The sequence below is a fragment of the Pan paniscus genome, chromosome 4, assembly GCF_029289425.2.
Source record: "Pan paniscus chromosome 4, NHGRI_mPanPan1-v2.0_pri, whole genome shotgun sequence".
NCBI classification, from domain to species: Eukaryota; Metazoa; Chordata; class Mammalia; order Primates; family Hominidae; genus Pan; species Pan paniscus.
In genome coordinates, this window is record NC_073253.2 from 92,335,388 (window position 1) to 92,479,566 (window position 144,179).

At 38.2% G+C, this 144,179-nt stretch overlaps 2 protein-coding genes and 1 non-coding gene across 3 annotated transcripts; all 3 read right to left on the reverse strand.

Annotated features, from left to right (window-relative positions):
• Positions 1-6,391: 6,391 nt before the first annotated feature.
• On the reverse strand, positions 6,392-57,485 carry LIX1 (limb and CNS expressed 1). Its single transcript, XM_003817929.6, has 6 exons — positions 57,073-57,485; positions 39,044-39,207; positions 21,924-22,064; positions 19,755-19,850; positions 11,378-11,455; positions 6,392-9,558 (listed from the first exon to the last, which is right to left on the reverse strand). Exons 1-6 carry the CDS (start codon positions 57,152-57,154, stop codon positions 9,271-9,273), a joined length of 849 nt encoding a protein of 282 aa, XP_003817977.1. The 5' UTR covers positions 57,155-57,485; the 3' UTR covers positions 6,392-9,270.
• A 20,026-nt stretch (positions 57,486-77,511) lies between these two features.
• Positions 77,512-98,192, reverse strand: RIOK2 (RIO kinase 2). The gene is made up of 10 exons (XM_003817928.4): positions 97,667-98,192; positions 93,633-93,771; positions 92,307-92,423; positions 91,691-91,866; positions 87,750-87,838; positions 85,781-85,972; positions 83,330-83,422; positions 82,038-82,562; positions 79,626-79,722; positions 77,512-77,805 (listed from the first exon to the last, which is right to left on the reverse strand). The coding sequence occupies exons 1-10, from the start codon at positions 97,730-97,732 to the stop codon at positions 77,641-77,643; spliced, it is 1,659 nt and encodes a 552-aa protein (XP_003817976.1). The 5' UTR covers positions 97,733-98,192; the 3' UTR covers positions 77,512-77,640.
• LOC112440012 (U1 spliceosomal RNA) lies at positions 90,525-90,688 on the reverse strand. The gene has a single exon (XR_003028222.1). It is a non-coding gene; the product is annotated as a U1 spliceosomal RNA (small nuclear RNA).
• Positions 98,193-144,179: the final 45,987 nt, after the last annotated feature.

Below are 144,179 nucleotides of genomic sequence, written 5' to 3' on the forward strand. Positions count from 1 at the left end.
GTGCCCACCCAGAACTCGCACTGGCCCATGAGCTCCGCCACCCTGCAGCCCCGGTTCCCGTCCACGCCTCTCCCTCCACACCTCCCGGCAAGCAGGGGGAGCCGGCTCCAGCCTCGGCCAGCCCAGACAGGGGCTCCCACAGTGCAGCGGGGGGCTGAAGGGCTCCTCAAATGTGGCCAGAGTGGGCAACGTGGCAGAGGAGGCACCAAGAGCGAGCAAGGGCTGCCAGCATGCTGTCACCTCTCATAACTATATACATACACATACATATATATTGTATTAGTCCATTCACACTGCTATAAAGAACTACCCAAGACTGGGTAATTTATAAAGGAAAGAGGTTTAATTGCCTCACAGTTCCGCAGGGCTGAGGAGGTCTCAGGAAACTTGCAATCATGGCAGAAGGGGAAGCAAACATGTCCTTCACATGGAGGCAGGAAGGAGAAGTGAGAGCTGAGCAAAGTGGAGAAAGCACCTTATAAAACCATCAGATCTCATGAGAACTCACTATCATGAGAATGGTATGGGGGAAAGTGCACCCATGATTCAATTATCTCCACCTGGTCCTGCCCTTGATATGTGGGGATTATTACAATTCATGATGATTTTGGGTAGGGATGCAGCCAAAACTATAATATATAATATATATTACATATTATATATATTATATATTTTATATATATACACACACATAAATAGAGAGAGAAATAGATTTTAGAAATTGACAGTTTTGGTTTTTAATTTTCTTGCTTTTTAGGCCATTTATTTTAGATCCTGTGAATCCTACTGTCAATGTGTGTGACACCTGCAATGCCTGGGATGAAGCTGCCTATGTGGTGAGATGCAGCCTGTGGAAGCCTCTTTTCAGTGGAGTGAGAGCCAAGCCCCCTTGGCTTTTCATAGACAATTGGTGAACGGGACAAGGAGACACTGTCCTTGGATGTCTGAAAAAAAAAGAAAAAGGTTGCAAAACATGTTGCCAATAAAAATGTTGTAGATGAAAGGCAGGATGAAGGGAAGTGGTCTTAATTTAAATTCTCTATTTTACTAAACCTACTCTTTAACAAATATGTTTATGTGAGGCATCAGAAGCAAATGTATTTTGGCTTTTAAGAGAATTAAAATTGCTTCCCCTATTTTTTTATTTGTTTGCTTTGGTGGCTTTGTGACCAAAAAAATTGTTTTAATCCAAATAGCCACAATAAATAAATAAGCAAATGAATAAAATTCCCAGGTCATTTGAGAGAAAAGATTAACTGAAAAGGTAAAGCATCTCCCCCTTTTTAGTTTCAGTTGATTATAGTGTCAGGATGACTTTTTAACTTACCTGGCAATCTGGAACCTCATAGAGTCACTTGCGTTTTCAAAATTTCCATGTGAAAACATGATTGTGCCAAGTACTCCCTATTAACTTTTAGACATCATCTATAAAATCACTACAGGAAAATATGGAAATATCTGAGAGATACACAGTGGATTGCCTCAGAATAAATCGTTCCCCAAATCATTTTATGACTGCCTGAGTCAGGACTCATGGGTCAGAGTAGAGTCATAGTTAAGGTTTGCAACTGGCTTAGTAGCAAGAGGGGATAAACAAACTATCCAGGCTGTTGAACTGTCCAGTTTCGCTACAACTGTATTTACTTGTTGGGATCAACTGTTTTCTTTCCTATTAAGGTATTAGTAGCCACTGATAATGGAAGCCAGGGCCCGCTAGAAATAGACCAGAGGAAATTTCCTGACTCACTTGCATAACAACAGTTCATCAGCACTGAAGATATATGAAGTGTGACTGCAGAGTAATGGGAGTGATTAGGTTTCTCTGCACGACAAAACTCTTACATACAAATGAGCACTGTCCCCTTCAGGACAGTCCTCAGGGAACCCGTATGCTTATTCCGGTGTGTGATTGGTCTGGAAGCACTTTTGGATGCCCTCTGGACAGAAAGTGCTTTTGGACACTGTTAGTGGTGACAAAGTGTGTCCTTTGAGGATGGATTAGATTGTTGGAAATGATACAATGTATTCACAGTATACATCTGTTGTTTTTGTCTACCCAGAAGCCTCTGTCCAAACTTGTGGTTGGAGAGGCTGTATTTCTTCTGTCGTTCATTCTGTCTTTGAAGGCTCTCGAGGAGAAAATAGCTTTTAATATCTCTTGGGAAATGGCCACATTTTCCCCTGGCAATTGAACCCATGTCTTTCTTGAATGACTACTCCTCAACCAGGTCTAAGTTGTTTAGGTAGGCTGACTTGACCACTAGTTCCAGAGCACAGACATGTGACGAGCCTGGCCATAGTCATTGATTCGGGGATGGACACATGACTGAAACGGCATGCTGGCATTTAGTTCTGGTACTTGGATTTTAACTGTTGGGAGAAGAATTTCTCACTCTGCTATGATATAAGCATGAAGCTACTGGCTTCCACTTGCTGCTACAAAGACAGAGCCTGCTTAAAAATGGAGCCAACATAAAAGGAAGCAGATTTAAGACCTGAGCGATGAGACCCGTGGATGTGCACATGTGTGTATATCCACATAATGAGACTAAGTCTTGATTTCTGCACCTTGATCCAGATATACCTGGAGCAGAAACTCTGCTGGGACTCTTTTGTATCATGAGCCAGTAACCTCCCTATTTGCCTAGCAGGTTGATTTGGGCTTCAATCTTGCAACCAAGTGAGTCCTGACTAAACCAGCAGAATGGAGCCAGGTAAGGTTCTTCCTCAAGAAGAGAAGAAGGAAGGTATCAAGACATTTATGACAAATTTCTACTCAACACTGAGCACCTGCTAAGTGCTGGGCCTAATAGTCAAGATGCTGCGATGGACTAGTCCATTCAGGATGCTGAGGTCTTTCAGCCTAGAAGAGACTGCTTTTCTTCCTTTGCTCATGCAGACTCAGGGGGCCATTCTCAAGGAGGATTTAGTGACAGGAATGTCTTTGGCAAAGACAGCACTCTTGAGTGTGGTCAGAACATGTTATTTATTTCCCAAGGTGATTAGTTTTTGAAGAAGACAACAAATAGTTGAGGCTATGAATTCTATCTCTGTAAAAATAGAGTTATGTTTTCCCCCTGTAGTCAGATCTCCTGTGAAACGTGAGAAAACAGGAATTTCTATGTATGGAGCAAGGACAGTATGGTTAGCACATAATACATGTGTTTATTTCAGAGCTGGGGAGAACTCCTGACCAACGTGACACCTAACATTGGAATGAAGGGGCAGCAGGTGAGGAGAAAGTTAACCCTGCACCAGTCCTAACTCTAGTTTTCTCAGCAGCATTTCTGTCGTTTGAAGAAGGTCCTCCTCGTGTCAGCTTTTTTGGTCTTTTCTTAGGTTGAAAAGACTGGAATAATAAAATGGGGCTTTGCTCTGAAATGAGTAAGGTGGATGATATGGTTTGGCTCTGTGTCCCCACACAATTCTTATCTTGTAGCTCCCATAATTCCCATGTGTTGTGGGAGGGACCCTGTGGGAGATAATTGAATCATGGGGGCAGGTGTTTCCCCTGCTGTTCTTGTGATAGTGAATAAGTCTCCCAAGAGCTGACGGTTTTAAAAATGGAAGTTTCTCTGCACAAGCTCTTTCTCTTTTCCTGCTACCATCTATGTAAGATGTGACTTGTTCCTCCTTGCCTTCCACCATGATTGTGAGGCCTCCCCAGCCACGTGAAACGGTAAGTCCATTAAACCTCTTTCTTTTGTAAATTGCCTAGTTTCAGCTATGTCTTTATCAGTAGCGTGAAAATGGGCTAATACAGTGAGATTTCTCTGGTTGTGAGGTATGCGATCCTTGCAACCAAGGAAAGGTTATTGCAGGGCACATAGGCCAGCGATTCCTCATCATCATCATGCCCTCCTGGGCCTCATCATCTCCTGTCTCTGCCTCTCTCTGCATCTGCTCTCTACACCAAGCAACTTCTCCCCCTTCTACTGATCAGCTTCCCTTGCTGACTCATGGTTCCTGCTTCTTCATCCCTTCCACCTGCAGAGACCACAGCTCTCATGGACAGACTGTTCCCACTTCAGCTCCCAACTCCAACTGGCCAATTCCTTCTGTGTTTTTTAGTTCACATCCCTGAGAGGATAGACTGATTGGTCCAGTTTGTGGTTTTGAGCCAGATTACCCAGAATCACTGGCTGGCCTATGGGGTAGCTAGCTGTGATCAGGATGGGGCAACATCACGTGAAGCCAACAACAGAGAAGCAGGAACCTTAGAGGTCTGGGTGACTGGGTCAGGCTCCCTGGCTGGCCTGTCCCACACGGTTTTGCCTTGTGTGCTCCTGTCTTTCCCTGCAGGCCCTGGTGAAAATAGGCTCTGAGAAGAGGCTTAGTGGCTGCCATTTTCATGTCACCCGAATGTTGCTGTTTCTAGTGGTACTAACTCAGACACTTTCAAAAGTTTTGTAGGAAATGCAGGAAAAAAAAAAAATCATCTCTTTCTTAGCAAGTCAAAAGTAGAAGAAGCCATGATCAAAAAAGGCAATAGGTCATGGGAATGGGTGGGGCGTTGGCAAGCGAATCTATGAGGGGACAAAGAGAAAATAAAGGGAGTGTCTGGAGAGCCAGTCTGAAACTGAGAATTACGCTCCAGGGAGGTGTTTCCATATGATGCCCTAGACTCACAGCTGCTCCTTGTGGTACCTTCCTCTGCCCACTCACAACCCAGAGCTGCATTATGTCCCATAGTCAATGTTTTAGGCACCTTATGGCCTGTATAGGCTGGTCTGGGAAACTTACCGCCATTTATGACCTTGATCCTATAGAAAAATGTATTATCCTCACAGTTGAACTAACTGACTTACAAATGGACTTGTGGAGCCCAGTTGGGGATAGAATTGGGAAGTGCCTATAAATAGGTGGCAATCTGGGACTTTTGCTTGGGAACGAACAACACTAGAGAATCAATAGCTCTCAAAAGAAGCTTCTGCTTGCCTTTTTCACCACCTACCTTGCTCCAAGGAGGAAAGTGTTACCGGGACTTAGTTAGATTTTAAAAAGTGACTTTAACCATGAGCTGATAGATATTTTTATGGTTTCTAGGAAAGGGATTAAAAGTAATACCAAATGTTGGGGCCAAAGTGATCAAAGAGCGCGTGCTGCTCATTTGGGAGGTAAATGCAACACATCTTTTTGCCCCTTCTTCTCCCTAGCTTCCAGGAGGGGTGGAGAGGCAACCTTTCACACACTCCTTTATTCCTTTCTGTGCTCTCTCTGTAGAAGCCAGGGCTCTGCTGCCCAGTAAAGGATGTGTTAGGTAGCTTTATCCCAGAAGATCTCAAGCTGAAGTGTGATCAGAAACACCTGGTGAAGTGGTACATAATCCAGACCCTCTCCTGGAATTTGGTTGCAAGGTCTAAGGTGCAGCCTAGGAAGCTGTATTTTTAAACAAGTAACCTATATGATTCTGGTGCAGATAGTTATCTATTATATTTGAGAAAGAGAGCTTGGACCCTGGGGCAGAATCTGGCTCTCCTGCTCAGATGAGGGGTGTTTGTACATGTATGCACATGTGTGTGTTCTTGCCCTGGTTTAGTCCTGGGTTCCAGGAGAGACCTCTTATCCAAGCAAAAAAATGTGCTCCTATGCGGCTCCGAAGAGCTCCACATTTGAGTTTGAGGCCAAGGTCAAGTGGAGTAATAGTTCCCACTGGTTAGGCATAGACCTCTGAGCCAGTACTTCTGGAGAGAGCGGTGGTTATCAACCTTCTGCGTGCTAGAACTGCCTGGGGAGTTTTAGAAAATACCGATGCCTGTGCTCCACTCCCAGAGTCTGATTTCATTGGTTTGGGTACAGTCTGGACATTTAGGGTTTTTTAAAGTTCCTTGGGTATTTCTAATGTGCAGCCAAAATTGAGAACCACTGTTATAAGGAGAAGGATTTTCATTTTCCTAGAGCCTTGGTTAAAAACAATCTTAATGTTAGCCTTTAAGGATGGACAGTATAGAATAAATCTTGATATTTGCATTTCTGTAAGTCAAAACAAAAAAAAAATCAACAATATATGAGATAACATCTTAACTAATGTTTACCTTCGAATATAGCATAAAAATATTCTTAGTCCGGCTTCTTTCGTCCTTTGGATAAAAAGAAAGGCGTGGCATGATAAAACTCAGAATTCTCTAAAGCATCTCAGCTAGAGATAAAATCAACTGCAACAATGCCTCTGGCTTTGAAAACTTTCTCTAAAGAAACAGAAAAGTGTTAAACCTTTATGCTTTTGATTCTGTTTTTCCTGAGACTTAACTGATCAGATTCATAGTTGATATAGGTATAGCATTTCAGGAATATCTATGGTTTAATTCTTTTCCTTTTCTAGAAATAGGTAAATAAATTTAATAGCAAAAATAGGAGTGAGCTATAGCTTTTGAACAAATAGACAACCAAATTCTGAACATTAGAGGTACGACTTTATTAAATCTGTACTTTCTGACCCATTTACCCAAGTTTAGTGACAGTTTGCTCTAAACTGCTTTTTTAAAAACAATAATATGGTAAATTTGGATTTTGTGGAAATTAAACTATCTCATGTCAAACACAGTGCAATTTTGGATTTCAGGATTATGACAGTTGTGTTAGAAACAGGCTACCTGGGCTATGTCTGAGTTATGTTGGATCCCTGATGTAAAGTTTGACAGTGTATGTTGTGTTCAAAATCAACAGTTCTAAACAAGAATCTAAGGATCCCCTAGGGCAATCTCTGGACTTTGGGGGGTCCACATACTCTGGAACTGTGTAATGTGAATATGTATGTTTTGTTCTATTTTCCTAGGAGATGATCCATAGCTTTTATCAGATTCTCAAAGGGCTTATAACCAAAAAAGGCTAGGACCCAGAGCTTCATGTGTTTAAATAGGGAATCTTCCACTCTAGTCCCCTTTATCACAGTGTGTTGTTCAGAACAAGATATAGAAAAGGAAAAAAAAATCTGCTTTGCTCTTCAACCCTCTTTTCTCTAGGCTATAGTTAAAGATGTTTATATGATATACTGACAGCCCTTATGTCTCAGCTGAAATTGATTTACTATCAAATCAGCATTAAAGGGACCAGCAAAGGTTCTGACTTTTATTTATTTTGCTGAAGCTTTCATACCATTCCAGGAAGAATGGGCAGTTTTGGCCAGTCAGGAAAAGCTGACAGTGGCCAAGGGAGAACCTCTATATTCAATTTACAGAATGGGTGCAGTTTTTAACTTGTAGGGCACAAAGTAAATTTGATACTGTCCCATCTGATCCCTGTCCCTGCATCTAATTAAGATGGTGTCAGTTTGAGGAAGTCATTGTCAAAGGCTGCTAATGCAGTAAAGGTGTGCCTAACTTTAATCACATCCAGCATGGGAAATTGTGACTTTTTGGAAATGACAATGTAAAGAGTAATGGCTTTATGAAAGAAATTAACTTTAAATAGAACATTTCCTAAATTTTAAAATTTATTCAACATAAAAATGTTAATTCTGATTTCTTTTCAGGAATATAAGGGAATAAAGTTCTTTCCTGGGTGACATTTAGCCTCATTGTGGAGAGGAATGTAACTTTTGTTAAAATAATATTTTAAAATAAAATGTGTTGAAAATTACTGTTACCTTTAAAAGATATTAAGGTATGACAATTATGTAGCTAATTGTTCCCCTGGTGTGAGATATGTGATACATGATAATCTTTTATTATCAAGTCTAATTCCAAAATACGTGATCAGTTACAGTAGTTTTCATGTGGATTTAAGGAGTGATGGTTACCTTTGTACATACTTATTAGATATGAGGTTAAAATATCATATTTTATAAACTTTAATGTAATTATAATGGTTTTCCTTTCAGTGAAGCATGTATGCACTTGCATAAACAAAAGAAAAAGAAATTATTTTAAATTGAGAAAAACATTTTCTTTAATTTGGACTACTGAATAAAATGCAGAATAATCATTTTCATGTTACAGATATGGAAAGACCTATGAACATTTAAAATTGACATTGCTGACATTCTTAAATTTGAGTGACCAGGAACTATCTAAAAATTAGTTTAGGCCAGGCATGGTGGCTCACACCTGTAATCTCAGCATTTTGGGAGGTGGAGGCAGGCAGATGGCTTGAGCCCAGGAGTTCAAGACCAGCCTGGGCAACATGATGAAATCCCGTCTCTACTAAAAAAAAAAAAAAAAAAAAAAGTTTTTATTGTTTTTTGATTTTCTAATCAGTTGATTGACCCATATGGATGAGTTAAATAGAGATGGCAATGTCTTATCCTTCCTTTAAAGAAGATTCCAGTGACTTAAACTTAATAATGATACTACATTTGAGCTACTGGTTGCTTATGTTCTTGAACAACAAACAGAGCTAAAGGGTCCTTCTCTCAAATGCTGGTGAAACTAATCAAATGCAAGCATTCTTTGTTACATGCTAATAAATTTTCAAAATGTTTTAACCTTTAAAATGCCATTAATTTTTCTCTCTGTAGATATATGTTTGCAGTGGCAAAAAATAAGAACAAATTAGTTCAGGTTATCTATTTGCAAATTAAAAATGAACAAAATTGATTGCAAGACTCATAAAAATTGGATATTAATTCTTGAGGAATAAGAGTGAGGCTACTTTTCTAGGTGATATTTATCCCCGTATATGGAAGAGTGTGGGTTTTAAAAATTATTGTTACAAAAACATTTTAAACATTAATTTTATCTAGTATTTTCATACTATTACTATTTCAAGATCTTTGATGGTGGGATGTCCAGATAAAATCCCCACTGTAGTTTGCAGTGTATCTAGTAGGACATAAACTATTGCTTAGCTTACAAAGCTTAGAAAGAGACTCTGATCCTTGGATATTTTTTAAAACAATCCATATTATTTAATTAATCCTAAGTATTTTTAAAAACTGCTATCGTGCTACTTCACCTAATTCTGGCTGCTGTTCATTTGGGGAATGCTATATTGGACTATTCTTGAAACAATATATATAATCTAGCAAGGCACATGTCAGTCAGGCTTTAGGTTGGAGCCAGGCCTGGAAAATGTTTTTCAAACAATTTTGTGTCTATCCTTTCATCCTGAGCTGGAACTATTGAGAATGTGATAGAAAAATGCATCGAGTGGCTTGTTGGGTCTTGTAAGGGTCCTACAACTCTCATACTCTGTAAATGGAATGTGTGGAGAGGGTTAGGAGAGCCTTCAGGTAGTACTAGAGATGCTAGAGCCTCTGAGGACCTCTGCACTGAGATTCCTAATGTTAGTCTGGCCTCTGCCATCACTGAGGGTACCTGGGGCTTGGCCTTGCTAGTGATAGCCACACAGGGCCGTAAGGCTCAGCTGATCATCACTGGGTGAGGAAGTGTCAGGGTCACTGCAGATCTGAGTCAGGGCTAAGCTCAAGATTTCTTTCTTTTCTTTGTAAAACCGTAGTTCTTGTCCTGCTTTCCTGGCTTCCTCCAACTGCCTCAGGGCCATTCGTAGCTCTTGAGAGACAATTCCTGGTGACTCCCGCTCCTTCATGATCCAGTCCAGGGCCATGTGGCTGCGCATCTTTTCATCTAGAGAATACTGAGAATAGTAGGAGATGACTTCCTGGGGGCCAAGAAACAAAGTCCAGGGTGTCAATAAAAAGCAACAAAGGCACCCGTCCACACGCCTCCCCCTGCTTCCCACATCCATTAGGGTTTTATCAACAACCCCATCTCTCTCATGTTCAAAAACTGAAACCAAAACCCACTGGTTTACTTCTATAAAGGAAATGAAAGGCTAAGTTGGCCTAGCAAAGCACACCACTCCAGGTTGAGTCAAAACACACCACCAGGAATGACTCAATAATGTTCACCAAACATAGCTCTGCCATCTCTAGAAATACAAGCCATTCACTGAAAATACATTCCTACAACAATTGGTGTGAATATGACCTCATTTATTCATTGAACCCTGTTGCCCAGCATTATTTCCTTTGGAAAGATAAAGAGAGGGAAGTAGCACTACAGAGGGTCTTGGGCAGAATGGGGTTTGGTCAAATCCACTGAAGAAAGCAGGAAGCTCTTAGTTAAGGGCATCTCAGAGTATCATTTAGAAACCAGGAGAATCAACTGTGGTATTAGCACAAGGGAGACGGTCCAACTGTCCCACAGTAAATACAGAAGGGAGTTTAGATGTATAATGGAATTATTGATTTTCCAATATTATTTATTTATTTTGAGATTATGAGATCAATAATCTCCATTATTGATATCATAATGATTCCTTCATGGTACATTGTCTTTTACTTTTACAAACAATTAAAAATTAGTTACTGCCTGTCAATTCTTGTGTGAAAAATTTGTCAATACATAATAACATCATATGTAGAGTTGATCATGTGGAGTGAATGCACTGCTTATTTTTATTTTCAAGAACATATGGTATGCATTTATGACCTTAACAAATTAAAAACAATCATGGAAAAGTGTTTATAACCCAACCAGCATATTTCAAAGGCCTTTTGTAAAATCAAAGGAAAAGGAAAAAAAACAAAACCAAAGCCATTGTCAGCTACTCATTTCTTTTCCATCTTTGACAACTGAAACCTAGACTTTCTAAGCAAAGAACAACTAAAAACTAGGGGGCTGCAGTGCATGGAAAGCTCCTTATACCCACCCTTACCTTGCTGACTCCCAGAGGCTTTCTTCCTCATACAAATTCCTATTAGGAAATTCTCAGAAATAAACTACCATCTTTCACATTCTAACGGTGGGTAGAGGAAGGATAAATCTTGGAGAACAACAGGGGAAAACCATTAAATACACAGGAGGGGGTTTACATTAGCTATTAAAAAAGGGGGAAGGGTGCTTCTCATAAATAACAAAGAAATAGTGAGACCGTGTCTCTGAAAAACAAAGAAGAAACTTCTAAACCAAAAAAATGGGAGTGATCAAATGCCGGCTTGTCAGACTTTATAATCATTTCTGTTGTTTATTGGGGACTTTTGGCAGGAATGGGAAATACTCTTCTCCTACCACCAACTTGGCCACTCTCCAGTGACGAGGTTTCAGAAGCAGTGCATTTTCAAGTTTCTGCCTCAGAAGGTACAAGAGGGCATACATTCCAAGGAGGCAGGGGAGGTGTATGGAGTAGATCCAGGATTTTCTTTAGAAGCTGTCTGCCTTTATGATCCTTTCGGTTTGCATTCGGTACAGGTATCTAAATCAGTCCTGTGCCCACGTTCTTTTTAGTGTGTATATTTGGTCAGTCCCTGACTCAATGGGGCTGTTCTATATGTTTCTTTGTGTGTCCTCTGCTCTTAATAAATAAGGTACCAAATTTATATTTGGAAAAATCCGAATAAAGGAAATCTCCTAGGAAGATGATGAGCCACCTGCTGAGTTCATATAACACAGACTTAGACTTGATTAGACAATCTTACCTGTCGGGAACACTTTGTTTCACGAAGGGCTTTTAGGCTTCCATTCCAGTGCAATAGTTGGAAAATGGTCATCAGCTCCTACAAAACCCAAACACCTATCATTGGTCCCAAAGCAGAAATGTGCATTGGTGAGAGCTGAGCAGGGCATAACTCTAATTCCCAAATATATCAGGAAACAGAATACACAATATTGTCACAACACTTTGGGACTTTCCCAAGCCCAGGGTCCCAGGGCTTCTGGAACATTCTTCTCTTCCTCCTTTGCTATATCCATAGCATTACATTACATTACTTGTGTAATGAAATGACTAAATACTTGACAAATGTCTTTCAGCATTAAAAATAATACACTGAAGAGTTCTACACACAAGAAGTTATTTAAATATACCAGGACATCTGAGAAATAGTGTATAGGCAAGGTTTTACATTGTATCATTTTTTAAAATTGCTCGAGACTGACAGCATCTTAAATGGTCACTTTTAGAGGAATGGCTAAAGTATGATATATCCATACTACTGAACACTTTGCTATCATAAAGAAAGGATGAGAACGTTCCATAAGTTTAAACAGAAAGAATTCTATGATGTGTTAAAATAAAACAAGGTACACAACAGTGTGTAATGTGTGCTACTATTTGATTAAGAAGATCGCTATATACATGTTTGCTTGTAAATGCCTAGAAGAGTTCTAGTAAGATACAAAAGGATCTGGTAACTTTAGCTGTCTCTGGAATGCCAGAGGAATGCCTGGGGGACAGGAGTAGGAGGGAGACCTTCTTGTGACATTATTTTGCAAAACTTACTGAGTTTTGAATCATGTGACTATGTTATATCTTAAAACCATTTAACTCTAAAAATTTTAAGCCAAAAAATAAATATACAAATATAGTTAAATAGCATTTATAGGACGCCATTAGTTTGGACGGAGCTACTGCATTAGGCTTAATAGATCAAATCAAAATGGAGTCACTCATGCTGAAGTTCTAGATTGCCGTGCTGAAACTAAGCTGTTTATCTGAGCTTCCTAGAAATCAGGACAAAGAGAGAGATAATAGCCAAATCCCCAAACAAGCCAGTTTTAGCCGGCATAATAAAGAAGTCCCCTCTGCTTTAATCTTTACAAGAGAAGTAACTATGAAATGACCAATCCATTTTTGTCCTCTGTTTCTACCTTCTTCAGCCCTTTTCTGCCTAAAGCCAACTTCCTCTGCTCAGCTCATCGGAACGCTCATTCTGTTTTATAGAAGGAGGTGTTACGCAATTCTAAAATTGCAAGTAAAAGTCAGCTAGATCGTTAAACTAAATTTATTGTAATTTTGTCTTTTGACAATATAAAGCATATAATGAACAAACTACAGGAACTGTTCAATACTCCTAAATTTATAAATTCAGTCAAGAAAAATGCCTTGAAATATAGACAATAAGGTTGTATTGACATTAAAACTCACCCATGGTTTCCAAATCCAAGAGCCACAGCTGAGCACAGCATTCAGACTATCAGCACCATCATTTCCTTGCCTTTTGTGGTGTCAAAGGCAAGCTAAGGTGTGTAAGTTTACTGAAGATTTTCATTTTCCTAATGCGGTTACAATTAGAAGTTTTCCACTGAAATTATTTGCATTTCAGTTATAGTTTTTTTTGGTCAGAGATACATCTATTGTGGATTAATAGCCTGTGGTTATTGAAATTATTGAAAAATAACTCTATACGATCAAGGAACTTTCATGTTTTAAAAAATAGTTATGAAAACTTAACATAGACAGATGTCCTACTGCCCATTCAAAAAAGCTTTTAGCTGGGCACGGTGGTGTGTGCCTATAGTTCTAGCAACTTGGGAGGCTGAGGCAGGAGAATTGATTGAGCCCAAGAGTTTGAGACCAGTCTGGGCAACATAATATTTTATCTCTTAAAACAAAACAAAAAAGCTGACTTCAATTAACTGTCTTTACATCTGCTTGCTTGGGAAAAGGTTCTCTTATGAAAATCAGGAGACTCACAGTCAGGTTTTAGGCATCTTAAAATTATTTGGTAAATTTTAAAGCTATCAGATTATTAGAAGAGCAAATAGCACTTCTCTCATGTCTAAAATTGCCGTTAGAATGAAATGTTTTTCTTCTTTTCTGTCAGAGATCCAGTTTGGCATTCTGTCTAAGTTCACTGCACAGTAAGTACTCTGAGAGCCCACAGACACCTCAGTAAAAGCAAAACCACTTGTGTCTGCTAATTAAAACACACATGAATACCAGCTGAGCTGCTCCTTCTGCCCCCCCAGATGGAGACCTCCCTGTCTGCACAGGGTCCTCGGTCCAGTGCCCAGGGATGCTGTCCCCTCCTGGCCCCTCTCCTCCACATCTTCCTGCCCGTGTTCAGACTTTCACTTCATCACGTCAATATGCTAATTTGAAAAAGTGGGAGTGCTTTGTTTGAGAAACCAAATCTCGTCCAGTCTGGCTCTCACTGCTGCTCTTCTCAGGCTTTCCATCAAAGTAGCCCCAGTGGCTGAGAAGGGCAAATTTGTGTTGCCCTTCCTACCATACTAACAAACCAACTCACCGAATACTTTGAAGCCATAAAAATGAATAGGAAGGTTGTTTTAATATTTGGGAACCAGTCTCTATGATGTAACAGGAGGGCCAATATTTGTAAATAAGAAAAATTTTTTGGTTTTATGTCTCATAAAAATCCACTCAAATTTTGCATTCTATTGTGTATGTCCATTTTTAGAAAAGAGAAAATAAATATTGGCCAGGTGTGGTGGCTTGTGCCTATAATCCCAGCACTTGGGAGGCTGCGGCAGGTGGATCACTTGAGGTCAGGAGATGGAGACCAGCCTGGGCAAAATGGTGAAAACCTGTTTCTACTAAAAATAAAAAAATTAGCCAGGTGTGGTGGTGGGTACCTGTAATCCCAGCTACTCGGGAGGCTGAGGCAGGAGAATTGTTTGAACCTGGGAGGCGGAGAGTACAGTCAGCTGCGATCGCGATACCACACTCCAGCCTCGGCAAGTGAGTGAGACTCCATCACAAAAAAGAAAATAAATATCACTCCACTCCTCCATTTGACCCTCACAACCCTAAATCTTTATGTAAAGTTGAGAACTCAGTCACATATACTGGATTTATTTTGTGGCTTCCTATAGGTATCTATCTTGGCATTGTTCTTGCATCCTTGTGGCCCAGTTTGAGAAACAGCCTATTGCTAACAGGGCTCTTAATTCCATCCTCTGATAACTGTTGACTTAGAAACATACTATTCTTCCTCTGGGGTCTTCTGGGCTCTTTTTCTTATCTATACACTAACTGCTCTCCCCGCCCCATAAGCGACTATCATTCCACCCTGAAAATCTCCTAAGACTTTAGAATTCACAACTCTTCTGTGAACAGAACCAAAACCCTTTCTCATGCCCCTTGACAACCTTCATCTTTCAAAAATGTCCCCAAAGAGACTTGAACTGCTTTCGTCTCCAGGATGAAGGTCAACCTCCTCACCACCTCTGGTTTGTCTAAATTTCTATCCCATCACGAAGCAGCTTTTTTTTTTCTCTCCAGTAACACAACTGCCACTTCCTCAGTGTTGCTTTTGTTCTTAACATTCCCTAGGGAAGATGACCTCCTTTCCAACTTCTTACATTATATCCCCATCTAGTTTTTGTCCTCTGTAGAGATATTCATCTTGCCATCATTATATAAAGTATATTTAAATATTTTCACATTTTTTTGTCTCACTTCTTTATTTCCCCTCATAAGACCAAATTCACTCTCTTCACATTTTCCCAAAACTATTAGCTCTTGGCTCAACTCCAGGAAATCTTTGCATGCCTCTGACTGATTCCATTGGAAATCCTTGCATGATTGCAGAGTGGGAAGGAGAGGTCTGCTGTGGAGTTCTGCTTACTAGTTTCCCCATGATTCTTTGCTGCCTGGTGTTCGCTGGCTCATATTCTACCTGGAGAAGCTCTGTTACTCTAAAGGAAGTTAGTGTAGTCAGGTGCTGTGGAATGTCCCAGCTACTTGGGAGGCTGAGGCAGGAAGATCATGAGTTTGTGCCCACCCTGGGCGAAATAGTAAGACCTCTGTCTCAGAAAAAAAAAAAAAAAAAAAAAATATATATATATATATATATATATATATAATTTTTTTTTAAATAAAGGAAATTAGTGTTGTCTTTTCCTGTGAGGGTCTGTCATAGTCCTCACGGAAGTCTTTTGGGGTGTGGTGTTTTGTTTGTGGGGTAATCTGGAAGCCTGAGGGGCCCAGCTGCACCAACAGAAAAACAAGTTAGCCTCATGAGGTGAGGCAGGTGAGGCAAGGTTTAAAGTGAGTGGGGCCAATTATACATGTTCATGGTCTTTTATTTATAATTCTGATATTTTGTTTATCGTGAATTTTTTGCATGAATTTTGAGTTTAAAAAATAATGCATTATAATATTATTTATCTTGATTATGAAGTTTTTAAGCATCCCTTTCAATTTTGTACCCAAGAGAAATGCATCACTTGCCTAGCCCTTGTCTGTCCCCTTCTTGCAGCTCTGTCTCAGGGGCAAGCCCAGCTTCACGGGCATGAGGTCTGTGCAGCTGTACAGGGCCCCTGCTTTGTTTAGTGCTCTGCTGTCTTGAAATTCTTGGTAATTTTTGAACAAGGGCCCCTGGATTTTCATTTTGCACTGGGCCTGGCAAATTATCTAGCTGGTCCTGACCAGCAGAGTAAATTTAATATAGAACAAAGAATCAAGCTGTGTGTTTTCTTTCCTCTTCGGGGAAAATTTCAGTTGCAGCTCTCACTCTACAGCTTTCCTGGTTTATTTTGTCATTCATTTCATTTAAACAGACAACGGGGCTCTGTCCTCACAGCCTTTCCTGGGGTTGCCTCTGTTAGAAACAATGTTGGGCTTTTCAGCTACTTGTGGAGAGAAAATGCTCACTGCTTCTCTTTGGAACTCTTTCTAGGAGACGGGTTTGGCTCTGTGATTCATCAGAAATAAGAAAAACAAACACTGTAAATGGAGAACTTGAAAAACAGGTGGGCACCATCTCCCCACCCAAGAGAATGGATTTAAGAGGAAATTTGTTTATGGGATGAAGTTTTAAAAGGCGACCTGGAAAATTTAGCAAAGATGTAAATAAACAACTCTTCCTTGGATTGCATTAGGCTTCAGAATAAATATATTAACCAGCTTCAGTCAAAGTCTGCCTAGAATCTGACCCTGACAAGACCCAGTGACTAGTGCTGCTCCCAACCTTCCCCGCAAACAGCAGGCAATTTTCTCTGTGGCAAAGCTACCTCGAAACAGGCATCCAGGCTTCCCTCCCACGAAGTGAAGGTAAGCAGAGGCCTATCATGTTTCCTCTGAGTGCTGGCTGCAGGACGCCCCCCCACCCCGCCCCGAAAGCCCGAGGGCAGTCTGGAGACACCAGCTTGTTTTTATGTGGTAGAGTCATCCATAGCTAGATACAAACACACATCTATTACCCACCAGGGGTACTGAATTGCTGTGTTGGCTGCAGAAACAGCCCAGGTCTGTGGGCAATTCCCATTATGTGTAGACACAAGCAGAAGCATTTAACCGAGGCCACTAAGGAATGTGCCAGGTCCCAGCAGGCAAGCTAGGGCTGGTGGAAGGAAAAGGGATGCGCTCCATAGGCCCTCCTCCTGGGTTGCCAGTATCCCTACTGGGGAAGGGAGTTTGGATTTTCCCTGCCCTCACATCTTCCTCTTCCTTTGTCTCCATCCTGTATCCAGACTCCTTTAGGAGAATTTATGAAGCATGTCCACAGTAGGATTCAAATTATTATTTCACAAATTTAAATACCTTACTACAGACCACACAGAAAACACATAGCCTATGCAAAGCAATTAAACTATTACTAAAAGAGGGTTGAGTAGAGCCTTTCATAGTACTTGGAAGGAATTTTAAGACTTTTTTTTTTTTTTAAATCTCACCTTCCCCCATCTTTGGCAGACTAAACCAATCACATTCAAAATCATTCTTAATTTTTCCAAAAATAGCACTAAATCACATACAAGCTACTGTGTACTGGGGCAGGCAATGTTCATTCCATAGTAAAAGAACTACAATATTATTTGGAGGGGGAACAGGAATTAAATGAAATTCCTGCTTAGGGGAAGCATTATGCCAGATGCTTTATAAATGTTACACTACTTAAATCCCGCAAAAATTCTACAAAATGGGCATTATTATTCCTATTTTATAGATGAGAAAACTGAGTCTCAGAATGGACAAGCTCACAGATGGCAAGTGGTAGAGCAGACTTCACACACAGGTCTGTATGATTTTTTAAAGTTTATATTCTTTCTCTTGAAAAAAATACCTCTTTTTAAAAGTATTATTCCTCTGTTCAGTTTTAGATTGTTATGAAAAAAAAAGGACCTTTTACAGATCGACTCTTTTATCCTACAATAGGGGCCCTGAACCATTTTGTGTAGGTTCAAATAGAGCTAGGTTAGACAGAGTTGTCAACGGAATCCATCCAGTAGCCTCTGGCATTTCAAGCAAAGATTCCTTCAGAAATACATCTAATAATAGTTGTTCATCTTCACTGAGCAATTCATTATACCCCATGCACTCTTCTGGACTCTACGCATATCATCCCATTTAATCCTCACAATAGCACTGTGAGGAAGGTACTGTTATTCTCTCTGATTTACATACAAACGAGGAAGTAGATTTTGAGGTAAGGAAAAGAGCCAGGCTCAAACTGGCCAGCCCACTGCAGAGTCTGGGTCAGAGCCACTGGGCTGACATGTGCCCCACCCACTAGGCTTAAAGGATACTTTGTTGCTTCCTAACCAAGACAGGCTACGTCAAAGGTCAGTAAGACCTTGGCCACTTAAGGATAAAACTGGATGACTAAGGCCGGGCGCGGTGGCTCACACCTGTAATCCCAGCACTTTGGGAGGCCAAGGCGGGCAGATCACGAGGTCAGGAGATGGAGACCATCCTGGCTAACACGGTGAAATCCCGTCTCTACTAAAAATACAAAAAATTAGCCGGGCATGGTGGTGGGCGCCTGTAGTCCCAGCTACTCAGGAGGCTGAGGCAGGAGAATGGCTTGAACCTGGGAGGCAGAGCTTGCAGTGAGCCAAGATCAGGCCACTGCACTCCAGCCTGGGCGACAGAGCTAGACTCTGTCTCAAAAAAGAAAAAAAAAAAAAAAGAAAAACTAAGATTTAGGATGGGTGAAGAAAGAGCATTTTTGCCGCAATCATACGGAAGGCTAATAAAATAATATTTATTTTTTAATAATGTGCATGGGGACATATCCATCTGAGAAGTGGCTGTGCCATTGGGGTCAGGAAAGGAGTTTGAAAGGTACCAAAGAAGGTATTTGAAAGTTGTGGCTTCAGAAGGGCTCAGCTCACCATTGTAAATTACACCGTGAGGAACATTTTGCCCATAAAACCTTATACCTCTGATTGCTTCTTGGAATATAACCTAAGAAAACAATTTCTAAGGTGAAGTCTCTTTATTATATTGCATTCTGATTCCTACCAGCATTGCATGTTTATGGATGTTCAACTGCACTGGAGTTAAGTTTTTTGAAGGGAAGCACATTTCATGCCCAATCACTACTAAAATTCTATCTGTCCAGCCTGATATAGGATAATAGATGTGTGAGCTCAGAGATCAGACTGCCTGATCCTGAACCCTAGCTTCAATGATAACATGAGGATAACGATATTATCCACCTCATACAGTTATTGTGAGTGTTAAATTATGACACTATTTGTTAAATGCTAAGCACGGGCCAAAGTAAGCATCCGTAAGTGTCAGCTGTTATTACTGTTGTTGTTACTAATATATTTTAGAAATAATAGGTAATATAGTTCCTCAACTCTTGTTATCATTTGTCGGCAGTGGATGAAAAAGAGTTACAGATTGTTAATTGTTTTGATTTCGTTGATGATAGGAAGGGGCAGAACTTGTTTAATAGAAAACCAGACCCAAGTAGGGTATTGTTTAACGTGCACTGCAGGAACTTTCAGACGTCACAGGACTTCTGAAAATTAAGAAGCAAATGGTAACAACCAACATGTCAAACTGTTATCATTGGTTTAGTGGGGAGCTTTGCACTGAAAAGCTGGTGAAACATTACAGAATCACTTATTTCTTAGATTTGTGTTTTACTTTCTTTTATAAAAGCAAAGGTTGTTTCCTGATTGCGTGTTTGTTTAGGCCTATGATATGTGGCCGAGATGGGGCTTCCATGCTGGATTCCAGGAGGGTTAGATTAAAATGACCAAAAACACTTAAGACCAAAAGATTATTGGGTCAGGAGATGTTAGTGATAACTGTTGCATTTCTCTTAGGCTTCTGGATTGGATAATCAAACAAATATGTGGCAGGCAGGCAGGTACCTGAAACTCCAGCATAGTCTTCCCCATGTTTGACTCCAGCATGTAGTGATAGGCTCCAACACTGGTGCTGGGATCATCTGCATCATCTAAGGTGCCCTTGGGAAAGAAAGCAGAGAAAGAAAAATTACTGATTTTTCCTCCTCTTCTTTGAATGGTCACAAATTAATTCTGTGACCACACAGTAAGCCTATTTTTGGTCTAACCTGAACAGATGTTCACAACCAAGTCTCCAGTAGATTTGAGAGTTTTGTAATCAATTTGAATTGAGCGTTTGATAGAATACTAACTGTTATATACTCGCTGATAGAATAATTTTCCAAAAGAAGACATTTCTGTATGATTGCACAGGGTTTTGGTGGTGGTGGTGTTAACATTTGCATGGCTGAGCTCCGAAACTGCCTTCGTTGGTTATTGAAATCTTGAAACACTGACTTTGCTCTGATTCCAGTGATAACCAGGCAAGATTACATAATTGACATGGAAAGAATTTGTCAGTTGTATGGACCATTCAGATTTTACTGCCGTGATTCTTAATAGGAACTTTTCGTAATATGCTGGTGTTTAGCCTGGAGACATGGATCATGGTTTATATTTTTTCAGTCCTGTACCACTTAATCTCTAGGAAACGAGGTGGGTGGGTGATGGGTAGAAATGAAATTCCCTTTCCATTTGGGTGTGGGGAGTGGTGCTAAGAAGCTAACACAACTCTGGTATGGCTTTTGGGCCAGCCCTTCCGTATCCTATGGACACAGATTCCTGGGAAGGTGGGCAATGGTGACTTTGTGAGATGGAACAAACAAGTGCCAGCACAGATAGCAGCAAATTTATAGCTTTTGAATGCAATAACATTAACACACTGCTGCTGAAATATTTATGTTGGCTTTTTAAATATCCCAGAGGAAATCCATCTAGAAGCATGCAACCATGTATATTCTGTTTCCTTAGAAATTTCCATTTAAAAAATGATAAATTACTTTTACACTGAGGGCCCTTCCCTGCTCCTGAGTAAATTTCACACTTATATAAATCAGGCATAATTTTCCTAACCTCTCTTCCTCAAAAGCACTTGAAATTTACAGGGCTGGAAAATAAAGGCTTCCTTTCATCCTCAGACCAGATATAGAACAGAACTCCCTGGCATCTCCCAGCCAAGTCAATCACTCTTCTTCTCCTGCTCCTTCCTTATCTCTCCTTTATGTGATAAGAAGATTTATGAGGGGAAAAGGGTCACATCTAGTCTGATAGTGTTTCCTTCATCATCATCAGCTTCGCCAGAATGACAGAGCCTTCCTAGTTAAGGGAAACAGAAGGAAATCTCAGGTGGGGTTTATCCGTGCTAAAGGCAAACCAGAGGTGGCTAATCCCTTTGGTAATGCCAGGTTCCTGCCCTTGAGCACACACAGGGCGATACTTGCCACAGGTGGGGACCGAAGGCTTCTTTCTTGGCTTATAGTTTGGAAGCGATGGGAGTTGGGAGCTCCAAATCATTCATGGGACAAATATCCTGTCTTATATTGCTTAAAAAAAAATCCTATCTAATTTTCAAGACAGGGTGTTTTGCTCTTAAAGCGCTTTGCATTTAATTGTGTTAATTACAGAAATTTTCAATGCTCTCTGAAGAGGTAATTGATATTAACCATGGTAATTCTAATAGCTAACACATATTGGGCATATGGTTTTTCACATATCTAAACAGTCCATGTTTCCTTAAAAATGCAGATTGCAGGGCCCCACACTGGCTGGGGAATTCGCACTTCCAGTAAACACTTCAGATGATTTTCATGATCTTTCAAGTTTGGGGAAAATGGAGCTCGTTTTCCACTAGATTAAAGCAGTATTCCACTGTATGCGTTCTCAGGCCCTAAAAGAATCAACACTCCTCAATAAGTAAACATTCACTTAAACATATCCAGGTGGATCCAATGATCTACCTTGATTTAAAACATGATTAATTGTGATCCAGAGAGATTAAAAAATATTATTGAGATGTGTGATATTATGATTTCCAATTTAAGTATTCTTTTTTCTGAAAATTAACAATTCAATGGGTAAAAATTGAATCTACAGAATTCTTAAAATAAGAATTTGCTCATGTTAGCATCTCTCAAGATTCAAATGCTTCAGAATTCTCAGTGCAGCCATCTCCTGCCCTCCATGGTGGGTACTCACGCTCGTAGAGGCTACTGCTTCCTGAACACTTTCCATAATGAATTCCTTGGTGATCCTGCGAGAGGGTAGCTCATTGAAGAGGGAGTTGATCAGGGCCACTTTAGCTGCATCCCGCCTGGCCTCGGCTCTACTTAAGCAGCACTTGAGAAGGGAAGGAGAAAAGGAGTCATTTGAGAATTTAGCATTTCACCACTCCACTCCTGCATCAATGGGTCTCTGGACATTTCTATTTACACATTTACTGTCCGCATCTATTCTGTTCATATACATTGCTAATTTCCCTGAAGGTCACGCAGATTTTCCTTCAGCTCTAGAGTTCGTGCAAATGTCTTGGTTGATCTTCAATTACTTATTGTCTTATTTTATAGTCATTGAATGTCTACTATATGTCAGAAGCTTTGCATACTCTATTAATGAGTAATGATAAATTAATAATGGCTATTATTGTGTGCTAGATAATTTATATTCATTGTCAGGGCCTTCCTCAAATCCCTATTTCAGAGAAAAAATGTAAGGAAAGGAGAAAAGCAAGGAATCTGGAACTACTTGTAACAATAATTAAGAACACAAATTCTAGAGTCAGACTGCTTTCAGCTCTGGCATTTACTAACTATAAGACCTTGAGTAGGTTCATTAGTCTCTCTGCACTTCAATTTCCTCCTCTATAAAATGGGAATAATAGTAGGGTTGAGGTTAGGATCAATTGGTTAATATAGATGAAGCACTGGAAATACCTGGCACACAGTAGCACTTATGAGAACAGGCCAGCCAGCCATTTTTATCTCCAGGTTAGTACAAGGGTGCTGCTGTCAATATCTATTGCTTTTGCATTTGCAACATTTGTCCCCCACCTTCCTTCTAGTAACAGTTCCCTGATTTTCTTGAGGACTAGGATTTCTCCCTTGGTCTCAATCCATGCGGTTTTGCTGGGACATACTGCATTCAAACCTTCTTGAAGTTAGGGCCACAGGCAGCCTATGATTAGTGACTCATAAAAAAAATTCACTCCTCTCAAATATAATATTGTGCTCCATCCTGCTAGACTGGCTTTCTGTGGCTCATATGGATCTGGTCGATGCATCCTGATTCTTTTCTGTCCTCCCTGCCTCTGAACAACTAACAACTCCCATTTTTCAAGTTCTGGTTTGGCATCGTTCCTGGGGTTGCAGATAGAGGGACAAGCCCCATAAGTACTGGACTGTCCCTGGAGCCCATACCTTTTGGAGAGCCCAGGAGTTGATGGCCTCTCTCCTACAGGCTCCTGTGAACCCAGGGATAAGTGTCTAGGATCTTGGACTCCTAGGGGGAAACAAGAGAAGTCCAGGCCTGGGTCCTGGTCAGTGGGGGTGGCCAGGCACCCCTGACTGTGCTTCTTAGAAACCTGGACCACCTGAACTTTGGGAGCTAATCTTCTCATTGGACAAATAGGGAGGCTAGGCTGTCTGATCTCCAAGGCTCCTACTACCCAAAATGCATGATTCTCAGAATCAGTAGTTCTTGGTGATTGATGGGAAAGAAAAGGAAAAATAGCAAATACCACGCTTCATTTTACAGTTTCACAGAGCAAGTGTTCTGTGCCACCAAATGAAGAAAGCCAAATCCCTCTCATTTGCTTTCACAACATCCCCACCTCCATCCTATCTGCCCTATGTTGACTATCTCTGCACTGTCCCGGGAACGCTCCAGACTTATGCTCTCATGTCCTCTAGAGAACTGTCTCTCCTCCCCATCTCCACAAACCTAGTTGGAGTGCCCTGAAGCCAGGTTCCAAGTCCTCTGTGATTTTCCCTCAAACCTTCTAGAACAGTAGTGCCTATATATTGTAAAGACCGTGTCCTCGACTATGGGTAACTTCTTGCCCACCCCTTCTCCCAGCCTCCGGGCCTGGGAGGAGCCCTCATATACTTTTGTTTTTAAAGACTGATTCTCCTGTCACCCAGGCTGGAGTGCAGTGGTGCAATCTTAGCTCACTGCAACCTCCACTTCTTGGGCCCAAGCGATCCTCCCACCTCAGCCTCCTGAGTAGCTGGGTCTACAGGCACTTGGCACCATACCTGGCTAATTTTTGTATTTTTTGTAGAGACAGGGTCTCACTATATTGCCCAGGCTGGTCTCAAACTCCTGGGCTCAAGCGATCCACCTGCCTTGGCCTCCCAAAGTGCTGGGATTACAGGTGTGAGCCACTGGCCCCCTCATATATTTATTTCTTTTTTTATTTTATTTTTTATTTCAATAGTTTTTGGGATACAGGTGCTTTTAGGTTATGTGGATAAGTTCTTTTGCGGTGATTTCTGGGAATGCGGTGATTTCTGGGAATGCGGTGATTTCTGGGAATTTGGTGCACCTGTCACCAGAACAGTATACTCTGTATCCAATATGTAGTCTTTTATCCCTCACCCCCCTCCCCATCTTCTCCCCCAAGTGCCCAAAGTCCATTATATTATTCTTATGCCTTTGCATCCTCATAGCTTAGCTCCCACTTATATGTGAAAACACAATATTTGGTTTTCCATTCCTGAGTTACTCCACTTAGAATAATGGCCTCCAGCTCCACCCAAGTTGCTGCAAAAGACATTATTTTGTTCATTTATATGGCTAAGTAGTATTCCATGGTGTACCCCATCTTCCTTATTCGCTCATTGGTTGATAGGCACTTAGGTTGGTTCCATATTTTTGCAATTGCAAATTGTGCTGCTATAAACATGAGTGTGCACGTGTCTTTTTCATATAATGACATTTTTTTCTTTGGGTAAATTCCCAGTAGTGGAATTGCTGGATCAAATGGTAGTTCTACTATTAGTTCTTTAAGGAATCTCCATACTGTTTTTGTATATTACTTGAGCATCCTCCACTGGCTAAGCCAGGCTCAGCACTTGGAGATGCTTGTACATGGTGAGTGTGTTGATGAAATAATTACAAGACTTTTGAAATGGCAAGAACATGACACTGAGGAGAATTAAAACAAACACAAATTAAAAAATAACAAAAACCAACCAAACAAACAACATTTGCCAGGAGACTAACAAAGCAGAACAATTAAGGGCAGGCAGAAGAAGATATTATAACTTACAATAAAGAGTGATTTATTTATTTTATTTTTTTTAATTTTTTTTGTGAGATGGAGTTTCACTCTTGTTGCCCAGGCTGGAGTGCAATGGCGTGATCTTGGCTCACTGCAACCTACACCTCCTGGGTTCAAGAAAGTCTCCTGCCTCAGCCTCCCGAGTAGCTGGGATTATAGGCATGTGCCACTACGCCTGGCTGATTTTGTGTGTTTAGTAGAGATGGGGTTTCTCCATGTTGGTCAGGCTGGTCTCGAACTCCCGACCTCAGGTGATCCGCCCGCCTTGGCCTCCCAAAGTGCTGAAATTGCAGGCATAAGCCACAGTGCTGGGCCCAAAGAGTGATTTTCTATGTAGCCGTTGAATGAAGAATGGAGCTAAAGTTCCAAAATGAGTGTGGAAAGTAGTTTTTTTTTTTTTTTTTTTTTTCTTGGTGTTGACACGCAAGAAGGCTTTGGGGGAAGCTTTAGACAGCAAGGCCATTCAAGGTTTAGACCTCTTCTAAGTTTTAGGCAACTTGTATGAAACCAGAATGGGTTTGACAAGGTAGATTGGCTTTGTGTTATGGGCTTGGCTGAAAATTTATAGGACATTGAGTCACTGATCTTTCACTGAAGCTTGAGTGCCATCTCTTTTAGGAAGCTTTCCTTGACCACTCTCAAGTCTAGGCTTGGAGGACTACTGTCCAAGGGAGGCACTGACCACACTGCAGTGTAACTGTTTGCTAATGCTCTGCTCCCACCATCTCCTGGCTGTGAGCTCCCTAAAGGCAGAGCCTATGACTTAGTTGTCTCCTGCCTCCTGTGACCTAGTTTGCTGAATAAGCAACAATACAGCCTAGGAAACTAAAAAACAAGTCACTGAAGCACTAGACATAATGTTCAAGAGATCCTCGTAAAGAAAAGAATGAAAGATATATACTTTTTATTTTTTTTAAATGAGCGCAATTTCAATAAACCGTCTATGGTATGTGTAACTTAGTCATATAAAAATATATTAATGAATTTCAGATGGATAATTGGTCATTGCAGTCAGACACTTTGAGATGACCATTTTTGCCTGAGCGTAGGGTATGTTTATTATTCTTTGGAAAATCAGTTCCCCATTAAAAAGCAAACAACGTTTTTGCAAGTATTACCTGACATCTGTAGGAACAGCTCATTTTAATAGGAATTTAGCTTTACAAAATCTATCATAGAGCTGTTGGAGTTTTAGAATTTAGAGAATTAGATTCAGATCCAGGCACTCTTCAGAAACAACTTCTATCTAAATAATAGCAATTTAAACCATCTTTTATGGAGAGAGAGACCTAGTAAACACTAGTTAGATAAAAGAAGCTATCTATTTTAAATAAGACCAGTTAAGTACTAGATCAAAAGCACCACATACGTTTACAACCAAATGGCACTGCTCCGGAGATCAAAGTGCAGCCCAGCTGAGAGGACAGAAAGAGCCTTTACCCAGAAAGCGTGAAAAAGGACTACAGAGACCTAACCAATACCAAGATTTTAAAGCAGACACATGTCCATGCTCATTTTATTATTTCAATGTACAGAATCTTTGCTTAAAACGGCGGAGAAAGTGTTCCAATTAATAAGTACATAAAATAAATTCTGAGCCATCAAAGGGCTTTTCTTGCTATTGTTCTTGGCATTTCTGAAAGACAAGTACTTCAAAATGTCTATAATGTTAACCAGCCGCTTTCTTCTAAATTCTAGAACTACAAATCTCAGCCAGTAAGGGCTGCATATTTTTCTCTAGGGATCTTTTAATGGGACCTCTCAGCCCATAAGAATCTTTACTGGGGGAAGAAATTTAGCCAAACGGCAATCTACTTGGTTGCAATGTAAATCAGAATGTGAATGTTGCTGTAAGAACAGGCACTGTTAAAGTTACTATCAAACAGTGGGAAACACTGTAAGAAAATAAAATATGGTAAGTGACAGGACATTTTATGGATGTGTCCAAACCAGTCGTCAAAGACATCGGTTGGGGAGCGAGTGAAGTATGATGTTATTTCAAAGTAACTTCCTGCTAGGGTTAGACTTCCCAGGTTATACAGTTCATTCTTGCTATTTTTTAGCCAGGCCCTAATCATAAATATAGATTTGTAAACCGTGTCTTTTCTGTTAACCATTCTTACTTGTTAATATAGAAGGACAACTTCTGTCCTTTGCACTTTGCGAAAGTGCAGAGCTGGGATATTTAAGTCAAGACTTTACTGAAGTCAGCTGTGAATTTCTCAGGCATGTGGAGCCACATGCTTTCCGAGTGGCCAGCAGACCTCATTCAGACATTTATTTTGATGTTCAGATGCCTTTCATTTGCTGGTAGATTATAAACCACTATAATCATTCCAAAGCCTCCTGGCTCTGATCTAAAATTAAAGTAAAAAAAAAAAAAAAAAAAGAGTGACTGTGGCATTGCTCAGGAAAGCTATTCAAAGGCAGTGGTAGCCAGTTTGTAAGATTCCCCAGTGACCCCTGCCCCGTGGCATTCACACCCTTGTGTAGTCCTCCCCTGCACTGCACCAGAGTTCGTTTGTGTAACCAATAGAATATGGTAGAAGTGATGGCAAATCCCTTCCCATATTAGGTTATAAAAGACACTATGGCTTCCGTCTTGGTCTCACTTGCCATCTCTTTATAAGAGAAGAGAAGTGGAACCAAGAGGAAAAGTCACTGGCTTGGGGAAAGTCACTGCCATGTTATGAGCAGTCCCAAGGAAAGGCATACATGGCAGATAACTAAAGCCTTCTGCCAGCAGCCATCTGAGTGAGATGGGAAGCTGATCCTCCAGCCCTGATCAAGCCTTCAAATGACTGCACCTCCAGCTGACAGCTTACCAAAAGCAACCTCCTTCCAGAAGACCTTGAGCCAAAACCACTCAGCTAAGCTACTTCCAGATCCCTGATCCTCGGAAACTGTGCGAGACAATAAATGTTTGTAAGTTTTCAGGCTATTTCTTATGCAGCAATAGGTAACTAATACAAAGGCTTTGCTCACCACAGGTAATTAAGAAGTCTCAATGAAATAATCCACATTGCTGGCACTATGTGCTTGGTACTATGCTGAGCACTTTATGTTTATTATCACATTTTGTTACCACAACAATCCTATAAAGTTGGTTTTGTTATTATCGTTATTTTGCAGGTGAGGAAATAGAGGCCTAAAGAGGTTATACATCCCAAGGTCATGCACCTTAAGATGTGAACAAAACAAGATTTGTTTTGTTCTCTGGTCTGTCTGACTTGGGAGTCCAGATTTTTAACCACTTTGCTATTTTGCTCTTCACAGAAATGGCCACCCACTTTGGAATAAAGAGGATATATAATTTGCCTAAGGTCACATAGCACTCTCTAAATCAGTACAGTATTTTAGACAAAGCTTCAACTTTGCACTTTTATGGGTCATTTTGATATAAGACTACAAGGATATCTCCTCCCATGACAAACTTGACTTCATTTACAACAAAAGGCCAAGCAAGATACAGTACACTGTGGGGATAAATGGTACTCACTGAGGACAGGAATATGCTGACATTATCTGAATATCCTCCTCCCTCCTGTTGTTCTCCTTTGGATGCTTTCCTGGACTATAGGGAGAAGGAAAATGGAGAAAGGCCAACTGCGACTAGGCCAGAGATCAGATGTTACCTTGTAGGAAGCATCTCATTCTAACCTTAAGTACTCTCTTGATGAAGTACGGGGCCAAGAGATTTTGGAATTCTACCACACAAGGTTGCTCAACATTCCAAGAAGTATTGATAACTCTTCAAGAGCAAAAGTCATTTAAATTAAACTTCTCTGGCCGGGCATGGTAGCTCATATCTGTAAACCCAGCACTTTGGGAGGCTGAGGCTGGAAGATCTCTTGAGCTTAGGAGTTTGAGACCAACCTGGATAATGTAGCGAGACCTGGTCTGTACTAAAATTCAAAAACTAAATAAATAAAACAAAAAATAAACTTCCCTAGCTCTGATGAACAAAAAATTTCCCCCAAGACTAACTCATTTTGGCCCTGTATTTTATCATAGATTAAGATGACCAACAAGTCACCAGGACCCTATAGGGTACACTATAAAGATTGCTGCCAAGCCTAGGCCGGGAGTTTGGACTAATAGTTCAAAAACTTTAGTGTTCATAGTACAGTTACCCAGGAACTTGTTAAACATGTGTATTCCTGCGCCCAAAGCTGACCTACTGAATCAGAATCTCTTCAGCTGTATGATGGTGGGGGTCTGCATATAATAAGATTTGCGGGTGATTCTGACATGTGGACCCAGGACAACTCTTAGAGGAGTGTTGCTGAAACCTCTGCCCCTGCCATGTCTCATTTCGAACAGGCAGGAGCAGAACCAAGTTTTGTGGGGCCTGAGGCTTACACAATTTGGGGGCCCTTGTTTAAGAAAAACAATATGAAATTACAAATAAAAAGATTGGCATTGTGATTTACAAATAGCCTCTGCAGAAGCTTCATTGTCTTCATTGTAAAGCCACTTCTGCTAACATCAGAAATGCTAATTTCTCATTAGAGAAACTGCTTCTACCCAAGAGTCAAGGAAAGTAGCATTCAGGTTCAAAAAAAGTCCTTTATGATAGTTCTTCTAAAATTAGGTCCTTAGGAAGTACATAAGCACTACTGACTTAACTAACTGAGGTCTCAATTTCACTTCTCTGCTTAACAGTTTTTATTTCTTCTATGATTATTTTCCAGGGTGTCACACTATGTAATGTTGAGATTTAACCAAGATTAATTTGTTGACCAGTAGGCTGTCCTGAAATAAAATAATGACTAGTTAACTATTTAGCATTAACTGAAGTTCTTATATTAATTGAAATAAAATTTTGGTAGTCATGTATGTGTTATAAATAGAAATTCCTAATAAGAAATTAGTTTTTTTATTACTTATTTGTGAAATACTTTAAAACTATCTGTAGGTGTCTTACTGATTATAGAACCATCTTCTGGCCAAGCTGAAGCAATTTAGACATGAAACAGTAACTTTCCTGGTAGCCCTCATTTGATTAATGATTGTTTTCCATGCTTTGTATTAGAAAATAGGCAGGATACATGTGTTGAGTAGTTGTTTCTACATCCCAAGGTTTTACTGTACTTACATCCCAACTACAGTGCTTTCTTTAGGAATGCATATGGAAGGACACTGATACAAGTAACTTTCTATCTTAAACAACAGACTTTCTACAATTATTCATACATGTGTTTTAAAGACATCAGGAGAAAAATGGTCTCCAGATCTAAAATGTATAAAACACATTTTAGGCACCTTTTCACTGGTGCCTCCCAATGGTAGCCAAGGAGTTGAAACACAGTCTGTAAGAAGCAGGATTAAAAAAAAAAAAAAAGAACAGTAATGTAATAGCTAATGTGACAGATTGTATCTATTTGCAGATTCAAAGCTGAAGATGCCATCCTCTCTGGGGTCAAGGGCAGGTCAGTGTTATTTAGGTGGCATTTATTCAATAGCACATGGTACCCAAGGGGTTTTCCAAAGCTGGGACTTTGCAGGTGGCAAAACCAAATAAATTGACTCTGTGAGAAGTGAGAATTCCTGCCCAAATCCTATCGGCTGTTAGGTCTGTCATTCAGGTGGTTGGGAACATTTTGCTTTTGTGACTTGGAGCCCGACTTTTAGCAAGTGACTTGCGGAGTTTGTGCGTACTGCCTGACAGCTCTGGTCAGTGTCACCAACACCTCGGTTTCATCCTGACAGCAAGCCTTCACGAAGAATGCCACAAACCAGACCCTGTTGCTAATGGAACCCCTTTCAGTGCTTTAAAATCTTGACTACCCTGACCGAAGCATGAACATTTGCATGTGTTCCAATTTATCTAATTGTGGATATATTAGCATTTTTTCTCCTTCCAGATGGTGATGTGAAAAAGGGCAACCGTTGGAACTCAGTCACCCAAGTTAATATCGTGTCTATCCATAGGTCAGGGTGGCTGCAAATATGTTGGGAACAATTTAGAGCTCTGTGTGTGCTGGGGATGGGGGTCTTAGCTAGGTGTGGGGGAGGGGACTGCTCTGGGAGTCCAATTTTCAGAGAAAACTCACCAGTTCCTGTCAACTGAAAGAAATGTTTCATGCACATGGTGGGTCAGAATGTTATTTTTATAATATAAACCACCTGGCCTTCTCCTCGTTTACCTCTGCCGCAATGCTATTCTACACACATACCTAGACCAAGGTCCCTGGTAACTATTACAAGCCTATGTTGTGCTTTGCTCCTTGAGGTTTTATTCCTTTTCTTTTATTCTTTTTCTTTTTTTCAAGTTAAGGTGTAGACAAGACGAATTGATCAGGGCTCAAGATTTGGGTTTATTTTTATAGTTGCTTTGATGTGAAAGGAGTTGGGATGGGGGAGTTAGGGAGAGATGGAGTCAGGCTTTCTTCCCCACTCAGCAACTCACTGAGCTGGTGAGCATCTTTCTAAAGTTTATGAACTAGGGGCTGGGAGACTCCTGTGGAGATAGTCTGAAGTCTTTATGTACCATGGGGCCTTTCCTAATCATTTCTTTCACTACATTCTATATTTGGAGGTCAAGAATTTCTATTCACTTTGTTTAATAAAAAAAGAAACAGATTAAAGTTAGGGACGGAGGCTGGGGAATAAATAAAGGGTCTCATTAAAGCAATATGCACTCCCAATTTCATGGGCAAGTCATTAAGATCTGATAATTAGCTGACATATGACTTTCGAATGGTTATAACTAACCTTCCCGTCTTTGAGTCTCATTAGTTATAAAACAGGATGCTTTCCTGTGGAGATTTCCACCAGGAAATACTTCCTTTAGAAGTTAAGTTACATTGCATAGCATGTCGTCCATCTGAGTCAAGGTATACCACCCTAGAGGCAGAGAAGAGGTCATGGATAATTTCAAATAGAAATACTAGGCATTAAAACAGCATTAGTGCTGGGCAATAGTCTCAAGTTTATAGCAGGAACTAAATCCCTATTTGGGATGTGGAATGTCAAGGCCAGGCCTTATTTAACGCTCAGCAAAAAGACCATTACAATTCCATTGAGTCAAGTGTATGAATTAATCAAATTTTCTTAGTCATTCTCTACTGGGAAAAACTTAATTTTATAAACTTAGTTTATTGTGATTTAAATGTACTTTTAATTCCATGGACTTTGAGAAGACTCATTTAACGCATGAAAGTATAAAACGCGTTTTTATGTCTGGTAATGCAGATTAAGTGTGCTTACTGCCTTAAGTAACTAAAATAAAACAAAATTAAAATACTCCTCACCTTGTTTAAGGCTGTATGCTCCTTGGAAAAATAGTTTTTCTAGATATCAGCATAGGCAATGGCTTTGGTTTGAAAACCAGATTGGCATAAAAATCAAAACCCATCAAATGAATTCATTGCCTTTTAGAGACAGAGCTTGGCAAGGAGCTCATCTGCACTGTGTACCACCCCGCATCTCACTACTCTGCAGCCCTGTTTTGCAACACCAAACATTGGTTACAAATGGAAAAAAAAAAAAGGTCCATCAACAGTTTGCCTATGGAAGAATTGATTGTCTCAACTTCATAGAGTGCTTGGCACTATTCAACTAGCCTAAGTACCAGAACCCAGTGTTTAACACCTGTACTTATTTTCTGGGAAGCCATTTTAACAACAAAATACTTATGTGAAAAAGATATAATGCCCCGATGAGTGAGTGTCTCACTCCAAATAGATCGAGCTATCACATCAATATTTTTGTCAGGAGGCATTTTTTATTCAATCATAATTCATGCACATAAATAATCACATGCTCTAGTACTATATTCGAGGAAATTTTTGCTTTTTAGTCAAAATAAGAATGAAATGCATTAATTCAAGTCATTCCAGCAGGCTATATGTGGAAGACCACGTCACTGACTTGAAAACAAAACTTGAATCACAAACCCTTTAAATCAAAATATAAAATAAGATAAAATACCCTTTTGGATTTGGAAGCAAAAACAGCTGCTGCAACAATGAGTGGCTTTCCTTCTGAGTTCATCAAGAGGGGAGCCAGACGTGGATCTGATGGCCCTTGTATTGCTCTATTGTAAAAAAATGGAAATTACTGCAAGTTTTCATGGTCATGATATGTGGCTAGGGAAGGATTAACTGCCTAGACAAAAGTGGCATGAAGCAAATATGTCTAAAATACATGAAATACTTAATGCTTGTAATATTAGAAAATTATTTCTTTCATAAACGATCCAATAAGTACTAATGTGTTTCAATACAACTTTCTGAAAAAAAAATTTTTAATCAGTAGATTATTTTATTTATTTTTTAGAAATGCAGAAATAAAATTATATTTTCACTTCTCTTTTTCTATCCTGTAGTAACTTATGAAGGCCTGGTCTAAAGGCAGGGCTATGGCTGCTTTCTCTCTCTCTCTCTTTCGTTCTCTCTGTGTTACTGTTTTTTGTAGGTTGTGGTGTCAAGGCTAACTGAAAATTCTTTAATTAGCTTTCATGGACACAGCTTTTACTTCATTTACTTCATTCCCATTTACTTCAGTGAGAGGCTTCTTTGCATAAAAGCCAGTGGTTTGTATCCATCAGAGTCTTTGACTGGACTGCTTTCCTTTGATTAATCAGAAAACTAAAGTTCAGTCTGAATACTACTTTCCTAAAGAATGAATGAGCATAATCTCTTACAGCTTTCATGAAACTGCCTGAAACCAGAGGGATTAGTCCCACAATCCAGTCCCATACTCCACTTCAAGTATTTTCAATTACTTGGCACCATTGGTGGTGACGTCCATGGCTCAGTAAGAAGGCTACTGCTGGCATAATGGTTTCTCCATGTTTCAGCACATGGTCTTGGCATTAATAATCCATCGTGAAATGATTTGTAATGCACAGGGGTGACATTTGATTATGTGAAAGGCATTGCAGGAATGAGCATGTAGGCTCTTATAGTCCAACTGCTGGCAAAAACATGATGAAATGCTATATGGTGAAAATAGCATTTAAGATGGTTTCTGAACTGACAAAGAAAAGTGTAAGCACATTGCTTTAGGAGAAATGTTCTTTCATTTTTCCCCCTGGTTTCCCTTCTCAAGTCATATTTTGGAGGGCCAAATGGGTGAAGGGGCCAGATTTGGCAGCCAACCACCCAAACACATTTTCAAAACATACTTGATTCAGGAAATTCTGGATCTTTTTAAGCAAAGATGTTAACAGTCCTCCTGAGAGCCTTAAAATATGATGATTTAAACATAAAGAAAAGGGGACCCTAAAATGATCAGAGAAATCATCAAGAGGCCTCCCTGCTGAAGTTTTCAGTTTTTCATTTTGTTTCCTATTTCTTTTCTTTTTTTTTTTAAGACCACAGGAGGATGTTGAATTTATTACCTAAGGGAAGAGCTATCATTTTGGGTCAAAATTTATGAGATGATAGGAAAATTTATACTTCTCCGGGTAGCAAAAACAAAAACAAAAACAATAACACTAGAATTTCTTACACTCATATCTTCTAGATCCATTCACCAATCTGTCAAATGCATTATATTCTAGATAGAGTAGAATGAATGTATGAACAAATATAATGCATGCCTGGGTGTGAGTACTGCCACATCTTGGTTATTTATGGTCCTAAGAGTTGGATGGGGAAAAAGTTGCTATGCATAAATTAAATCCAGAGAGAATCATAAGATATTTTTAATCAATACTTTTAAATTCATCCATTTTCAAAACTTTAACCACAGATATGAACAAAATAATATCAGCTGATTTTACTGTTACTGACTTTTCCTTCCTAGCCCACTGTCTTGCAGATTTAGGTGAATGATCTTAGCTGACTATTGGTTACATACAAGAATGGACAAACATTAACTTCATTTATTCTTTGGATTTGTTATTCATTCATTTGGCTATTCACTTAAGACAATTTATTAGTCACTTTATGCACTGTATGCGAAACACAGTCCTTGAGGTCATGGGGAACATAAGGATACACACCCCATCCCTATAACTTACATTTCAGTAAAGGGAAAGAACATGCACATAGACAACTGGAGCATACGGTAGAAAACATTAAGCCTAGTAGAGAAACAGAGAACACTGCTTTGGGAAATCACAGGAGGTAGGGAGTTCCATCAGGGAGATTCAGAGAAAACTTTTTGTGGAGTCCTGGAAGATGGTCAGGGTTTAGACATGAAGAGAAGGTGGCAATAGCATTTCCTAAGTAGATCTCAATGTGAGTATGGGAGTGGTTAGAAGAGGTCAAGACATGCATGAGGAACAGTTAGGTGGAAGCATCAAGTGTCAGAAGAGGAAATCGGGGGGATAAAACTGGAAGGGAAAGTTGGACCAGCTGTAGAATCTTTATTGCCAGAGTAAGGAATGTATGCTTTAATAAGAAAGTAATAGGGAGCCATTGAAGCCCCCCTTTTTACTTTTTATTTTGAAACAAATGCTATGCTTATATAAGAGTTGCAAAGATTGTAAAGAGTTCCCAGAAAGTAGTCCATATCATCTAAGTTTTCATGTTTCAATGAATAATGATTTATATAGTATTCTTATATTACACTCCTATGATTATATCCTCTCTTTAATGCTTAGTGTGGTGTGTCTTTTTTCCTTAATCAGAAATGCCAAAGATCTGTCTTTCTTATTTGTCTTTTCAAAGAAATAGATTTTGATTTTGTTAACCAAGTTTGCCAGTTTTTGTCCCATTTCAGGGAGCTAATGCCCCCTGAAGTTTCCCTAAAGCTACGTATATGTTCAATCTAATTTTAAAAACAGATAGTGTACATATGCAGTATCAAAAAAGTCCCTTGATCTACCTTTAAGCAGAATGCTGTCTCTAAGTCCCACATAACCACAGAGCTGTGCTTTTCTTTTGTTATGATTCTGCTTGGAATATGTTGGGCCATTTCAATTTGACAACCTATGCTTTTCTTTAACTCAAAGAAAATTGCCTCTGTTATTTATTTCCTCCCCTCTATTTCCTTTGTCTCTTTCTAGAGCTCTTACTAAATTGATGTTTACCTCCAAAATTTATCTGCATGTCTCCTGTACTGTCTTCCATCTCTGTCTTTTTGCTCTAAGTTATAGAAGACTTTACTCAGTTATTCCTTACTAATTTGGCTGTCTATGTCTGCTCCTCTATTTACCCCTCTTAATTCTTTATACTTATTGTTCTAATTTGGCCATCATATTTCATTTTCTTGCTCCCTGCTTGCTCCATTTTAATAGCTGTTTTAGAGAGAAATATCCTTTCAAAATTTTCTGAGGATATTAACTTAATACTCTTTTACATTCTGTGCTGCTTGAATTGTTTTGTTCTTTTGTTTGCTTGCCTTTGGTCTTTTATGCATTTGGTTTTCCTTAAATGTTTGGTGATCTTAAGTTCATTGACATAGATGGACAAACAAGTACATTAGTTTAGATGGCTGACAAAACCTTCCTCTATGCTTGAGAATGTCTGTTTCCCCAGAGGGGCTCCCCTGAATGAGAGGACAGCTGGGTGCTTCATATTGAATGGGGTGTATTGACAGGCAGACTTCACCTTAGGATGCTCAATAAGGGACCTGCAGGCACAAGTGGGTTGGAGAGCCTCTTCCTCAATGGCTGCCTTTCTTTCCCCTTCGCTGCCTCTCATCCGTGTCTTTGGTGTCTACGGTTACATCAAGCTCTGTTCTGAGGCTTCTATACCCACATTCAAATAATCCTCCTCAGTCAATTCACTTTCATTCACCAGAGGTAAAAACACACTGCTGACTACTGTTCGGAGTGGGGAAGGCAACACCTCACTGTCTGGATGGGTCAGAAGTTTTGAAAGCAGTTTTTGATTAGCCTTAAAATTACCCCAGGACTGCATTCTGCTCTTTGCATTTGTTCATGTGAACCTGGAGTTTCTCTAGCTCTTCTTTACTTTCACAATACATTTCTCCTATATATATTTAGACTGTGGCATCTTTGCCCCTAATAATTTGATTCTACTCTCGTCTCCTGGAATTGCCTCAAAGTTCATCTCTTCCAATGGCACCCTTTCTTCTTGCCTAGCACTATTGTGAATTTACTTATTTTAAAACATGTCTTTGACATTTTAGGGAATTTCAGACTAGAAAAGAGTTTGAAGAATGTGCTAAGTCCACTCCATCTTGATTCAATCTTGAGACTTTTTTTAATTTTTATTTTATATTCTAAGAGTTCATCTTGTTGATTCTGGCCCATCTTTGTAGGCTATTTGAGAACTGTCTGAATATTCAGTGGCTCAGTTTTAGTTGTCCTTCCCAGCTTTAATTATGGCTTAGATGTCTGGAAGCCACTGATGCCAGTTTGACCAGAACATGTTTTGTCTCCAACTCCCCGCTGGACAATAGGCAACGTGGTCCTATTTTCACAAGCAGTGCTGACCACCAGAGTAGGAAGGAGCCCTCTAAATCCTTACTGAAGGACACTATCTCTACTTCTAAACCCCTATTTTACTCTAACAACTGTAATCTACTGTAATCTAATTTGTATCCCATTTTCTCCATTGACATTACTTTTTGGAAGGTTAATAAGGATTTCACATTCATCACAGTCAGTGGAAACATCTCATTGGACATCTGTCCTGTGGCTGACTGCTGCTCACTTCATCCTCAGTCTCAAGATGTCACATCTCTCGGTTTCCATAAATCCCCTCTTCTGGTTCTTTGTCTCTTTCTGGGCAATGGGCTTTTTAGAGAAATCTTTCTCCTTTTATTTCCCCCACTAAAACTGTTCCTAAGAGCATTCCTTGATCATCTTCTCACACCACACATTCTCACTTGGCAGTGATACCTGTAGCTGTGGCTTCCGCTTAGAAATGTAGAAGTTCAACCCATATCTCTTTCTTGAGCTTTAGGTCTTACTTTTTTTTTGGATAGGGGAGGGCGATTGCTGTTCTCTGTTTGGCTTCAAGGCACTTCATACTTTCTTCGTCCTCACCTTTCACATACCCGCTCCATTTCCTCCTGTGTTTCCCACCCAGTGGCCAAAGCCAGGGCTGACCACTGGTAAAGGTGAAGGTGAAGAGACTTCATTAGGCATGAAAGTATTATCCCAACTTTCACTCCTAGTGAAGTCCCTTCACCTTTAGCTCCTGAATATACTGTGTTTGCAGCTTGTCTCCATGGGCACTCATCACTTTCAGCCTCTCAGCCATTTAAATCATTTAAATCCAAAGCATCTTCATGCTGTGACCCGAGTAATCTTTCTGAAGTACATTTGAATACATCACTCTTCTGCTCAGAATCCTTCAAAGATTCTGATTGTATATAGAATAAAACCTGTACTGCTTTGCAAAGTATGAAGATCTCTTATGGTTTGATGTGAGTGCCTACCTGTCCTCTCCCAACCGTTCCTTGCCACACACATTAACCCTTATGCTTCCCTAATTCTGAAAATGCTATGGTTCCCTATGCTAAGAATGTCATTTTTTCCCTTTCCCATTGGCCAAGACATCATCAACTGAATGCCTCAGTTCACATTTATATTTCCTGTGAATCCTTCTTTGACTTCCCCGAGGCAGCATAGGTTTGTAGGTCTGTTTATTAAATTATACCCTTCCCTCACTCAGTGAAGGATTTGAAACCATGTAAAACAGATACACCTGGTAACAGGATACAATAAATGAGTGACTTCATAAGTTCAAAGGGAGAGTAAAGGTAAAAATATAAATAGTATCAGGTATGATGTTAGTCTTAAAAATTATATGATATTAAGTTCTGTAGACTTACACTACAAAAAAATGACCTGAAAATTTGCCTTGGGCTATTTAGTTGACAAACTAAGAGAGAAACTTGATTGCTTACGAGTTTCACGGTATCCATAAGCAAGAAATAAAACATCTTTGCCAGTTATTGAAAATTGAGGGATAATTTACTCAATTAAAAGGGTATTTATAAAGGATATTGGCAAATTTAATTCCTTTCTGGTTGTTTTCATTCATAGGATATGGTACAACTTTGTTCACTATTTCCAAGAAAATTTGTAATGTTACCAGTTTACAAAAAGGTTTACTTAATTTTAGCCCAATGAACTTTCACTGACAAATTAATGGCTACTTCTTACCTGAAAGTTGCCAAAACAGCTTCCCCCTGGGAGGGTCACGTAACTCACAAAGGGAGGCCCAGGAGCTGGCAGTGACTCATAGACCACCACACCTTCACTTGGGAATGCAGCCCTCTGCTGCTGCTTGCTTTCCCAAAATTCCTGTAACATTGACACAACGTTCACTGAAAAAGACAAGAAACACCATCAGTTATTAAGGATGGACATAATCTGGTGCAAAACCAAAATTTTATTTGCAATCTGGATTCTGTAGCATGACAGTTCCAGTTTAAGTAGAGCTGGGTATGTGGATAGTGGGGTGGAGGGGCTTTTAGCTGTGAAAGAATATACTTTATTTAAATATATTTAAAGTATGTTAAAATATACAAATTGAACCTGTTATTTACAAATGCAAATATGTATATTTCTTAATGAGTAAGGCTCAAGAAGTGGTTTTGGTACCCTAATTAAAACAATATAGCAGTATTTCAAATTTACTCTATAAATTAATTTTTAATATAAAAATTAAAAATCTCATTGTGCTTTGAACATTTGTCTTAATATACTTTATCCAGAGCTGTGATTATCTGTGGTCCTCTTTCTCATTTCTCATAGATTCTTAAGCCTTCAAAGATTTAAGAAGAGAAAGTCAGAAAGAAGGGAACTCTTTCATGCTCCTTCCACCCCAGTCTAAACGAGAATGAAAGGCAGTTGTAGAATAAGCAGGAGGCTGGAAAAATCCATGAGTGAAACTAATAACATGAAGACCTTGTTAAGAACAAGGTCTGTTCGAGTATTTCAGAAAACATAGTAATGGCTAGAGCCATATGTTTTAGATTAAATGACCTGTGATAGCCTGCAGTAGTTCCAGATCAAATTAGGTTGGTTTGTTTATCCTGTACTGCAAATTAAATTGTAGAAATTAACAAGGATAATAGAATTGTAGAGTCAAAAGTGACCTTATAGGTCATGTAGGCAAAGCCCTGCCTAATGCAGGAATTCCTCGCCAGCATTCCTGACAGCTGCTCATCTGGCCTGTACCTGAACATGTGGAAGGACCTAGTACTTGCCACAACCTGAGGCAGCCTATTTCAACTGCTAATGGTTCTGTGAAAAAGTCCTTGTAGGAGTGAACTGAAATCTGCTTTCCTGTAAGTTTCATGCAGAGGGTCTACTTCTCATTTCTGAGGCCTCAAAAAGTTTATTTCCTTATCCACATGGGAGCCCACCACATGTTTAAAAGCAGTATAAGACATCTGTTGTTTTGCTTGCCTGGCATTCACTTCTCTGCTTGTGGAAATAGCACCAAGATTTTCCTTGAACAATCATGTGGTCTCGAGGGGTGCAGGTGGGAATTTGGCCATAGCCAAGCCATTTAGGGACAATGAATGTGTTGAAAATGTTGAAAGTTTCCTGTTTTCAGTGGGGTTTCTGGAGCGGTAGGAGGTAAGCATGGTGCTGCCCAAGCAAGAAGAAAATCTGGCTGAGAAGAAAGCCCAGAGAACGGTTCAGTAAAGAGATGGAGGAGGGCTAAGTTTTGACAACATAGTTTGAGCTCCTGGTTTCAGCTATGCCCATAATCCAGGATCCTTGATTGGACTTGAAGTTATCTAACCAACCCACCTGCTTTTTCCTTAAGCCATTTTCAGGTGGCATCTCTCACATGCATATGAAAAGTACACTAAACAGACAACACTCATGTTTTTTCAAGTTCTAGATTAAATAGTTTTTGCTCTTTCAAACATGCTTTGTGTAACACGGCATCTATGCCCTTTGCCATTATCCTGAATATATTTTTGGATCTGCTTTAAAATTCTGGACAGTGACATTTTTCAGAGAGTCTGGAGTATCTCAGAGTGTGATCTGGAGGCAAAATCATTGTATAGCCACTTTCTAAGCGTTTACTAGAGCACTAGGTGTCTGCACCTCCTCCGTAGGTCACTGATCAGCTTCATGGTGTATAGTTCAGGCAAATTCTGGCAACTCCTAAGGAACTGGTTGCCTGTGTATATTTAAAAACTGCAGTGTTTAGTAATTTAAGAAGTGATTTGGGAAAGAAATTGGGAAAATGTTAAAAGTAGTGAGGGGATACTTGAATTAATCAATAAAATACATATTGAATGGTCAAGTTGAGAATTGGTCATTACAGAGCTTTTTAATTTTTTTGAAAATATTTGAAATAATATTTTCTTTTTCTTTTTTTTTTTTGAGACAGAGTCTTGCTCAATCGCCCAGGCTGGAGTGCAGTGGCACGATCTCGGCTCACTGCAAGCTCTGCCTCCCTGGTTCACGCCATTCTCCTGCCTCAGCCTCCTGAGTAGCTGGGACTACAGGTGCCCACCACTACGCCCAGCTAATTTTTTTGTATTTTCAGTAGAGACAGGGTTTCACTGTTAGCCAGGATGGTCTCGATCTCCTGACCTTGTGATCCGCCCATCTCGGCCTCCCAAAGTGCTGGGATTACAGGCGTGAGCCACTGTGCCCACCCTGAAATAATATTTTCTACTAGTTGATGTAACTCAAAATAGAATTAGAACTTTTATTTTCTAAACTATTATTTCTGTCCCCTACTCTCCTCCTTTCCCTCCCACCCCTGAGGAAACAAATATCTATGAGCTAGCTGACTTGAGTCTCTGCTTGCAGTTGACCTCCAGAAGTCAGCAGAGATGTCCTAAAGATTGAAGACTGTAACTAATGCCAGTAGCCTGTTGCTCTTCTTGTCAACAAGGACTATTAGCCTCATACTTTGTCAGTCAGTTGTTGACTGGTGTTTAGCTGAGAAGTGGAGGAGGAAGTTGAGGACCCATGATAATCTAGATAAAATGCATGATAATCTAGGGAAAATGAACACAAGAATTTTGGCATGTAAAGCTTTTGGGATTAAAGAGTTTGAAGGTATGCACTAAGTCAGATTTCTGTGTGAATAAAAGTTGAAGTTTTCAAATTTTTCATTCTGCAATTTTGTAAGATTTCTCTGATGATCCCATAGATGTCATCACCCACCAAGAGTGCAATATATATACATACAGACACACAATCCATCTTTCTATCTCTATCTGTTCTTGTCGACTTGAAAACCAGACAAATGAAGTGCAGAGGGAAGAAGGCCAGCTTGCCATTTGGAATTCCAAAGATGGGTATATCAGAAAATGCTCTATTTATGAAACACATGCTTCTTTATTTGGGGCGGTAGCATCAACAAGGTTTGTGGACAATTTCAAAGAAAATATGAGCAGAGGTTCAAGAGCTGCTGAAGAAAATCACCCAAGTTTGAGAGTAGGCGTCAATCAATACATAGTTGATCTCTAGGTGCAGTTGTACCTTCAGTGCCCAGCCAATGATCCTGCCTTCCATGTTACAGAATAAACTTGAGCTACCAAGTGTGCAATATCCATCCCTATGTCTAGGGACCCATCTGCACAAATGCTCAGCTCCACCTTACTTCCTACAGTCTCAAATGAATTTGTGCTGCTTTTCCTGGAATTGTTCTCTTAGTCACTCCCATGGCCTATTTTTAAAAGTTCCCTCATTATTCACTCTTTCCCAGCAGCCAAAAGTGTGCTCAAAACAACTATTAAGTGAATAAATGAATGAATCCATCAATCAATTAAATGAAACACTCAATCTTGGAACTATGTCTGGCTACTAGTTATTAAAATGCTCCCAATATAGCCAAACTGCTAGAAAGAATATTCCACATTGACTATCTCTGCTTCCTTATGTTCCATTTATTTTTAACCTACTGCAAGTAATGTAGGCTTTCCTCTACATTATTCCACTGAAATTACTACAAATGTACCAATTCCTGGTTTTCAGTCCTTATTTACTTGACTTCTTAGCTGTGTTTGATAAAGCTGATAACTTTCTTCTAGAAACCTTGTCTCCCTAGGCTTTTCCTCCTCAGTCTGCATCTCTTCCTGATCATTTGTCCTTGGTGTCTTTTGTGGATTTCTCTTCCTCTGCTCACTACTCATGTTGGCTAGCATGGAAATCTTGTCTTGTCTCCTCTTGCTTCTCTTCCAGCTATTCTCCTTGAATGATAGAACCCACCATAATATACACAGACAGCTCCCAAACTATTCTCCTGCATCTCCAATTTTGTTATCAGACACTGCCATTTGGATGTTGCAAAAACTCAACATATTTTCAAACTCACCTCATTTTCTTTTTCATAAACTCTTCTCTTCCTCCTGAATTACTTTTTTTTTCTCCTGGGTTACAAAAAAAAAGTGATGTTATCATCTACCTAGTTACCTAAATCAGAAACTGGGCATAAACCTTAAACTTCATTTCCTCTTTCAATATCTAATAAATGCCCAAGTTTTGTCAGTTTCATATCCTGATGTCTCCCATCAGCATCAGTTTCTTTCAGTCTATACTGCCATTACTGCATTGGTTCATGCTCACTGTATCTCATCAAGCATACCACAATACCCTCCTGACTCCAACCAGCCTCCCATCCAACCTATATTCCCACTGTTTTCGGGGTAATATCACTGAATCTCATAGCTGATCAAATCACTCACATCTTCAAGTCCTTCTATGGGTCCCTTATTAACTATGGAATGAATAACTCCTTGGCAAGGCATAGAAGACCCTATGTCTCACTATTCTCTCTTGTCCTAACCTCCTCTCCCCAAGTTCACCCTTCACGTTCCTCACTCCCTATGCTTCTTATGCTTCTCAAAAGCCAGTACTTCCATTCATCCTCCTGGAATGCCCTTCTTTCCACTGTCTATTGTCTTCTTGAATGGTACCTACTCTTTTTCAAGACTTGCTTCCAGCATCAGTTTCTCAAAAACAAAAACAAAATAATCTCAAAGCCCTTGCTAAAGAAAGTGCACGCCCTACCCGCAAGAAACATCATGGATATCACTTGGGAACTTGTTAAAAATGCAGGATCTCAGGCTCCACCCTAGGCCTTCTGAAATATAATCTGCTTCTTAACAAGATTAAAAAAAAAAACTGGTGCATGTTAAAATTTGAGATGCCTTGCTGTAGGAAGAAGTGACCATTCCTATCCTCCTAATGTACCTATTATATGCATTTTCCCATTTCATCCTTACAGCACCCCCTTGAAATAGGTATTATCATTCACATCCTACAAAGGAAAAAAAAAGAAGTTGAAGGTGTAATCACACAGCTACTAAGTCTTAGACCTAGGATTTTTAACCTAGTTTTGCCTCTATAGTCCATGTTCTTGGTTTATCCTGAGATACTCCGTAATATAATAGAACTTAAGTTATTTTCATGCTGTCTATCTGTAATATAAACAATGCTCATTGGAGAAAGAATTATATCATTTCCCCACAACCCCTGGAACATAGTAGAAACATAATAAATGTTAGTCAAGTATTTGAATGTTATCAAAAGTATAGAAGATGGGCTGCATTTGTGAGGCTGTTGGTACTGTAGGCATGAGAGCCTTCCCCAAGAATTACTTCATTTACCTTTTTCCGTGGGCCATTTTTCTGACATTTGTTCTTGACAAAGTCAAATGAAAGAAAAGACTTTATTTGCACATTTTCAAACAAGTCATATGACATGTTTCCAGCTTGGAATTGTCATACGGAATGAGCAATCCATGTGCATGTAAACCAATATCCTTATCATCAATCTTCAGCCAACTGCTCTGGTTAAAGCAATGGTGTAAATACCCACAGACTGGCTCAGGAGGGGCTGTGACTGAGCCTCTCATTCCAGCCCTTTCTTTCAAAGAACAAAGGAGGGACCTCAAGAGAAATAAGACTCAATGACAGAGATTGCTGAGGGGCTTGGTTTCCCCCGTAGAGAGAAATGAGCCTTCTGGCAAGGCCAGCTCTCTGCCTGGTTGTGCCTTCCACCTCAGGGTCAGGAAGCTATAGTCGAAAACACATTATCTATGGCTTTGCATTATTTCTCCGAAAGTTTAGTAAAGTTCTTTTTGAAAAGTTTCTACTCTCTCCCAGTGGACACTAAAGGGAAGGGACTTTATCCACAGACAGGACAAGATAAATCAGTCATACAGCGAATCTAGACACCGGACACAGGAAGCAGTGACTCCTAAGCTGGAGCTCTGGAGAAGGCAGAGGGGTAGCAGTTGGGCTGACACTGAATTAAGGATGAGCTGAGCAACACTTCTGGTTCTGCCTTTAACTTTCACAAATCATCTTTTGGGTTTGCTTTTGTCAAGGTAACTGATGTTTAACTGATAAAGTTACAATAAAGAAGCAGAATATCAAATCCCTTGCTGAGGCAAGGGACGTAAGAAGTAGAAGGAGACATAAGTGTTAGGAGGAATATTAATAATAGCATGAAATCCAGTTCCTTTTTGTGATTTCTATCAGCTTAGAACTGCTGACAGTAAAGAAAGCAGTGTACCTCTGAAGTGACTTTGCAGATCGAGCTTCTTAATTCATTCTACTACCCCTAATTGCTTTCTCTAACACGGTGATAGGCCCCTACAGGAGTTTTAAATATTTTGTGTTTCAATAGCAAGAAAATGTGCCATGTAGTTTATAGACATTAGTGTGGCTACTTTCTTCTTCACTGTATTTTGAAATTTGAACACAACAGAGTTTTCAGAGTAGTATTAGATCCCCAAGCAAGTCTCTTGTAAGTGAGGTTTTCATTTTCCCCTTCCTGAAGCTTCCTTTCTTTTATTATAAAGGTCAGCATTGAGGCTTTCCCAGTTAACTGATGAAGACATCCAGCAACATGGAACACCTTGGTTATTTAACCCTTGACCCTCTCGAGCAGAAATTCCTGATTAGCTTCAGCCTGGACAGTCTCATCACACCTCCCTGAACACATGTTGCTTATTTGTTATCTGTACCTTGGTTCAAGTTCTCCCTCCTATTTTGAGTGTTGTGTCCCTCCCCTCCCTTCCTTCTATCCAGCTTACTCCCACACTTCAGGGGAAATGACACCTCCTCCATTGTGTCTTACTCACTGGCTCCTACCCACATGTACCTCCTTTTCTGAACTCTTATTCCATGAGTGGCCCTATGTCTTAGCACTTAATCTCCTATAAACTATGCTAATAAAATGGATGTGGTGCTCCTGGCTAAATGTATCCAGTCAGACTTGGCTGTACTTCCTTCTGGCCAGAGGAATGAAATGCCTTGTGGTAACAATTCATCTTACAGAATACAGTTTTCTGTTATTTAACTCACAGCAGACTGGGATTCTAGAGGGCAGCAACTCTGGCTCATTCTTCTCTGTAGCCTCCTTGGTATCCAGCACAGGCTGGATACTCACCTAGAAGCAGTCACTGAATTCATTTGGAATCTAAGAAACCTCGACATAGTCTAAACAGCTTTAGTGCAATTGAATGAACATGTAGAAAGTAAGTGAAGTCACTGTGATCCACAGCGTGGTCAGGACTTAATTCTGGAATAGGAGGTTTCACGGATAGACCACCATGGTGTTCAAACAACATGGGTGTGTTGGTGGCAACCATGTCTCAGGTAGAGAGAGATGAAGCCTGGTGAGGGTAGAAACGTGGTTGCTGGCTGCCTACTCACTTGGGTTGTACCTTCACAAGAACTAGTACTTAGGAAACTCCTGAACAGGGATAATAAGTCTGTTTGTCTTGGATGCCAACACTAATTGATTTATGTTGACTGCCTGAAGCACTCTGTTGAAAAGAATTGAAAAATACCATATGGGATCAGTGGAACAGAACGCCATAATTAACCTGCAATGTGGCATTGGCATGTCTATGTGCTGACCCTGACCTTGATGCTATGAAGTAATAGAAAAATCCAAGACGGGTCTCTGCCCACGGAGATTTACAATCCGACTGGGGAAATAATATATTCATCATATAATTAATGAACAAAATATTAGAGTGCTAAATTGTGGAACAGAGATGATGTTAAAGTGACATGTAAAATGTAAAATTTATGGCAGAATAATTAAATAAATGCAAGGGGAAGAGTAGATGAATGTGGGCTGAAAAGGTCAGGAAAAATTTGTGTAGGAAAAAGGCCTAAGCTGAGCCCTTCTCAGAGGAATGAGGTTGAGGGAGGGATGGGTGAAGGGAGAGAAATAATGATACTCCCATTGAAGAACTGTGTAGGGAGCAATAGGAAAGAGTGCCAGTAGGAAGGGATATGATTTGACAAGAGACAGGGTGAGAGGACTTAGCTTCTTTTAATAACTGGATGTGAACCCCATTGCCCTGATGTCCCAGCTTTACCCAAGCAGGAGAGAAGGGTAGGAACAGAGTCCCTTGTCCTTTGCCCTTGCCAAAGGTGCTGTGCTGCCTGTGGTGGCTCCATCCATGAAGAGGTGGAGCCACAAGGAAGGGCCCGGATCCCCAGAGAGAATGTGTGGTTGCTCTTGTGTATCTGGGTGAGCCCAAGGTAGAACATTTCTCTGAGAGGGGCCTGGACAGAAAAACCCACTAGAAGTGGGTAGGAGATGATTAAGCAAAAGAGTGTTCCTTCTGCAGCCTGGAAGGAGATGAAGCCCCTTCAGAGAAGGACATCAGTAATTGGACACCCAGAGGGCATCATACTCAACATTCAGGGCTTATCATTTGTGTATATATACATAAAATTGTATTTTTATTTTCACAGATTGGACACAATGAGGATGCCAATAAGCATATATGATCTATGTTTTCATACGGAAAGTTTGAGATGTAGAGAGTTTAAATGCTTTATGGATTACAGGGTTTGTTATAGAAGAGTCCTCAAATACAGGCATGAGTTCATTACACAATAAAATATGCACTGAATCTTGTCTCTCCACTTTTTATCAACAGACAGGAAGTTTCCTTAGTAGTTAAAAGCCTGTTCTCTGAAGCCAGACTGTCTGGGTTTGAATCCTGTTTCTATCACTGCAAGATATCTAACCACCCCATGCCTCAGTTCCTCATCTGTGGAATGTAGTGTCTACATCACAGGGGTGCTGTAAGGCTTAAAATGAAAAATGCTCAGAAAAGAACTTCACACATAGTAAGTACTAGAGTGTTAGCTATTATTTGTGACTGGAGGAAGTAAAGGAAGAAAAGAGAGGGCATGAATATATGTTTTCATATTGCATCTTTGAAACTAACTGTTCCTGTATTGGAAACTAAGTCATTAAATAGTCCAGAAATAGTCTACAACCTGAAGATTCTCTAACTGAACACATTGTGCTATTTATTTCCAAGAGAGGTGCAGCAGGGATAGAAAAGAGAAAGATCTTTTGATAACATTCACTGGTAAAGTCAGAACTCCGTAATAGCCAGAAAATAAATGGATAAAATGCTACATGTCTCAAAATTTGAAAATGTGGATTTTTTTGGTCCCAATTTTTCACTTTCCAATGGATGCTAAAGGCAATAGACCTGCTCCTAGCAAAAACTACCATGAGGAGCTAATTTTATTTTAAATTAATTTTCATAACAGTGTATTCTTCAGGAAAGTGGAAACCATATAGTTCATTGCTTAGTTCAATTACCTAATATGACACAAGTCCTGCATAGAAGACAGTCATTTGTCCACAAAAAGGGATCTTAAAAATCCATTATAAATTTGACAGAAAAAAAAGAACAAATTTCTTTAAGACTTACATGAGGAAATATTCTAGCTGGGTAGAATTTCCCTTGTCGAAAACAAAGACAAATTGGAAAGGCTTCCATTTAAGGATAAATCATTAAGAGGCTTTCAAGATGATTACCATATATATACATTTTTTGAGATGGAGTTTTACTTTTGTCACCCAGCTGGTGTGTAATGGAGTTTTCTCAGCTCACTGCAGCCTCCACCTCCTGGGTTGAAGCGATTCTCCTGCCTCAGCTTCCTGAGTAGCTGGAAGTACAGGCGCCTGCCACCACGCCCAGCTAATTTTTGTATTTTTAGTAGAGATGGTGTTTCACCATGTTGGTCAGGCTGGTCTTGAACTCCTGACCTCAGGTGATCCACCCGCCTTGGCCTCCCAAAGGGCTGGGATTATAGGCGTGAGCCACTGTGCCCGGCCGCCATATTTCTAAATTGATTATCTACCTCCGAACAGATGGATTTATGTTATGTAATATTTTAATATAACCTCTAATTAAATTATCCCTAGCAGGTGATATTTTTAAATAAAGTTAATTAGTATTTTGTATTTTAGCAATTCAATCATGTACAACTTGTTTTTACCAATGTTATTTCCTAGTTTTCTTGAGGAGCAACAGGAAAAGGAACCCTAAACAATTTAAAGGGCAAGCTCAAGGTGTGACGCTCATTTACATTCATGAAAATGAGTTGAAAAATGTGGTACCTTTGGGTCTTGTGCTGGGCTTAGCTGAACCCCAGGACACTGACAAACAGAGTTGCTGTCTAGTTGTTTCTAACTATACTCAGCCTTTGCCAAGTTTTGGCCAGGCTAATGGAATCTTGTGGACACACAGGGTACAACATTTAGGAATCTCGGGGCCCCTTTTTCTTTTGTGTAGACACTTTCAAAGGTAGCCACAGCACACAGCAGGACTGAGACAGCTTGGAGTCTTGCTTTGTTCCCAGCAGAGGAACTTTCCTTTGGTAACGCTCCCAGGTCAGAGCTTAACTCTTCACCAACTGGAAAGCTGGTTGTGTTTGTTCTTTTGTTTGCTTTTTTTTTCTTCTTTCATTCCCACTCCTTACCCCAAACATATTCCTGAGGAAATTATGATCCTTCAGGTTGTTTTACAAAGTTAACCTCTCAGGAGACTCTGCAAAACATGCAAAAGGGATATCATACTTTTTTGCTTAATTTTCACCTTTAGAATTTAAAACCGATGAACTGTAAATCCTTTTAGGGGAAAATTTAAATAACACTTATTTTATGTATATTTGGAAGCACAGGGTAATTTTTTAAGGAAGGAGGGGAAAAATTAATGAAGGTGTAAGAGGGAATCACAAAGACAAATTAAAAAGTTTTTAAGTATACCACAGTTAAGCAGCATGCCTGATTCCACATATGTGGTTTATATGTGCACATTGGGTCAGATGATGTCATTCAATCTCAAAAGCTGCATAAAATAGAAGCCTGATGTACCCTATTTATCCAATCAGAAAGTACATATCTTTCTCACATTCTATTGGGTAATGACATTGCACTGTATTTAAAAGAGACTTTAGGCCAGGCGCAGTGGCTCACGTCTGTAATCCCAGCACTTTGGGAGGCCGAGGTGGGCGGATCACTTGAGGTAAGGAGTTTGAGACCAGACTGGCCAACATGGTGAAACCTCATCTCTACTAAAATTACAAAAATTAGCTAGGTGCGGTAGTGGGCGCCTGTAATCCCAGCTACTTGGTAGGCTGAGACAGGAGAATCCCTTGAACCCAGGAGGCAGAGGTTGCAATGAGCTGAGATCATGCCACTACACTCCAGCCTGGGTGACAGAGCGAGACTCTGTCTCAAAATTAATAAAAATAAAAAAATAAAAATAAATAAAAGAGACTTTAGAGGACCAATGATTTTAGACAACCAATAAAGGATTAGTCACGCTGGTTGCTTTGCTGATCAGTTCTTCTTAGTCAAAATGGTCAAGTAAGTGTAAATGTGGCTTTGTATAATGCATCTTCCTTCCCTGGAAACAGTCATTATAAGAATGCTCAAGATCCTGCCACAGCTATCTAACCAGGGTTTATGCACAAGGCACAGAGTTTGGCTCTAAAGAGCATGGTGCATGCATGACTTTGGTGACTCACAGTCGGGGGTAGATCCAATGGATGAATGTAAGGATGGGCAATTTAAGCCATTGTGCCAACATGGCATATGGAATGATTCTGAGAGAGTGTGATAGGGCCAACCCAAGGCAGAGCTCTAGCCGAGTGGGTGTGTTCGTCTTTAGAGCCCCGACTTTCTTGATGCTGTCTTCTGTATCATCTGGCTATCAACTTAACCCTGCATGTAATTAGCCTGTGATAATGGAGTCAGAAGATAAATGGCTTAAAAGGGTCTTGGCACAGTTTATTTCATCGTAAAGGAGAACACCTGACAGTGGGGAGAATCTTACCCCCCTTATGTGAGGAAGCAAAATCAACCATTGGCAATCCAAAAATGTCTGATTGTGCACTGCTAGGTGTGTGTCCCTGTGGGAGTTACCTGGGGGTTACAGAAAAGTACAAGGTACAGCTCTGCCCTCCTGGAACTTACAACTTAGGTGTGGACAAAAACACCACATTGAAGCCGTAACACTTAGTACAGAGCCACATGAGGGAAATGTAAACTAAATAGCACAGGCCATAAGTGCCAAAGGAGTGGTGACGAAATGATGGTTTCTCACAGCTGCTTAACGGGATGAGATCAAAATAGGGATCAACTGATTATCATCGCAGGAGGGAAAAAAAACCAAAACCATAATTCAAACATTTCATGGACACCAGAGAAAAAAATATAAAGAACTATGGGGAGTGTAATAATTGTCTATTTTGTCAATCTTTCAATAGGATTCTTTTTTTTTCTTTTAAAATAGAAATGTTTTAACTACCTCGACAGACTAAACTTACATGGGCATTTGAACATGGAGGAAAAGAAGTAAGAGCGTTTGGGGTTAAAACGTCAATATGAAATGTATTACAAAAAGAAGATTCTTTTGTGAAAGGCTTCTAAAGTTGTCTTACATTTCTTAAATCAATCTGTAGCACATAATCAGTAAAACCGTGTCATTTAAACAGAAGATCATAACTTAGAAACTCACCCTTATGCATCTGTATCCTATTATGGGCTGTAACTTAACACATGAGTTTCAGAAGTTGTTAAAATTGAGTTCAGACTAACAAATCTTAACTGTTAAAAACAACAGCAACCACCACCAAAGACCTCTGGTGAGATGGGAGAGCAGTCAATGAAGAGGTCCCAGATTTGATCTCACAGGATAGGTGTCTATCATATTTATTTTGATCTGTTAAATCTTACTTTTCTATGAGAAATAAATGTACTAGAACAGATAAAGCCATAAAGTGATCAAGAAGCTACCTATTTTTTCCATTTTGAAAACCTGTCTTCTAGGGTTGAGACTTTTATACATTTGACTTTAAACTCTGTCAAATGTATATTTACTGAAAAAAGAAAGAACCAGCTCTTATGCCATTGATAGCTGTACTAAAATTTATATTTCTTCCTTAGTATAAATTCAAATAAAAATAATTAGGCCCTATGATAAATAAAGTAAAATTAGCATTTGAATAGGCTTCAGTCAAACAGATATGCATAGTTTAGATGCTAAAATTAGCAGAGTTCAAATTACTGTAATTAAGATGCACTCATTATTTTAAAATAAGCTAGCAAGCACTATAGGGTTTATTTTTGTTTGGCTTTTTTTTTTGTGGTTTTAAACTGTATTTTTTCAGGGGTGGTGGAATGCAATGCAATATGTATAGGGATTTTACTGCACAAGAATCTTCAGCCTTTACATCCTACTCCATTCCTTTCTGTGAAATGTGAAAACTATAAATTTATTGATTTCACATAACTGTACTAAAAAGCATGGGGTGGATAAAGTACTTGACTCCTGAGGATTCTTGCTCTCTCATGCTGCATATAGCTAGATTCATGATTACTAAGATGTTTTTAATAGCCCTGTAGTCTGGTCCAGTTTTTCCAAAGGGCAAAAAACGTACTCTTTGAAGTAAAGTATTCACCTATCTGATATAAATAAAACCTTTCATGCAGAAAAATGTTCTCCCAAATGGAAGAGTTAATGCACCTCAAATATGTGAGAAATTTGCTTCCAATTTTTCAACGCTTAGTAAAGGATCCACCTTACTTTTTCATTATAAAATTTGGGAAAAAAATCAGTGAAATATTACATGTCACTTCATAAGTCAATGCTAGAAACCAACTCATTCTCATGGCTACAGTGACAATTAAGATACTTTTTAAACAATCTTTTTGAGAAAGTTTGCCCTGATTTTGGCCTTCAGTCAGTGAAAGTGGTTTCTCCTCATAGGCATGTTTGACATTTACAAATCTTGCATCTTGTCTGAGTTGGCAAATGGTTTCTTGCTAAGAAAAAGCTGCAGTGTTCCCTAACTTAGGTATTCGGATGTGTACCTCTAACCGATGTCAATATAAACTTTTCCGCAACGCAACATAAGGCCATAAACTTCCAGAACTAATTTAGGATCACTGTTAACTCCAATGGCTCCCTATTGCCGGCATGTCAGCATGACCCAACCTGCCTCCTCAGTCTGTCTCTGCCTCCCCCAGCACATGGTTCTTGTATTGCCCAATTTGTCTTTGGACAAGCTGTTCTATCTCATCAAAAATTATCTGCCCCTCACCACTTTCTTGTCACACTTCTGTTCAAATGTGATTATTTAATGGGCTCCCTCTATGCTCCTGGTAGAGTTCCTTTTTCTCCCCTGTTTTCCTAACAGATATAAGTCGGGCATCCCAAATCCAAAAACCTAAAATCCAGAATGTTCCAAAATCCAGAACATTTAATTGCTGACATGAGACTCCAAGGAAATGTTCATTGAAGCATTTCAGATTTCAGATTTTCAGATTTGGGGTGCTAAAGTATATATAATGCAAATATTCTGAAATCCAAAAATGATCTGAAATCTACAACACTTCTGGTCCCAAGCATTTCAGATAAGGCATACTCAACCTGTACTGCTATTACAACACTAATGACATGGTAACTAGCACTTCTGAGAGGCAATGTCTCATAGTGTTTCAAGGTAAGGAGTTGGAAGACAGAATTTGATTCCTGGCTCTATCACATACTAGCTGTGTGACCTTGAGTGACCTTGGGCACGTCATTTTAACCTCTGTGTGCCTCAGTTTCCTCACCTCTAACAACAATAGTACCTACATTACTAGCTTACTGTGAAGAATAAATGTTTCTAGTACAGTGCCTATCACATGATAAGGACTTGATGTCTTAGCCTTACTATTAAATGGTTGAAGAAAGAGCCCAAAGATGGCAGATAAATGTATTGTGCTCTTGTAATATGAAGAGTTAACACTCAGATTAGGATCTGAAAGCATAGCTATCTTGAAGTCATGTGGTGATTTCTTTTGAGAAAGTACGCAAGGAATTGTCAAACAGTGGCAAATGAATAGTAAGTTAACACACTTCTTCAAAAGAGTGGACAGGGGCTGCTTTTAGTATAGCTCAGCTTTGGTTGTGATGCATGACACATGAAACGAAATTGGATATTGCACAAAGCCAAGAATGGAAAGCAATATGGAGACAAGCTATACTTTGCAGAGATTCTGCCTGTTAGTGTGGAGACTTCCAGTGCTACTTGTTTTAAAATAGAGACATTTATGCAGGGGAGAACAGTCCAGTGTCAGCTTAGATGAACAAATTTCAAATTGGGAGTCCATCTTATTTAAAACCTCTTTCCATTATTTTTCATATGAAATGTGAAATAGGGAAAAGGAAAAAAAGTGTTATGGAATTTATTTCCTTCTAGAAGAGAAAATAAAAAAAGAAACAAATCACAACTATTGCCAGATGAACGCCTTGTATAAAATAAAATGACAGGTTTAATGTATTGCAAAATACCATTTGAAGAGCTTCCTCGTCTGAGAAAGCATTTGAATTTTATTTCTTTAAATGAATGTAACTATTCCCATGTGCATCTGTTTCAGACCAGAAAACTCTCTGGGTGCTTTTTCTAACCAACTTGAAGAGAAAATTCAGTTACTATTGCTTGTTTTTAAGCAAATCAAAAGCCAACTGAGGGCAATAAAGGAATTGCATGATCATTTACACTCCCTGGATTGTGTATAACCAAAGAGTGAAGAGAGAAAAACTGTGTTTGCATTCATGGAAGAGAAATTTAGAAAAAATTTAAAAGTGTTTTGTGTGTGCATGTGTGTGTGTTTGTGTGTTTGTGTGTGTTTACTCTTTTGTTCAACTGGGCTGGGTTTTAAAAATTCTTGTATCAGCTTTCATCTTGTAGGAAAGTAAGGTAGCAATTTTTCTTAAGGAATTGGCAGTGATGTGCTCAAGTGCTCAGCTCTTTCCTTCTGGCAGAAAGAGCTTGGAGCAGGTTAGAGTGGAGGAGGAGCCAGGAGTGACTAGGAGGAGAGGGGACTGCTCAGAACCTGCCATTCAAGGCTGGTGGCAGCTTTTTACAGGCTGCCAATAGGAGTGTGGTGGCAGCAACTTATGGGTATGCCAAAGAAAATGGGACCATATGCCAAACTCTGGCGTGTGCAGCACCTACAGCTTGCCAGGGCAATGGCATAGGCTCCAGACAGACTTTTAATGTCCTGTCCCAGAAAGTAAGCAGCCCATTCCCACTTATTCCACGAGATTGGTAAGTGGTTGGATGTTTTAAAGTTAGGAAAACTCCTGGTACAGAAATGTGCCATTTGGCTTACTGTCATTTAGTCATTTTTCAGATTAGAAAAGAAGGGAGAGAATTGGCAGTTTAATATTCACGTCTATTAAGCCATGCAAGCAGTTGCCGAGTAGCAGTCCATTCTAGGGTAAACAGGCAATGCTCTCTGGTCAAATATAGGTTCTATGTTAATGAATGAAGTATATAAAACAGGACACTTATTTGTTCTCCCATATAAAAGAAGTCCTGCAAAGTCCTGGATGACAGAACTTAATGTATGCTTTATTGTAATCCTTTTTCTAGTCTATCTTCTCTTCTAAACTGTAAACAATCGCAGCAATTTAGTTCAGCTAAAAAATGAGCTATACAGTTTCACATTCGAACTTATTAAGTTTTCAATGAGCCAGTGAAAAACGTCCCCCCTATTTTTTTTAACTGCTTCCCCTATTTAAACGCTCAGCGTAAGAACCCTGGTCCTATACAATTTATCCAAAGCTTGGGCAGCCCGAGAGCCCTTTTATCCCTCACTAGTGAATTCAGTTCTATTGTAGGAGAGAGACATTCTTTCCTCCCCTTTTCGCTTAAAAAACATAACAAACCTGAATAGACTCCAGGCTAGAGTAGTGGAGAGAGTGATTTTTATTAGATCTAACATAGTTATTGGCAAATGCCTAAAGACAATATTTAAAAAGAGAGGGAGAGAAAGAAAAGGCTTTCACTTTATGCCTTAAAGGACAGATTGGTTACAATTTAACATCTAAGAGGAAAAATTTATAGAATTAAATGGCCTAACATTCCTCTTTCTTCAACATACATATGAGAAATCTAAGCTAAGAGGACATCTGGAATGGAACATTATTCAGCAATCAGAAAGCAAAAATTCAAACCATTGATGTTTTGATGGAGACAAACATAACTAGATTCACAAAGAGGAAAGCTGCAACCTATTGAAGTTAAAAAAAAATTCCATATGCATTTTACCTTTTGGGCAGTTCCGTAGCAAAGTTCTATTTCAGAAGCCCTTTGTAATATGAAACCCACTGTAGATAAGATACAACATGAAGATAGTCTGTTTTGCAGCAGCAGGAAATCAAATTGGTTCCAGAAACGAAGTTATATGACAAATGGTTTAATAGTATCGCTAGAATTGGAAATCTTGATTGAATTATTTTTAAATCATTAAAAAAAAGATTTTGAAATAACTTTGCCATGCTGTATAAATTGGTGATGGTGGTAGGGGGGTCCACACAGGGAGTGTTGCTGAGGTTAGGAGGCATCTCATTTTATTGGCCTTTTAACTAAAGCATTATAATCTGTTATCAAAATTTAAAAGTTCAGTGGTGATTTACTGTTAATTCTGGTTTGCAACAAATATTTTCAGACAAACACGATACTTGAATTAACATAACTAATATGTGTTGTGGAGTATTAAACAGGTTAACAAATATTGATATATTCTAGTGTCATTTCCAAATTATTTTTAGGTTTAATCTCAACACCAGTCAGCTTTGCTTTACTTAAAAAGCATCAGAAAAAGTTCATTAAGTCTTAGGCAGGTCTTGGATTGTAGAAGAGACTTCTAAATAGTTAGCAAGATGTATCACTGACAAAATAACCCAGCGCCTAATGCCTGTAGGTGAAATGAAATCGTTCTTCTGGCTGAAGTCAGGAACAAGTTAAAATATCACTTAGAACACAGCATACGACTGCAGAGATTTAGGAGAAATCTTACTTAAATAGAATGTGACTTGACGTTTAGGACTATTTTCTAAAAAGTCAAAAAACTTTTCCCCCTTCAGTACTTACAGTCTTTGAAGACTAGAGCCGGATCTCTGTGAGGCAAGACTTGGGCAATGATGTGTCTCAGAGATTCCAAGGTTCTGTCCATCTTGGGTCTGCCTGTGTGAGCCTCCTGTACAGTGTCCTCATGCCTGAATTCTTGCAGTCCTGGGCTGAATTTCTGCAGCTCATTGATGCACTGGATTACCAAGGAATCCCTTTTAACATCTGCCAATCAGACATTTCCCAGAATCTAAAGACCCCTCAGGGGGCCCTCTTCCCAGGCTCACTTATCTTTGTTGTATGCTGAGCTAATTAGCTCGAAAGGCTGGCTGACAGGCGGGTTCCCATTGCTTTCTTCTGTTAAACACACCCACCTACAGGCTAGCTGGGGAAGCTCGCTAAATTATGAAAAGAGCTTTCCTCTCCAACCAGATTTTGTCTGAATGCTGTGCAGCTTTCTGACTTGAGTATTTCTTCTGGCCCTCCATCTTCAATTGTGTTGCCCCCAGGAATATGGAATCAGGAAGGTTATTTCTCCAGGAAATTTCCTGAATGACAAGACAGCTTCCAGCTCAGGACTGCCAGCTATATATTAACAGTATAATCGCTATAAATCTAAATTTTCAGTGTAATTCTTCTTTGGTAAAGGAGTGCTATAAAGATTATGGGGCTGGGTGCAGTTTCTCATGCCTGTAATTCCAGCACTTTGGGAGGCTGAGGCGGGCAGATCGCTTGAGCCCAAGAGTTCCAGACCAGCCTGGGCAACATGGCGAAACCCTAACTCTACAAAAAATACAAAAATTAGCTGGGTGTGGTGGCGCATGCCTGTGATCCCAGCTACTTGGGGGCTAAGGCGGGAGGATGGTTTGAGCCTGGAAAGTCGAGGCTGCAGTGAGCCCAGATTGTGCCACTGCACTCCAGCCTTGGTGACAAAGTAAGACCCTGTCTCAATTTTTTAAAAAATCTTTCAATAACTACCTTAAGAAACATATATGTATTTTCTCGTCCTGTTTCTTTGTTTTATTTTTCTTTTTAATAGGGTCTCATACTGTCCTCCAGGCTGGAGTGCAGTGGCGTGATGATAACTCACCGCAGCCTTGACTCAAGGGAGGGGCTTGAGCCCTGGACTCAAGCAATCTTCCCATCTCAGCACCCCAAGTAGTTGGGAGGCACATGCCACCACGCCTGGCTAATTTTTAAATTCTCTGTAGAGATGGGGTCTCACTGTGTTGCCCAGGCTGGTCTCAAACTCCTGGGCTCAAGCAATCATCCCGTCTTGGCCCCCAAAGTGCTGCGATTACAGGCGTGAGCCACTGCACCCTGCCCTGAAATTTTTAATAATTATTAAGTGAAAGGAAGTGAATTACATCAGAATTAATTAAAGTCAACCTTGGGAATGATTCACTTTGAAGGGTAAATAGGGAAACAAATGTTCCCAGGCAAGCTGTAAGACAGTCTGTCAGGTTTTACTTGCCCTTGCCCAATAGAAGTGACTAAAATTTGGGAGGGTTGTTGGGGGGTAACAAGCCTTGGCTTCCAGAAAAGTGGCTCCTGAATTCAAATGCAAGGCTTAATTTGGTCCCTAGCTGTATCTTTTTTTTTTTTTTGAGACAGAGTCTCACTTTATCATGCAGGCTGGAGTGCAATGGCATGATCCGGGCTCACTGCAGCCTTGACTTCTCAGTCTCAAACGGTCCTCCCACCTTAGCCTTTCTAGTAGCTGGGACCACAGGCCCATGCCACCGCACCTGGCTAATTTGTGTATTTTTAGTAGAGAGGGGGTTTCACCATGTTGCCCAGGGTGGTCTCAAACTGGCCTCAAGTGATCCACCCATCTCAGCCTACCAAAGTGCTAGAATTACAGGCATGAGCCACCATGCCTGGCCTTTAAAGATCTTAAGAAAACAGAAATTCTTTTTCTACCTATTCATGATCTATACTACCTGTAACACCTTGTTAAATAATCTTTCCATAGAAGACATAAATATAAGTCACAGGATTCCTTTTCCATAATAAGGATTTATACCAGATATAAAATAACTAATTTTAGTGGTTGTAACCAATGTTACTTGTTGAAGGAGGTTTGTCAAACTTTTATTTAAAATATTTTTCCAGGGTAGCCACAAAGATTGCTTTCCAGTGTTTCTTCCAATTTTCAGATTCCATAACTAGGTTGTATTTTATGATGAACTGAAAGTAGACCTTTAAAGACTATATAAAAAGGAAATACCTTCCATGTGATCAGCTTCTTCAGCTAGTTTGTAGAAGAGCAGGCTTCATAAAAGGAAATAGATGGAACCGAACTAGAATAATAATTCCTATTATACTCACTGTATTAGTTCATGCTGCTAATAAAGACATACCCAAGACTGGGTAATTTATAAAGGAAAGAGGCTTAATTGACACACAGTTCAGCATGGCTGGGGAGGCCTCAGGAAACTTACAATTATGGTGGAAGGGGAGGCAAACACATCCTTCTTCACATGGCAGCAGGAAGAAGAAGTGCCAAGCAAAGAGGCAAAACTCCTTATAAAACCATCAGATCTCATGAGAACTTACTCACTATCATGAGAACAGCATGGGGGTAATCACCCCCCTGATTCAATTACCTCCCATCAGGTCCCTCACACCACACGTGGTGATTATGGGAACTACAATTCAAGATGAGATTTGGTTCCAGGTGTGGTGGCTCACACCTGTAATCCCAGCACTTTGGGAGGCCGAGGCAGGCGGATCACCTGAGGTCACGAGTTCGAGACCAGTCTGGCCAACATGGTGAAACTCCAGCTCTACTGAAAATACAAAAATCAGCTGGGCGTGGTGGTGCATGCCTGTAATCCCAGCTACTCGGGAGGCTGAGGCAGGAGAATTGCTTGAACCTGGGAGGCAGAGGTTGCAGTGAGCCGAGATTGTGCCACTGGACTCCAGCTGGGGCAACAGAGTGAGACTCTGTCTCAAAAAAAAAAAAAAAAAAAAAAAAGGATGAAATTTGGGTGGGGACACAGCCAAACCATATCATCACTATCACTTAGCAAATGCCCGCAGGGAGTATATGCCACACAGAACACAGACACAGGGTTGCCCCAGAGTGCAAAGACATTGTATAAGATAAGAACTTGAAAGAAGTGGCCCTTCATGTTAAGACATTTTCTTTAAACAGGGTCCCAAAGTGCACTTTATATGAGCTGTGCCAAATAGGAAATTGTCAGTGTCCTTGCTGTCCAGGAGTTTATCATCTAAAACAGAAATTAGATGCTTTGTGGACAAAAAAGCTATTATCCATTGATTGGACACAAAGTATAAATGAAGTACTTTCAATGAGATATTGAATTGAAAACCAAGATATTTAATATCACCACTAGAGAACCAAGAAAAATGATATGGACTTCTCAAAGAAGTAAGCCTGATAATATTAAAAAAAAAAGAAATGTTTGGATCTCGGTCAATAAATGGGCATTTCTATATGCTTAAATATAATTCCAGCAGTATTTAAAAATATTTTGGTTGCATTTTGGTGAAAGCAACACTGAACGTGGGATCATTAAGACCAGGGTTTCATGTTCATTATCTATATAACCTTAAAGAAGCCACTCATTTTTGGGCTCAGAGTCCTCTTCTGTAAAATTAAGGGATTAAGCTGGATGCTCTCTTTCAGTTCTAACATACATTTTTCTATGCCTATATTACAAATGAGCACAAATATTATCACAGATTTTTTAGCCTTCTGTAAGTTCATATATTTGTTTCCTAAGGGTGCAATGGTCTTCAAACAAATCACTTCTATTCCCACAGTCAATCTGATTGTTATCCATTCATCAGTATGAGAGACACAAATCAATATGAGGAATTCAAAGATGTTCACTTCTAATATTAATTACAATGAAAGGTAAGAATTTGTTGAGAAAACTAATCTTCTTGCCAAGTGCAGTTGCTCACGCCTGTAATCCCAGCACTTTGGGGGGCTGAGGTAGGTGGATAACCTGAGGTCAGGAGTTCGAGACCAGCCTGGCCACATAGCAAAACCCCATCTCTACTAAAAATACAAAAATTAGCTGGGCTTGGTGGCGCATGCCGTAATCCCAGCTACTCAGGAGGCTGAGGCAGGAGAATTGCTTGAACCCAGGAGGCGGAAGTTGCGGTGAGCCAAGATCGCGCCACTGCACTCCAGCCTGGGTGACAAGAGTGAGACACTGTCTCAAAAAAAAAAAAAAAGAAAAAAGAAAAAAAGAAAACTAATCTTCAATTTCCATAAGGTTTTTCTTTAAAAAGCAAACTATTGAGCATCTTCATGGAGAGCTCCAAAACAGCTTCATGAAGAGAAGTCCGTATAAATATCATGATTTTTAATGAGTTGTATTTTGAGAAATGAAAAAGGAATTCTAAGAAAGGTGGATTATACAACATTCCAGTTAGATAGCATAGTTTCTTCATTCCTATTAAGCCCAATCCTTCAGCAGAAGTTTTCTTAAACCTTTGTTTATGCATTTCCTTCTTAAATGCCCATAAAGACTTTTTACCTTAAAATGCTATTGTAAGATAGTCTAGAAAAACAACTATTTCTTACTATTCTTTATTTGATGTAAGAAGCATCTGATGGAGATGGAAGAACCTGAGAAACCCCTGAATAGTGTGTCTATTTTAGCACAAATTCTAAAGTTCACATTAGATTTCAATGTAAACCTCAACCATCTGTTGGCATATACCAAAAACAAAAGTATTCAAACAAAGTAAAACCAAAATGATGTTTTTACAAATCTTGTCAGAGTGTACTAATCAGAGGATGAGAAATGACATACAACTGACATATTCAGTGATCAAAACTTACCACCCAATGGTAAGAAGAAGGCTCAGGGAAATAGCACATTTACCAATCTTCCAGAGAGAACAAAGTTCTTCAAGATGGGAAATCAAGGTGGTATATTTTGCATAATTTTATGCATAATGCAACAAAAAAGTAGATACAAATAATAATTTTTCTGGTAAAAAAAAATTCATTCCTGGCCAGGCATGGTGGCTCACGCCTATAATCGCAGCACTTTGGGAGGCCGAGACGGGTGGATCCCTTGAGGTCAGGAGTTTGAGACCAGCCTGGTCAACATGGTGAAACCCCATCTCTACTAAAAATACAAAAATTAGCTGGGTGTGATGGTACATGCCTGTAATCACAGCTACTTAGGAAGCTGATGCAGGAGAATTGCTTGAACCTGGGAGGCAGAGGTTGCAGTGAGCTGAGATCTTAATTCCAGTAACAGTTTTGTTGTTAGATGGCTCATTACAGTTATAAAAATGATAAGAAGGTAGGGGCCATTTATTAAAATAACCTGCAGAATGTTAGAAAATATAGTGGATATATTGAAGAATCATCTTCAGTTAGAAACAAGAAGGAACTCTCTCATGTTGCCATAATGTACTCTGCTCTGGAGGAAGAAGCTAAGGTAATTGAAACAGGAGAGTGGGCCTGTTGGTGAGGGTGCAGGTGAGGTTAGTGAAACTCCAGGTCCTCAAGAGATTTCAGTTCAAGACATGCAGGCTTTAAAGAATAAGCCTGCAGTAACTAAGCCTGAGATGACTTATACTACTCATCTCTAGTGAATCAGGTGACTGAGAGAGGGAATGGACCTTGATTGAGATTTAGGAAGATTATCTATCCTGAAATAATTTCTTCACTTACTTTCTAATTCTTAAAAATGTACAATTTAAGATAAAATAGATCAAATGAAAAGGAATTGGAATCAAATCGTTAAATGCCTTAATATGGAGAACAAATAGTTTATGAAATCAACGGGAAATGACTGACAACAGCTCCTTTCAGATTCTAATGGGAAATGAGTGGAAGGAACTGGAAGGGTGTAAATGCAGAATTGGCAAAAGAGGGTCAAAGCTGTTGTCAGGAGTGTTTCTAAGGGTGTGTGGGAGGATGAAGAAGAAAGGCTGGGAAGAGATTGACTTCGCAGAGGTAATAGCTAATGACTGTTTAGTGTCAGCTTTGTTTAGCCTCAACTAGGAAGAGAGCAGTAGGAGGAATGAATGGCTGTATAGCATCAACTTTGTTTACTCTCAGCTGGGAAAGAACAAGTTAAAAGAATGAACGGCTGCAGTGCTAATTTATATACTGTCAACTTGGAAGGGACAAATGAGATGTTTGAATCAAGGTATTTATTGAGAGGGTGAGTTGGAAAGGCAACTTCCGATGGTTTCTAGGCAAAAGTTTACAAATACAAGTAAAATAAAAGAACTTTATCCTAGATACTTGTTTATTGATATTTCACTGCCTTTAAGAAATCATTAATAGGAACTAATCTGTTGAACTACATGAAAAATAACTAGAAAATTGATTATTATCCCATCTCCAGATTACAAGAATGTACATTTCTTCAGTTTTATAGAACATTATGAAAAAACCACTAGTAAACTGCTCTTTTTCCTTGCCAATGCGAAGTCAACTCTCATAACCATAAAGCACAATGAAATTCAACCTCTCATTTATGTCAGCTTTTTGATTGGTATATATACGGGGACCCTGAATAGGTCCATGTTATCTTGATGGTCTCATATAACCAATTACCCAGAGCTGTCTTGGTATTTGGTCTCTGAGAGGAGTAAAATTGATTATTCAAGAAATACTTCAGAGGTCAAAGATACTGAGGGAGGCTTTGCTAGTTCACAGGTTAACACTTTAAGGATAAACTCAGAGTTATTTAAGTGGGAGAATTTGGACGTTCAAACTTAACAAGATTGGAGATTATGATGCCAAGCCGTTGGGTCACTGGATGTCGTTTGTGATAACTGAGCTTATTAACGATGGTTGGCTGACTTCCAGCCTAATATGTATTTTTAAAAAGATAGTTAAAACAATTTTGGTTTGTTTTTGGAGTGGATTTTGCTAGTGGCCTTTATAATGATATTTTCTCCTTCATAAAAGTTTATCTAATTATTGGTTCCTCTCCATTTTCTCAGGTAGCACACACCCTTTCCAGGACAGAAATTTGTATCATTGGGTGCATAGGAAAAAACTTTATACAAAATGTGGCTGTAAAGTGATCAGATTGATTCTAAAAGAGACATTTGAATTCCAGCTGAGTTTCTGAGCTAATCCTCAAATAAAGAGAGAAGAGGTCTTCTATAAGGGGCAAGCCAAGGGATGAGACACACACCCCTTCTATGGGTTACCTAGAAAGTCACATTTCTGGGGGGTGTAAGTCATATAGAATGTTTAAATTTTTGCAAAAATAATGAGCAAAGTAAAAGGAAAATCTAGACTATGCAAAAATTATTAGTTTAAAATACCTAGGAGACTATTTATTGGTTTAAACAAATGACGTAAGCCTAAGATTAGTTGATGGAGATTTTGGGTTCAAGCAACCTAGCAATTTCACAGCTCCATATATTTCAGTTGAAGCTTCCTGTAAAGATTGCATCATCAGTATACTCTTAAATCAATCCAGGCTACACTTATGGATATGCTTACATTAAGATAAAAGCCTTGTGCCATCCATTTCACACTGTAAACTATAATTTCTACTTCACTTCCTATGCAGTCGCCACTAGAGTTCTACACTTAGCATGCATTCTGCTGACAAAGAAGAAACATAAAGGAGTGTTGTGCGGTAAAAAAAAATTTTTAAAAAAGAACAAGCATTATTTCTCTTCAAAATCTGTTTAAAGGGGAAATAAGACACGGCATAGAAAGAGGGACCTATTTGTCCACAAATTGAAAATTGGAGAAAGACCAAATTAGAGTATGTTTTCTTCTGAGCTTCTCAAGGTATCTCAATAGCCTTGAGCCCAAAAAGAAAGCAGTCCCCCAGCATTGCCCTCAAAACAAAACAAAAACCCAGGAATCTTCCACTAAGGGCTTCTGTCTATTGAGATGGGTTTTCTTGGGTGTACACTGAGAAGATAGAAAGACCTGTAATAGGAAAAAGCTTTGTTTTCTAAAAAGTGAGAAAACTTGATGGAGGACGGAATCAAAACCTGGTTGTGAATACTGTCTCCTCTCATACTTCCATGGCACCAGGAGGGCAAGTCAAATTTTATGGGCCTCCGAGACTCTGCAGAAGAGACTCCCAGGCTGAATACAAGCCTTAGGCCACTGGAATATGCTGGTTTTCCTACCATTAACCATTTTGGTACTTATCAGTTACATTTTTTCTCCCACTCCTTCCACCCCTTATTTACTCTATGTGGTTTTGAGCAAGTACTTTTACATCTAAAGATATTTTCTCATCCCTAAAATAAGAACAAGGTAATACAGAATCACTGTAACTACAAGTCCAATAGAATAGGGTTCTATTTCAGATTGTCTCAGCCTTAATATTTAGTCTACTAACTGGGCAACCTTTTAGATTCTATTCCAAATTCCCTCAAACCCTTTCTAACATCAACAGACTAATTCCCTTAGCCCCACTCCTTCCTCATTAAAATAAAATCACTGGGCTGGGCACTATGGCTCCTGCCTGTAACCCCAGCACTTCAGGAGGCCAAGGCAGGAGGATCACTTGGGGTAAGGAGTTTGAAATCAGCCTGGGGAACATAGCGAGACCCCATCTCTAAAAAAAAAAAAAAAAAAAAGAATTAACTGGGTGTGCTGGTATGCATCTGTAGTCCCTGGTACTGGGGAAGCTGGGGCAGGAGGATTGCTTGAGCCTAGGAGTTTGAGGTTGCAGTGAGCTATCTTTGTTGCAGTGAGCCATGTTGTTGCAAATGACCAGATCTCATTCTTTTTTTTATGGCTGAATAGCACTGCATTGTGTATATGTACCACATATACCAGCCTGTGTGACAGGGCAAGACGTGTTTCTAAAAAAAAAAAAAATTTAAAAAAATACTCTGCAGTATTTTTTCAAAATCTACAGTCACTTTTTCCTAATAATCAATTTTAAAAAATATTTCAAAATAAGCTTGAATTTGGCCCTTTGCTCTCACAACACCAAAACACCTTTTTCCCAATTACAGCACAGCAAACACACAACATTCATTTCTGTCTTCTGAATTTTCTGCATGATTTCCTCTTTGAAAGTTTTCTTTTTTAGTTCACCTATTCAACCAAATCTTCATTCCCCAAAACAATTCACCAAATTATGCTGCCCTTTCATTCAGACTGTGCTTGGAATTTCCCCAGCAATTATCAGTGATACCAGGCTCTTGGGTACAGCCTTCTCTATATTGTCATGTAGTTGTTCCATGTGTTTATTCTTGGCTCTCAAAAAAAACAGGGGTGGCCTCCAAGCCAGCAAAAGTTTATCATAAAAAAAAGAAAATCTGTGTACTCTCTTCCCCAATATCACTTTATGTACCCCACACACTTGAATTACTGATGTGTGAACATGTACATTTTCTTCCTAATCTAGGCCAAACCTCTTCAGCCAACAGTAGCATTATAGTAAGAGGGTTTTTTAATTCTTTTTTTTAAAGTTTTTTTTTAATTTAAACAAATGATTTGGGGGTCTCACTATGTTGTCCAGGCTGGTCTCAAATTCCTGGGTTCAAGCCATCCTCCTACCGCAGCCTCCCAAGTAGCTGGAATTGCAGGCACATGCCATGCCTGGTGATTCATTTATTTCAAATAGTTATCTTTTCTTTTTTAAAATCTAGAAGGACATAGTCTTGTAATAAATGTCCCAAGTAATATTTTAAATATGAGGCATACTTCTACTTATGGAATTAAGTGTAAATGTTATATAAAATGTTAGTTTAAGAAATTTCTTATTTTTAATTTTTGTGAGTACATAGTAGGTGTATATATTTATGGGATACATGAGATATTTTGATACAGGCATATGATGCATAAGAATCACATCAGGGTAAATGGGGAATTCATCAGCTCAAGCATTTACCCATTCTTTGTGCTACAAATGATCCAATTATAGTTGTTTAGTTATTTTTAAATGTATAATAAATTATTATTGACTGTTGTCAACCTGTTGTGCTATCAAACACTAGGTCTAAATCATTCTAAGTATTCTTTGGTACCCATTAACCATCCCCATTTTTCTCCCAACCCTACCTCTCAGCCTCTAGTAACCATTGTTCTTCTCTTATCTCCTTGAGTTCAATTGTTTTAATTTTTAGCTCCTACAAATGGGTGAGAACATGTGAAGTTTGTCTTTCTGTACCTGGCTTATTTCACTCAACATAATGACCCCCACTTCCATCCATGTTTTTGCAAATGACAGGATCTCATTCTTTTTTATGGCTGAATAGCACTCCATTGTGTATATGTACCACATTTTCTTTATCCCTTCATCTGTTGATGGACACTTAGGTTGCTTCTAAATCTTAGCTATTATGAACAGTGCTGCAACAAACATGGGAGTGCGAATATCTTTTCAATATACGAATTTATTTCTTTTGGGTATATACTTAGCAGTGGGATTGCTGGATAATATGGTAACTCTATTTTTAGATTTTGAGGAACCTCCAAACTGTTCTCCAATAGTGGTTGTATTAGTTTACATTCCCACCAACATTGTATGAGTGTTCCCTTTTCTCCATATCTTTGCCAGCAATTTTTTTTTTTTTTTAATTTGAGACAGGGTCTCACTCTATCACTCTATCACCCAGGTTGGAGAGGCTGGAGTGCAGTGACATGATCACAGCTCACTGCAGCCTGGAACTCCCAGGTTCAGGTGACCCTCCCACCTCAGTCTCCCCAGTAGCTAGGACCACAGGCATGCACCACCATGCCTGGCTAATTTTTTTTTTTTTGTAGACAAGGTTTTGCCATGTTGCCTAGGCTGGTCTTGAATGCCTGGGCTTGAGAAATCTTTCTGCCTCGGCTTCTCAAAGTGCTGAGATTATAGACATGAGCCACTGTGCCCAGCCCAGTGTTTGTTCTTGCCTGTCTTTTGGATAAAGGCCATTTTAACTGGAGTGAGAAGATATCTCATTGTAGTTTTGATTTACATTTCTCTGATAATCCATGATGTTGAGCACCTTTTCATACAACTGTTTGTCATTTGTGTGTCTTCTTTTGAGTAATGTCTATTCAGATCTTTTGCCCATTTTTAAATCAGATTACTAAATTTTTTTTCCTATTGAGTTATTGGAGCACCTTATTTATTCTGGTTATTAATCCCTTGTCAGTTGGATAGTTTTCAAATATTTTCTACAATTCTGTGGGTTGTCTCTTTGTTTTGTTGATTGTTTCCTTTGCTGTGCAGAGGCTTTTAAATTTGATGTGATCTCATCTGTCTATTTTTACTTTGGTTGCCTGTGCTTCTGGGGTATTACTCAAGAAATCTTTGCCTATTTCAATGACCTAAAGAGTTTTCCCAATGTTTTCTTGTAGTAATTTTATAGTTTGAGGTCCTAGATTTAAGTCTTTAATTCATTTTGATTTGATTTTTGTACATGGTAAGAGGCAGGGGTCTAGTTTTTTTCTTCTGCATATGGAGATCCAGTTTTCCCAGGGTTATTGAAGACACTGTTCTTTCCCCAATGTATACTCTTTGCACCTTTGTTGAAAATGAGTTCACTATAGATGTACAGATTTGTTTCTGGGTTCTCTAGTCTGTTCCATTGGTGTATATGTCTGTTTTTATGCCAGTACCATGCTGTTTTGGTTACTGTAGCTCTAATAGTTGGTGGGTCTGTCATATATGGTTTTTATTATGTTGAGGTATGTTCCTTCTGTATCCAGTTTTTTGAGAGTTTTTTTTTTAATCATGAGGGATATTGAATTTCATCCACTTAATTTTTTCAGCAATATGAAGTCAGATAATGTGATTACTCTAGTTTTGTTCTTTTTGTTCAGGATAGCTTTGGCTATTCTGGGCATTTTTGTTTCTATATAAATTTTAGAATTGTTTTTTCTATTTCTGTGAACAATGTCGTTGGTATTTTGATAAGGATTACATTGAATCCCTAGCTTGCTTTGGGTAGTATGGACATTTTAACAATATTGATTTTTCCAGTTCATGAACATGGGCTCTCTTTCCAGTTGTTTGGTGTCCTCTTCAATTTCTTTCATCAATGTTTTATAGTTTTCATTATAGAGTTCTTTCACTTCTTTGGTTAAGTTAATTCCTAGGTATTTTAACTTATTTATAGCTATTGTAAATGAGATTACTTCCTTGATTTATTTTTCAGATTGTTTGATGTTGGCATGTAGAAATGCTACTAAATTTTGTATGTTGACTTTGTATCCTGCGACTACTGAATTTTTAAAATCAGTTCTAAGAGTTTGTTTTTTGGTGGAATCTTTAGGTTTTTCCAAATATAAGGTCTTATTGTCTGTAAACAAGGATAATTTGACTTTTTCCTTTCAAATTTGGATGCCATTTATTTCCTTCTTTTTTCTGATTGCTCAAGCTAGGACTTCCAGAACCATGTTGAATAACAGTGGTGAAAGTGGACATCTTTGTTGTCTTCCGAATCTTAGAGGAAAGTCTTTCAGTTTTTCCTCATTCAGGATGATACTAGTTGTGGGTCTGTCATATATGGCTTTCATTATGTTGAGGTATGTTCCTTCTGTATCCAGTTTTTTGAGAGTTTTTTTAATCATGAAGGGATATTGAATTTCATCCACTTAATTTTTTCAGTATCAATTGAAATGATCACATGGTTTTTGTTCTTCATTCTGCTGATATGATGTATCACATTGATTGGTTTGTGTATGTTTAAATATCATTGCATCCGTGGGGTAAATCCCACTTGGTCATTATAAATTATCTTTTTAATGTGTTGTTGAATTTGATTTGTTAGTATTTCCTTGAGGATTTTTGTATCAATGTTCATCAGGGCTATTGGCCTGTAGTTTTCTTTTTTTGATGTGTTTTTGTCTGGTTTTGATATCAGGGTAATGCTGGCCTTGCAGAATGAGTTTGGAAGTATTTCCCTCTACATTTTTCAGAATAATTTGTGTAGGATTTGTGTTAGTACTTCTTTAAATGTTTGGCAACATTCAGCAGTGAAGCCGTGGGTTTCTGAGCTTTTCTTTGCTGGGAGACTTTTTATTATGGCTTCAATCATATTACTTGTTATTGGTTAATTCAGGATTTGGATTTCTTCATAGTTCAATCCTGGGAGGTTGTGTCTAGGAATGTGTCCATTTCTCCTAGATTTTCCAATTTATTGGCATACTGTTGTTCATGGTGGTCTCTAATGATCCTTTGATTTTCTGTGGTGTCAATTTTAATGTCTCCCTTTTCAATTCTGATTTTACTTACTTTGCTCTTCTTTTTACTTAAAATTCGGACTAAAGCTGTGTCACTTTTGTTTATCTTCAAAAAATCAACTTTTTGTTTCATTGATCTTTTGTATGGTTTTCTTCATTTCAATTTCATTTATTTCTGCTCTGATCTTTATTATTTCTTTTCTTCTACTAATTTGGGTTTGCATTGCTTTTGCTTTTCTGGTTCTTTAAGATGCATTGTTAGGCTGTTTAAAGTTTTTTCTACTTTTTCTTATAGATGCCTATAGCTATAAAATTTTCTCTTAGTACTTCTTTTGCTGTATTGCGTAGGTTTTGGTATGTTGTGTTTCTGTTATCATTTGTTTTAAGACATTTTAATATTTCCTTCTTAATTTCTTCATTGACCCACTGGTTATTCAGGAACATATTGTTTAATTTCTATGTGTTTTTATAGTTTTCAAAATTCCTCTTGTTATTGATTTCTAATTTTATTCCATTATGATCAGAGAAGATACATGATATAATTTCATTTTTTGAATGTTTTAAAGACTTGTTTGGTGGCCTAACACATGATTTATCCTTGAGAATGACTCATGTGCTGAGGAAAATAATGTGTATTCTGCAGCTGTTGGATGAAATTGGTCTACAGTGCAGATTAAGTCTGATATTTCTTTTGTTGATTTTCTATCTGGAAAATCTGTCCAATGCTGAAAGTGGAGTGTTGAAGTCTACAGATAGTATTGTATTGGGTTCTATCTCTCTTCAGCTCTAATAACATTTGCTTTATATATCTGGGTACTCCAGTGTTGGGTGTCTATACACTTAAAATTGTTACATCCTCTTGCTGAATTGACTCTTTTATCGTATTGTGACCTCGTGACTGCCTTTTATAGTTTTTATATTAAAATCTATTTTGTCTGAAGTATAGCTACTCTTGCTCTTTTTTGGTTTCCATTTGCACGGGATATCTTTTTCCATCCCTATATTTTCAGTCTATCTGTATCTTTGTAGATGAATTGTGTTTCTGGTAGGCAACAGATCATTCGTTCTTTTTTTTTTTTTTTTTTTTTTTTAAATCCACTCAACCATTCTATGTCTTTTGATTGGAGAGTGAAATCCATTTACATTCAATGTTATTATTGATAAGTAAGTACTTAACCTGCCATTTTGTTATTTGTTTTCTGGTTGCTTTGTGGTCCTCTCCTCTTTCCTTCCTTTTCGTCTTCCTTTTAGTGAAGGTGATTTTCTCTGGCAGTATGTATCAATTTCTTGCTTTTTATTTTTTTTGTATCTGTTGTACATTTTTTTATTTGATGTTACCATGAGGCTTGCAAATAATATCTTATAACCCATTATTTTAAACCAGTGACAACTTAACACTAACTGCATAAACCAACAAACAAGTAAAAAAGACAAACTGATAAAAACTCTACACTTTAACTTTGTCCCCCTACTTTTACACTTTTTATTCTATTTATATTTTATTGTACTGTGTATGCCTTGAAAACTGGTTGTAGTTATTTTTTATTGGTTCAGCTGTTATTCTTTCTCTGCAAGATATGGGCAGCACAATTACTGTGTTATAATATTTTTTTGCCTGTGTACTTACTATTACCAGTAAGTTTTGTACCTTCAGATTTCTTATTGCTCATTAATGCTCTTTTCTCTCAGATAGAAGAACTCCTGTTAGCATTTCTTGTAGAACAGGTCTGATGTTTATGAAATCCCTCAGCTTTTGTTTGTCTGGGAAAGTCTTTATTTGTCCTTCATATTTGAATGATATTTTTGCTGGATACAGTATTCTAGGATAAAAGTTTTTTTTTTTTTCTTCAGCGCTTTAAATATGTTATGCCACTCTCTCCTGGCCTGTAAGGTATCCACAGAGAAGTCTGCTGCCAGATGTATTAGAGCTGCATTTTAAATTATTTGTTTCTCTTGCTGCTTTTAGGATTCTTTCTTTATCCTTGACCTTTGAGAGTCTGATTATTAAATGTGAGGTAATCTTATTTGGGTTAAATCTGCTTGGTGTTCTATAACTTTCTTGTAATTGAATATTGACATCTTTCTTTAGGTATGGAAAGTTCTCTGTTATTATCCCTTTGAATAAACTTTCTACCCCTATCTCCCTCTCTATTTCCTCTTTATGGCCAATAACTCTAAGATTTGCTCCTTTGAAGCTGTTATCTAGATCTTGTAGGCTTGTTTCATTCTTTTTTATTCCTTTTTCTTTTGTCTTCTCTGTGTATTTTCAAATAGCCTGTTTTCAAGCTCACTAACTCTTTCTTCTGTCTGATCATTTCTGCTGTTAAAGAACTCTGATGCATTCTTTAGTATGTCAATTAAATTTTTCAGCTCCAGCATTTCTGCTTGATTATTTTTAAATATTTCAGTCTCTGTGTTAAATTCATCTGATAGGATTCTGAATTCCTTCTATTTTCTCGAATTTTGCTGATTTTCCTCAAAACAGCTGTTTTGAATTCTCTGTCTGAAAGGTCACATATCTCTATCCCTCAAGTATTGGTCCTTGGTGCCTTATTCTGTTTGTTTGGTGGAGTCTCGTTTTCCTGAATGGTTTTGAAGCTTGTGGATGTTCATTGATGTCTAGGTATGAGATTTAGGTATTTACTATAATCTTCACTGTCTGGGCTTGTTTGTACCTATGCTTCTTGGGAAGGCTTTCCAGGCATTTGAAGGGACTTACTTGTCATAATTTAACCTTTTGGTCACTGTAGCTGTATCTGCATTAGGGGGTACCCCAAGCCCAGTAATGCTATGGCTTTTGCAGATTCATAAAGGTACCACCTTGGTGGTCTTGTATAAGGTACAGAAGAATTCTCTAGATTACCAGGCAAGACTTACTCTCTTCCCTTATTTTCTCCCAAATAAATGGAGTCTCTTTCTTTGTGCTGAGCTGCCTGGAACTGGGGGAAGGGTGACACAAGCACTTCTGTGGCCACCACCACCGCTGGGACAGTGCTATGTCAGATCTGAAGCTAACACAGCACTGGGTCTTGCCCAAGGCCTGCAGTAACCACTGCTTGGCTACTGCCTAGGTTCACTCAAGGCCCTAGGACCCTACAATCAGTTGCCTTCCATTCAGGGTAGCAGAATTCCTTTTGGCCCCAGGCAGGCCCACAGATACCATCTGGGAACCAGGGCCTGGAGTCGGAAACCTAAGTAATCTACCTGGTGCTCTATTCTACTGTGGCTGAGCTGGCACCCAAGCCACAGACAAAGCTCTTCCCACTCTTCCCTCCCTTTTCCACAAGCAGAGGAGCCTCTCTCCATGGTCACCACCACCCGAGGCCCATGGTGAGTACCACCTGGCTACTACCAGTGTTCACTCAAGGCCCAAGTGTTCTTCAGTCAGCTTGTGTTGAGTGCTGGCAGTCCTGGGACTCTTCCTTCAGGGCAGTGGGCTCCCCTCTGGCCCAGAGAAGGTCCATAAATGCTGTCCAAGAACCAAGGCCTGGAATCAGGGACCTCAAAAGCCCACTTGGTCCTCTACTCCACTGTGGCCAAGCTGGTACCTACAGTGCAAGGCAAAGTCCCCTTTATTCTTCCCTCTCCTTATTTTTTTTTCAAGCAGGAGTCTCTGTCTGTAGGCACCACAGCTGGGAATATGCAGGGTCACACCTGAAGCCAGCACATCTCTGAGTTGCACCCAAGGCCTATGGTGAGTACTGCCTGGCTGTCACTGCTCACTACTCAGGGCCCAAAAGCTCTTTAGTCAGCAGGTGATGAATCCTGCCTGGACTGGGTCCTTCCTTTTAAGGCAGTGGGTTCCCTTCTGGCTCAGGGTGTGTCTAGAAATGTTGTCCAGGAGGTAGGGCCTGAAGTGGGGGCCTCAAGACTCTGCCTGTTGCCCTGTGCACTATGGTTGAGCTGGTATCCAAGCTGCCAGACAAAGTCCTCTCTACTTTCCTCTCCTCTCCTCAAAAGGAAGTAGTCTGTCCTGGAGCTGCAAGCTGTGCTGTGTGGGACTGGGTGAGGTGGCAGAGGTACTCCTTTGGCCAGCCTGGTTGGTTTCTCACTAAGTCATGTGTCTTCCAAGTCCACTGATTCCACACCCAGCCCAACTTGTTGTCCAGAAATTGCAGTCCTTGTGGCCTAGACTGCCTTTCAAGCTTATTTAGGACCCCAGAGCACTTCGGCCTGTGGTGGCAAGTCTTGCCAAAATTCAGGTGTTGACCACTGAGACAGGCAATTCCCCTCTGGCTGGGGCTGGTCTAAATGCTCCCTCCATGGGCACTGAGTTCTGTCTGGTGTTGCTTTCTGCTGTGACAGGGCAGCACTGAGTTTTAATGCAAAGTCCCACAGTCACTGCACTCTTCATCCCCCAAGTGCACATTGTCTTGCCACACCATTTGGCCGCTGCCAAGGGATGGGGGAGTGGTGGCATCAGCAATTCAAGACTGTTTTTCCTACCCTCTTCAGTGCCTCTTTCAGTGGTAAGTTAAAACTAGGTACTGTGATCTCTCATCTGATTTTTGGTTCTTATGAAAGTGCTTTTTTATACGGATTGTTGTTCAATTTGGTGTTTCTGTGGGGAGAATGATTGGTGGAGGTTTCTATTTGGTCATCTTGTTCGGCCTCTACTGCAAAATGTTAGTATTTTTAATGTCATTATTTACAATATTAAGGTAAAAGAAAAGAAAAACTTGCAGTCTTTAAAATGTAACAACATAGGTTTTGTGAATGACACAGTTTTCTATAAAAGTATTGTAGCTTTGGAGTTATCCCCGTACTCCTGGTTATTACACAACTGTGTAACCCATGGCTTTTCTGAACTTTAATCTCCAGCCTCCTTACACAGGTGCATAAGATGGCTCCAGTACTTCATAAACTAAAGCAAAGGCGAATTAAGAAATGGCCTGATGCTCTCTAGGGAGATGTTCTAAGGAGGGATAAAGAAGACTGGGCATGGCGAACTGTAGCCCACCCAGAGTGCTGAATCTGTGACAGTGAAATAAACCTACACTTCAGAAAGTGCTCTGAGAACGTAACATAACTCATCCCTCTATCCTTTGTAAGTAGCAACCTGGAAGGCAGCATCAGGCAGAGTTTTTTAATTAGACAGCTATGTTTTTTGTCAGAAAATTTACTAAGCAGTTGGCTAAAAGAATGATTATCTTGAGCTGCACTAACTCTGATTAGTATCCATTAAACATCTATGGTTTTGGAGAAACCTCAAAGTTAGCCAGCTATGTGCCAAAGAACAGACCAATGGCTACCAATACCACAAAGTTAGCACAAATATAAACCGCATAGTTTGTAGGAAAAGTTTATTTAATGGGGAGACTAAGACTATGCAAGATGATTACTAGAAAAACATCTTTCAGTCTGGATAAATACACAACAAAGGATCATAGCTGAAATACCAGTGACTATCACAATAGGAAAGGTGGTCAGCTTGTGGAATTTTCCTTTTGGTAACCTTAAGAAGTCATTTTAGCAGTACTAACCATACAGTGTATGTCAGGCACTGTAATAAACTCTTTACAAGTGGTACTTCATTTAGTCTTCACGACACTGAGGTAGATACTATTAAATGTCCCCATTTTACAAGTAAAAAAATTGAGGTTAGAGAGGCCACAGAAGGTACCTGAGGTTTGGGAAGTGTAGAACCAGGATTTAAATCTGGAACTCCTAGGCAAAAAAAGTGTTTTAACAATCACAATATACAGCTTTACATTAGTAAAATTTTGAATTTGTTTTTGTTCATTGTTCACTATGCATGTTTTAAAATGTGAGGGTTATAGCTTATCTGTTAGGACAAACTCTCTAACTTCTAATTGATGGCTAGCCAAACATATCTTCAAAAAATAACTATTATACCTTAGTTTTCAACAACCAAAACAACATATCCAAAAAAACCTAAATTCCTTAACAGATCATTTATTAGTAAATCTTCAGTAACTAGCACTTATCTTTGCCCAAATGAGGTAAGGCCTCCATTTCTGATTGGAATAATTAATTCCTTGGCCCACAAGAAATCTTAGGCTATTAAAGGTAAAAATCATGTTTGTCTTGAGTTTCTTAATAGTAATGGGCTTTTTATGTAGTAGATACTCAAAAGTCAACTGAGTCAACTAGGTAAAGCTGAGCAGGATAAGGCTTTATTCCCAATTTGTTTTCATAGCTCTGAATATAAGAAAATGACTCCAAAATAAACATTCTGTGGTTCTATTAAGCTGTTTTCAACTTTACATTATAAAAATGCTTAAAAGTTGAGAGATCATACAAAATGAATACCTGAATTCAAAGATATATCTAAAATGCAAAGGAAGGGTATTTAAATATTTGAATGTCAGGTAACTTTTGAGGGAACAGGAATTGGCATTTTCTAGCTTCTGTATATTTAAACCAATTTATTAGATAATGACAGGTCTTGCAAATAGCTAGTAGAGTTAATTTGGCAAAGGTGAAAGGGAATCTGCTGTCTTTATCAATCTTGGAAAAGTCTGTACTGCATTTCCTCTGGTAGAACATAATTAGGGATGCAAGTAATCCTGTTTGGTGACTATGGGGTGATATTGCCATCTAGTGGCCATTTTTCGCTGCCAGTGATCCCCTTTTCCGACTTACGCGGCAATGAAGAGACAATAATCAGGTGCATACACTTAAGCACTCATCTTTACATCTCACTGAATTATAAAGTCCTTGAGGAAGGGACCATGGCTATGTATTTTCTTTCCTGCATTAGGTATTTGTTAACATTGAGGTGAGAACTGTTCCGGACCCACTTATATAATAAGCATATGAGAAAGAACATTTCATTCCTCATTCTACTCCACCTTCCCCAACCCCTAACTCTTCTGCTACTCAGGCCTGCTTACAAGCTGCCAACTGTAAAAATTGTGGTAGACTATCTCAAGTAAGTTTCCATTCTCATGACCACGTTACCAATGTAAGTGGCACAAAACAGATTATTAATCAATTAATTAAGCAAATTATGCATTACTGGCTTATCTTTACTTCCAAAGGCTTATCTTTACTTCTAAAGAAAAATAAGACAGTGAAGTCCTCCAGTTGCCAGATAAAATGCAACCAAATTGTCAGCAGAATTTCAGAATCATTATGATTCTAATAGCCATGTTTTATTGAATGCTTAACAATGTGCTAAACATTGTTCTAATTGCTTTATGTGCATTGTAGCATATAATCCTCAACAAACAGAAAACAACAAAAATGTTATTTAGATTTTTAAAAATATGCAAATGTCTCTAATAAAGTTATGTAACTGTAGTTACCCAAATTACTTTGGAAAAAAATGGACTGCTTTGGCAGGTAATTATTCTTTGCAAGACACATACTGAATGACCAAATTTATAGATGAAAGAGCGTTTATTTATTAATATATGATAGCCTTGGCTCAAAAAAGACAAATGAGGGCTCAAAAAGGAATTACAGTAACTTTAAAAAATATATTAAACATATCCAAGATCCTAAATATATTATTCTCCCCAAAAGCTAGCTGCTTCCAAACTTGATTTGATATTTTGCATGTTTTCCCTACGTTGCTTGGTAAATATATTTGCTTCTCCTTTCTGCAGTCGACGTCTGACAGCTGATTTTTGCTGTTTTGTCAACTGACGTTTCACCTTCTGTTTCACCAGTTCCTGGAAAGATTTCATAAATTAGTATTACTGATAATGAACCATTTCAAAAAGTACACTGCTAATATCTTTTCTATTTATATATTGACACCATGAATTTTAAGATTCCAAACACTGACAGTACTATATAGAAACTGTTATATAGGAGAAATTAAATTCATAACAGAAATACAGATTATATAGCAAAAAATATAGTGTATAGGCAGAATTTTAAAAAAATTACCATAGTGCCACCTAGTGTCCATCATGAAAACTGATGAAAAAACAAGATGAAACTGCTTGTTCCTCTGCTTTTTAGGTTAAAAGTAGGCTTTTAGAGTAGGTTTTGTATAGAAAATTATTTTTGAAAGCATTCAGTATTGCTGAATATATCCAAGAATGCCTTCACAGTTTCAGCTGTAGAAATGACCTGATGGTAGCAATCACCCATGGAAAAGTCTTCATATGTCTTTTGATCATAAATTCAAGTTACTTATCAGTTAAGATACACTGTGCATGTCACATGACTTACAAGATGAATAAGAAATGTGAAATACTCAGTTCACAATGACCTTTTCTTTCTCTGAAGCACTACAGTCTGTTATTTAATAACTGTATATAACCTTGTATCATTCAACTTGTCTCCTAAAAAAGAAGATAGCTGCAAAACTCTGCAGAGCCAGGAACAAGGGTCTTCTTTTTTTTTTTGAGACAGGGTCTTGCTGTGTTGCCCAGGTTGGAGTGCAGTGGCAGGAACACAGTTCACGGTGGCTGCAACCTCCTGGGCTTGAGTGATCCTTCTGCCTCAGCCTCCTGAGTAGCTGGGAATACAGGTGTACACCACTACACCTAGCTAACTTTTAAATTTTTTGTAGACAGGGGTCTTGCTATGTTGCCCAGGCTGGCCTGAAACTCTTGGGCTCAAGCGATCCTTCCACCTTGGCCTCCCAAAGTGCTGGGATCACAGGTCTGAGCCACTGTGCCCGGCCAAATTTGTACTTATATCCAAGTACAAATGGCTGGGCACAGTGGCTCACGCCTGAAATCCCAGCACTTTGGGAGGCTGAGGTGGGCAGATCACCTGAGGTCAGGAGTTCGAGACCAGCCTGGCCAACATGGTGAAACCTTGTCTCTACTAAAAATACAAAAATTAGCCAGCCGTGGTGGTGGGCGCCTGTAATCCAAGCTACTCGGGAAGCTGAGGCAGGAGAATTGCTTGAACCCAGGAGGCGGAGGTTGCAGTGAGCTGGGATCACGCCACTGCACTCCGGCCTGGATGACCTCCGGCCTGGATGACAAGAGCAAAACTCCATCTCAAACAAAAACAAAAACAAAAACAAACAACAACAACAACAAAATTTTATACCATTAACATGTACGTCCAAGTGTCTGAGGCTTACACACCTTATAATCCTCACAGTGATCAAGCTCATTAATCTTCAGCTCATATGAAGAATGACTCATCCATCTCAAACCTGATCAATTTATCAAGTGACCTACATTTGAAACTCATCAGTTTGTATTCTAAGAAAAAATTACTTGAAATTTAGTCAACAGGCTGCCTAAAATCAGGACAATTGAAAAAGAAGGTGTTTTGAGTTTTACCAACAAAAAGTCATTTGGCCTTCATTTTACACATAATGGTGGCAGGACACAACTCTACCACATCCTTTGAGAAACATTCATTTATTAAAATCAAAGAAAGTACTGGTTTCAAGACAAGTCAAAAAGCAATCAACAGAAGTCTGTACCTGAAAGGCATACATTATTGTTTAATGAGACAAGGCAATCAGATCACAGTAGTGATGTAATAAACATTCAGTACATGTTGAATGACTACTTACTGGAGGAATTGTTGAACAGCTTACAGCACTGCCTGAAGAAGTGATACTCAGAGTTCTTGTTCTATACTGATTCATAGCTCCCACATTGTCTTCATCTCTAAAATTAAAAAACCCACAATTTATCTAGTTAATTTGTATAATGTAATGAATCCCATTTGATTAATTTGTTATTTTTTGCATGCAGCAAAACTGAAGACATAAAATACTTCAGAAAGATCATTATATTTTAAAATTTCTGTGAAGATGAAACTACCTACTGTTAAGTTCTATACATTAACAATTTTCATTTTCCAGCATTTTGTTAGTCACTATCAAAATTTAAAAACAGTAGAATGCTTAAGCCATTGAAATTTATTACCTCCCCACAATTCATCTTCCCTTTTCTAATAATCCTCTCCTCTTCTTTCACTGAACTATATAAATCTGTTTCTCCCTATCTAAATTTTTGAGACTCTTTCCACCTTCACAAACAGAAGATATAATGGAAACAGACAGTACTCATTATAGTCAGCTCCACTAGGGTAGGAAAATCTGCAACCTAGAGACTAATGTTTTTCACATGGCTCAAAGTTTCAATATATGCAATGTATAAAAACTCGGACAATATTAACTCCTAACAGTTAATATTTTTCAGCAACATCTGCTGTTCTGCTTTTACTTTGAATGGAAGTTTTGCCCAGCATGTATCCAGAGTGAGAACAAAATTATTGTTCCCATTCTGAGTTTAAAAGACCATTTAATCCTATATAGATTTTCCTCTATCACTGTGATGGTTAATTTTATATGTTAACTTGACTGGGCCTCAGGGTGCCATATATTTTGTTAAACATTAACTTGGGTGTGTCTTTGAGGGCGTTTCTGAATCAATAAACTGAGTATAGCAGATTGCTCTCCCCAGTGTGGGTGGACCTCATCCAATCCATTGAAGGCCTGATGAGAACACAAAGGCAAAGTAAGAGAGAACTGTCTTTGAACTGGGACATGGGTCCTCTCCTTTCTTTGGATGTGGACTGGAACTTATGCTATTGTCTCTTCTGGTTCTTAGCTCTTTGGATTTGGACTGGAACTGTACCATGGGCTCTCCTTGGTCTCTAGCTCGTTGACTACAGATCCTGGGACTTCTCAGCCTCCATAACCCCATGGGCTAATTCCTTATAATAAATCTCCTATTTATTCTGTTTCTTTGAAGAATCCAGTCTAATACAATCACTTACTCAAAATCCTGAGCCTCTGTCACCCCTCTTTTCCTTTTAAGCTTCTGATTTAATTTTCCAAGTTTATTATTTAAATGGCAGTAGCCCTGTGACACAGATACACAGCTATATGAAAAAGGAACAAAATTCTCATGTTTTGCTTCAGGAATAAAACTTTAAAGATAAAGGTAGGCTTAAGATATAAGCCCAAACATGTACTGAAAAATGTTTAATAAATGTATTGCTGAACTAATTTTAATTTTCATATTACTATTTTGAAATAAATAAAACCAATATTTCATTTAACTACAATTTGATTCTGAATAAGCAATCCCAAATCCAAAAATTAAGTTTTAGAACTTTTCCTAATCTAAGCTGAGCCTGATTAATATTTACAAAAAAAAATTGTTAAAAGAAAACATAATATCATTAGATAATTTTAACTACACATGAACAAAGGATAGAAGGCTCAAGGTACTAGAGAAAATTCACTGCAGATGTTCATATAGAAAGTACATTTATTGCATGTTTTAATATTTACATGCCTTTACATAACTCAAACACACATCAGATGTGTAATTAGGAAAATATATGAGGAATAACTCATCCATCTAAAACCTGATCAATGTATCCAGAGACCTGCAATAATTTTAAAATCATCAGTTTGTATATATATATATTTTTTTGAGACGGAGTTTTTTGCTCGTCACCCAGGCTGGAGTGCAGTGGTACGATCTTCGGCTTACTGCAACCTCTGCCTCCCAGGTTCAAGTGATTCTCCTGCCTCAGTCTCCCAAGTAGCTGGGATTACACGCACAGGCCACCATGCCCGGCTAATTTTTATATTTTTAGTAGAGACAGGGTTTTGCCATGTTGGCCTGGCTGGTCTCAAACTCCTGACCTCAGGTGATTTGCCTGCCTTGGCCTCCCAAAGTGCTGAGATTACAGGCATGAGCGAGCCACTGTGCCCAGCCATCAGTTTGTATTTTAAGGCAGAATTACTTGAAATTTAGTCAATAGGCTGCCTAGAATCAGGTCAATTGAAAAGGAAGCTATTTTGAGTTTTTAACAACAAAAAATTATTTGGCTTTCATTTTATACATCAAGGTGGCAGAATACAATTTTGTCACATCATTTGAAAAAAACATTCTTTTACTACAATCTAACAAAGTATCAGTCTCAAGACTAAAGTTAAAAAGCAATCGACAGAAGTCTATACCTGAAAGGCCTGAATTCTCTATTTAATGATGACAAGGCAATTAGATGAGGGCATTCATCTTCATACTCGTCAGAGCCAGCAGGGACTCCTCCTTGAACTCTCTGACCATCTTGCCTGTTGTAATTTTCAGTTCTGTTTTTCTCCTCAGAAAATTCAGTTACAGAGTTGTTTTCAACAACCTGCCCTTTTATTTCTTCTAAAGCTTGATCGAATTCAGTCATTTCAAAACTCCGTGCATCAGCACTCTCTTCTGATAAACTGTCTTCCTTTATTTGTTCAGGGTCTCCAGATGATCCGCAATAGCAGCCCTCTGATTCTTCTAGACAGTTCTGTTCACTTTCATTTTCTGACCTGTAAACCTCTGCTTTTTCTGCCACTTCTCCATCTGAAAATGAGAATTCAGATCCCTCTTTTGTTTCACTATTTTTATCACCTGGACCTAATGGATGAAGCAGTTCATCATCTGCCTGCATTTCCTTTGTGTAGCCACTGGCAGAAGCTTCCACATCAAGAGTGTCTTCCCTCCTAGAAAAAAAAGGCGTCAAGCATAGAAAGAGAGAAAAAATGTTTATCTAAGAGGAGCAAATATCTACTACTCTGATAAATTATGATTCAAGTGAGTTTAATAGCTTATATATTAAAAATAAATTTTCCTTCCCTAAAATGTAATATTTAAATGACACAGGTAAACAAATATGAAAGGTATATGCTGGCTGCCATTTTAAGAATAAAATAACTGAAAAGCAACAATATAAATAAAAAGGTTATAAAAACCTCAGCTTATGTTGATTAACTTTGTAAATTAACCTTCAAAGGGGGCTAAGGATTTCCTTCAGATTATGTGACTCATCCCAGATCAGAAAATATCTTAAGTGTATAAAATAAATATGAGAAAACTGAGCTTTGAGAATGCACATGATAGTTATGTTTTGAGAATCAATTAAAGATACCTCCTGGTCCTGATAAAGGAAAAACACCAATTTCAATGAATGTTTGGTGTTATTCCTTATGAATGAGTTACTCAAATAGCATCCGAAATAGAATAGAAGTTCTTGAATTTATAAGAATCTAGATATGTCCGCTTCCTAAAATTCAGTAACAGTGCCTTAAGGGACCAAATGCAGGTATTTTCAAGTTTTTAAGTTTCAGTTATGTACTACAGAGCGATGACATCTAACAGTGATTACGTGTCAAAATTTGGAAAGTTTTTTAGATGAAAATGTTAATTTTTAGAAATACACAGACCAGATATTTAAACTGTTCTATTATGTAAAGCAATGGGGAGTACAAACCTGATATCCTTAAAAGTTGGAAAAAGCTCACTTTCGTAGCTGAAACGTTTCATGAAGAAATCTTTAATGCATTTAACATCTCTGTCAAAATACCTGCAAAAGCAAGAATCATTTATGATATAGTCTTTATTGCTTCTCTTTTTCCTTATTAGCCAATGACAATATACTTATTGGTTAATGGTATTGCTCCTCCTTACACAAGGAGATAAAAGATGTTACACAAAAGAAAAAAAGATACAAATGAGTTAACCAGTGTGTTTGAAAAACTAAAATCCAAGGAAATCTCAAGGATATAAGCTGTCAATGCCATGCAGTTCCTACGGTTAGGAAAGTCAAGGTTTTGTCATAGTTACTGGTATATAGTTAGATACACTAGGGAAAGATGAATGTGAACCCCAGGAAATAAGATAATGGGCCTATGGTTTGGGGATAGGTTTCCACTTATTCTGTTCGTCCTGAGTCTGGCTATGCTTCCCATCAGCAACACTCACTAGAACCCCTAGCCAACTGAAAGATCTGACGATAAAAAGATATTAATATTAAACAGTTAAGTTTGGAGACTACTGAATTATGTTTATGTATCTTTGTTATCCATTAGCCGATTTGCAATAACACCCAAAGGGATAAATAATGCTACAGCCTATAAAAATAATCTGAGGACATGTTAATCTGGACCAAAAGTAGAACAATTTCTGAATATCAGGCTGCCTTTTTGGGCCACCACAAAGCAGCAAAAATGGATTCAATTCTCTAGAAGATTTCCAGACAAGGGAGAATTAAGGACAGGATAATGTGCAACTGCCTATCTCTTTGAGAAAGATGAAGTTTGGAAATAGGAAGATAATGCCTCTCCTCTTTGCTCACAGGGTACTCTGGGAAAAATACTAATACATTTTAAAAAGACTATTTTATATATGTTTACATCTCCCTACGAGACAGTAACATCTTCTAAAGCATATATAGGGGTTATTTATATCTCAATCTCTAGCAATTAGCACAGCTCCTTGGCCCCAGTACTGGTTCATAAAAATTTAAATTAAATCACAATGTCTCTCCATAGAACGATGCAGCCTAAACCTAGAATGTCATAATCTGTCACACTCTGGAGGCTCCTAGATGTTCCTTTATTGTGTGACTATGTTACTCCTTATTAATAAAAATCATGATTAGTCATCATCCAAAGAGTACTGACCACCCCAGTGCCAGGCATTAATCTTTTAGTATTAATTTGTTGAAAACGTTTTAAAAATTTATTTTCAAATGACATTTCTTTCTGTAGCATAAGTATAGACATTTTCTACTGGAAACCAGGATGAAGAGACGCTTCACTTAACAAAACTACTTCAAGCTCAATCTCTGGAAGAATTAATATACTCTATTATATAAGTGATACTAGTTGTTAGTTTAGGAAAAAAGTTTCTCATAAAGCTTGGAACAGAAAGGAAAAAAAAAATCCTTAGTTACACTCAATTGAATCATGAACCTCAAGCAAATAAAGGATAAGGTCCTGTTTCATGACTTGGCTGGCTTGGTTTAAATAAGTAATGTGAAGAATATGATTATCGCAGTATATCATGATTCTGCACTGTGTCAGAGATAAAGTTTTATGTGAATTTTTTTCTAATAAATAAAGCTAAAAGTGACAAGAGGTAATTATCACTGGTTTGACAACTGAGTCCAGTCCAAAACCACAACTTTTATTCAGATCATCGAGATTACTGAGTTATACTTGGTGAATCTCTCTTGGAGGCAATCATGGAACAGCAAGAAAAAGGGAAAGACAAAAGTGGTTCTAGAGTTCCCCACTACACTCCCTACTTTCACCTGTTTTAACAATTGGTCTTCCATCTAAAAGTCTGTTTGAACAAAGGGTTCCATGGCTAAGAAAATTTGACTTTTGAACGTCTGTCAATTTACAACAGAGAAATTCAAATTCTTATGGGGAAAACTCTAGTAGTTATACTTTAATAAAAAACCAAATTTTTATAACGTTAACACTAGCCACTTCAAACCAGTGACTGACCTAAATAATAGCATAACAAAACTGAAAAATTATGAAAAAATGATTATATTCTAAACAAACACACCCACATCCAGAATCAATAATAGCATGTAAGGGCAGGGCGCTATGGCTCACCCCTGTAATCCCAGCACTTTGGGAGGCCGAGGCGGGTGGATCACCTGAGGTCAGGAGTTCAAGACCAGCCTGACCAACATGGAGAAACCCCATCTCTAATAAAAAAAAAAAATACAAAAAATTAGCCAGGTGTGGTGGCACATGTCTGTAATCCCAGCTCCTCGGGAGGCTGAGGCAGGAGCATTGCTTGAACCTGGGAGGCAGAAGTTGCAGTGAGCCGAGATCGCGCCATTGCACTCCAGCTTGGGCAACAAGCAAAACTCCGTCTCCAAAAAATAAAATAAAATAAAAATAAAAAAATAGCATGTACGTACCACTCAGCATTGGGATGAGAAGTTGAAACCATCTGTGGAAAATCAATCATGGTGATATGGTCACTTTCATCCAAAATGAGATTAAATTCATTAAAATCTCCATGAATCAGCCCATGATTTGCAAGTTTGACAATTAGTTCCATAGCTTCATCATATACTGATGCAGGATCTTCAACATGGTGTATCTGACATCTGAAAGTATTTTAAGCATGAAAATAGGTTACTTGTATTCATTTACGGTTTTAACGAAAGTATGTATGCATGTGAACATATATATTATTTCCATGCTGTGTATCCCCAGCAGCTTTCTTCTCATTCCCATCAGCACACAGATATAATATCTCCCATCTATTAAAAAAATAGCCACACTGCTTCAATTCTGTATCTCTTTTCTACTACTACCTTTCTTTGATCTTTACAGCCAAACTTGTCTACATGTGCTTTTCCAATTTGTTTCCTCCTACTCTCTCATACCATTTCAAACAGGCTTTTTATAACGTTAACACTAGCCACTTCAAACCAGTGAGTGACCTAAATAATAGTATCACAAAATTGAAAAATTATGAAAAAATGATTATATTCTAAACAAACACACCCACATCCAGAATCAATAGCAGCATGTACGGGCCAGGCGCAATGGCTCACCCCTGTAATCCCAGCACTTTGGGAGGCCAAAGTGCTTCCAAGATCACCCTTGTTGAGACTACAATGACTTCATTGTTGCTAAATCCAAAGGTCAATTCTTAGTCCTCATCATATGTGGTCTGTCAGTTGACCTCTTTGAACATTTTCTTCACTTAACTCTTGGGACACCATTCTCTCCAGGTGTTCTTCCTTCCTCATAGATCATACCTTCTTAGTCTTTTCTATTTGTACTTCATCTTTTTCCTTGACCTCTAAATTCTGGAGTTCCTCAAAGGTCAATCCTATGACCTTTTATTTTCTCTTATTTAGACTCATTCTTGGTGATCTCATCTAGGTTAATGGTTTAAATACCACATATACACTGATTTTAATGTAGACTTCTCTAACTCCCAGGCATCTCAAACTTAGCATGTCCAAAATGGAATCTCTGATTCTGTCCCACCCTCCAACTCCAAAATGCTGTTCCTGTAGCTTTCCTGTTTTTGTACATGGTAGATTTCTCCTTCCAGTTAATTTGCTACTCAGGGGAAAAACCTTGGTGTCACCATTGACTCATCCCTTCCTTCACATCCATATCCAATCTCAAATCATGTTGGTTCAACCTGCAGAACACATTCAGAATCTGACCACTTTTCATCACCTTCACAACTATCACTGTAATCAGAATTACAACCATTTCTTGCCTAGATTATTGTAATAGCCTCTTAACTTGTCTTCCTAATTCTTTGTCTCCCCAGAGTCTATTAATTCAGCAAGCAGAGTGACCCTCTGAAAACACTGAGATCACTGATTGATGAGATCACATCTCTTCTCTGCTCAAAATACTCCCACTCCAATAGCTGCTAATCTGAATCAAAATTTGATGAGGTTTCACCTTATTAGTGAGACTTTTCTTGACCACCCTACATAAAACAGTAGTCTCCTGTCCCGTTAGTACTTCCTATCTCCCTTACTCTGCTTTTTTTAATCCATAGTACTTACTAACAATTGATATACATTTCCTTTAGTTATTTATTGCACATCTCCTTCCATCAGAACGTAAATCCCATGAGGGCAGGGACTTTGTTTTGTTCACTGCTGAGATTAAAAGTTCCTGGCACCTAACAGTCTCTTAATATTGAATGAATGAATGAATCACAGAGATTACAAAGTTCATATTGTCAGAATGAAACTGGGTTTTTAATTTGTCTTTGAGTCTATTCCTTTACATAAATTTTAACCTCCCAGAGGCAATATTTCATTAACTAAAAAAAATTTTATTAAAAACCCTGAAACTTAAATTCATTTATCAGGATTCATGGCTTTAAGAATAATGAATACTTACAGTGGATAACCATTTATGAGTTCCATGACCACTGCATGACGATTGTAATCAATTGGCTTTGGAACTGGAAATTTCCTCTCATACAATGCCTAAAATGTTGCAAAACAGGTGTAAGCTAATGAACAGGTCATTACTCTTTAAAGAACAATAAAAGTAAATATACCTTTCTACAACCAGAAAAAAAACACACAAACCTTTATAAAATTGTAGTTAACACATGGTTATTTATGCATAGCTTATTTATTCACTGCGCAGAATTAGTCACACATAAAAAGCAAATTTTAAACAAAAGTTTGAATTCACTTTTCCACCAAAAATGAACATTTACAAAATGTTATGCACTGTGCTGGGGTTACAAAAATGAATGTTAAAAAGTTTCTAAACACTCTAAAATTAGTGTCAAAAAGCCCCCAAGAAGCTTACAGTCTCTTAGGGTATATCCTTTCCTATTTTGTAAGTCTCTGACGTTTGTTGAAATGTGCTCAAAATATTTAAATTGGAAACAAATTTAGGAAATACTCATCTTCTGACATATTAGGAAATGAGGCATTCTAAGAGATCAGACATTTTGGTTTATAGGGCACTGAACTTTTTCTCCAGGCCACAATATGCAATATAAATCTATTATGTGAAAAATATACACTGTTGTAGTCTGATTCAAATGTTAAGACTCTCCATACATCTTTTCCCCTAAGCTTACTGGCTTCAATCTTACTGTTTACAAAGCCCTGTTATTACTTTCTTTAAAATACCTTAGATTTATGCCCTTTGACATTTAGAATGCTAGTATTAGGAATGGCAAAAACTGCAATTACTTTTGCACCAACATATACTTGTAAGGAGGCATATACCTCATTACTCCACAAGTGTTCTAGCTCTTGCCATCATACCTAACCTATTCTATGTACCAATACCAGACTAACCTGCTGATGTTAATATTCCATTTAAAAATATATACATTGGGATGGGCACGGTGTCTCACGTCTGTAACCCCAGCAATTTGGGAGGCCGAGGCGGGTGGATCAGTTGAGGTCAGGAGTTCGACACCAGCCTGCCAGCATGGTGAAACCCCATCTCTACTAAAAATACAAAAAAATTAGCCAGGCGTGGTGGCACATGCCTGTAGTCCCAGCTACCTGGGAGGCTGAGGCAGGAGAATCGCTTGAACCCGGGAGGCAGAGGTTGCAGTGAGTTGATATCGTGCCACTGCATTCTAGCCTGGGTGATAGAGCAAGACTACACCTCAAAAAAAGTTTTTTTTTTACATTGGCTGTAAATTTTCTTTTCAGTTTGTAAATATAAACTATTCCTGGTTTTCAAAACTCTTTAATCCACCTGTACAGTCCTAGTTCTCCCAATATTCTCTCCAATACACACCGAGAAACGCAGTCAGGACAGTCACCTCAGTGTCACCTAAACACATAGGACTCACATAGATTCATGTCATTGCCCATACCACTTCTCTGCCAAAGTGCACTGTCTTAGGGTCAAATAATATCCAAGCTTCATGGCTCCACTCAGCTCCACTCACTACCTGAAACCTCCTCCATCAACTATTCTATCACTTACTGAAGTTTCTCTAAATTCAGTATATAATTAAAAAAAAAATTGTTCTTAGGCTTGCAGTGGTGGCTGACGCTTATAACCCCGGTACTTTGGGAGGCCGAGGTGGGTGAATCTCTTGAGGCCAGGAGTTTGAGAGCAGCCTGGGCAACACAGCAAGGTCCTGTCTCTACAAAGCAGGCATGGTAGCACATGCCTGTGATCCTAGATACTTGGGAGGCTGAGGTGGGAGGATGGCTTGAGCCCAGGAGGTAGGGGCTGCAGTGAGCCGTGATCGTGCCACTGCACTCCAGCCTGGGTGACAGAGTGAGACCTTGTCTCGAAAATAAATAAATAAATAAATAAAAGGTTCTGTTTCATGTGTTATCTTCTCAACTTTAAGACACAGATCGTACTGGTTATTTCTTTGGCATCCACTCCTTCACCCTACACTACCCCAGCAATTAATTTCAAAAGGTTGTCTATTGCTTACCTTCTGTGAACAAGAACCAAACCACTTCCCACTTCCCAGATATTTTTCTTTGTTTTGTTTTTAAATACTTTTTTTTCAATGTAGACCATTTTGAGCATACCTAGACAGATCAATAGCACGTGATAAACTTAAAGATTGTGAATATTTGTCTAGAACTTGTGCTATCGCCTAGACCTCATGCTATAGCCCAATCTTTATCTTCTTGTTCCTCTCTTATGAAAAATCAATACATTAAGGAGTGCATTTATGTGCAACCAGATTCCTTTCCTATACCTTCAATATAAATATCCTGAAAAACACCTACTACCCTTTTGGGAAAATGTGTAAATGATCCCTACCAAGCTGCTCATTTACTGACTGAATATTACAAGATACAAACTATTAGTATAAGACAAGAAGTACATTGACATGTATGGTATCAGTATTACTAATTTATGCTGCCTTAAGAAATCTCCCATGATTAGTGAAAATTTAAGTATATAACCCACTCAAAGAACAAGCTGAATCCTCAAGAAACAGGTGTTCACACACTGTAGCAATCTTCAATTCATATTGTTTTGAAAAATGAAGATAAACTATGATAAATCCTACTGGCAGGATTATAAAAACACAATATTATCTTTTGTTTAACTTAGTTATTGTTGGATATATTTAATTTGGATATTATTATATTTAACAATCTATGCTGAACTTAATTTTGAAGGCAAAAAGTTAAAAATAAAGGATTTTTTTTTTAATGTCAGGGGACAGTATAAATGTAGTCCGCCAGTGCCACAAAATATGCAGTCAAGTTCCAATATTTGGGGAAACTGCAGGGGTCAGCACACCTGAAGTGCAATGAATAGGCCTAACCCTGAGAAAACCGTCTTTGAGATTTTGACATTTCATCTGCCAGGTTAAGCATTTTTTTCTATTTGTATAAATGTATGAGGTACATGTAACATTTTGTTAAGTATATATGAGTAGTCATCAAGTCAGGGTATTTAGTGTGTTCATCTCCTGAGTACAATACATTTTGTTTACTATAGTCACCCTACTCTGCTATCAAACATTGAATGTATTCCTTCTAATTGTATGTTTGCATCCTTTAACCCACTTCTCTTCATCCTTACCTCTTAAAAACTAAAGATTTTTACCATTTTTGTTTTTTGAGACAGAGTCTTGCTCTGTTGCCCAGGCTTGAGTGCGGTGGCACAATCTTCACTCACTGCAACCTCTGCTTCCTGGGTTCAAGTGATTTTCCTGCTTCAGTCTCCCAAGTAGCTGGGATTACAGGTGGCCACCACCATCCCCGGCTAATTCTTGTATTTTTAGTAGGGATGGGGTTTCACCTTGTTGGTCAGGCTGGGCTCCTTACCTCAAGTAATCCACCCACCTCGGCTTCCCAAAGTGCTGGTATTATAGGCATGAACCACTGCACCCAGCCAATTTTTACCATTTTTAATATACATATAAATCTATAAATGTTTGTTCCTTTATGTGAAACAAAAAACTAGCCAACTTATCTGAGACACTAAGGTTTCTACAGATGATAATTACCTGGTGTTTTCAATTAGAAACAGACATATGTATAGTTACATATATTGAATAGATATATATACATCCACACATACATATTTGTGAGGTAACAGCATCATTAATTACTTTTGGCTCTTTCATCTTGTCAGCATTATAGAATGTGTTGCCCTTATGCATTAGTAACAATTTAAAATACTTTAACATAGAAGGAAATCACTTAAAAGAGCCCAAATAATCAACAGAGTTATTTAGGATTGAGTCTGTCTGTAGGAATTGAGTCTAAGGTTAGAGAGATGTGGGGACAACAGAATCACACTTGTCATTAAGGCCTTTGAGACACATGTATTATTTGGCTAAAAAATGCATGACTACAAAATAAAATAAATACCTTCATATAGGCAAATTCCTTCATGGCAGAGAGACGAGATAAATAAAGCCAAGACACATTGTGCCTATGTTTATGATAATCGCGTTTGTTTTTCAAATTTCGAAACGAGGTTCTTCCTAGTCTGTGAAGCTTTAATGCAAATTGTTGTCCTTCTTCATTTGCAACAATGTAAATATCTAGAGGCAAAATTTCAAAAACAACCATTATTACATGTTTATTCCAATCAGTTAAAACAATTCTAACTTTCTCTAATTTTATTTGTATCAAAAATGTCATTTTTCCTAATAAAGATTGAGTATCCCTCCTTATACAAAACCTTCAGACCAGAAGTGTTTTGAATTTTGGATTCTGGTATATTTGCACATAAATAATGAGATATCTTGGGAGTTATTAGAAGAAAATTAATTCCTGGTATAAATGAATTTTCAGTGATAGACGTTCAGAGAAAATAATAACCTACTAATTAAGGGCATCTTCTGATTTGTATTGCTTCCAATCAACTTTCCAACTTACTGTTTAGTTAGAAAAAAGGGAAAATTAAAAGAGGAAAGGTTTCTGAAGGGAAAACATAAACTAAAGCAAAGAAAATACTTTGCACAGTACTATTAGCACTTACCTGATTCTTTGCCAACACCCATCTGGTTTCCAACAGACTCAACTACTTGCCTAGAAGAAAGTGTTTTCAAAGCTAGGTAATCATATCCTGCATTTGTCAACCGATAGCCCTGGACAGCTAGACAAAAATCAAAGCATAAAGACCATATTTCAGTTACATTGTACAACCAAGTCACGTAAGTTCAAGTCATAAGAAAGATTTAACAATAAAGTCTTCATTGGAAAAAGATAAACTGCCCAGGCTCACAAGCTTCCAATTTCTTCCTATAATTTGCATTTCTTCTCCAGTGTACTGATAATCAAAATGTGACCTACAGCCAGGTCTGTGTTTGTGACAAGATAAAAGGAGGAATTTAAGTTCAATTTGTATATCAATTTGACCCAGAATTTATGTCTGTTTTTGTATATCTGTTATCCATTTCATTTTTCTAGTAATTATTTTTTTGTATTTTATAAAAGTAAGGATCGGTGATAGGTTGGAAAAAACTAATCCCTCACCACAGATGGTTTCAGAAGTAATGATCTAGGGTATGACTACTGATTGTATTTTCCAAAGACGGTAGCCACAATAGCTCTATCCTATATGCTCTTCTGCAGTACCTACATGCTCTTCATGCTCTTCTGCAGTACCTACATGCTCTTCTGCAGTACCTACATGCTCTTCATGCTCTTCTACAGTACCTACATGCTTTTCTGCAGTAACTACACGCTTTTCTGCAGTACCTACATGCTCTTCTGCAGTACCTACATGCTTTTCTGCAGTGCTCTACATGCTTTTCTGCAGTACTCTACGTGCTCTTCTGCAGTACTCCACCTGCTGTTCTGCAGTACTCTACCTGCTCTTCTGCAGTACCTACGTGCTCTTCTGCAGTACTCCACATGCTCTTCTGCAGTACTCTACGTACTCTTCTGCAGTACTCTATGTGCTCTTCTGCAGTACCTACATGCTCTTCTGCAGTACCTACATGCTCTTCTGCAGTACTCTACGTGCTCTTCTGCAGTACTCTACGTGCTCTTCTGCAGTACTTTACGTGCTCTTCTGCAGTACCTACATGCTCTTCTGCAGTACCTACATGCTCTTCTGTAGTACCTACATGCTCTTCTGCAGTATCCTACATGTTCTTACTACTATTCTTTTTTCACCTCCTTTGATCTGGGTGTGCCCTGTGATTATTTTGACTAATAGGGTATGGCCGAAGTGTGTTCTGTCAGTTCTTCATCTAATGCTTTACTAGTCTGGCAACTTCTACTTCTTGACTTTTGGAACACTCGCTCTGGTGGAAACAAATTACCTGAAAAATCACAAATGGTGCCTCAAAATACTTACTTTTGGTACGCTCCCAAGCTATGAGTTTATGTTTCACTAATTCTCTTAAAACTTTATTGCAGCCACCATGTTTAAGGCTGGCTATAGAAGCAATCAAACTGCCGGGAACAATTTCATGGTTCTTCATGCCCATTTCAACCTGAAATTAAAGGAATCATTATATAATCATAATCAACACAAAGCCTTGTCTATCAAAACCCTGCGAAACTAAATTCTCCTTGAAACTTTCCTGACTATGCAGTTCTCCAACTAATTCTGAGACATAATCACTTCCGTCTCTTGGAAATATTTTTAATTGCAATTTGAAATCTAATCACTGATATTTGTATTGGCTTTCCATTTCAAGAGTAGGAACTGTGAGTGCTAGACATACTGATGACATTTGGTCAATGCTAAAATACTTGATGACACCTAAACATTTGTCTTTAAAAACTACAGATATGCCAGATATTTATTAAGCAGGTATTTAATGAGAAAGTACTACATGTAGGCATCGTAGAGGATATATATATATATATATATATATATATATATATATATATGAATGATAGACTGGATAAAGAAAATATGGCACATATACACCATGGAATACTATGCAGCCATAAAAAAGGATGAGTTCATGCCTTTTGCAGGGACATGGATGAAGCTGGAAACCATCATTCTCAGCAAACTAACACAAGAGCAGAAAACCAAACACCACATTTTCTCACTCATAAGTGGGAGTTGAACAGTAAGAATACATGGACACAGGAAGGGGAACATCACACACTGGGGCCTGTCGGGGGGTGGGGGGCTAGGGGAGGGATAGCATTAGGAGAAATACCTAATGTAGATGGGATGGGTTGATGGGTACAGCAAACCACTATAGCATGTGTATACCTATGTAACAAACCTGCACGTTCTGCACATGTACCCCAGAACTTAAAAGTATTATATATATATATATACATATATATATATATTTTTAATTTATTCCTCAGAGGTAAAAAGCACATATATATATCTCTATCCTACGTGCTCTTCTGCATGTGTATATGTATATATATATATATATATGTGCTTTTTACCTCTGAGGAATTTTTATCTCATGATGGAAATTTTAAAAAATGGTATACATCTAAGTTTATTAGAAGTTAAGAAGTGATAAGTGCTTAAAAAGGTAGCTCAGGGCAGAATAAGAATACTTCTAGCTGAGGGATCAGTTCCAAGGAAGATGCAAAACTAGAGACTGACTTTTAAAAGATGTGGGCATACAGAGAAAACAGACAAGGGGATATTAGTGAAAGAAAAAGATTTGAAAATGGCACATATGCAAGAAAGTACTGACCACAGAGAATAGCTGAGTATAGTGGCAGCTCAGATGGGATAGCATATAGAGTTCATGCAAACGCGGCTGGAAGATACTTCTAGGATAGAGAAGGCATTAAAATGTAGACCAAATACTTTTATATTTTATCCTGATGAGCGCAGGAAGCTCTTGAAGATGTTTAGGCATGGGAGACACACGAACAGGGTTATTTTAAGGACATTAATGTACCAGGAATATGCAAATTGGCTTAGAGATGGCAAAATCTGAGGGGGTACTCTGGAGAACTAAGACAGAAGTCCAGCTCAGAGGAAAGAGCAACCAGAACAGGGTAAGTGGTAGTGGTACTGGAAGGAAGGAATAAAAATCTTTAGGAAGTATTATGGGAGAGCTTGGCAATTAGATGTGGAAGGGTAAAGGGATCGGAAAGCCACAATTGGAAGTGATGAGGAAAAGCAAGTTTTAAGATTTTATTATTTTTTTTTATAGAGCTTGGGAAAAGAGAAAGGGGGCAGAAAAAAATTGAATTTGGTTTGAGCACTGAGAGTCAAATAAAAACGTTTAAAGGAAAACTGGAGGCCAGGTGCAGTGGCTCACACCTGTAATCCCAGCACTTTGGGAGGCCAAGGTGGGTGGATCACGAGGTCAAGAGATCGAGACCATTCTGGCCAACATGGTGAAACCCCATCTCTACTAAAAATACAAAAATTAGCTGGGCGTGGTGGTGTGCGCCTATAGTCCCAGCTACTTGGGAGGCTGAGGCAGGAGAATCGCTTGAACCCAGAAGGTGAAGGTTGCAGTGAGCTGAGATCATGCCACTGCACTCCAGCCTGGCAACAGAATGAGACTCCGTCTCAAAAAAAAAAAAAAAAAAAAAAGAGAGAAAATTAAATTGGAAAGGGGCCTATATTTAGGAATGAAGTTATAAATAGAAGGAAAAATTGTCAATTATTTTATAGAAGTGAGAGTTGAAGATGTGAAGTGGATGCTATCACTGAGCAGGAGATAATGGAAGAAAAGGAATGTTTGGGAGCAGAATTCTGGGGCAAGTTCATATTGAAAGCTAAGGGCAGCTTAGTCAAACAATGATTATTGATATAGGAGGAGCCAAAGAAGTAAAAGGGAAGAGAGGCCCAAGAAAGGGTACCAACACTGGTGAGATTCAACTGAGACCGGAATGTCATATTTAATGACTAAGTCATTTCTTGGTGAGCTTTACAAATAATTTAAATATTGCAGCGCCAATGTTTTGGAAGATAAATCTGGCATCATTTTGATGTCTCACCAAAACCTTAACTTTTAAATGTAACTTATTTTCCATGCTTTGTCTCTGCCTCCCCCATCCTCTAACACTCTTACGTTTGACCCCTACTTCTGTCAGAGGCACTAAGGAATGAGTGTGCTGAGAAAGCAGGAAAGGAAGGTATCTTTCCGAAGTGATAGTAGGTTTTCATAGAGAAAGTCCAGCTGATTAGAAGAATCTACATGAGAGGCAAAGTAAACATTGTCTTCCAAATTTCACACTGATTTTGCATTTGATAGTTTAATCCTTAAGCGCTATTTAAGATTAATTTTAAAAATCCAAAACTTGAAGCCTTAACATAATGCAAGAACCGGTGTGACTCACATCGCATATCCTATTACATAATTACACAATATAGGTAGTCCTTATCATGGGGTTCACTCCTTACCAAAAGATAACGGCTTCTAAATAAATGTACTGCTTTACTGTACAAATGTCTTGATCTATATATTAATTTCTGTGCCATAAGACTGAGGCCATAAAATCAGATTTTGTTACTCCCCTGATTAAAAACATTGAGTGGTTACCCCCACATTCTTTACCAAACCTCCAAGGCTCTGTAGTACATAATTTCTCACCTTTTCCGCTACATCTCCAACCATAAGTGTGCATCTCACTTTGCTCCAGCCACATTACGTTGGCCTTTCCTCTCTTCAAAGACTTTTCTGTCTCAAGGCCTTTGCACTTACTACTGCTGTTTCCTCTGCCTCCAACTCTTTCCAAGGACTTCACTGGGCTGTCTCCTTCTCACACAGCTCCTATTATTCCCCCATTCATTCTTTCATTTAGTGAATATTTATTCATTGTCTACCAAAGGCCAATAACTTGTGCCCCTCCTCTCCACCAGATACATATACTTTCTATGCCATTATCCTTTATCATTTTCATAGCATTTATCCATTATCCTATTTTTCGTTTACTTGATGATCTGTGTCTCCCTCTCCACTTGTCTGTTTGAACAAGTGAACCTCCTAATGTTGCTACTAAAAACCCGACAAATAAATATGTGTTGACTGAATGAATCAGAAAGACTGCTATGCGACTGAGTCTGTTAGTAGGGAAGTCAATATTATCAAATCTCAGGAGGGGGGAGCTTAAACCTTTCACAGCTGGTCGGAAGCTCAGGATCAGAGAAGTTTCCAGGCCACAGAGATGCAAGCGTTTCTCTTCAGCGCAAAGCGAATAGCAGCAGAAAAGAAAACAATTATTAGAAGACGGGACCTTTGTTCTATCTGGGGGAAGGTAAGCTCCCAAACAAAACCTTTTTAAAAATCCGACTTTCTGAATGCTCTCTTCTCCATTCCCAGCTTCTGCCACGTCCCGGGTCCCAGAGCGTGCCTGCTCAGATCCCAGAAAACTTGCAGGAACAGGAAGAGGTCACACAGTGGTAAGGGGAAGGGAGAACAGGAACGGCGGGTTTCTTACCGCGATCAAGACCCTGAAGTCATCTCGGCTCATGTAACGCAACTTGGCCACATTCACCTTCCCCATGGCGGCCCCAGTCCGAACCCAGATGCCTCTCCCACGACAGCCGCAAAGCGTAAGGCAGGTCGTTATTCCGGCCTCTAAGCGCTTTACAGCGCCAGATGGCTCGCGCACGCGCTGCGTCTTAGTATAGGTCCTTGTTAATAGACAGAAGTGCTGTTCTCATTGATATAGGAAAATAAAACTACTTGTATGTTTTATGAAGCACATAGTATGTAACAAGTGAACGTTTTATTTTTGTGTAATTTTTGCGTTGTGACTGAGTTGGCGGAGTGTAGATATTCTCTACAATGTGCCATTTTTTTTCCATATCTGTCAGGACTTGCTGCCTCAATGACACGTTCCGCCTCAGAGAGCAAAGTGGTTACTTAATGGGAGGAGCAAATTTTTCCCGCAAACAACTTCTACTCTAGGCAAAGTGACTTCCAACAAGACAGGGGTAAAAGAATCTGAGCTAGAGTCCAGACAACCAAATCTGTTAAAGGTAAAGTGGACTGTAATCACACAAGCACGCCCTCTACTTCTAATTGCGCCTGCTCCGGCAGCTCCGGAGGGCGTGGTTAATGGAACTCATGCGCTTGCTCAGTACTTCTCTTAAGTTGGTCTGGGAGGCTTCGAAGTGCGCCTGCGCTGCTTGGGGTAGGAGTTTAAGGTGACACGTGGAGAGCGCGGCGGACGTCCTTACCTCCAGAGGAAGTGGGGATTTTGATAGTTCGGGCTGACCTACGCGGGTAGGACTTCGAGGGCCCAGGAGCAATTTAAGGATTTTAGAATAGTTACCCATACTGGCTCTGCAACTCCTCGATATTCAAGCCTTTGTCTGCTTTTTACTTGAATGCAGCATGTCTTTGATTAACCATATTCGACCAATGAACATCTCCATTTAAACGGAATTTTTCTTTCTGTACTTACATAAGAAGGCATAGAAATGAATTATTTTTTTATTTTTGAGACAGAGCCCGGCTCTGTCACCCAGACTGAAGTACAGGGGCGCGATCTTGGCTCACTGCAACCTCTGCCCTCTAGGTTCAAGGAATTCTTCTCCCTCAGCCTCCTAAGTAGCTGGGATTATAGGCTCACACCACCACGCCCTGCTAATATTTTTATTTTTAGTAGAGATGGGGTTTCGCCCTGTTGACCAGACTGGTTTCAAACTCCTGGCCTCAGGTGATCCGCCCCCCTCAGTCTCCCAAAGTGCTGGGATTACAGGCATGAGCCACCGCGCTTGGGCGAAAAGTTTTTAAAAAAACCAAGTGACTAACTTTATTTGTACAAATTCATGGGGTACGTGAGAAATTTTATTACAAGTATTTAGGGTGTCTATCATCCAAATACAATATATTTTTGTCTAACTATAGTTACCCTACTCTACTATCAAACAGTGAATATATTCCTTCTATCTGACTCCATGTTTGTAACCTTTAACCTACTCTCTTCATCCTGTTCCCACTCCCCTCATCTTTCCCAGTCTGTTATCTGTCTTTCCACTCTCTACCTTCATGTGATCAAATTTTTTAGCTTCCACATATAAGTAAGAGCATGTGATATTTGTCTTTTTGTACCTGGCTTATTTCCCTTAAGATAATGACCTCCAGCTCCATCCATGTTACTGCAAATGGCAAGATTTCATTTTTTATGTCTGAATAGTACTCCATTGTGTATATATACCACATTTTCTTTATCCATTCATCTGTTGATGGACACTTAGGTTGATTCCATAGCTTTGCTATTGTGAATAGTGCTGCGATAAACATGCAAGTGTAGGTATCCCTTTGATATACTGATTTCTTTCCTCTGGGTAGATACCCAATAGTGGGATTGCTGGATTGAATAATTCTATTTTTAATTTTCTGAGAAATCTCCATATACTTTTCCACAGTGGCTGTACTAATTTACATTCTCATCAACAGTGTATAAGAGTTCTCTTTTCTCCGCATCTTCACCAACATCCATTATTTTTTGTCTTTTTAACAGTAGCCATTTGGACTGGGGTAAGATAATATCTCATTATGGCTTTGATTTTCATTTCTTATATACTTAGTGATGTTGAGCAATTTTTCATGTACCTGTTGGCCATTTGTATGCAAATAACTAACTTCTAGAGCAAGAATGGAATGGGAAACAAGCCATTTATGTTTCTACTCCGAATCCAGCACTTTAGCAAATGTTCCTAATCTATTATGGTGCAATTCTTACATTATTTCTCAACATTGCCTCAGACAGCCACCATTAACTGAGTGGAATTGACTAGAATTGCTATTGGTGTTCTAAAGTATGCCTTACGGTTAATCACATTAAGTCCAAATCTCTTATATTTGGAATATTACTTTTAAAATAAAATCATTTTAATAATCAGAACTTTGAAGAGTAAAAGTAAGTGATTGAAGTACAGTTTGGTATTCTGTTCTACTCCCTCATACCATGCTTAGTGATGAGTAAAACAAAACATGTACAGTATTATTCGTTAATGCATTCACTATTCATCAAACATATATGCCATACTTTTTTACTAGGTCCTGGGGAATCAATCTCAACCCTCATACCTGTGTTGGAGGGTGAAGAGTAGAAAAATAGAGAGTAGTGTGACACAGATGTGCAAAAGGTGTATCATGTTGGTGTTTCCTCCTCCCTTACCTCCCCTGCCCTGACCCTGTCCTTACAAGTTGCAGAGAACCTTAACTGTCTACAGATCAAAGTGCACGTTTAGACTGGCATTCAGGATCGTCAACAATCTGTATCACCATCTTCAAGCAGCTTGTACTCTTGTCTAATTGAACTACTTTTGTTTTCCCTGTATAACTCCCTTAAATTTCTTTTTTACTAAGTTTTCCCTTCACCTGTAATACTTTTCCCTCCACCTGTAATATTACCTCTTCCCTACTGTTTTTCTTCTTTTTCAATCACAATATATGTAAATCTTATCTACCATTAAAATTCTATTCACCACATAAGGTTTTTCTTTATTATTCCTATTTATCTCTATATTAATTTTCTCTTGCTGCTGTTAACATATTACCGCAAACTTTGACAACTTAAAACAATAGAACTTTATTCTCTTACAGTTCAGGAGGCTGGATGTAAGAGATTATTTTTACTGGGTCAAAATCAACGTGTTGACAGGACCATGTTCCCCCAAGAGGGGCTCTAGTGGAGAATTTGTTCCTTGCCTTTTGCAGCTCCTACTGGGATTTGGTGACTGCTGGCATTCTTTTGGCTTGTGGCACATCACTCCAGTCTCTGTCTCCATGCTTACGTTATTGCCTTCTCTACTTGTGAGTGTGTGTGTTTCCTTCTGTCTCTGTCTTATACAAATACATGTAATTGCACTTAGGATCCACTCAGACCCTTAATAACATCTGTAAAATATTTTTTTCCATATAGGATAAATTCTTAGGTTCTAGAAATTAGTATGTGGATATTTTTGGATGGGTCATCATTCAACCTCTCACACTCTCAAAGGGAAGTAAGTGCTCCTCCCTCTAATCTCCTGTAGCCTGTTGTCTTTAATGATTCTGGCCACTTTTTAACCTCTCCTGCTTGCCCATAAGGTTAGGTTAATTACAGAAAAAGTTGAATGTGGAGACTGAATTTAAAGCATAGATTCAAGAAAAAGAAATTTTGTATATTTACATTTAAGATATTATACTAGCTAAAACTCAGAAAAAATTATGATAGATTTTACTGCATATGGGTGGTAGTGCCATACATTTGCATATAAGGGATATCAGTGGTGGGAAAAGACACAGAATGGAAGATATGGATGTGTGGAGTTTATGGCAAGTTTCAATGAGAGACTCACAACACAAACTTGTTGAATTCAGAAGCATGTTCAGAATACACAGCAGAGATTTATATACCTTTTGAAAAATAGCTCCTGGTGTGCTGCAGAGCCCTGGGAGAGATGTGTTGCTTGGCGCTGAGATATCACACAGGTGACATCGGGGTCACAGTTGTTCAGTAATGATCTATCCTAAGATGAAAGTGGTACGTGCAGGAGTGAACACAAGCAGGACCAGAGGGTGCAAGCTGCATGAGCAGGTGGACTGGACTCTTTCATGTCATCCACTACCATTGCCCAAGTGCCTTTCCCTCAACTTATATCTCCATGGGTGATACCTTTGATCAGTTGGTGAAGCAAAAAAAGCCCACATTAGATTCACGGATGGGTCAGTTTGATTTTGTAGTTGAACTACAGCTCTATTTGTGTGTCCTTGAAAGAGAAGTGATCAGGGAATATCCTCCTGATGGGCAGATCTTTGGAAGGTGCACTTATCATTCACTTTGTGTAGTAAGAGAAATAGCCCCAGGTTAAAATATACATGGACTCATGGGGAAGGGTGAATGGCTTGGCTGGTTGGAAAGGGACTTGGAAGAAGAATTAGTAGATTGGGAACAAGGATGTCTGAGGTAGAGGGGTATGAGAAAGGATATATGGGTGTGCACAAGAAATGTGAGTAAAGGAACTGGTCCGTGGCCTGGGGGTTGGGGACCCCTGCTTTCGAGTCAAAAGCCTCGAGGCCTCCTTTGGTACTACACCACAGTTAAACTTTTTCCTTTGCCTAATCCTACTTCTTTCCCTGCTCTTCTTAAAGAGTTGATCATAAGAGCACTCTGTATTAATATTCCCACATGCCGCTCTGCAGTACAGAGTCGGCTTCGTGTGAAAGTCCACCTTCACCAGTGTTTTTCTGGGCCTTCAGCATAGTGATAATGGGACCCTTCCATAAAGGTGGGATAGGCAAAATAAGACCTCCAACTGAGAGATATTATCATTGGCTTAACTCTGACACTAACTAGTTTTTGATCTTGGGTATGCCTTTAATTTCACTCATTCAAACAAGTTTTTATTTTGAATGTTTACAATGCATTTTGGTAGACAAAACTCAGTTCCTTTACTCAAGAAGTTTATAGGTCTAATGGGTCATAGGTTCTTTATTTGTATTATGAAGGGGATAGACTTGAATTAGTGTTTCTAAACCTCTTGTTCATTTAAGTCCCCATCACAGACCCCGTCACCTTCATTTCTTTGTGGTTGAGAATCACTCTCTTCTGTGTATCCTTAAGGACCAAGAATATTTGGTTAACTGAATATCCAAAACAATCTTGATCAGTCAATCTTGTCCCTTACCCCCCTTCCCACCTGAATCCACAAAGCTCATTGTATCATTCTTATGGCTTTACATCATCATAGCGTAGCTCCCACTTAATAAGTGAGAACATATGATGTTAGGTTTTCTATTCCTGAGTTACTTCACATAGATGGAATCTCCAATTCCATCCAGGTTGCTGCAAATGCTATTATTTAGTTCCTTTTTATGGCTGAGTAGTATTCCATGGTCTATGTGTATGTATGTCTGTGTGTGTGTGTGTGTGTATCACAATTTTTTTTTTTTTTGAGATGGAGTCTCGTTCTGTTGCCGAGGCTGGAGTGCAGTGGCGCAATCTCGGCTCACTGCAAGCTCCGCCTCCCGGGTTCACGCCATTCTCCTGCTTCAGCCTCCCGAGCAGCTGGGAGTACAGGCGTCCGCCACCATGCCTGGCTAATTTTTTGTATTTTTAGTAGAGACGGGATTTCACCGTGTTAGCCAGGATGGTCTAGATCTCCTGACCTCATGATCTGCCCACCTTGGCCTCCCAAAATAACTGGGATTACAGGCATGAGCCACCGCACCCGGCCAACATATTTTCTTTATCCACTTGTTGATTTATAGACATTTGGGTTGGTTCTGTATTTTTGCAACTGCAAATTGTGCTGCTATAAACATATGTGTGCAAGTATCCTTTTGTATAATCACTTCTTTTCCTCTGGGATTGCTGGATCAAATGGTTGATCTACTTTTAGTTCTTTAAAAAAATCTTCATGCTGCTTTCCATAGTGGTTGTACTAGTTTGCATTCCTACCAGCAGTGTAAAAGTGTTCTCTTTTCACCACAACCATGCCAACATCTATTATTTTTTGATTTTTGGGTTATGGCCATTCTTGAAGGAATAAGGTGGTATCATATCATGGTTTTGATTTGCATTTCCCTGATCATTGGTGATGTTAAGCATTTTTTCATATGTTTGTTGGCCATTTGTATATCTTCTTTTGAGAATTGTCTATTCATGTCCTTAGCCCACTTTTTGATGGGATTGTTTATTTTTTTCTTGCTAGTTTGTTTAAGTCAATTCCTTGTAGATTCTGGATATTAGTCCTTTGTCAGATGCATAGTTTGCAAAGATTTTCTCCCACTTTGCGGGCTGTTTTTTCTTCCTAGTTTGTTTAAGTCAGTTCCTTGTAGATTCTGGATATTAGTCCTTTGTCAGATGCATAGTTTGCAAAGATTTTCTCCCACTTTGTGGGCTGTTTACTCTGCTGATTATTTCTTTTGCTGTGCAGAAACTTTTTAGTTTTATTAAATTCCATCTGTTTATCTTTGTTTCTGTTGCATTTGCTTTTAGGTTCTTTGTCATTAAGTCTTTGCCTGAGCCAATGTCTAGAAGGGTTTTTCTGATGTTATCTTCTAGGATTTTTATGATTTCAGGTCTTACATTTAAGTCTTTTATCTATTTTGTGTTGATTTTGTATAAAGGGGAGATGAGGATCCAGTTTCATTCTTCTACATGTGGCTTGCCAATTATCCCAGCACCATTTGTTGAATAGAGCGTCCTTTCCCCACTTTATGTTTTTGTTTGCTTTGTCAAAGATTGGTTGGCTGTATTTGGCTTTATGTCTGGGTTCTCTTTTCTGTTTCATTGGTCTACATGCCTATTTTTATACCAGTGCCATGCTGAGTTGGTGACTATAGCCTTATAGTATAGTTTGAAGTTGGGTAATGTGATGCCTCTCTACTTTCCAGGAATTTATCCATGTCTTTTAGGTTTTCTAGTTTATGCATGTAAAGGTGTTCACAGTAGCCTTGAATGATCTTTTGTATTTATATAGTGTCAGTTGTAATATCTCCTGTTTTGTTCCTTATTGAGCTTATTTGTATTTTCTCTCCTCTTTTCTTGGTTAATCTTGCTAATGGTCTATCAATTTTATTTATCTTTTCAAAGAACCAGTTTTTTGTCTTATTTATCTTTTTTTTTTTTTTTTTTTTTTTGAGATAGAGTCTCGCTCTGTCGCCCAGGCTGGAGTGCAGTGGTGCGATCTCGGCTCACTGAAAGCTCTGCCTCTGGGGTTCATGCCATTCTCCTGCCTCAGCCTCCCAAGTAGCTGGCACTACAGGCACCTGCCACCACACCCGGCTAATTTTTTGTATTTTTAGTAGAGACGGGGTTTCACTGTGTTAGCCAGGATGGTCTCAATCTCCTAACCTCCTGATCCATCCACCTCGGCCTCCCAAAGTGCTGGGATTACAGGCGTGAGCCACCACGCCCAGCCTTATTTATCTTTTGTATTGTTTTATTTTTGTTTCAATTTCATTTAGTTCAGCTCTGATCTCAGCTATTTCCTTTCTTCTGCTGGGTTTGGGTTTGGTTTGTTCTTGTTTCTCTAGTTCCTTGAAGTGTGACCTTAGATTGCCTATTTGTGCTCTTTCAGACTTTTCGATGTCGGCATTCGGTGCTATGAAGTTTCCTCTTAGCACTGCTTTTGGTGTATCCCAGGTGTTTTGATAGGTTATGTCACTGCTATCATTCAGCTCAAAGGATTTTAAAATTTCCATCTTGATTTCATTGTTGACCCAGTGATCATTCAGGAGTAGGTTATTTAATTTCCATGTATTTGCATGGTTGTGAGGGTTCCTTTTGGAGTTGATTTCCAATTTTATTCCACTGGAGTCTGAGGGAATATTTGATCTAGTTTTGATTTTCTAAATTTATTGAGACTTGTTTTGTGGTCTATTATATGGTCTTTCTTGGAGAATGTTCCATGTGCTGATGAATAGAATGTATATTCAGCAGTTGTTGGGTAGAATGTTCTATAAATATCTGTTAAGTCCATTTTGTTTTAGGATATAGTTTAAGTCTGTATTTCTTTTTTGACTTTCTGTCTTGATGGCCTGTCTAGTGCTGTCAGTGGAGTACTGAAATCCTCCACTATTATTGTGTTGCTGTCTATCTCATTTCTTAGGCAGGTCTAGTAGTACTTGTTTTATAAATTTGGGACCTCCAGTGTTAGGTGCATATATATTTAGGATTGTTATATTTTCTTGTTGGACTAGTCCTTTTATCATTATATAATGTCACTCTTTGTCTTTTTTTGTTGTTGTTGTTGCTTTGAAGTCTGTTTTGTCTGATATAAGAATAGCTACTCCTGCTTGCTTTTGGTGTCCATTTGCATGGAATGTCTTTTACCACCCCCTTTACCTTTAGTTTATGTGAGTCCTTATGTGTTAGATGAATCTCTTGAAGTCAGCAATTAGTTGGTTGGTGAATTCTTATCCATTCTGCCATTCTGTATCTTTTAAGTGGAGCATTTAGGTCATTTACACTGAAGTTAGTATTGAAAATGAGATACTATTCTATTTGTTGTGCTAGTTGTTGCCTGAATACTTGCTGCTAATCTGATAGGTTTTCCTTTGTAGGTTACCTGATGCTTTTGCCTCACAGCTCTTAAGATTCTTTCCTTTGCCTTGACTTTAGATAACCTGATGATTTTGTGCCTAAGCGATGATCTTTTGCAATGAATTTCCTGGGTATTCTTTGAGCTTCTTGTATTTGGATGTCTAGATCTCTAGCAAGGCCAGGAGCTTTCCTCGATTATTCCCTTAAATATGTTTTCCAAACTTTTAGATTTCTCTTCTTCCTCAGGAACACCAATTATTCTTGGGTTTGGTTGTTTAACATAATCCCAAACTTCTTGGAGGCTTTGTTTATTTATTTTTTATTATTTTTTCTTTGTCTTTATTGGATTGGGTTAATTTGAAAGCCTTGCTGTCGAGCTCTGAAGTTCTTTCCTCTACTTATTTGATTCTATTACTGAGACTTTCCAGTGTATTTTGCATTTCTCTAGGTGTGTCCTTCATTTCCAGAAGTTATAATTGTTTTTTATTTATGCTATCTGTTTCTCTGGAGATTTTTCCCATCCATATCTTGTATAATTTTTATTTCTTTAAGGTGGTATTCACTTTACTGTGGTGCCTCCTTAAATAGCTTAATAATCGACCTTCTGAATTATTTTTCTGGCAATTTGGAGGTTTCTTCTTGGTTTGGATCCATTGCTTGTGAGGTAGTGTGATTTTTTTGGGGTGTTAAAGAACCTTGTTTTGTCATATTACCAGAATTGTTTTTCTGGTTCCTTCTCATTTGGGTATACTATGTGAGAAGAAAAGATTTGGGGCTCAGGGGCTATTTTTCAGATTCTTTTGTCCCACGGGGTGATCCCTTGATGTAGTAGTGCTCTCCCCCTTCCCCTAGGGATGGGGCTTCCTGAGAGCCGAACTGCCGTGATTGTTATTTCTCTTCTGCATCTAGCTACCAGTGGAGCTACGAGCTACCAGGCTCAAGGCTGGTACTGGGGCATGTCTGCAAAGAGTCCTGTGATGTTATTTATCTTCAGGTCTCTCAGCTATGGATACCAGCATTTACTCTGGTGGAGGTGGCAGGGGAGTGAATTGGACTCTATGAGGGTTCTTGGTTGCAGTTTTGTTTAGTGCACTGGTTTTGTGTTGGTTGGCCTCCAGCCAGGAGGTGGTGCTTTCAAGAGAGCATCAGCTGTGGTAGTATAGGGAGGATACAAGCTTGCCTGGATAAATATTCAGGTTTTTCAGGTGGTAGTTGGGCCCATAGAGCTCCCAAGAAATTATGTTCTTTGTATTTGGCTATCAGAGTGGGTAGAGAAAGACCATCAAGTTGGGGCAGGGTTATATGTGTCTGAGCTCAGATTTTCTTTATGTGTGGCTTGCTGCAGCTGCTGTGGGGGGCAGGGTATGGTTCTTAGGCTTGCTAATGGAGTTATGTTCCCAGGGGGATTATGGCTGCCTCTGCTGCATCATACAGGTTACCACAGAAGTGGGGAAAAGCCAGTAGTGACAGGCCTCACCGCAGAGCCTGAAGGGCCAGTCTTATTCCCACCGGGCCCCACCAACAGCACTGAGTTTATTTACAGGCAGCTGGTGAGCAGGGCTGAGAACTTGCCCCAGGCTACAAGCCTCCCTGCTGAGAAAGCAAGCAGGGCTTTCAGGTTTCCTGCCTCCCCACATGCCACAGTTTCTGTGCTTGTATCTGTACTCCTAGGTCGCCCCCTCCCTTGGATTCGTTCCAGGAAACTTCGCCTTCAGTCAAAAGTGTTACAAAGTTTGTCTGGAAATTTCCTTCTCCCTTTGGTCTTTCTGTAATTCCACTGGCAGCCCTCCTCAAGGACTCCTGCGAGAGAAAGTCAGGAATGGCTTCCCTGGGGACCGAGAGTGCCCCACAGGGCTCTTTCTGCTGCTTCCTCTACTTCTGTATTTTGCTTGGCTCTAAGTTTGTCTCAACTTCAGGTAAGGTCATATTCTTCTCCCATGATCTAAATCTTCACATTCCCCAGTGAGGATGTATGTTCGGGGGTGGACATCCTCCCTCTCACACTTTGGGCACTCACAGTTTTCTGGCTGTCTTACTGAGCCTGCCGCGGCAAGCTGCTTCATTCAAAGTGTCTATGGATTCTCTTGGTTTTCCTGGTATGTTCCTATTGTAGTTCTTGGAGCAGAAGTTCATAATGTGAGTCTCTGCATGCTGCTCTGCCCATCTGAGTGGGAGCTGCAAGTTAGTTCTGCCTCCTGTCTGCCATTTTTCCCAATAGATCTGTTTTGATCATTTTACATTGTATACATGTATCAAAACGTCACATTGTTCCTCATAAATGTATATAATTATGGTTTGTCAATGAAAAATAATATTAATAAAATATTTGTTTAAGATTTGTTTTATGAAAATAATATATTTTCATTTTGCAAATAGAAAACTATATCACACTGGTAGATACTCATTTTCAAACTGTACCTCCCAGTCTCTTAGTGATTTTGATAGTTCCACTCACCTTGAGAATTACTGGATAGGTGATTAGTCAGGAACCAGTCAGTGGACAGAAGCCGTCTTAGTTATTTAAACAGAGCCTTTAATATTCAGAATGTTAAATTAGGCATAAAGTTCACTAGATAACTAAAAAGGGGACATGAGAATATTAAGGCACTACAGCTACTACCACTAGGGTTGGAGGAACAAAAAGAAGAGATTGAAATTACTAACAGATGCTTAGAAGAGAGGACCCACAGACCTGACAACCTGACATCTGAGTAGGGGGCACTGCCATGTTGGTGCTAATATTTCTGGGCCGGGAGGACATGATAAAACTTGTTTTCCAAGTGTTGGAAAAATTGCAACTAAATTCAGCTGATGCTATGGAAGCTCCCTGCTGTTGCTGGGGTAAAGAAGTGTTGTCAGGGTGATGCTAACAAAAATGGCACACACACAGGAAGCTTGTAGAAAGCAAACAGGAAGAAGACAGAGGAAGCAAGTTGACTCTTCCCACTTCTAGGATCCCTTTTTGGCAGAGTGCAACATGGAGCCAGCTGGCAAAGCCAAAATGGAATTTACAGGGTCTCAGTCCTAGCATCAGAGGCTAGAGTGTAGAAGTCTGGGTGTAGAGCTAAGAGACAATAGCTTGATAAGTGGCACAGCCTGTATGGTCTTTTTGAGATCCAATTTGCCTGTTAGACCTGCTGCATAGGGCGGTAATCAAGTAGGCATCTTAATGGCTTGCCTTTTTTGAGATATTGTCTATTTAGGTTCCTTGATTTAGAGAATATGTAACTTGTTTCAGATCTTTGGTCGTCTACTTCATTGACTTCAATTAATGAATTTACCTGTTTTAGTTCTGTGCTTGTTTTACTTTTTTGTTGTTGTTATATCTTTGTTTTCAAAAATTAAAAATAATTCCATTACTCTGTTAGAAATGTTTATTAAATAGGGCTTTTAAGTTACCTAAAATAATACGTATAATTGTGTAGGTTACAAATTAGAACACTAAATGTGTTATTCCAAGTTACTCTTCCAATGCTAGAATTTTAAATGTTTCCATACACTAAATATGACATCATTTTATGATTTTTTTCTTTGGATAGTAAATCTTGGTTTTAAAAATATTATTTCGACCATTGGGTATTTAACTGCCTTATATTAGAATAGCTTTTTTAGTCTAAGCTACTGCCTGACTTCCAGACTTGGTTAAATATTCTTACTACTCCCCCACTTTTTTTTTTATTTGGCTTAATGTACTCCTCTTTAATGTGAAAACAATATTTTTTCAAACAAATATTTCAAACAGGCCTCCCAAGGATAAAATTGTTTGGTTCTCTTCGAATGTGCAACTTTGTTAAACTGCCATCTATAGTCTGATGACATCTGAAATTAGCTTTTAAAACAGTGACCGGGGTTACCATAGTGACCATTACTCTGATAATCCAAACTCATTTATTAACCTAGGGAGTTCTTGTCAAGGAAGTCAAGGGTTGGCACTAATTGATTTGAGGTTACTGCCTGAATATTAGTTCATGTTGAACTGATTTGTTTTTCTAAAACATATCTAACATATGTTAAGCCTGTATGGAATAAAGCTCACACAGTGTAGTGTAGCCAAAAATAACCTGTTGGCTGGCCATTTTTAGAACTTTCACTATTTCTATAAATATTAGTGGTAGTATGTTCTATTACTTAATATGTTGCTTCTTTAAAGTCACTGGAGGAATTGATATTCAATTTGTGAATAAACTGAAATGCTATCTTGGGTTTTTCCCTCATGATGCCGGAATGCTTTAGGCATTTTCCTACCTGTGTAACTCAAGGTAGGTGGATAAAAGAAGATGAGGTGAAATGAAAATTTTGGTATTTTTATTGTTGTTTTTACTTTATTGGCGCTGATAAAGTGTTTCTTCAGAGTTTGAAGGCATTTCATTAAGGGTCTTTGCTCATTTAAAGAATCGATTTTTTCATTGTTTTCGCTACTAGATCACTGAAAGTAGATCACAGTTATCTCAACATTAGTTTCTTAAATGTCAAGATAGAATATTACTTATGCATGTTTAAAATGGTTTTAGAACTAAATTTGTAAAGAAACCAATTTTTATTTTTAAAAGTGTATTCTTATTTACAATTTTTAAGAAATTTAATTTGTATTGACAAATAATAGTATATTTATGGAGTAAAAAGTCATGCTTGGATACATGTATACATTGTAGAATGAGCAAATCAGGCTAATTAACATATCCATCACCTCACATACTTATAAAATCCAACTTTTTGGAAATTTTGAAATATATATTATCACTAATTATAGTCACCTTGCTTTGCAATGGACCACCACAACTTAAAAGTATATTCATTTTTTCCCCCTTTTTATAATTTCAGCTTTTATTTTAGATTCAGGAGGTATATGTGTAAGTTTGTTACATGGGTATATTGCACAATGCTGAAGTTTGGGGTAAGGTTTATCCTGTCACCCAGTAGTGAGCATAGTACCTGATAGTTTAACCCCTTCCCCCATCCCCATCTCCCCTCCTCTAGTAGTCTCTGTTGTCTACTGTTGCCATCTTTATATCCATGTGTACACAGTGTTTAGCTCCCACTTAAAAGTGAGAACATGCAGTATTTGGTTTCCTGTTCCTGGATTAATTTCCTTAGGATAATGGCCCCCAGGTGCATCTATATTGCTGCAAGGACATGATTTCATTCTTTTGGATGGCCTCATAGTATTCCAAGGTGTATATGTACCACATTTTTTTTATCCAGTCCATCATTGGTAGGCTAGGCACTTAAATTAAATTAATTCCATGTCTTTGCTATCGTGAATAGTACTGTGATGAACCACAGTTGCATGTGTCTTTTTGGTAAAGCAATTTATTTTCCTTTGGATATATACCTAGTTATGGGATTACAGTATATTCTTAATGTAACATTTTGTGTTAAATGTTTTTAGTAATTTCTTTTTCAATATTCATTTTAAATTTGCACTTACATATAAGTGATTGTCAGCAGAATGTGCTAATTGTTCTCAACATGCATTCTTTCATTTCATTTTTCCTTTTAGCAACAGAAGCTGCCGATTTCCATCTGAACTCATGACGCCTGAGCCAGAGACGATGTTTTCCAGCCTTGTTAGAGATATATGTAGTTACATGTCTAAGTTTTTATCTGTATATAGGATGGGAGTAGAAATTAGAAATGCAGATTCTGGGTCTTGCTTTAAAACAATGGATATGTGGATCCTTCTGTTTCATTTCAAGGCTGGACCTTGGCCATTGCAGTGAATCAGCTTCACTCATGCAGATAAGGGAAATACTCTCAGGGAATGTCTGAAAAACCAGATGGAAGGACCCTAGTTCCCAGGTATCCCACAGAGCCAGCTACTTTACCATTTTGCTCCACCTACCTGCCTCTGAATATTACATGAGAGAGCAATACATTTCTACCTTATTTGAGCTATTGTATTTTGGGGTCTCTTGTTACATAAGATTAGTTTACATCCAAACTAATATAAATAAGATTTTAAGTGTAACATTTTCTGATGACTTGAAGTTTCAAAGAAAGCTCTAGAGGCTGAGGGTCAGACATGCTGGTATCTACGTTCTACACTTAAGCACTAGACCATATATGTAAGGTTAGCAAAAGGGCTGCCAAAACTCAGTTCTGCTCTCATTAACCTATCACCCACCTCCATACTATGTAAATTAAGTACTGGAGAGTCATTGGAGATTAAAAAATGGAGGCCTATATTGAGAATTTCTTGGGAGAAAGATGTCAGTGTTTTATGATAATTCCTCCTCTGCCTTTCCCATGGTTAGGAGAGTGTTGCTGGCCTTGACTTTAAAGCAAGTGATGGGGCTGTGAAGAGACCCATTTAGAGAATTTCACATGTGGCTCTGAGAATTTAGGGAATATTGGGCCTGGCAACTGTCTTATTCCTAAGAGTCTTAAGTGAAAATGTGGGCTGTAGAAGTGTACTGGTGAAAACAAAAGGAGAAGGTTGTATTGAGATCATTTTGGGCTTCCATAGTTGGTTGGGAAAACCTCAAAGTGGTTAAAGGAAAGGACTTCGCCCACTTATAACAAGTAACTGAGTGTAAACCCTTTATGGACATCAGTAATGTGCCAGGTGAATTTCTTTGTGGTCACCACCCATTGAACATGAGGCTTCAGGATGAATTCTATAATATCACATTATGGGTTACACATTAGATTCCATTGAGGATGATGAAACTTACAAGGTAAATAAGTCAGAGTCTAGTCAGGAGTCAAGAACTATAACAATTATTTTAATAGAGAATTTTGAATAGAATTATTAACCTGGTATTGAGAACAGATACCTTCTTTTAAGTCTGAGAGTAAAAAAGGTAAGAGGTTAGTTGGTATTTTTAACTCACAGGGGCTCAGAGTCAGGATCCTGAGCTGGGACTCAGGCCCTTTAGGAGGAGTCATTGCCTGATTAGTGCTGGTACTTCAGGAGATGGCTACTAGGCTGGGAACTCTGGGGAGGGGCACTGGCCATCTGGTGTTGGTATCTCTGAGGGACACAATGAGGGTGGTTTTGGGAGTATAAACTGTAACCTATTGCTACTGTAGTACCACCTGTTTCTGCCAGGGTGAAGTATCATTGCTGGGTGATGCTGAGAGCAATAGGAATTATACAGGAAGTAGCAAGTTCTTTTCTCCCTCTTTCTTCCCTCTAGTCTCCTCTGAGTGCTCCTATTGACCGAATATAACAGGGTGTTTGATATTCCTTTTGTATAGGATCTTGGTTTGAATCGTCTCCGGCCAACGTATCTCCATGGGTTCCATATTTTGTCTTCAGGATTCCACATTTTTATTAGCCATTGGAGGGGAATGCAGTTAGTTCCCAAATGTAGCCCTCTCCATTCTGCTGCCATTATCTGCTTTAGTTTTCTCAGGAGCAAGTTATGCAACAACAGACTGTGGCTCCCAATGGCAGGGAATACATGAGAAATTTTACAGGCTTTTTTTTTTCTTTCTTAAGTCTCTCTAGGCTTGGGGTGAAGCACAGATACCACCCATACTCCTCTTGCAATGGCTCGAAATTATAGGACAGCTGTCTTCATGGGAATCCTCTTCACAAATACTCTTGATATGTTTCCTTTTTGTTCTACTTTTTGTTTTAAAGAACAGCCAATGATATATTTTGTCTGTTTTCATAATTGTTTATACTGGAGGGTAAGTCCAATACTAGTTATTGTAACATGGCCAAAAGCCTCCTGCAAATCCTTTCTGTAATTACCTTTTCTCCACTCAAATTCTGAGTGCTAGATGGCTGTGTAAAATCTTACAACATTTTTTTTAATAGCTCTGCTTTTATAAGGGCTAGAAGAGGAGGGAACACTTTCCAAATCATTCTATAAAGCCAGTGTTATTTTGATACTAAAATTAACATATTACAAGAAAAGAAAACTACCAACGAATACTCCTATGAATATGGAGCTTAAAAGTGTCAACGAAATATTAGCAAACAGAATTCAGCAACATATAAGAAAGATTATATACTATGACTGATCAGAGTTTATCCTAGGAATGCAATATTAGTTCAATATACCAATCAAATATAATGTAAAATACAAATGCAAAAACCAGTCAGTATAACAGATCACATTAATAGAATAAAGGAAGAAAATCACACGATCATCTCAAAAGATGCAGAAAAAGCATTTGAAACAATTCAACTTCTGATAAAAACACTTGAATACAAGCAAACTTCCTTAACCTGATAAAGGGCAACTGTGTAAACAGACTAACATTTTGCTTAATGGTGAAAGACTGATAGCCTTACCCTTAACACTAGGAATAAAAGACAAAGATGTCCACTCTAATCTCTGCTATTTAACATTGTACTGAAGGATCAAGCCAGGGAAATTAAGAAAGAGAAATATAAGGCATCCAGATCAGAAAGGAAGAAGTGAAACTATCTTTATTTATAGATAACATGATCTTGTGTATAGAAAATTCTAAGGAATACATACACACACAAATTATCAGAACTAATAAACGATTTTAGCAATGTTGTAGGATACATGATCAGTATGCAAGATTCAATTATATACTTCTATTTCTTAGCAATAAACCAAAAATGGATTTAAGAAGATAATTTCATTTATAATAGTATCAAAGAGAATAAAATAGGAATGAATTTAACAAAAAATCGTGAGAACTGTACAGTGAAAACTTAAAACCATCATATAAAAATTACCAAAATAAGAAAGACATGGATTGGAAGACAGATGTGTTTAGAGGACAATACTCTTCAAATTGATCTATAGATTCAGTGCAATCCTATCAAATTCCCAGATGCCCTTTTTTGCTGGAATTGACAAGGTAATCTTAAAATTCATATGAAAATGCAAGCCAAAATAATCTTGAAAAAGAAAAACAAAGTTCAGCACAGACACTTCTCAATTTCAAAACTTACTACAAAACAACAATAGTCAAAGCAGTGTGGTACTGGTTTAAGGATAGATACATTGATCAATGGAATAGAATTGAGAATCCAGAAATAAACCTTATATTTATAGTTAATTGATTTTTAACAGGGATTCCAAGAAAATTCAGTTGGGAAAGAATAGTCTTTTTAAAAAAGTGGTGCTGGGACAACTGGATATCTATATGCAAGTAAATAAGGTTGAGTTGAACCCCTACCTATATGAAAAACTTAACTCAAAATGGATCAAAGATGTAAATGTAAGAGCTCAAGCTATAAAATTCTTAGAAAAAAAAACAGGCATAAATCTTCATGATCTTGGATTAGGCAACTATTTCTTAGATATGATACTAAAAGCATAAGCATGAAAGGAAAAATACATACATTGGATTTCATAAAGAGTTAGATTCTCCCCCTTTCAGGAGGCAGTGCTTAATTTTGCCTTTAGTGTGGTCTGGGTTTAATAACTTCTAATTAAAATAATATAGAAAGGGAAAATTAGTAACTTTGTAGTCAGAAACGTGGCTGACATTATCTTAATCAAGAGATCAAGGTTGCTGTTTAGTCTGTTCTCACATTGCTATAAAGAAATACGTGAGACTGGGTATTTTTTTTTTTTTTTGAGACGGAGTCTCACTCTTCTGGCCCAGTCTGGAGTGCAGTGGCGCAATCTCAGCTTACTGCAACCTCTGCCTCCTGGGTTCAAGCTATTCTACTGTCTCAGCCTGTACACTGGGAATTTTTAAGAAAAGAGGTTTAGTTGGCTAATGGTTCCACGGGCTGTACAGGAAGCATGGTAGCATCTTCTTCTGGGGAGGTCTCAGGGAGTTTTACTCATGGCGGAAGGCAAAGCTGGAGCAGGCATCTTCACGTGGCTGGAGCAGGAGGAAGGGAGAGAAGGAGGAGGTGCTACACATTTTTAAACAACCAGATCTCATGATAGCTCACTCGCTCACTTTCACAAGAACAGGACGTAGGGGATGGTGCTAAATCATTCATGAGAAACCGCCTCCATGATCCAGTCACCTACTCCCAGGCCCCAGCTCCAACACTGGGGATTACAGTTAAACATGAGATTTGGATGGGACACAGATCCAAACCATATTATTTACCATCACCAGTAATAAGTCATACTGATATGTACTTCCAAGTATGAGGTGATGAGAGGGGCACTTCATCTGTATAGTATTCTTGTCAAGGATTCCTGACCCTGGTATCATCATGAGAAAACATCAAACAAGCCCAAATTGGGAAACAAAATGCATACCACAGTCTACAAAATACATACCACAGCAGTGCTCTTCAAAAGTTGTAAAGTCATGAAAAAACAAGGAAAGATGGAGGGACTCTCAGAGACTGGAGGAAACTAAGGTGATTTCAAGTCTAAGTGTAACGTAGTAACCTGCTTTGGATCCTGGAACAGAAAATGGGCATTATTGGAAAAACTGATGAAATTTGAACTTTGGTTAATAGTGTTGTACCCATTTCAATAACTTAGTTTTGATAAATGTACCATGATTATGTAAAATATTAAGATTGGAAGATTAAAGGAAGTGGTACCTTCTCTGTAACACTTCTGTAAATCTAAAATTATTTCAAAATACAAAGCTTAAAAAATTACTGTAATTTACATGCTCTGTCATTTCCTCTTCTGCTTCTTTTGGAGAATTACGATTTTCCTCCCTCATAAAGAATCCACTTAAAAGTAATACTGATTGGCTTTGAATTCTGTGGGCTATTTATTTTTTTTTTTACGTAAAAGAAAGTATTTACAATCCTCATCAATCTAATCATCATATTTTAAAACCTGTAACAATATACTTTTGGTTCCATGATTCCAGAATATCATATTATTTGGTTGAAAAATCTGAATGTTACAGAGTTCTTGATCCATTAAATAATTTGAATATGTATTTAAATTCAAGTCTCATATTTCAAATTATTCTAATTTGCAGTAGAAGATAAGTTGTTTTGCCTTTTAATAATGATAAAAATCAGATTAAACTAATATTATGCTAGGAGGTTTAATATTTATATTTTATATTCCACAATGTTCAAAAAATTCTTGAGTTAGGTTACAATAAAAATACACACATAGCTATTTAAAAGCCTTGTTCCAGAAAAATATTTAAGAACACTGAAAGGTAAGTGTTACATTTTAAAAAATTATACAAAAGTTTTTACAATATTTTCATAGTTTTATAAAAGGGAATATATACTATCTTTCTTTCTCTATATATATCTGGAAGAACATATATCAGAGTTTTTAGCAGAATAGTTATCTTTGGGTTGTGGTCTTTAAAATTTTTCTCTGCCCTTTTCTGCATTTTCAAAAGTATGTACAAGGAATTTTCAGTACTTTTGCAATTAGAAAAGCAATAAATATTAAAAACATACCTGCATACATATAATATGATTGTTAAAATTGGAAATAGCACAGAGAAAAGTCAGTAAATATTGTTTTCCTCAATAAATGAATCTAAAGTTTATAAGATTTGTTCACTTCCTGAGATTTATAAAATGGTTCTAACTTCTTCATTCTTTGTGTTTTAACTTATAAACACGTTCCAACACAGATGCAGACTTCATATATGTCTCCATTAGCAGAAAAGACTCATGTCCCGTACTTAGGACAATGAATTCTCAAAGAAATTGTGCTTTTATGTTTTTGTAGATGGCTAGCCATTATATTGTGGAATAGCACTCCATTTAACCAGTATCATAGAGATAATGTGGAATTTTAAAAATAAGCTTAAATCTGTAAGTATAAAAACTTTTATTTTAATTATTTAGAATGAAAATATTTGCACAATACTTTCCCAGCTTAAGTGCTATTTGACTCAGGTTTAGCTTTATGAATCTCAAATATTGAATTTTAAGCTGTGATGCATTGACATATTGTTAAGTATATTATATTATCACTTATTAAAATCAAATGCTTTCAGATTGTACGGAAGAAATATAAAGAAGACAAGATCTGGCCTACTCTCTAAATTGTCTACCAGCTCTTACTTCTCATTGGCTGTTGTGTCCACATGTAATTTACCATGATATGGTTCACCTAATTGTTGGAGCCTATGTGCAACTCTGCTTGTCCTATCATATAAAGTTCATGGATTTCACTACAGGGCTTTTAGCCTTTTTATTTGTTTTTTTAAGTCAACTTCTAGTTCAAGGGTACAGATGATCAGAGGTCTTACCTGGGTTAAGTGGGGGGCATTACTGTATTTTTATAGCTAACTTAATTAAAAAAAGACCCAATGATTTGAGACTAGTGCTTACTTGTGATCTAAAATCAAATTTCTTGCACTTTTGACAAATCTGTATTGCAGAAGGCTGTAGTTGAAGTATGTGTAGTGAAGCTTTTATTAGACACTGTACTTGGCTCTTTCATGGTAAGGCACTTGCCTTTCTTGTTGAGATAATAATTACACTTATGCTATAAGATTTTGAGGGGATTAAGTGGAATGTATGTAAAGTGCTTAACACAGTGCCTGGAGCATGACAAGAGCATAATTCTTATTTGAGAAAGGAAGAGAAGGCCAATGTGGATGGAGAGTAAGTCAGATTGCTGTGCCATTAGAGGAAGGAAAGTGGGTAAGGGCCAAGTCAGGCTGTGTTAGGATTTGGGACTTCATTTGGGAGCAAAGTGCGAATTACTGAAGGGTTTTAAGCAAGGAATGGCATGATCATACTTGAATTTTGAAAAGAATATTCAGGCTGCTCTTTGGAGATTGAATACCAGAAGAGCAGGTGTACATGTCTTTCCTGTGGTCTGTATGTGTATGAATTGAGGAACTTTGATTTAAGCCAGTGGTTTAAAATCCTTCCCATAAGTACATACGCGGAGTCTTAGCTTTCGACTTTTATTTTGACATAGTAATAGCACACTTGAAAGGTATGTGGCTCCTAGGTTCTAAGTATTTTTTGACCAAACTTGTGAATATAGGGAAACCTACATAGGGAATAGGCAGAATGCCAAGGAGCAGACCAGACTTCAACGTGGCCTCCTGGATTCTCAGGTATTGTTTGCCTTTTACATGGAAGCTTTGCTTCCTCTCCAGGTTTTATTACTTTAGTCCCAGATAATATAGGACAACTCTGTGGCATAGTTGCTACCATTTGCCTATTCCCCACTCATCCTGGATTTTTCCCCCTCCTTGGAGTGCCAGAATCCTTACTGTAGCACTACATGTAGCTATCAAATTGTTAAGAGTTGGCAGTAGCATTGGGACTTATTAACATTCCTGATCCAGACACTTGGCTTATCATTGTCATCTATGTGATATCATCTCACTCTGCCTTAGTTTCTATATGGGTCTTAGCTATTGGATCTTTATCTGACTGCAGCTACCATAAATGCTTTGGCCTTTACCATATTTTGGTGTGTATCCCTTGGCTCACTTCTTGTAGACATGAAGGGCTTACTTTTCTTCCTGTCTGGATCTGGGATCTTCCTTTGGTCCTTTCTCTCGCCTTCTTGCTTTATCTGATTAATTTCTTTGTATTGTTGCCCACTTCTTAGGTTGATCATACCCAGTTCATCTTGAACATCTTTCTTCAGGAGTAAATATATAGGGGAGAAACTGAAATATTAATGAGTGAAATAATACGTTATCTGATATTTGCTTTTAGAGACCCAAGGAAAACTAATAAAAAAGTGGCAGAAGCCTAGATGAATGAAGAATGACCCAATGTTGATATTTTTTTAAAGCTGGGTGATGTCTACATTATTCTATTATAGTCTGTGTGTGTATGAATATATTCATAAGAAAAATAAAAAAGAGAAACACGTAGAGATTAGAACATACTAATTTTTAGCCAAATAGAGGTCCTAAGGATGGAGGTATGAGAAGCAATATGTGATAGCCAAAAAAAGGGTGCTCTGTGTTGTCTTGACATATTAGACAGGCCAACCACTTCCTATTCTAATACATTGTCCCCTTCCAAGTGATTCCTTACAGACATCACTCCTTCATTTTCCTTGATCTTGCTATTCTGATCATAGTTGCTTGACCCAGGGAGGGGTTTTTAAACAAAGGCTTCTATCTGTGTGGCAATGTCTTAGCATTGGTGCTATTGACAGTTTGGACTGGATAATTCTCGGTGCTGTTGACATTGCATTGTAGGATGTTTAGCAGCATTCCTGGCTACCCACTAGATGCTAGTAGCACTACCTCTGCCCCCCAGTTGTGGTAACTAAAAATGTCTCCAAACATTGCCTCATGTCTGCTGGGGACATTTAGTAGTTCCCCAGTTGTGAACTACTAAAATATAGAGATATGAAACTTTAGCTAGGCTCTATCCTTGTGGATGCTTGTTACTTGTGGACATTTAGATGACATTTATTTATTTATTATTAGTTATTCGTTTGCTTTTAAATTTTTTTATTTCCATAGGTTATTGGGGAACAAGTGGTGTTTGGTTACAAAAGTAAGTTCTTTAGTGGTGATTGTGAGATTTTGGTGCACCCATCACCCAAGCAATGTACATTGCACCCTATTTGTAGTGTTTTATCCCTCACCCCTTCCCACCCTTTCCCCCGATTCCCCAAAGTGCATTGTGTCATTTTTATGCCTTTGCATCCTCATAGCTTAGCTCCCGCTTATGAGTGAGAACATAACGATGTTTGGTTTTCCATTCCTGAGTCACTTCACTTAGAATAATAGTCTCGAATCTCATCCAGGTCACTGCGAATGCCATTAATTCATTCATTTTTATGGCTGAGTAGTATTCCATTGTATATATACAGTTTCTTTATCTACTTCTTTGATTGATGGACATTTGGGTTGGTTTCATGTTTTTGCAATTGCAAATTGTGCTGCTATAAACGTGTGTGTAAGTATCTTTTTCATTTAATGACTTCTTTTTCTCTGGGTAGAAACCCAGTAGTGAGATTGCTGGATCAGATGGTAGTTCTACTTTTAGTTTTTTAAGAAATCTCCACATTGTTTTCCATAGTGGTTGTACTAGTTTACATTCCCACCAGCAGTGTAGAAGTGTTCCCTGTTCTCCGCATCCATGCCAACATCTACTATTTTTTGATTTTTTTCATTATGGCCAATCTTGCAGGAGTAGTGTGGTATCACATTGTGATTTTGATTTAGATTTCTCTGTTCATTGGTGATGTTGAGCATTTTTTCATGTTCTTTGGGTATTTGTATATCTTCTTTTGAGAATTGTCTATTCATGTCCTTACCCCACTTTTTGATGGGATTGTTTATTTTTTCATTGCTGATTTGTTTGAGTTCATTGTAGATTCTGGATATTAGTCCTTTGTCGGATGTATAGACTGTGAAGATTTTCTCCCACTCTGTGGGTTTTCTGTTTACTCTGCTGACTGCTCCTTTTCCCATGAAAAAGCTCTTTAGTTTAATTAAGTACCACCTATTTGTCTTTGTTTTTATTGCATTTGCTTTTGGGTTCTTGGTCATGAACTCTTTGCCTAAGCCAATGTCTAGAAGGGTTTTTCTAATGTTATCTTCTAGGATTTTTATGGTTTCAGGTCTTAGGTTTAAGTCCTTAATGTATCTTGAGTTGGTTTTTCTATAAGGTGAGAAATGAGGATCCAATTTCATTCTCCTACATGTGGCTAGGCAGCTATCCCAGCACCATTTGTTGAAAAGGGTGTCCTGTCCCCACTTTATCTTTTTGTTTGCTTTTTCAACGAGTCAGTTGGTTGTAAGAATTTGGGTTAATTTCTGGGTTCTCTATTCTGTTCCATTGGTCTATGTGCCTATTTTTATATCAGTACCATGGTGTTTTGGTGAATATGGCCTTTAGTATAGTTTGAAATTAGGTAGTGTAATGCCTCCAGATTTGTTACTTTTACTTAATCTTGCTTTGGCTATGCAGGCTCTTTTTTGGTTCCATACGAATTTTAGAATTGTTTTTTCTAATTCTGTGAGGAATGATTATGGTATTTTGATAGGAATTGCACTGAATTTGTAGATTGCTTTTGGCAGTATGGTCATTTTCACAATATTGATTCTCCCCATTCATGAGCATGGGATGTGTTTCCATTTGTTTGTGTTATCTATGATTTCTTTCAGCAGCATTGTGTAGTTTTCCTTGTAGAGGACTTTCACCTCCTTGATTAGGTATATTCCTAAGTATTTTATTATTATTATTATTTTGCAGCTATTGTAAAAGGGGTTGAGTTCTTGATTTGATTCTCAGCTGGGCTTTGTTCATATTTTCTTATTTTTTTCTTTGTCTTTGTTGGATTGGGTTAATTCAAAGACCTTGTCTTCAAGCTCTGAATTTCTTCTTATTTGATTCTTTTGCTGTGATTGCTGCAACTTTTCAGAGCACTTTGCATTTCTGTGTGTCCTTTGTTTCCGGAAGTTTTGATTGTTTTTTATTTATGCTATCTATTTCGTTGAATAGTTCTCCCTTCACTTCTTGTATCATTTTTTTTTTTTATTTCCTTACGTTGGGCTTCACGTTTCTCTGGTGCCTCCCTGATTAGCTTAATAACTAACCTCCTGAGTTATTTTTCAGATAAATCGGGGATTCTTCTTGGTTTGGGTCCATTGCTGGTGAGCTATTGTGATTTTTTGGGGGTGTTAACCAGCGTTGTTTTGTCGTATTACCAGAGTTGGTTTTCTGGTTCCTTCTCATTTTAGTAGGCTCTGTTAAAGGGAAGGTCTAGGGCTGAAGATGTTGTTCAGATTCTTTTGTCCAATGGGGTGTTCCCTTGATGTAGCACCCTCCCCCTTTTCCTGAGAGCTGAGGTATAGTAATTGTTATCTTGCTTCTGGATCTAGCCACCCAGCAAGTCTACCAGGCTTCAGGCTGGTACTGGGAGTTGTCTGCATAGAGTCCTGTGATGTAAACTGTCTGTGGGTCTCTCAGCCGTGGATACCAGCACCTGTTTCGGTGGAGGTGGCAGGGGGTGAAATGGACTCTGTGAGGGTTCTTAGCTTTATTTTTGTGTTGGTTGGCCCCCTGCTGGGAGGTGGAACTTTCCAGAGAGCCTCAGCTGTGGTAGTATGGGGAGGAACAAAGGCAGTGAGTAGGGCCCTAGAACTCCCGAGTATATGCCCTTTGATTTCAGTTACCAGGGTGGGTAGGGAAGGACTATTGGGTGGGGGCAGGGCTAGGCATGTCTGAGCTCAGACTTTTCTTGGGCAGGTCTTGCTGCAGCTGCTGTGGGGTATGGGAGGAGGTTCCCAGGTCAATGGAGTTATGTTACTAGGAGGATTATGGCTGCCTCTACTGTGTCATGCAGGTTGTCAGGGAAGTGGAGGAAAGCTGGCAGTCACAGGCCTCACCAGCTCTCACACAATCTGACGGGCTGGTCTCACTCCCACCGTGCCCCTCCCCCCAACAGCACCAAGTCTGTTTCTGGGCAGTGGAGGAAAGGGCTGAGAACTTGCCCCAGGCTATCCACCTCCCAGCTACAAAAGCAAGTATGGCTTTCCTTTTTTCCCTGGCTCTGGAGTCTGTACACCAGACTCATGCCCTCCCCTGAGTTCTGGCCAGGAGACTTCTCAATCAGTTCAAATTGTTAAAAAGTTCAGCTGGAGATGTCCTTCTCTCTGTGACCTTTTCCCAGTGCCTCTAGCTGCCCTGCCAAAGGACCCCTGTGAGACCAGGCAGAAATGGTTTGCTAGAAGGCCCAATGAGCTCACAGGGCTTTTTCCACTGTTTCCTCTATGCCTATATTTTGCTCAGCTCTAAATAGAGTCAGCTCCAGGTAAGGTTGGAATCTTCTCCCATAATCTAGACCTTCAGTTTCCCCAGTGGGGGCGTGTGTTCAGGGGCGGATGATCTCCCTCTCCCATTTCCGAAAATTTGGGCACTCACAGTATTTGGGGTGTCTCCCAGGGCCTGCGGGAGCAACCTGCTTCCTTCAGAGGGTCTGTGGGTCCTTTCAGGTTTCCTGATTTATTCCTGAAGTCATTCTGGAGAATAAATCGTGATGTGAGCTTCCACATGCTGCTTTGTCTGTTGAGTCAAAGTTGCAGTCTAGTCCTGCCTCTCATCCTCCATGATCTGATGACATAATTTTTTTTCATATTAAATGGACAGGCTGATTCTAAGTATTATAAATAAATAGTAATTTTAAAATAAAAAATTTCAGGTCTTCTTACATGTTTGTTACAATAATATAAACTTATTTTGTGCTTGGGCCCTCTGGCTTTTTAGCTTTATCATATACAGTCTTGATTTTTTTTTGCATAAAATTTTCTTTGGATTATTATTTCCTCAATTTCGGTGTAAGATATTTTATTTTATAAAATCTTCTATACGTTACTATTATTTTCATCATTTACAAAGTATAATTTCTTTTCCTTTTGTTTTTAGATACAATTATGTACTGCTAATTTTTTTATTTTAAAAATTAACCTAATTTTACAGTGTCTTTGGAAATGTAGCCTTTACTTGGATGGGAGAATCTGGAAATTTATTTGATAAATTTTGTGGTCCTGGGCACAGTGTAAATGAAACATTTTCAGGTGCTACAGTATATAAATAAATGAATGTTTTTCCTGGCTCAGTTTTGTACTATAACTAGCCAACAACTCTTGTGTTAACTTCTTCAACTAAATGGAAGTGCACTAGTACATACTTCTGATTTAATAAAATCCTCAAAATAGGTTTTTGTGCTAATATATTTATAACATGCAGGTGTTTGACACAGAAATATAAATTACGTGTACATAATATTGGTTCAGGGAAATACTGAAATCTGTTGGGGAGGATATTAAAATATTTGAACATTTATTTTACAATTCAGCTTGAACATTTTTCAGAACTGGTAAAGAGTTCATAGTTCTATTTTATGATTCATTTTTCTCTGTTGAACATTTCTAACTTTGTATGATTTTTATCGTTTCTTTATTTTTCTTGCTTTTTTATTATTTAGATGGTCTGGTTGTATAATTTCTTATTTCTGGAGCACAAAACAGAGATTTGAGTACTACTGAAAAATCCATGTAATTATTCCTAAGAATCTTCTTTATCAGATCTTTTTATCACACTCTTCTATAAAAACATGCATAGTCTATGGTTATCTTGTTCCACGAGAACTACAAGTCTTCTGGTCTACTTAGGATGATAGTCATATTTGTATGTTACGTTAAAAAATTGGTCACATTTGTAAGTGATTTTAGAGAGACAACATTATTAAATGAATTATTTCAAAAAGATAAGTTGGTGAAGTTTCATCTCTAAAATTCAAACATGCTACTTTAATTGGCCTCATAAGATATTTATTTAAAATATATTTATTGAGTGCTCACTAAATGACAGTGTTCTTTTTTACTTTTCTTTTCCATCATCATTTCTCATCAATTGCATAAAAACAAATTTTCAAGTAAGAAAGAGTAAGGAAAAAAATATGATTAAAATTAGGATTTCTTTTTATTTTATTTTAAGTTCTGGGATACATGTGCAGGACATGCAAGTTTGTTACATAGGTAAACGTGTGCCATGGTGGTTTGCTGTACCTATCAACACATTGCCTAGGTATTAAGCCCCACGTGCATTAGGTATTTGTATTAGGGTTCCCTAGAGGGATAGAACTAATAGGATATATATGGGAGTTTAGGAAGTATTAACTTACCTGATCACAAGGTCCCACAATAGGCTATCTGCGAGCTTGAGGAGCAAGGAGAGCCAGTCTGAGCCTCAAAACTGAAGAACTTGGAGTCTGATGTTTGAAAGCAAGAAGCATCCAGTATGGGAGAAAGATGTACCAAGAAATTTACCGAGAAAATGGAAAGCAGAAAAAAGTAGGGGTTGTAATTCCAGTTTCTGATAAAATAGACTTTAAACCAACAAAGATCAAAAAAAGACAAGGAAGGGCCTTACATAATGGTAAAGGGATCAATTCAACATGAAGAGCTAAGTATCCTAAATATATATTCATGCAATACAAGAGCAATCAGATTTATAAAACAAGTTCTTAGAGACCTACAAAGAGACTTAGTCTCCCACACGATGATAATGGTAGACTTTAACACCCCACTGTCAATATTAGATAGATCATTGAGATGGAAAATTAACAAATATATTTAGGACTTGAACTCAGGTCTGGATCAAGTGGACCTGATATATATCTACAGAACTCTCCACCTGAAAACAAGAGAATGTACATTCTTCTCAGTGCCACATGGCACTTACTCTAAAATTGATCACATAATTGAAAGTAAAACACTCCTCAGCAAATGCAAAAGAGCTGAATTCATAACAGTCTCTCAGACCACAGCACAAGTCATATTAGAACTCAAGATTAAGAAACTCACTCAAAACCACACAACTACATGGAAATTGAACAACCTGCTCCTGAATGACTCCTGGGTAAATAATGAAATTAAGGCAGAAATCAAGAAGTTCTTTGAAACCAATGAGAACAAAGAGACAATGTACCAGAATCTCTGGGACATGGCTAAAGCAGTGTTAAGAGGGAAATTTATAGCACTAAATGCCTACATCAAAAAGCTAGAAAGATCTCAAATTGATACCCTAACATCATGACTAAAAGAACAAGAGAGCCAAAAGCAAACAAACCCCAAAGCTAGTAGAAGACAAGAAATAACTGAGATCAGAGCAGAACTGAAGGAGATAGAGACATGAAAAGCCCTTCGAAAAGTCAATGAATCTAGGAGCCATTTTTTTTGAAAAAAATTAATAAAATAGATAGACTGCTAGCTCTACCAATAAAGAAGAAAAGAAAGAAGAATCAAATAGACACAAAAAAATGTTAAAGGGGATATCACTACTGACCCCACAGAAATACAAACAACCATCAGATAATATTATAAACACCTCAATGCAAATAAACTAGAAAATCTAGAAGAAATGGATAAATTCCTGGACACATACACCCTCCCAAGACTGAACCAGGAAGAAGTTGAATCCCTGAATAGACCAATAACAAGTTCTGAAATTGATGCAGCAATAAATAGCCTACCAACCAAAAATGAGGATTAATAATTAGAGAATTAGTTAGAATATTTAGAAAATTAATAATTCACACATTTAAAAATGATTGATTATGCATATGTTTTTAGAATAATATAGTCATGTTCTTTGCCTCCTTTAAATCTTCCCCTAAATATCCCTTTCCTAGTGAGACCTACTTTGACTACCCAATTTGAAATTATAATCTCAACCACCATGTACTTCCTATCTTCCCTTAGTCTGTCTTCTGTCTTTTAATAGCACTTATCATTTGCAGGCATACCTTATTGCTATGGTTTGAATGTGTTCCCTCCAAGCTTCATGTTGGAAGTTAATCCTCCTTGTGATGGTATTAAGAGGTGGGGTCTTTGCGGAAGTGATTAAGTTCATGAGTGGAATACCCTTACATCCACATGAATAGAATACCCTTACAAAAGAGGCTTCAGAGACAGTTTGCCCTTTTGCCTTCCCATCCCTTCTACTATATAAGAACACCTAGATGGAGTCTTCTATGAGGAACTGAACTTCCCCTGACACTAACCCTGTCAGTGCCTTAATCTTGGACTTCCCAGCTTCCAGAACTGTGAGAAATAAGTTTCTGTTCTTTATAAATAACCCAGTCTCAGATGTTTTGTCATAGCAGCACAAATGGGAAAAGACACATATATTATGTTTATTGCTAATTGTCTGTGTACCCCATGCCAACTATAAACTCCTTTAGGAGTTTTGTCTGTTTCATGTGCTTGTCATGCAGGTGCCTGGTGCATAGTATTTCAGTGCATTAGAAGGATCTTTGTTATAGGGAATTCTAGATTTAGGTCTCTGCTAACGGTCATTTCTATTGTTTTGTTGTTGTTATTAATTCAAACTAAAAACTCAGAAAGATCTTGAAGGATGACCTGAATGAATAAAAAAAACTCTGTTTGGTATTCTTTTTTTTTTTTTTTTTTTTTTGAGTCGGAGTCTCACTCTGTCGCCTAGGCTGGAGTGCAGTGGGTAGGAAGAAATACTGTCAAACAAAGAAATGCTATCTCAGTGGTTTTGAGAAGTGTATTCATCCAAATGCTTGGATCCTGAATTCCTAAATTTCTCCAGAGGTCAGAGAGAAGTATAGAGTAGATATTTCAAATAGCCAGCTGGTGTTCTGAATCTGGCCTACAGTTATATTTTGTTTGTCCTGCATGGTGTTTTTTAAAAGTATGGATTAATGGCAAGTATTTAATAGTTGATAGTTTTCACACAAAAATTCAGATTTCCAACCTCTGGAAAATTGAAATATCTGACCATAGTGAACCTTCTTTCCCACATAGCAACAATTAGCTGAATTGAGTGATGGTGCTCTTTGGGCGATACTCTAGTTTGCAATAGCTCTCATCTCTCCCTCTTCTCCCTGGTCACTGACATGTAGTGTTAATTACCATTTATCATTGTACATGCACTATTACTTTTTTCTTGTATTTGCTCAGCAGTCATGAATTTGCATCTGCTACCGTAGAGGGAAAGCTCTCCCTGGAAAGCCTTTTCCTGTAACCCTCTTCTCAGGGCCAGTGTTAGGCCCTCTCTTCCTAATGCCCCCACAGCATCTAGTCCATACCTCCCTTCAAAACTTATCATTTTAAATAAGTGTTCACTTTGTAATCTTATTTCCTAGACATTAATATTTTGAGGTAAAACTCCTGTATTTTGTTGTATCCTCTGGAAACTCAAAGGTGTCTGACATTTAAAAAGTGCTGAATTTATGTTTGTTTTTAAATGAGAGGAATTAAATTTTTTTTAAAACAGATTCTAGGATACAAGACAATTTCCAGGAATAATTATTTCTTTATGATACTCTAGTATTTGTCAGCCAAACTCATTAAAAGGGATACTCTGATGATTGCTGCAGAACAAAGCAAAGACTAGGGTTAGGCAAGAGAGGTTTCTACAGTGAAATTTAAGGAGACACTCTTTCTCAGGGTAAGGCAAGTGCCTCCTTAAATTTTGTGCCATAGAGCTACTTAGGAGGCTGAGGCAGGAGGATTGAGGAGGTCAAGATCAGCCTGGGCAACATAGTGAGACCCTGTCTCAAAAAAAGAAAAAATTAGCCGTGTGTTGTTGGTTCATACTTGTAGTCCTAGTTACTAGAGAGGCTGAGGTGGGAGGGTTACTTGAGCCCAGGGGGTTGAGGCTGCAGTGAACTATGATTATACCACTGCACTCCAGTCTAAGTGACAGAGACCCTGTCATAAAATAAAATAAAATAATAAAATAAAATAAAATAAAATAAAATAAAATAAAAAAAGTTATGCCAGAGAAGCTTCTCTTGCTTCAACATACTCCCAGTCCCACTTCTGAAAGACATATACAAATGGATTTTTAATTTAAAGGTAAAATATTGGTCCTAATTGGAAGGGCTATAGCAGTAGGACTGTAGATTGGTTTTAGGAAACATGACCGTGAGAAAAAATATTTTATTATTATTAAAAAAAAACTTACACTTCTAGATGCCTCAAAGATTTTCTTTTTAGGATTGGTCTTAAGCAATTTGATTATGATATGCTTGAGTGTATTGTCTTTATTTATTTTTATTTTTCGCTTGGAATTTGTTAAGCTTCTTAGATCTGTGAGTTTATAGTTTTCATCAAATTTGAAAAAATTTTTGCCTTTATTTCTTCAAATATTTTTTTCATCTTCCCCCATCTCTTCTTGTTTTAGGGACTTATAATTACACATATATCAGGCAACTTGAAGTTGTTGCACAGCTTACTGATAACTTCATTGGTTTTTAGTCTTTTTTCTCTTTGTGTTTTACTTTGGATACTTTGCTATGACTTCAGGCTCACTAATACTTTCTTGTGCAGCATTTAATATACTTTTAGTCTTATCTAGCATATTTTTCATTTCAGACATGTAGTTTTCGCATATAGAACTTTGATTTGGGTTGTTGGTATGTCTTTTATGTCTATGCAAAACATAGTCAATTTTTCCTCTTGTTTTCTTATATATGGAATATGGTAATAGTAACTGTTTTAATGTGCTTGTCTCCTAATTCTGTCATCTGTGTCATTTCTAAGTTGGTTTCAATGACTGACTTTTCCCCCTCTTTATGGCTTTTACTTTTCTGCTTATTTGCATGCCTACTAATTTTTGATTAGGTGCCAGACATGGTGATTTTAGTTTGTTGGATGCTGTATATTTTTGTTTTTACTCCTATAAATATTCTTGAGCTTGATTCTGGGACTCAGAGTCTCTTATAAACAGTTTGATCCTTTCCAGGTAACATGGACTTTTTTTAAAAATTATACTTAAGTTTTAGGGTACATGTGCACAACATGCAGGTTTGTTACATATGTATACATGTGCCATATTGGTGTGCTGCACCCATTAACTCGTCATTTAACATTCGGTATATCTCCTAATGCTATCCCTCCCCTCACCCCACAACGGTCCCTGGTGTGTGATGTTCCCCTTCCTGTGTCCATGTGTTCTCATTGTTCAATTCCTACCTATGAGTGAGAACATGTGGTGTTTAGTTTTGTGTCCTTGTGATAGTTTGCTGAGAATGATGGTTTCCAGCTTTATCCGTGTCCCTACAAAGGACATGAACTCATCTTTTTTATGGCTGCATAGTATTCCATGGTGTATATGTGCCACATTTTCTTAATCCAGTCTATCATTGATGGACATTTGGGTTGGTTCCAAGTCTTTGCTATTGTGAATAGTGCCACAATAAACATATGTGTGCATGTGTCTTTATAGCAGCATGATTTATAATCCTTTGAGTATATACCCAGTAATGGGATGGCTGGGTCAAATGGTATTTCTAGTTCTAGATCCCTGAGGAATTGCCACACGGACTTCCACAATGGTTGAACTAGTTTACAGTCCCACCAACAGTGTAAAAGTGTTCCTATTTCTCCACATCCTCTCCAGCACCTGTTGTTTCCTGACTTTTGAATGATTGCCATTCTAACTGGTGTGAGATGGTATCTCGTTGTGGTTTTGATTTGCATTTCTCTGATGGCCAGTGATGATGAGCATTTTTTCATGTGTCTTTTGGCTACATAAATGTCTTCTTTTGAGAAGTGTCTGTTCATATCCTTCACCCGTTTGTTGAGGGGGTTGTTTGTTTTTTTCTTGTAAATGTGTTTGAGTTCATTGTAGATTCTGGATATTAGCCCTTTGTCAGATGAGTAGATTGCAAAAATTTTCTCCCATTCTGTAGGTTGCCTGTTCACTCTGATGGTAGTTTCTTTTGCTGTGCAGAAGCTCTTTAGTTTAATAAGATCCCATTTGTCAATTTTGGCTTTTGTTGCCATTGCTTTTAGTGTTCTAGACATGAAGTCCTTGCCCATGCCTATGTCCTGAATGGTATTGCCTAGGTTTTCTTCTAGGGATTTTATGATTTTAGGTCTAACATTTAAGTCTTTAATCCATCTTGAATTAATTTTTGTATAAGGTGTAAGGAAGGGATCCAGTTTCAGCTTTCTACATATGGCTAGCCAGTTTTCCCAGCACCATTTATTAAATAGGGAATCCTTTCCCCATTTCTTGTTTTTGTCAGGTTTGCCAAAGATCAGATAGTTGTAGATATGCGGCGTTATTTCTGAGGGCTCTGTTCTGTTCCATTGGTCTATATCTCTGTTTTGGTACCAGTACCATGCTGTTTTGGTTACTGTAGACTTGTAGTATAGTTTGAAATCAGGTAGCGTTATGGCTCCAGCTTTGTTCTTTTGGCTTAGGATTGACTTGGCAAGGCGGGCTCTTTTTTGGTTCCATATGAACTTTAAAGTAGTTTTTTTCCAATTCTGTGAAGAAAGTCATTGGTAGCTTGATGGGGATGGCATTGAATTTATAAATTACCTTGGGCAGTATGGCCATTTTCACGATATTGATTCTTCCTAACCATGAGCATGGAATGTTCTTCCATTTGTTTGTATCCTCTTTTATTTTGCTGAGCAGTGGTTTGTAGTTCTCCTTGAAGAGGTCCTTCACATCCCTTGTAAGTTGGATTCCTAGGTATTTTATTCTCTTTGAATCAATTGTGAATGGGAGTTCACTCATAATTTGGCTCTCTGCTTGTCTGTTATTGGTGTATAAGAATGCTTGTGATTTTTGCACTTTGATTTTATATCCTGAGACTTTGCTGAAGTTGCTTATCAGCTTAAGGAGATTTTGGGCTGAGACGATGGGGTTTTCTAGATATATAATCATGTCATCTGCAAACAGAGACAATTTGACTTCCTCTTTTCCTAATTGAATACCCTTTATTTCCTTCTCCTGCCTGATTGCCCTGGCCAGAACTTCCAACACTATGTTGAATAGGAGTGGTGAGAGAGGGCATCCCTGTCTTGTGCCAGTTTTCAAAGGGAATGCTTCCAGTTTTTGCCCATTCAGTATGATATTGGCTGTGGCTTTGTCATAGATAGTTCTTATTATTTTGAGATATGTCCCATCAATACCTAATTTATTGAGAGTTTTTAGCATGAAGGTTGTTGAATTTTGTCAGAGGCCTTTTCTGCATCTATTGAGATAATCGTGGTTTTTGTCATTGGTTCTGTTTATATGCTGGATTACATTTATTGATTTTTGTATGTTGAACCAGCTTTGCATCCCAGGGATGAAGCCCACTTGATCATGGTGGATAAGCTTTTTGATGTGCTGCTGGATTCGGTTTGCCAGTATTTTATTGAGGATTTTTGCATCAATGTTCATCAAGGATATTGGTCTAAAATTCTCTTTTTTTGTTGTGTCTCTGTCAGGCTTTGGTATCAGGATGATGCTGGCCTCATAAAATGAGTTAGGGAGGATTCCCTCTTTTTCTATTGATTGGAATAGTTTCAGAAGGAATGATACCAGCTCCTCCTTGTACCTCTGGTAGATTTGGCTGTGAATCCCTCTGGTCCTGGACTTTTTTTGGTTGGTAAGCTATTAATTATTGCCTCAATTTCAGAACCTGTTATTGGTCTATTCAGAGATTCAACTTCTTCCTGGTTTAGTCTTGGGAGGGTGTATGTGTCGAGGAATTTATCCCTTTTTTCTAGATTTTCTAGTTTATTTGCATAGAGGTGTTTATAGTATTCTCTGATGGTAGTTTGTATTTCTGTGGGATTGGTGGTGATATCCCCTTTATCATTTTTTATTGCGTCTATTTGATTCTTCTCTCTTTTCTTCTTTATTAGCTGGTTATTTGAAAAGATCAACAAAATTGATAGACCGCTAGCAAGACTAATAAAGGTAACATGGACATTTAAGCCGGTGAATAGAAAGAAAGAATACACCAGGGAATGCAGTGTGGAAAGATAATTGTTCTGGAAGCCAAGGGCATAGTGTTAAGAAATAGAGAAAGTATATGCAGATCACATGCTGCTGAGAGGTCAAATGGAACAGAATGAAAACAGGCTACCAAATAATGTCATTTATTTTATGCAGAGAATATTCTTTTAGTCTTTTGAGTAGAAATGAGATTATAAAGGGTTGAGGATGGAGAGAGGCAGAGAGTAGATTTTCTTCTTTTTTTATTTGTACAGATTCTCTTTCTCCTTATATTTTTCTCAGTTTCCTTAACAAATAGACCAACAGTTTTTGATGGGTATACTTTTTTTAAAAAACGTATTTTTTCCTATTTAGACTTATTCAGAGGATGAAATACCTTTACTTGTGGAGGTTGGCTGTTAACTACCAACATTTATCTGACTAGGTATATTTTTAGGGTTTGGAAAAATAGATGTTATTATCTTCAGGTTTTGAACTATAAAGGAAAGTCCTAAATAAATTTCTCATTGTTACTGATTTGGTATTACTCTGCAGAGTTTCCTAGTTCAGGTTCAAAATTACAGCCTGCGTTCATTTTATAATAACACACCACTTGTTCTACCCTCATATGTAGCACCAGCATGTTTAGTAGTAAAATAGGAGATTGGCAACATCCAGAGAAGAACAAATCATTCCTTTACAGCTTTTCTTAAGTTATAAAATAAAAATATATATACTAGAAGTACTGTAAGTGAAATCTCAAAAATTTTAGGGGCATTCGTCGGATGGTGTTTTCTTTTTTCCTTTCTTTTATTATAATTTTTGATCTTTATTTAATTATTAAATAATTTAATAATTATTTAATCTTTCTCTCTGTCACCCAGGCTGGAGTGCAGTGGCCTGATCATAGTTCACTGCAGCCTGCAACACCTAGGCTCAAGGTATCCGCCTGCCTCCGCCTCTCAAGTAGCTGGGACTAAAGGCATGCACCACCAGGCCCAACTAATTTTTTGCTTTTGTAGAGATGGGATCTCATTATGTTGCCCAGGGTGTTTTTTTTTTAAATTATTTTTTATTTTATTATTTTTATTTTTTATTATACTTTAAGTTTTAGGGTACATGTGCACAATGTGTAGGTTAGTTACATATGTATACATGTGCCATGTTGGTGTGCTGCACCCAGTAACTCGTCATTTAACATTCGGTAAATCTCCTAATGCTATCCCTCCCCCCTCCCCCCACCCCACAACAGGCCCCAGTGTGTGATGTTCCCCTTCCTGTGTCCATGTGTTCTCATTGTTCAATTCCCACCTACGAGTGAGAACATGCGGTGTTTGGTTTTATGTCTTGCGATAGTTTACTGAGAATGATGGTTTCCAGCTTTATCCATGTCCCTACAAAGGACATGAACTCATCCTTTTTTATGGCTGCATAGTATTCCATGGTGTCCTGTCATCGAGTGATCTTCCTGCCCTGGCCTCCAAAAGCACTGGATTACAGGCATGAGCCACCACCTCTGGCCATGTTTTGATAAGGAAACAGTAAAGGATTTAAGCATTGTTTTGAGCATAGTGAAACCACATAATAGGTGCTTTTTCGAAAAGTTGTTTACTAGTAAGTATCTTGTGAAATTAAATCTAAAGAAATGGATTCACCAGTGGTAGAAATAGTGCTGAAAGCATCATTGACAGGCTTGGCTTCTACCTCTATTTTGTTGCTACCCAGATGAACTTAAGCAATTTGCTTAAATTCTCTGACCCTCAGTTTCCTTATTTGTAAGCTGTGGTAAACTTTGACCTCCCAGTCTCACAGGCTGGTCATGCAGAGCACATGATAAACAAAAATGTAACAAACCATGAAGTATTAGATGTAGTCATGGTATTTCAATAATTAAATATCTCTAGTCATCACTGAAACTCATTGAGTTCTAATTGTTTTATTAACTTATTTTATCCTGAATAGATTAGGTTACTGATTTTCTTCCCTAAAATTACAGGCTAGGTTAATTTTAAGGTAACAGTTCTCTTACAGGAACTGTATGGGCGAGGCAGAGCTGTTCTGGCTTGGGATATTACCGAGGAACATATGGGGATAAATTTGAGACTTTGGCCACATTCCTCAGATCCTTGTTATCATCCACTTACAAGGTAGAATGGTCTCTCTACCACATATACTATTGAAAGTAAAGATATATTAGTGGAACAGAGATGTTGATTTTCCTTTCTTTGTTGCCTGTGTACATCCTGTGGAGACAGGAGAAATAAGAAGGGAATGGTAAAATTAGAGTGCTTTCTTGGCAAATGCTTTGTTCTTGGGCTGCGTTTTGTAACAGGGTGTTCATATTATGCTAATTTTCTATTTTATGATGTGTGCTTTCTAAAGCCCATTTATTCCTAGTACTTTGCAAAGTTGCAAATAAAGAATATTTACTCTACTAGAAATGTAAATGTAATGTACCCAAAAAATGTAATGTAAAAATATAAATTCACATATTGTAAGAAATTAAGAGCTTAATGTTAGAGCAAAACTGTAGGATCTCAGAATTTTATGAGGATATGTTTGACTTAGAAAACACTGGGATCATATTTATAGAGCAAGCCTGTATACGTTGATTTATAGTAAATATAAAAACTAGATACTGTTATGGACAATATGAATGGTCTATTTTGTATTTAGGGCTTTTCTGGGAAAAATATCTACAAAGTCTTTACCAAGAAACCTAAATTGTGCTGTTGATCTGACAGTAAAGTGCAACTCATTTGATTTTTTTACATGGTAAGGACAAATGTGTCAGCAAAGTTTTTATAAGCCTATCATGGTACCTTGGAAAGCAGGAATAGTAGAATTTCACAAGTCAAGTGAGATAGAGCCATAATGTCAACATTTATGGACTGATAAATGTGACTTGTGAAATTCGACTCTAGTTGCCAGCTGCTTTAGTCTTGCAATTTAAAATTACATTAGTAATGAAAACTAATGAACAAAAAATTTCTATTTTTATAAAAGTTCCACACAACTGACATAGTTTTTGAGAAAAATAACTTTAAATAGTTTGGCAACTACTGATTAAATATTTGAATCTGGTTTTTTGCACATAGAGCACATTTTATTCATTACATTAACCACACAGTAAATAACTGAACACCACAGTCATTTACTTTGCTTAGTATAACTAAAAAGTTAAGTATTAAACGTGCAATAAATGTGTAGAAATGAAAGTAATGAGGAACATTATTGGAATGTTGGGCAAAACCCCACAACATTCTTGTATCTTATTATTATGTCTTTCTTGAAATTTAACTGAATAATCCTAATTTTATTTCTTATATAATTATATAAAATATTTTGTTTTCAAATATAATTTTGATTCACTCCTGCATTTCCTCAATTTGTTCAACTAATGCTTTAATTACTAAGCCAAAACTTATGTTTAGTTGTTCTTGTTGATCAGAACATTAAAAAAATCATATTGAGAGAAACTTTAATTGGCTGTCAGTGACTTCAGATCTTTTTTCTTCAAATATTATTCTAGGTATTATTGCAAATTTCAAAGTAGATCGATAAATAATAACTTTAACCATTATATAAAAATAATGTACTATCTGAGCTTTAATCAAGTGGTACTTAATTGTTTTTCTTTTGGATTTTTAAAATATTTTTCTGGTGAGCACAGATTAAATGGAATAAGTGTTCCTTTGATAGACATCTAGGGATGGATGGATTCTTTTAGTCTGCCATTAAAACTGAAAAATTAGGATTTCAGATGACATTTTCAATGATAATTAAATTTCATAGTTTCTGCCTTTGACATGTTTATGTATATTTTTTACATATAATTAAAAATGGGAGAGGGTGAGTTATTTGGAGGGAAGATTAGTAGCTATATTTACTGAATGTAAATAAAATAGATGTAAAATTAAATAATGTAAACACAAATAACATAAATCTAAACTTAAACTGATGATGACAGCATTTTCAAGAGCTCTAAACAATTCTGCATGTAATACTTTATTTCTGGGTAGGAATCACACACAGATGATGAAATTTTCTTTAGGTTTATCTTGTAACTGAAAGACCTGTGAGGACCTCAATGCTTAGAGAAAATATGAAAATTAGATACATTTCCTTATGTATTTTCACTGGTAACCATTAATGGAAAACAACACAGGGTATGTACCTTTTCTGCCAAAATTGCAAAGAGCTGTGTTATTGCAGGCTTTTGTTTCAAACATCTATAATACTTTCAAGAAAGGGTGAAGGTATATAAAAAATCATTTTTATTTCCCTTTCAGGATGAGAGCTGGAAAATGGTTAATCACCAGAATGTTTTTAAACTTACCCATGAAATAAAAATGGAAATAATTTAGTATGAGAAACTAATCTGGAGTTGAGTTCTTAAGACATGAAGAAATATGCTTTAAAAAGAAGTGTTGAATAAAGTATCTCAATTATAAATCAAAATAATAGGCCAGGCGTGGTGGCTCACATCCGTAATTCCAGCAGTTTGGGAGGGTGAGGCTGGTGGATCCCTTGAGGCCAGGAGTTCGAGACCAGCCTGGGCAACATGGTGAAACCCCATTTCTACTAAAAATACAAAAATTAGCCGGGCATGGTGGCTCATGCCTGTCATCACAACTATGTGGGAGGCTGAGGCAGGAGAATCTTTTGAACCCGGGAGGCGGAGGTTGCAGTGAGCTGAGATTGCGCCATCGCACTCTAGCCTGGGCAACAGAGTGAGACTCTGTCTTAAATTAAAAAAAAAAATCATAGCAAGATTATGCATCAATAAAACATTTATTTTCTGTTTATATATTTTTCAAAACTGTTTGACAACTTTAGTCCAAAGCAGAGGGGAATTTACCATAAAAGTAATAAAGCTTAAATTTTAGGGCATGTGAGGGGTCCTTTTTAAAGATTGACATGCTGGAAAAAAGACAAAATTAGCTTTCTTGTCATTCTGGAAGATGATATTTTCTAATAATTGATACTTATAGAAGTGGTCAGAGAGTATGCAGCCAAAAGAATATAAGAAAAATGTATTATAGAGATTTGTCTGGCAGACAGAAAATATTATTTGTTTAAATTGTTGTGATGTTTATATTTTTCAGCTTCTTAAAAATCTATAATTTGTTGTGATTGCTCATTCTAAAAAAAGTGCACTTTTGTACAAAATAATAACTTTGTTACTTTTTTTAAAAGAAAATTTTCTTAAAACGTCGGGCTTTTCAAGGCCCTCAGCATAGAGGAATCTCTTTGCTGTTAATTGATAGACTTAAGAATAATGTAATTTCTAAAGTCAGATTCCTATAAAGGATATGTTACATTTATTTTAAAATAGTTTAATTTATGTGGATTTTAGTTGTCCAATGCAGTACTAAATGGGCCATTTTATTTCAATCTATTATTTATAATATCACCATGAAACACACACCTTTTAAAAGACAAACAGAATGAATCATTTCATATTGCAACTTCGAATTTGTGAACCATTTCTCCTAATATGGATAAATTGTTTGTGTTTCTAAGGTGAGATTTTTGTTCTGCTGATTAAGAATGATATTTTGTATGCTTTTACCTCAACTTAAGTTTCTTCTCTTTTTTATGCTATTTTATTCTGTTGTTTGAATTTTAAAGAAATTTTTAGGAATGAGAAAACTTATATTAGGAATGTAAAAGATTTTCACAAAATGCAGAAGAAATAGATTCATTTTGAGAAGACTGAGTTCTTCATCAAGTCCCACACATAATAATCCTTTTTATGTTTTGAAACTTATAAGAACAATATTCAGAGAATTAATCTATGACCTTCAAATGTTTCTCCTCTTGCACTGTTAATCAAAGAATTTCTAACCATAGCATTAGAACCATTACCTATATCTATTCTCATTTTTTAAACAAAGTATTTATTGTCATTCTAAATAAAACTCCCTGGGTGGTATACAATTCTGAGGGCTATGTTGCTAGGAGAGGGAAATCTCTGTAGTGTTCTTAGAGTCTAGGCACACCACCACTTCTCAGTAGACTTTTTGGAGGCATCTCAGTATATTCATTAATAGTTGAGGCCTGGAACCAGGCTGCCTGGGTTTAAATCCTGGCTGTGCCACTCATTTGCTAGTGAATATAGGCAGATCACTTAACCTGTTTGTGTTCCTCTTCCTCCTCTGTAAGATGCTGGTGATAATCATAGTCTTAGAGTTGGTTAATATGTAAACAAGTGCTTTTTCAGTATGTGGCACATGGTAAATACACAATAAATATAAATTATTGTTATAATGGTACAAGAATAATAAATAATTTGGGGACCTTTTGTTCTCAACAAGGAACAGTAGTTGGCCTCTGTCTTAGTCCATGCAAGCTGCTATAACAAAATACCTTTGAGTGAGTAATTTATAAACAACAGAGATTTACTGCTCACAGTTCTGGAGGCTTTAAAGTCTAAGACCAAGGTGCTGGTAGATTTGGTGTCTCGCTCTCTGCCTCATAAATGATGCCTCCTTGCTGTGTCCTCACATGGCAAAAAAGGGCTGAAAAATCTCCCTCCGGCCTCTTTTGTAAGGGCACTAATCCCATTCATGAGGGCACAGTCTTTATGACCTATTCACCTCCCAAAGGCTTCACCTCTTAATATCACCACAAGGAGATTTGGTTTCAACATATGAATTCTAAGAGGATACAACAAATATTCAGACCATGCTAGACTCATTTTCTTTCCTCCAGGAAGCTTTGGACATTCTCAGAACCTCAATATTCATTCTATAGATTGTTTAACCAGCCATGCAGCCAGACACAAAAGATTTTATCATATTTAGGGAAATCTTTGAAAAGCATGATTACATTATAAAAATGATTTATTGAAGATGTTAACATAATATTATTATTTCTTCCAAACTTGTGAGAAAGAAAATCATGGATAGGATTTGGATTGAGAGCTTGGTGTGACACAAATGATCAACAATTTTAAAAATCTCTGTTCTTTTTTTGGAAGAAGTTCTGGGATAAAATCTTATTTTCTAATTTTATGTATATTCTAAATGTATTTCTGCTTAGTCATATCAGACATTTTCTTAATTTGGAGAGTTGTTTTTAAACCCTCTTATATAAAGGCAGATTATTTTGTAGTAGATGAAGATTCCTTGACTGAGCTGGGGGAAGAAGGGATTTAGGGCCTATCAGATGGGTATGGAGGAGAGGATAGGAGAGGTTGGAGGCTGAAGAGGTGGAGCAATGATGGGATTTGGCTTAACTGGAGGGGTAAGGAAATAGAAGGGCTTCTGAATTGCTTCCTCATCAAAACTTCAGGGTAGTAAGCAACCTCTGAATGTCAGGAGAAAGTGAAGGAGATATTCTGAAACGTATTCAAGAAGACTTTTATTTCGTCTGTGGAGGTGCTGCCACATGTGGTAATGTCAGCGGTAGCAGACATCTAAGTTACCCCGAGTTACTGGTGGCATATCAATACAGGTCTGCAGCAACTTCAGTTCTTGCCTTCTCAGAAGAAAGGATTCGACTGGGGTACATAAGGCAGAAGGAGAGACTGAGGCATGTTTCAGAGCGGGAGTGAACGTTTATTAAAAAGCTTTAGAACAATAAGGAAAGGAAAGAAAAGAAAAGAAGGAAAGTACAACTGGGAAGAGGACCAAGGGGTTGACTTGAGAAACCAAGTGCACAGCTTGACCTCTTGACATGGGGTTTTATAGGTTGACATACTTCCAGGGTCTTGCCTTACTTCTCTCCACTCCTGAGGTCTTACTGGGAAGCTGCTGATCAGTTTCAGGTGTTTTCTATCTTTTAGGAGACGGCTTTTCCCTGGTGCCAGCTGTGACCAATTATTACTTTAGAGAAACAGTTAACAACTGCCTTACCATCACCTGATGTTTGCCCAACACTCCTGGCATGTGTGTGTGTGGGAGCCCTCTTCTGCCCTGCTCATACCTGACTAGCTACCTACTGTTAACAGTAACTGCCTCATGGAGCAAGAATGAAAACAAGCCAGTTTTGTGTGGTAAGCCTGGCCAGTTTGGATTTCACGTCTAAATGAGTACAAATAGTTTATATCCTAAAATTCTGCATGCCCTGGTCAAATAACCTTTGCATTCAAAACAATTGATTGAAACTTTTATGGTACAGTATGGTTGATTCTGAAGATGCAGAAAAGACTGTGCTTTTCAGATCCTGTCCTAAAGAGTAGGTGAATCCTTTGCTTGTAGAAAATCAACAGAGGCAGAACAGAAACTTCTGTTGGCAATTTTCCTTAATAGTTCAATAGAATGTTTCACCCTGCTATCTTGTGATGTATTTGTAGTTCTGTAAATATACTGTGGCACTTGGGGTGAGACAGGAAGGAAGAGGGACATGTCTAATTATAAAAATCAGTGTGAGCTGGCTGGCAGATATGCGCGGAGGAAGAAAAATACCATGTTACCTGATGACATCTTTCTTATCATACAGTGTGCTTTGCCGCCATTGTAAAGTGCTCTTCTACTGTGTATTTTATTTTTTTCTTAGTGACAACCTTCAAATGAAGTGTGCTTTTGTAAGAGTCTATTCTACAATGTAGAATCCACACCAAGAACATGTGTAGAATGCCCTACCAGGATTTTATCTCTTTGTGCCTGGCTTGAGTTTGTACTTGGTATGATCTCTTATTTTAGGAACTAGCCTGAGGCATCCAGACCCTTGCTGCTGCCATCCCTAGAGAGACAAAAATGAAGGAAATAGAGTTGTACAAGAGAGGAATTTAAAGAGATCTCCCCCAACAGTTTTCAAGCTGCTTTTTCTTCTCCCTTCCTGTCTTCCTTCTCTTTTCCTCCCTGTCTCCTTCCCTCCTTTCATTCCTTCCTTCCTTCTTTTTTAAAGCCCTAAGAACCATTTCTTCTGTTTAAAGTTTGTATGGAACCCCAAAGGAAGATAAAATAAAGACTGCTCTGGTAGAAGCATAGATAAGTACCCAGAACTCTTCCTAGTTGTGGTTCTGGGGAGAATAATTTGAAAACACCCAATTAATTATATTAAAAACAGAGACCTAGACATTTGAATGATTTGTTATAGTTTCTGATTTTGACTTCAGAGACAATGTGAGTATGCTGAATTCTCCTGGTAATGGGGAAATTTTTGACGTGATATGCCAAATCTAGCCGTTGAAGTTTTAGATTTCCTCTGTTTCTTACTTGTTTTAATAGTAAGTTTGACTATAGTAGCAAAATCATGTGGGTCAATTTTGTTTCCCACTTTTCTTTATAATTTAGATAAGATCATATATGTTTTACACATGGTTCTGTTGTAATAATTGTGGGAAAAGTCTGGTAGATGTAAAGCTGCACATTTTAAGAAAGACTAGTCTGGGTGCAGTGGCTCACATCTGTAATCCTAGCACTTTGGGAGGTTGAGGTGGGAGGATCACTTGAGGCCAGGAGTTTGAGACTAGCCTGGGCAACATAGAGAGACCCCTGTCTATACAAAAACATTATAAGAAGAAAGACTAAAAACTTCCTATTCTCTAAGACAAATGTTTATTCTGTAATTGCAATGCAAAAATATTATTTGAAAGCTTATAAATGAATTGCTCCCCCCAAATTACAGTTTAGCAAATCTGTAATCTCTTGAAAAAAAATCTGAAACGTCTTTAAAATTTTTTTAGCATTTCTTACACTGCAACATTTTTCTATTTTTCTTCTATGTCCTAAAGAAGACATCTACCTGAAATTAGGACATTATGTGTGTAACATTACGTGATTGTGAAATAGCTGCCTGCTCTAGAAGGTCCTTGTTCCTCTAGGGGGCAGTGCTTTACTTTTACATCACCAACCCGGAGTGAAAATATAAGAGCAGCTTTGTTTCTTAAAAGACTAGAAGTAGTTCATTCTGCGTATTCTCTCTCTTCGTTTTAAAAATGTATTGTACAGCTGAGACATTTAACAAGACATGCTTTTAACCAGAAAATATCCAAGATAATTAGAACTTCCATAAACATATTTGATTTGGAGTTTTTAGGGAAGATTTCTTTGGCTTTACCTCTTTATTTTCTAAGAAAGCATAGAATGAGCTTGACTTATGCTCCAAATTTAGTTATTATATAATTGTATTGTCCTTTCTGAAAGATAAACTTTCTTCCCCCTTAAAAACAATTTTGATTTAAGGTTCCAGATGTGTCACTTGACTTGCTAAAAAACAAAGCAAAGCAAAACAAAAACCAGAAAGCCAACCAAAACCCAAAAAGCCAATCAAAACAAGAACCATAACATCCAGTTTGTTCTCTTTGGTTCTACTTTTCTATTTTTCATGCAATTTAAAATTTTAGACTATTTCCCTTGTGCCACAGACTTCTTTTTTTTTTTGTGGTAGTTCCAGAAAACAAATGGATTTATTAAGAAAACAAAATCCGCCTCCATTTCTTTCAGCGCATTCTTATCCCATACTTCTTAAAAGCTGTATGTGTGTATATATATATATATATATATATATGTACATGTGTATATATGTATGTTTATATATGCATACGTACATATGTGTGTGTGTGTATATATATAGTGTATATATTAATATATATACACTAATGTGGGCAGCAGAATTCAAAGATAGTCCCCAAGATTTCTGGACCCAGGTGTACATATACATCTTCACCCAGTTATTCTGCCAAACACTAATGTAGGTACTGCTATGAAGAGATTTTGCAGATAAATTAAGATCCCAAATGCAGATGAATTAAGATCCTTAAATTAGGGAGATTATCTGGGTAATCTCACCTAATTATGTGAGCCCTTTAAATCTGTTTCTAGAGATCAGAGACAGAAGTCAGATAGAGTTGAGATGTGAGAAGGATTCAACTTGAGAGAGGTTATCTATTGGTGGTTTTGAGACGGAAGGGAGCCATGGGGCAAGGACCTGCGACTGGCCTCTGGTGGCTGAGAGTGGTCCCCAGTTGAC

Coding starts and splice junctions, on each gene's coding strand:
- LIX1 (XM_003817929.6), bottom strand. CDS start 57,154: ATGGACAGAACCTTGGAATCTCTGAGACACATCATTGCCCAAGTCTTG. Junction 22,065..39,043: donor GCTGTTTTGGCAACTTTCAG/GTAAGAAGTAGC, acceptor TCCCTTCTCAAG/TGCTGCTTAAGTAGAGCCGA. Junction 19,851..21,923: donor AAGCAGTAGCCTCTACGAGC/GTGAGTACCCAC, acceptor TTCTTTCCCAAG/GGCACCTTAGATGATGCAGA.
- RIOK2 (XM_003817928.4), bottom strand. CDS start 97,732: ATGGGGAAGGTGAATGTGGCCAAGTTGCGTTACATGAGCCGAGATGAC. Junction 91,867..92,306: donor GGGTGTTGGCAAAGAATCAG/GTAAGTGCTAAT, acceptor TTTTGCCTCTAG/ATATTTACATTGTTGCAAAT. Junction 83,423..85,780: donor TCTCATCCCAATGCTGAGTG/GTACGTACATGC, acceptor TTGCTTTTGCAG/GTATTTTGACAGAGATGTTA.